General features: G+C 41.4%; 1 protein-coding gene across 1 annotated transcript; it reads right to left on the bottom strand.

Moving 5' to 3' along the window:
• Positions 1–29,332: 29,332 nt before the first annotated feature.
• LOC115777479 (disks large-associated protein 1-like) lies at positions 29,333–122,745 on the bottom strand. Its single transcript, XM_030725397.1, is given in 15 exon segments — positions 29,333–29,660; positions 33,596–33,748; positions 34,454–34,545; positions 36,357–36,489; positions 38,614–38,895; positions 42,689–42,734; positions 61,935–62,017; positions 62,325–62,483; positions 62,764–62,889; positions 64,161–64,285; positions 87,095–87,374; positions 94,614–94,809; positions 102,941–102,989; positions 102,992–103,154; positions 121,318–122,745. Coding segments are annotated over 15 exon segments (3,540 nt in total). The 3' UTR covers positions 29,333–29,435.
• Between the last annotated feature and the right edge of the window lie 21,434 nt (positions 122,746–144,179).

The raw sequence follows: 144,179 nt of genomic DNA, 5'->3' as shown, positions 1-144,179 counted from the left end.
TACAGGGGATTATCCATCTGGATGACTAAAGCAAATTAATGGGATTTACTGAGCAGTAATTTAACAACTTGATGATTATCTTCAGCCATCACCATAACCTTTGCTGTACTACCCACTTGAAGGCAGCTGCCTTTGTCTCTCCTCAGCTCGGTCCCTTTGGACATGTCTGGTTTTATTTGTTCCTGAGGATGGTCCAGACTCCAAGGATGAAGATGTTTTGGCTCTGCTCTCTTCTTCTGTCTTAATGCATCACAAGCAACATTTAGCTTTTTGAAACACGACATTCACTTTATTCTTGGCACATAGGGCTCTGTAATATGTCGTACAATTACAGTGATTTTAAAGAGTTTACCATTTATACAGGCTCATTCCAACTTTGTATTCTCAGGTATCTAATGTTTTATTGATAGAACATAAAGTTCAAATAAAGCACTCTATGCAGAGACCCTACTGGGATTTGAGTATGTTGTAATTAACAGAAGGTTTACCTGAACTGTCTGAGTCCACTTTACAACAGGTGTTTTGTTGCTTGTTTGAGGTTTTTGTGCCTTATAAAATAACACACGTGAAAGTTTGAGGTGGCTAATAATAATAGTGATAATAATAATTTCCAAAACCATACAAAAATTGAGACAAACATAATAAAAGAACACATTACATACACACTAAATACAAAAGGATTTCCAAATCAACAAATACAACCTTATAAAATGTTTCAGCTTTGCTCCTTCAGGACGTCGAAAACCTGCTGAATTCTGCGCTCTACCAGAAAATCCTGCAGGAGGATCTGTAGGACTGAGGCCTCAGTCTGTGTCCTGAAGCTTGAGTACACTGGGGTCATGCAACGGTCTGAAACACACCAGCAGCAAGTCCATGTCTGAATGTCAACAACAACAACAACAACAACCAAACTGGTTTTGAAGCGGCCGAGTCAAAGTCTGGACTTCCATCTGATTGAGATGCTTTGGTGTGACCTTAAACAGGCTGTTCAGTGTGACTGAATTAAAACCAGTTCTGCAAAGAAGAGTGGGCCAAAGTTCCTCCACAGTGATATGAAGGACTCACTGCCAGTTATCATAAACTCTGGATTGCAGTTCCTGCTGCCGGGTTCAGTGGAGGGGCAGCTAGGTTTGGACAGCTTTTTCCTCAACAAATGAAATCATCATTCAAAAACTGCCTTTTGTATTTATTACTCTGGTTATCTCTGTCTAATATAAAAATTTGTTTGATCTGAAACATGCAAATGTGACAAATGTGAGAAAAAAAAAAAAGAAAAAGAAAAAGCTAGAAGAATCTTTGCTTCTAAGGTGTTGGTACCTGCTGTCATCAGTCCTCCTCCTACAGGTGAGATCAGTGAGAACCTGCTGCCTTTACAAAGTGTGACAAAGAAATTGTTTTAGAGGCTAAATGACAACACAGTCAGCTGACTAATCTGCAATGTTCTGACCCGTCACAGTCCACAATCAATATTTACTTTGAATAAATGTGTTTCATCATGAGGTTCCCCAAACCACATAGAAAAATGCACCCACAGCACAACAGGCCCAAAACATGTGCTCACTGAGAGATTCAGGGGTTTCTTTTCTTTGTTTGGGTTTGTCACCGGAAACCTCTCTTACTGGAAACTCCAAAATATGCTGTTACACATGTAACAGAAACACTCATTTTAAAAAAAGCCTCTGCTAATGGGGTAGGTAAATTTTATTAAAAGACTTTCATTTAAGAGTGTGTAGCTTAATTTAATGTTAAAGTTGCTTAAAAACACACGATCACACTCTGTGCACTATTCAGGGAAGACCAAGTCATTCCCTGAAACACGTGAGTGCGTATTTGTGCTTGATGGGGACAGATCTTTGATGGGACTATAATAATCTGATTTAATCGTGCTAAATGAGATACTGTATTTAGTGTTTACAGAAACAGTTTTAAGTCATTTGACGAATCAACTTCTTTCTTCCAGAGAAAAACTCAGCAGGCTCCATAGGGATGGGAATCGAGAATAATCCAACTCCTTGGAATCGCTTGCTTAACGATTCCGCTTATCGTGAGGACGCATTTACGTGATTACATCACACACGCGTCGTCTTTGGTCCTGAATATATCCAACAGCGTGAAGACAGAAGCATCAAGATAAAAATCGTTACAAAATTATGTTCACGGTGTTTCAGCAACAGCAGCAGCTGTTTTACTGCAGTCTGTGCACGCAGCAAGCGCAAAAAGGCGGAGCCGTTACCGATGAGCTCGGATGGAGTGAAAGGAAACGTTTTTCTGCGTCCAAAGCAGCAGCGCTTTTTCCTGTAACCACCATTAAAACCTTTACTTTGAAACAGCTGCAGGTTCTTCATCAACCACCTGATCAGGAAGTGAAGAACAGAGAACTTTGTAGCTGCTCCATCCACCGTAGAGAAACACTGCAGTACGGAAGTTAAAATATGCTGATGAACTGTTAATATGAAAAAAGTATTTCTAATCAAATCACTTGATTAATTAATGGAATAACTGATATTTGCAACCCTATTTTGCTGTACTGCTTTCACTATACTGTATGAATAATCTGGATCTGCTGTAACATGCAGTTGGTGAGGACTGTCAGAGTCTGGCTGGCTCAGAGGTTCTCGCTCACCTTGCAGTTGTATCTTTTGTTAAAATCTTAAAGTATTAATAGTATTAATTTTGAAAGAGGAATTCTTATTTTTTTTATACCAGTTTTAATTTTGTTCTACTTTACATTAAAAAGAGTTAATGCAACCCGACCCATTTGTGGTATATTTTATTCACTAACCCAATGAGAATCAATAAGGAATTGAATCAATAAGTGATATCGACAATGGAATCGGAATCAGTAAATTCTTATCAATTCCCATCCCTAAGCCTCCAGCTCCATTGTTACACACCTGTTAACTGAGTGTGCAGTTCAGTCAGTGAAACATCTCATTAGCTCCACCCGTGTCTCTTCCTCCTCCCAGTGTCAAACAAACTGACCTACATGGAAACAGGAATAACAGCAGGTCACAGAGAGGCCTGAGAATCCTGCCACATGAACCCAGGATGAAGCAGTGCATGGACATCAGGAGGATGTTTGCCCAGCAGACTAACACACACATTAATTGCTGCCTGTGTGTGTATATTGATGAGTGTACACTGCTGGTTTAAATCAAGGGCATTACATCATGACAAGACAATTACTGAATTTACTTCATCCATCCATTTTCTTCATCTTATCCAGAACAGCAGTCACCTCAAGCTTTAGGGTAAAGACTCAACAGCATTACAGAGAAAACCCAACAAACACCCCCTGTGAGCAGCATTTGGCAGCAGTGGGAAGGAAAAACTTCCTTTTAACAAGGAGAAACCTCCAGCAGAACCAGGCTCAGGGAGGGGCAGCCACCCACCACGACTGGTTGGGGGTGAGAGGAGAGGAGAGGAGAAAGGACAAAACATAAACAATGTGAGAATTTTAATTACATGCATGGGGAGCAAAAATATGGAAGCCACGGAAAGTTCCCCAGCAGCCTGAGCCCATGTAGCAGCATAACGAAGGGAAGGGTCAGGGTCACCTGATCCGGCTCTAAGCTTTATCAAGAAGGAAAAGTTTAAGTTTGATTTTAAAAATAGAGAGGGTGTCTGCCTCCTCAATCCACAGGAGAGGGGCCTGAAAGCTGAAGGCGCTGCCTCTTAAATGTCAGCAGCTATTAAAATTATTGTTGTTAACAATACATCTTTGGGAAGGCTGTGAATATTTATCTCTAATGGCTAATTTCTTGAAGTCGTTTCTTGTTAAATGGATGCAGAGCTGTGACAGTCAGCATGGCTACAGTGCTGAACAGAAACCTGGGCTTTCCAGTTTTCCTCAATCCACGATCTTAAGATGTCTCAGCTTCACAGAGGGCTTTTTCAGGTCACGTTTTTTCAGGCCAAATGGGAACCTTCTGAATTACTGTGATGCCATTTCTTCTCCAGTTTGCCAGCTTTAATTGAGTTATACTAAGAAGTCAAGCATCTCTGATTTGAGGTTTTCTTTTTAAGAGGAGTCACAGAATCAGTGCCATACACACTGAGGATGTAACACTGCTAACAAGACAATCCACTACTGTGTGGGCAGAGTTCAGGAAGCTGCTTTGCATTGTGTTAGCACATGAAATTAAGGGAAATAACTGAGGAGAATCACTTAAATTTACTTACAGCACTTTCAAATATCACTGTAATATTTTTTCCCCGGTGCTGTGTCGGTGGGCTCCTTTACATTTTGAGAGAAGCCAATTGAATCTAACAATAGATTAAATGCAGTGTTGAGGCTGTCATTCTCAGCATCTACATGGATGTTAAAATCACCCACTATAATGATTTTATCTGAACTGAGCACTAAATCAGATAAAAAGTCTGAGAAATCAGACAGAAACTCTGAGTAAGGACCAGGTGGACGATAGATAATAACAAATAAAACAGGTTTTTGATTTTCCCAGTTACAGTGTGCTCCAAGGATTCTGACAGTTAATTTGGAGTTGTCGATTAATTGATTCATTCATTCATTCATTCATTCATTCATTTCAACTCAACAGCTGTACAACGTTACTTGTTCCAATGCACACAACACAAAGTGACCCGATGCATAGCACAGCTCAAGTTTAAAGAACATAATGCACACCTGGAGGAGACAGAAGCAGCACACACGCATGCACACATTCAAATGCAGCCAGTTCTACCAACACACACAGCCATCGCTTTATTAGGCACATCTGTAAGTAATCAAACAGTCCTTTTCTAAATGCTCTGAAACAGCAAACATATACTTTAATCTGTCTTATTAAAGTTTATTCATATGAAATGTATTACATATGAACATCAGTCATATTATCACTTTGCATTTGCACAAATATAGAGCTCCAACTCTGCAATACATGTAAGGTAATGATGATGGCAGCCATGGAGACACAAAGGTGATGGAGGGAGGAGGTCAGGATGCATCAGTGGTTTGACCACATAGTGGACTTGGGGAGTCCACTGTGCTTTTCAGACGGAGACCTATCATTGTTTCTTTGAATCCTGGTCTGTCACTGTTACTGAGACTTTCTTTGACCCTCTGTCCACAAATGTAAAACCTGTTGGCAGGAATTCAGAAGCTCAACTTGATTTCCACTCTTAACTCTAAAACATTGTCCATTCCTGTGTCAAAATAAGAACCATCTCAAGTATAAAACCTATGCTTTCACGCTCTGACCTTGAAAAAGAATCCATTTATTTTCTCAGTATTGCATCTTCCTCCACTCTGATATTGATGGAAAATCATTCTCCTGATTTCAGTGAGGTCAGAAAACAGCAGCAGCTAACTGGTGTTGCTCCACTGACTTCCTGTACATTATAGGATAGACTCTAAATTCCAGTGATTCCTTTTTAAAGCACATCTGGGTCTGGAACTGCTGACCCCATTAGAGCCAGTTTGCAGTCTTAAATCCTCAGGTAGGCCTGGCTACTCCAAAGTCAAGACTTGAACTAAAGGTGACCTCCGCTTTTGAGGGGACGCTCAGCAGGTTAGAGCAGATCATTAACTAATTAGAAGGTTTTTGGTTCAGTTCCTGGCTGCTCCAGTCTATGAACCCCAAGTTGCTCTCTGATGCTGGGGTGTGAATGTTAGATAGAAAACAGTGCTCGTATGAACGAATGGGAAAATGCCAACATGTTGTATAAATGCTTTGAGTGCTCTGCCAGAGTAGAAAAGCTCTACATAAGAAACCGTCTGTTTACCACCTTTGGAGGAATCTGCCACTTCCTGTTTTACATCTCTCATTTATTTATTTATTTACTGCTTCTTTCAGTCCTGTTTTAACCTTTAAACCTAAAATATATCTTTCTGTCTGCAATCGCCCAATTAATGTTCTTATTGTAAAATCTAAATTATTATTATTATTATTATTATTATTATTATTATTATTATTATTATTATTATTATTATTATTATTACTCTTCCGCTTAACCTGTTCAGGGTTGCAGGGGGCTGGAGCCTTTCCCAGCTGACACAGGGCGAGAGGCAGGGTACACCCTTCAATGAAAGCATCTTCTTGCTCTCTTGATATTCTACCTACCTCTCTGTTCAAAAATGTCTTCTGCCATATCAGTCCCTGTGTGCTTTCAATAATTAATACCTCACTGGTCTCTGGTCAAGTACCCGCTTATTTTAAGAACACTGTCATTCACCCACTTTTAAAGAAACCCAAGCTTGACCTTTCTATTTTCAACAGTTATAGACCAATTTCAAAATTACCCTTTCTATCTAAGATTCTGGAAAAGGTTGTATCTATGCAGCTGATAGCCTTCATGGACAAACACAATATCCTCAACAAATATCAGTCTGGTTTTCGTAGGTTTCATTCCACAGAAACAGCTCATTAGAGTTTCCAGTGATATCTTGTTGCGTAGTGATGCAGGAGAGTGTTCTGTCGTGCTGATGTTGGACCTTACTTCTGCCTTCGATACTGTTGACCATCAAATCTTGCTCGATAGGCTGAAACATTGGGTGGGTGTATCTGGGTCTGCTTTAGAGTGGTTAACTTCATATCTATCTGAACGATATTTCTGTGTGGCTGCCTCTAGGTACAGGTCCTCTCCAGCCTCTCTTGCTTGTGGTGTGCCTCAAGGTTCTGTCCCAGAGTCCTTATTATTTTTATTGTATTTGCTTCCTTTACAGGATATCCTGAGCACTTTTGAGGGCATTTCTTATCACTGTTATGCGATGACATTCAGCTGTATATTTCCTTTAACATGTCTCTAAGTTACAGTTGCTGATTATATGTTTTGAATCTATCAAAAGTTGGATGGCTGATAACTTTCTCCAACTTAATGATGAAAAAACTGAAGTCCTCGTTTGTGCCCCTGATAGATTTATACCCAGGATAATGGAAGCTCTTGGTCCTCTTGGGAAATTTGCTAAATCTTCCATCAGGAACCTTGGTGTAACCTTTGACTCTGCGTTCTCTTTAGATACCCACGTCTAATCTCTGGTTCACTCTTGTTTCTATCATTTATGGAACCTTGCTAAGTTAAGTCCCATTGTGTCACGTTCTGAACTTGAGATTTCTATCCATGCATTCATTTCCTCACGTCTGGATTATTCTAACGCTTTGTTTACTTGTCTTAGCAAAAACTCCCTGGAGCATCTCCAGGTTGTTCAGAATGCTGCTGCGAGGCTTCTGACAAAGTCTTCTAAATATTCTCACGCTACACTGTTACTGATCCAGCTGCACTGGCTCCCCATTACTTTCAGAGTCCAGTTTAAGATTCTGGTCCTGACTTATAGAAGTCTTCATGGTCAAGCCCCAACTTATATCAGTGAACTTTTGCATCCCTACATTCCCTCCAGGTCTCTGAGGTCATGTGATAAAGGCCTACTGGCCTTACATCACACAAGGCTGAAAACTAAAGGAGATAGAGCTTTTGCTACAGTAGCTCCCCAACTCTGGAACTCTGTCCCCTTGTGTACAAGAACTGCAGATTCAGTGGTATCTTTTAAAAAACAGCTAAAAATTCATCTTTTCAGGCTTGCGTTTGGTTAGATTATTATTTTTTTATTTTATTCTTTTAATTTATTTAATTTTATATGTATGTATATATTTTGTCCTCCTTACTCCATTTGTAATTTGTTCTAATGTTGTTTCTAATGTTGTGAAGCACTTTGTGATCTATGTTTTGAGAGGTGCTATATAAATAAAATTTTACTTACTTACTTACTTACTTACCCTGTACAGGTCGCCAGCCCAACACAGAGAGACAGACAACCTTTCACACTCACATTCACACCTATGGGCAATTTAGAGTGACCAATTAACCTAACCCCAGTAGTTCAATTCAACTCAATTTTATTTCTATAGCACCAAATCACAACAAACAGTCGCCTCAAGGCGCTTTGTATTGTGGGTAAAGACCCTACAATAATACAGAGAAAACCCAGCAGTCAAAACGACCCCCTATGAGCAGCACTTGGTGACAGTGGAAAGGAAAAACTCCCTTTAACAGGAAGAAACCTCCAGCAGAGCCAGGCTCAGGGAGGGGGGGTCTCTTTAATATATTTATTAATTTTCTTTTTTTTTTTAAACAAAATACAACCCAAAAGCTCAGCAATACATTCTATAGAAATATAAATAGATTATAATTAAAAAAAAAAAAAATTTAAAAAAAATAAAAAATAGGGCAGCTTGCATATTTTTTCCATAATTTTTAAGTCCAAACCTTAAGAGGTAATAAATGCTCGAGACAAGATGGTAGATACATGTTCTTCAATATAGTCCAGAAAGGGTTTCCTTAATATACACCCAAAGATGTCAGTCTTGGAGTGAACAAGGCATGTTAAAAAGTCAAGTGGGATTAAGATTAAGAAGACTTCATTGTCATTATATGTAAACATATAATGACATTTGCATTCCAGAACGCAAAATAAGCTTCCTCCACGCAAAAACAGTAGGCAACTTATTCGAAATCCATTGCAGTAAAATATTCTTCCAAGCACAGTAAGTTAAAATGTTATACAACTTACTCTTGTCTTTGTTCTTCATATATTTACTCGGTAGACCGAGGAGAAAAGACACTGGATCGAGACTGATGTTAATTTTAAAAATTTTCCTTATTTTGACCAGAATGGATTCCCAATATTCTTGGATCTTAGGACATGACCAGAAACTGTGTATGAGACTACCTTCCTGTGTTTTACATTCAGGGCACTGTGGAGAAGAACCTGGTTTAAACTTAGACACCCGATTTGGGGCCAAGTGCGCTCCATGCAGTAATTTAAGTTGTAAAGCCCAGGAACGATTACAAATAGAAATAGAGAGGGGCAGTCATCTGCTGCTCTCCCTCCGGAGAGAAAAAAAAAAGACATGCTGTGGAAGAGAGCCAAAGATTAATAACAATTAATGATTAAATGCAGAGTGGAGTATAAACAGAGTAAATAAGGTGATTGAAAAGAAAGGGAGGGTTCAGGGTCACCTGATCCAGCCCTAACTATAAGCTTGATCATAAAGGAAAGTTTTCAGCCTAATCTTAAAAATAGAGAGGGTGTCTGTCTCCTGAATCCAAGCTGGAAGCTGGTTCCACAGAAGAGGCGCCTGAAAGCTGAAGGCTCTGCCTCCCATTCTACTCTTAAGTATCCTAGGAACCACAAGTAAGCCAGCAGTCTGAGAGCGAAGTGCTCTGTTGGGGTGATATGGTACTATGAGGTCTCTGAGATAAGATGGGGCCTGATTATCTGTGCAGGTCTTTGGACTGTGGGAGGAAACCCACACAGACATGGGGAGAACATGCAAACTCCACTCAGAGAGAGAAAGAGAGTCCTGGACCAAGGTGGAATCAAACCCAGGCCTTCTAGTTGTTATTTTAACTTTGAGCAGTGCAAACCACCATGCCACCGTACTGCCCTATTATAATAATAATAATAATAATAATAATAATAATAATAATAATAATAATAATAATAATAATAATAATAATAATATCCCAGACAGCCATCTTTCTCTAAACCTAACCAGGCTTGGAGGTGGGTGGGTGGGGGTGTGGTTGACTCATCTACTGTGACTATAATTGATTTGGGCATTAATCTGATGGCCAGGCTAATATGTCAGGAGTCTGGAGAGAGTCCAGCTCTGCCTAGGGGCTATTGACGGATTGGAGAAGCTTAACAAAGATTTCTGAGTGTCGGGCATTAAGAGCTCAGCTGAATGGTTTGTCTGCTGAAGCAGTATCACAGAGTCAGGGTGTGGGGGAAGTCCTACATCTAAATGCACATATAAACATATTAAAGACACGTTGGTCATGTGTTTTTGAGAAAACTGCAGGATTTCAGGGGTTTGATGTGGCATCTCCAGACTGCCTCATGTGTGTCACATTTGTTCACTCAGTGTGAACCTGCTCTCATCTGTGAATATTACAGGGCACCAGTGGCAGACCTGCCAGTATTTTCTGGTGAGACAGAAGACAAAGAAGACTCATCCAACTGCTGTAAAATACTCTGACAGGGCACACCACAGGTCTGAAAACTGTACTTTTAAAAAGCATGTGCACACACTGTACTTAATACATACAGAGGCTAAAGGATATGTTAATCTATGTTAATCTTTAAATCTATGTTTTATACACATAGAAATGGAAGCAATGCACATCTGAATGTTATATATGCTATCTGTATATATCTTAACTTGATATAGAAACTGTTGGTTATAACACAGGCAGGTAGACTTTTAATATCCTAATAAATTTAAATCAATGCAACATTTAGTTCAGTGTGCACTTTGTATTTAGACAAATGGGAGCTCAGTGTGTGCATTTGTGTCCCCTTGTTTCTCTAACCCTTGTACTCTAAACAGGCATATATACTGAACGTGTCTTTGTGTGCACAGGTCCCTCTGGAGGACAGTCATTGTAATTCTGCAGCAGACCAGTTAGTTAACTCTCAGTGAAATGCTGCCATCGTGTGGTTATTGGGGAGAAGCTGATGGCTGCATTTTAGCTCACTTATCAAATATGTAGTGATGTCCAGTAGTCTGAGGATTTAACAGTAACCTCTCCTATGCTCATGGAAACCTGCAAACAGAAAGTTTAATTATTTTGAAACATCCAGAAATGCAGGAAGTCATGTAACACAAGAAGAAATACTGGAAAGAAAGTCAGAATTATTAAGCTGTTATAAATGATCAGACCTTTTATTTCCCACTGAAACATTAAATACCCCTGCAACCAGTATTCACCTGTTACAAACGCAAATATGACTCTGCTGATGACTAATCAATCACCGTGATAGAGGCACAAACAGGGTTAGACGTCAGATCATTTTTCATAGCAAAGAAGGGCTTCCTCATTGTGCAGATCAATACCAAATCATAAACAGGTAAATAAAAATTGTGTATGCTAGTAGAAGCTTTGCTCATGAGATAAAATAACATTCATCACAGATGCACAATATTAGTATAATATATGAAATCTCTAATATATCTCTGTATCCACAATTATCTTCATTATGTATGACATGACATCATCACGTTGCCTAGTGGCCACTACCTAACAGTGGACTAAAGTGACAGAATAAACAATAAGGTAGCAGGCTATAATAGTGTACTAATTTACTAAATATAGTGTGCAAGACTTCATTCAGCAAAAATCCTGTCAAAAGAAGATGATCTGGATTCTAGACTCAAAGAGCTTCATTGTCATTCTTCTCATGTAAAATATGACAGGAACGAAACTTAGTTTCTGAGGTCCCTCCAGTGCAAATTACCTATATATATATATATATATATATATATATAGAGAGAGAGAGAGAGAGAGGGGGTGCTGCTCATAGGGGGTCGTTTTGACTGTTGGGTTTTCTCTGTATTATTGTAGGGTCTTTACCCACAATAGAAAGCGCCTTGAGGCGACAGTTTGTTGTGATTTGGTGCTATATAAATAAAAATTGAATTGAATTGAATTGAATATATATATATATATATATATATATATATATATATATATCATACGCTCAACCATTTATATGAATTGTCTCTATTGTCTCTATTGTGGCTAGTTGGGCCATTTTGTTCCCAACTGCCCGGTGTGGCCAAAAGGGGCCACGGACCAGTAGTCGCAGGGATTCTGGTGGGCAGTTAAGCACAAGTCAATCATCCACTCTTAATGTTACCAGCTACAATCTGTCTTAATCAAGATTCTTTTCCTCTGCATGCTTTAATTGATTCAAAAACTGAGCAGAATTTACTTGACAAAGGGCTGATGACCCAATTGAACCTTGCCTTAGTTTCTTTGCCATTCCCCGTTTCTGTCTCCAGATTTAATGGTCAGGTCCTTGCCAAGATCACTCACCAGACTAAGCTACTACACTTAGTTTTGTCCAGTAATCACCATAAGCAAAACACCTTTCATGTTTTTTCTTCCCCTAGCACTCTAATGATTCTTGGCTTTTCCTGGCTCAATAAGCACAACCCCCATATTGACTGGTCTAGCAGATCAGAAAATTGGAGTTCATTTTTTTTGGCTGTAGCTCAGTAGGTAGAGCAGGTCACCTACTGATCGGAAGGTCAGCGGTTCGAATCCTGGCTACTCCAGGCTACATGCCAATGTATCCTTGGGCAAGATACTTAACCCTAAGTTGCTCTCCGACCGTTCTGTCGGAGTGTCAATGCGTGTGAATGCTAGTTAATTAAAAAAGCACTTAGCTTAATTAATGATGGAAGTGCTTGTATGAATGGGAGTGCATGGGTGAATGCAAACAGGTTGTATAAGCGCTTTGAGTGCTCTGATTGAGTAGAAAAGCGCTATATAAGAACTAGTCCATTTACCATTTTTTCAATTCAATTCAATTTAATTTTATTTATGTAGCACCAAATCACAACAAACAGTCGCCTCAAGGCGCTTTGTATTGTGGGCAAAGACCTACATTAATACAGAGAAAACCCAACAGTCAAAACGACCCCCTATGAGCAGCACTTGGTGACAGTGGGAAGGAAAAACTCCCTTTAAAAGGAAGAAACCTCCAGCAGAACCAGGCTCAGGGAGGGGGGGTCATCTGCTGAGGGGGGGCTGAGAGGAGAGAAAGACATGCTGTGGAAGAGAGCCAGAGATTAATATCAATTAATGATTAAATGCAGAGTGGAGTATAAACAAAGTAAATAAGGTGAATGAAAAACAGTTTATTGTGGGAACCCCCCCAGCAGCCTAGGCCTATAGCAGCATAACTAAGGGAGGGTTCAGGGTCACCTGATCCAGCCCTAACTATAAGCTTGATCAAAAAGGAAAGTTTTAAGCCTAATCTTAAAAATAGAGAGGGTGTCTGTCTCCTGAATCCAAGCTGGGAGCTGGTTCCACAGAAGAGGGGCCTGAAAGCTGAAGGCTCTGCCTCCCATTCTACTCTTAAGTATCCTAGGAACCACAAGTAAGCCAGCAGTCTGAGAGCGAAGTGCTCTGTTGGGGTGATATGGTACTATGAGGCCTTTGAGATAAGATGGGGCCTGATTATTCAAGACCTTGTAGGTGAGGAGAAGAATTTTAAATTCTATTCTAGATTTAACAGGGAGCCAATGAAGAGAAGCCAATATGGGAGAAATCTGCTCTCTCTTTCTAGTCCCTGTCAGTACTCTAGCTGCAGCATTTGGATCAGCTGAAGGCTTTTCAGGGAGCTTTTAGGACAACCTGATAATAATGAATTACAATAGTCCAGCCTAGAAGTAATAAATGCATGAATTAGCTTTTCAGCATCACTCTGAGAAACGATGTTTTTAATTTTAGAAATATTGCACAAATGCAAAAAAGCGGTCCTACATATTTGTTTAATATGTGCATTGAAGTCAAAAATGACTCCAAGATTTCTCACAGTGTTACTGGAGGCCAAAGTAATGCCATCCAGAGTAAGTATCTAGTTAGACACCATGTTTCTAAGATTTTTGGGGCCGAGTACAAGACTTTCAGTTTGATCTGAATTTATAAGCAGGAAATTAGAGGTCATGCAGGCCTTAATGTCTTTAAGACATTCCTGCAGTTTAATTAATTGATGTGTGTCATCTGGCTTCATTCATAGGTAAAGCTGAGTATCATCTGCATAACAATGAAAATTGATGCAGTGCTTTCTAATAATACTGCCTAAGGGAAGCATGTATAATGTAAATAAAATTGGTCCTAGCACAGAACCCTGTGGAACTCCATAATTAACCTTAGTGTGTGAAGAAGACTCCCCATTTACATGAACAAATCGGAGTCAATTAGATAAATATGATTCAAACCACTGCAGTGCAGCACCTTTAATACCTATAGTGTGCTCTAATCTCTGTAATAAAATGTTATGGTCAACAGTATCAAAGCTGCACTGAGGTCCAACAGGACAAGAACAGAGATGAGTCCATTGTCAGAGGCTCTAAGAAGATCATTTGTAACCTTCACTAATGCTGTTTCTGTACTGTGATGAATTCTGAAACCTGACTGAAACTCTTCAAATAAACCGTTCCTCTGCAGATGATCAGTTAGCTGTTTTACAACTACTCTTTCAAGAATCTTTGAGAGAAAAGGAAGGTTGGAGATTGGCCTATAATTAGCTAAGACAGCTGGGTCAGTGATGGCTTTTTAAGCAGAGGTTTAATTACAGCCACCTTGAAGGCCTGTGGTACACAGCCAACTAATAAAGACTGATTGATCATTTTTAAGATTGAAGCATCAATAATTGGAAAGACTTCTTTGAACAGTCTAGTAGGAATGGGATCTAACAAACATGTTGCTGGTTTGGAGGAAGTAACTATTGAAGTTAACTCTGAAAGATCAACTGGAGCAAAAGAGTCTAAACAAATACCAGCAGTGCTGAAAGCAGCCGAACATGAAGAATAATCTTTGAGATGGTTATGAATCATTTTTTTCTCTAATGTCTAAAATTTTATTTGTGAAGAAATCCATGAAGTCACTACTAGTTAAAGTGAAAGGAATACTCGGCTCTACAGAGCTCTGACTCTTTGTCAGCCTGGCTACAGTGCTGAAAAGAAACCTGGGGTTGTTCTTATTTTCTTCAATTAATGATGAATAGTACGATGTCCTAGCTTTACGGAGGGCTTTTTTAAAGAGCAACAAACTCTTTTTCCAGGCTAAATGAGCATCTTCTAAGTTAGTGAGACACCATTCCCTCTCCAGCTTTCGGGTTATCTGCTTTAAGTTGTGCGTTTGTGAATTATACCACGGAGTCAGGCACTTCTGATTTGAAGCGTTCCTTTTCAGAGGAGCCACAGTATCCAAAGTCGTACGCAGTGAGGATGTAAAACTATTGACGAGATAATCGACCTCACTGGGAGCAGAGTTTAGGTAGCTGCTCTGCACTGTGTTGGCACTGAAGAGCATAACAATGAAGGAATTAGATCCTTAAACTTAGTTACAGCACTTTCAGAAAGACTTCTACTGTAATAAAACTTATTCCCCACTGCTGTGTAATCCATTAAAGTAAATGTAAATGTTACTAAGAAATGATCAGACAGGAGGGGGCTTTCAGGGAATACTGTTAAGTCTTCAGTTTCTATGCCATATGTTAGGACAAGATCCAGAGTATGATTAAAGTGGTGGGTGGGCTCCTTTACATTTTGAGAGAAGCCAATTGAATCTAACAATAGATAAAATGCAGTGTTGAGGCTGTCATTCTCAGCATCTACATGGATGTTAAAATCACCCACTATAATTATTTTATCTGAACTGAGCACTAAATCAGATAAAAAGTCTTAGAAATCAGACAGAACCTCTGAGTAAGGACCAGGTGGACGATAGATAATAACAAATAAAACAGGTTTTTGAGTTTCCGAATTAGGATGGACAAGACTAAGAGTCAGGCTTTCAAAAGAATGAAAACTTTGTCTGGGTCTTTGATTAATTAATAAGCTGGAATTGAAGATTGCAGCTAATCCTCCTCCTCGACCTGTGCTCCGAGCATTCTGACAGTTACTGTGACTCGGGGGTGTTGATTCATTTAAACTAACATATTCATCCTGCTGTAACCAGGTTTCTGTAAGGCAGAATAAATCAATACGTTGATCAATTATTAACTCATTTACTAATAAGGCCTTGGAAGAGAGAGACCTAATGTTTAACAATCCACATTTAATTGTTTTATTCTTTGGTGCAGTTGATGAAGCTGTATTATTTATTGTTTTTGAATTTTTATGCTTAAATAGCTTTTTGCTGATTTTAGCTTTGGTTTTTTTCGTGGTCTGGGAGCAGGCACCGACTCTATGGGGATGGGGTTTTGGGGGGATGGCAGGAGGAGAGAAGCTGCAGAGAGGCGTGTAAGACTGCAACTCTGCTTCCTGGTCTCAACCCTGGGTAGTCAGGTTTTAGGGTCAATAAATTTGGCCAGATTTCTAGAAATGAGAGCTGCTCCATCCAAAGTGGGATGGATGCCGTCTCTCCTAACAAGACCAGGTTTTCCCCAGAAACTTTGCCAATTATCTATGAAGCCCACATCGTTTTTTGGACACCACTCAGACAGCCAACGATTCAAGGAGAACATGCGGCTAAACATGTCGCTCCTGGTCTGATTGGGGAGGGGCCCAGAGAAAACTACAGAGTCCGACATCGTTTTTGCAAAGTTACACACCGAGTCAATATTAATTTTAGTGACCTCCGATTGGCGTAACCGGGTGTCATTACTGCCGACGTGAATAACGATCTTACCAAATCTACGATTAGCCTTAGCCAGCAGTTTCAAATTTCCATGAATGTCGCCTGCTCTGGCCCCTGGAAGACATTTGACTATGGTCGCCGGTGTCTCTAGCTTCACGTTTCTCAAAACAGAGTCACCAATAACCAGAGTTTGTTCCTCGGCGGGTGTGTCGCCGAGTGGAGAAAAACGGTTAGAGACGTGAACAGGTTGGTGGTGTACCCGGGGCTTCTGCTTAGGACTACGCTTCCTCCTCACCGTCACCCAGCTGGCCTGTTTTCCCCGCTGCTCGGGATCTGCTGGGGGGGAGCTAACGGCGGCTAAGCTACCATGGTCCGCACCCGCTACAGGGGCCTCGCTAGATACAGGATTTTCCAGGGTGCGGAGCCGAGTCTCCAATTCAGAAAGCCTGGCCTCCAGAGCTACAAACAGACTACATTTATTACAAGTACCGTTACTGCTAAAGGAGGCCGAGGAGTAACTAAACATGTGACACCCAGAGCAGGAAAGTGCAGGAGAAGAAGCCATGCTGGTAGTGAGTCAGCTAAGAGCTAAGCTACTAGCTGCGCTAAGCTAGCGAATTTCTAAAAACAAATAAAGTCAATAATGTGAATACAGGTGATTCAGCAAAGAGTATGCTATTTAAAGTAGGTGAAGATTACACTAAAATATGTTGTTATCCAGATAGATCGAGCTATACAGATTTAACAGCTAACAGACAGCAAAACACGACTGTGCTCCGAAACAGGAACAGGAAGTGATACAATACCGCAGTGAGAACCAACACTAAGGGACAGTTGTCTGAACTGTTGGAGGGCCGCTGTGCCACAGTCCATTCCTGGCTCTTTAGCCTCTCCTACACCTCCAGACCTGACTTTGGTCCCCACTGAATACCATGACCTTCCATTAGTTTTTAGCAAAGATAACATGCTCTCCCTTCCCCCGCACAGACCTCATGATTGTTGCATTAAACTTCTCCCTGGCTCCCCCCTACCCTCCGGCCATTTATACAATCTTTCGTGACCAGAAAGGGAGGCCATGGAGAAGTATGTTAATGAGTCACTAGTAGCAGTCATCACTTTTTTGCTTCTGAGACAAGACATTAAGACCCCATATTGAGGGCTAAATCAAATAACTGTAAAAAACAAGTATCCTTTACCACTCATCAGCCCTGCCTTTGAACCCTTGCATGAAGCAACGGTCTTCAAAAACTAGACCTTTGGTACGCCTACCACGTGGTCAGAATCTCAAAGGGAAACAAGTGGAAAATGCCGTTTAACACCCCTCTAGGTCACTAGGAGTATCTAGTGATGCCATTCAGCCCAAAAAATGCCCCAGCTGTGTTCCAGGCTTTAATTAATGACGTTCAAAATTATTTCTTAAACATCTATGTGTTTTGATTTTTTTTCCAAGACCCTGGAACATCGTCTGCGGGTTCACAGTGCACTGCAGTGCCTGTTGGAGAACCACCTGTACGTTAAGGCAGAAAATGTGTGTTCCATGCATCGTCTGTCACTTTCTTTGGTTATATCTTCAAAGGGGGGCAAATGAGGGCAGACCCAAAAAAAAGTCCAAGCAGTGGTTGACTGACCTATCCAATCATCCAGGAAGCAACTCCAATGCTTCCTCAGATTTGCAAATTTCTACAGATGCTTTATTCTCAACTACAGCCAGGTAGTATCTCCACTCACCAAACTCACCTCTATAAGTACTTTTTGCCTGGTCTTCAGAAGCAGAGGCTACATTCACCCTTCTCATGGAGAGAATCATTTCGGCCCCTGTTCTGGTGCAGCTGGAATGGGAAGGGTATGACTCCGAAGAGCAGCCTTGGGTCCCACATGGCTTCATCCTGGATCCCTTACCCGTCATTGACTTCTACCAGTCTCAGAGTAGTGAGTCCGGCCGGTCGGCAGGTGGCGACCATTAAGGGGGGGCACTGTCATGTTCCTATCTGGGTTGCTGGGCTGCTGTTTTGTTTTACGGAGCTAGGTAGAGAGACACAGGGAGGCTCCATCTTGTAAGGCGGAGTCTGGGTTTTCACTCTGTGGTGGCCACACCTGCAGCTCATCAGGTCAATACCAGTGGGTTTTAAAATACGGTACAGGCACTCAGTCTTTGCCAGATAGCCTGGTCCTGGCAGGGTCCAACACTCACCAGAAATGAATCTAATTTATTGCCAGCAGTGTGGATTATGCTCTCACTGTAGTTGTACATGGACCAATGACATGGCTGTCATGACAATGGAACAGAAACCCCATACTCAAATAGCACCCCCAACAGGATGCCCTGAAGGACACAAAACACATGTAGACTGGATTGGCAAACTCCCATGCACACATGAATATCCTCAAAAACCGCATTATTCCTCTTGAATTTGAGGTTTGACTAATGGTCAAAATATCCTTTCCAGCACCTTGGCATAGACCTTGAGTGTGATCACACTCTTTGGTCCCCCTTCTTGAAGATGGGAACCTCCACCTCAGTCTGCCAATCCAGAGGCACCGCTCCAGATCTGCAAGTAATGTTGCAGAGGTGTGTCAACCAAGATAGCCCCGTAACATCCAGAGCCTTCAGAAACTCAGGTCAAATCTCATCCAACCATATTCTTTCCACCGCCTGACTATATCCTCAGTTGAAGTAACCAGTGCTCCACCCACACTGATTTCCTCTCCTGAATTGTCTGATGCTTTTCCAGAATCACTTCAAGGCAGTCTTTTTCCATACCCTCCCCAGACTCCCCCTACACTCGAGCCTTTGCTTTAGCTACTATCAAAGCTGGGTTCTGCTTGGCCTGTCGATACCCATCAGCAGCCTCCACACTGTAAACCCGGATAAGTTGAATCTACTTAAAAAAACCAAGGTAACTCGTTGCCTTAAATTTTTAAAGTAATGAAACAGTTCATTTAACTCAGCCTGTTAAGTAAGCACTTCTCCATTTCCAGTTGAACTAAATTCCCTTTTCTAATTGACCAAACTTATCTTTTATAGTTCATGAAAAAATAAAATGTCTTTGGATCAATCAATCCCCCCTATCCTTTTCATGGTTGTGTGGGGGTGGTGGGGGCTGGAGCCTATCCCAGCTGACAAGGCAGTAAGATGCAGGGTACACCCCGTACAGGTCACCAGCCTGTTGCAGGGCTGACACAGACAACCATTCGCACCTGTGAGCAATTTAGAGAGACCAATTAACCAAACCCCAGTAACTGCATGTCTTCAGATTGTGTGAGGAAACCCACACTGACACAGGGAGAACATACAAACTCCACACAGCAAGAGTCCCGGGCTAAGGTGGAACTGAACCCAGACTATCAGATAGCTATTCTAGCTGTGAGGCAGCAGTGCTAACTACCACGCCACCATGCTGCCCAGTAACACAAATATTTTTTACAGTGTTGAACTGTGTCTGTTTAAATTTGGTAAATAAACATGATAAAACTCAGCCCTGCTGAATGCTGGTACAGTAACATTTACAAATAACATTTGTCCATGGAACAATAAAAAACTATACGAGAGAACGTTGTGAACAAAAACACCAAATGTCTACTACTCCGAACAGCGAGAGGCCTGGGCCAAGCCGGAATTGATCCCAGACCTTCTAGATGGCATTCTAGCTGTGAGTTAGCAAAGCTAACCATCATGCCACCATGCAGCTGCGCATTAATGCAGTCTGGTAAAACTGGTATAAACTAGATTTTTAGCAGGTGCAAAACTTGATGATATTAAGTTGTTTGAACTCAAACACATGATTATAATAAGATAGACCATCAAAAAGTACAGTCTACTCAGCATTAACCAGTAATGTTCACATTCTAGGCATGTTTAAGTAATATGAACTCAATATTTTTAAGTGGAATCAAAATCTGGGTTTACAGTGCAAAGTCCCACAGACAAACAACCCTGATAGGGCTCCTTCTTCAGCTTGTTGGCTCCCTTCACCTTTGGTATCCACCATCTGGTTCAGAGATTACCACCACAACAGGCACCAACCACCTTGCAACCACAGCTTTGTGCAGCAGCCTCAACAATGGAGGTGCGGAACATGGTCCATCCAGACTCAATATCCTCAGCCTCCCTCAGAATTTTGTAGAAGTTCTGCTGGAGGTGAGAGATGAAGGTCTCATGGACTGGGCCCCCTATACTTTTAGGTTGAGTCCAGCATCCTCCCCGACACCTCGTCATGTCATTCAATTATAAAGTATGTTTTTCCATACAGTCTGTACGTAGAATTTTTGAACAGAAATATGTGAACATTACTGGTAATGTGTTGTTAAAAGCTGCAGTGCAGGGACTTGTAACCATGTTCAGGAACTTATGAATGTGTCAGACACTGGATATAGCATGTTAACTGTCTTTCTCCAAGTTGTTGTTGTTTTGGTCACACACCCTGTGCGTATGTGAACTAGGTGCTTAATCTGTGGAGGTGTATATACCACAGAGATTAAAGATAGTCTCATATGTGATTTACTGTAAATAGAGATCAGTCATGGAAGAGTTGATAATTAATTTTATTATGGGCTCATCAATAGTTATGGACATATAATCATCTCTCTACAATACAACATAAAATCAGAAGAGCATGACAGACCACTTCAACAGAATTTCATAGTTTAGAAAAATCAATAAATAAGAGCATAAATAAACCAAATACATGTTTTCAACTTAGATATAGATTCATAAGTAATAATATTGTGTCTGCATGCGTTATGAAACACCCTCATCATTTTCTGTACAAACACAAGAAATCGGTCGCAGGAGTAAGTGGAGAGTTAATTTACAGAATGACTCTATGAGGCTACCAGACCGTACAGAAGGAAGGCCCGACATAGAAAACAAGGGACCCAGGAAGCACTTTATAGACCTTGCATCCACTGCATCATCCACATGGTTATATATATATATATATATATATATATATATATATACAAATGAAACATCCAAACACACACACACACACACACAAACACACACACACACACAGTTTGAGTAACACAGTTAGATCAACATGTCTGGGAGACCCTGATTTTGAAAACTTCCTGTTCTTTCCCATCTCTTCCTGAGGGGGTGGGGGGGGGCATCAACGAGCTCAAGCACACTATTGGTTGGAGTTGCAGAGATTTTCAGCATCGTTACATCAAAGGTTGTCATGTATGAATATCCACAATTAAGAATATAAACAAAATAGTCACATAAAGCCGAAATTGCAAATTTCATTTCACTTCCCATTTCAGTTTGAAACTATTTAAAGCTACTTGGCCACATTATGCAGAGAAACATTTCATCCCACTGCTATGCTGACATGCGACTCTATCTCTCAGTAGAGACCATAGACACATCAAACCTCTTTAATCTTAAAAACTGTTATTAAAATATGGATATTTTCAAATTTGTATTAAAATTAAATGTACAAAATAGTTGTCACTGACTGCATCCATCATTCAGTGCTCTCTTGGTCTTTTATGAGTTCATTTAAAATCTATCAGAAACCTGGGTGTGATATTTGATTCAAACCCGACAGCGTGGATCTTCCATAGTTTTTTTGTTTTTATGTTTCATATCTCTCACTTTCGACAACCTTGGTTTCAAGGTCTGGCAGCTATTTCTGCACGTCCAACCAAGAGGCCAGTGCCTCGTCTGATATTATTATCAAGACTTTAATTTGAGAAACTTTAAACTTTAAAATAGAACATTAAATATCTACTACAAGCATATCTCCCTGTTTCTCCTGCTCACATTTGTGTTATGTTGTTCCCACTCAACACTTCTCCCCAGACTAACAGAGAGGAAGCTTGCTACTGGAATACAAAAGAAATGATTCAATAAATGCAAAAACCAAAAAACCAAAGCATATTCATTCTGCAGCGGTATGGCCCTTTGCTCTTGATAAGAAGGGTATTTTACACTGAATATGGCTCACTGTCATTATCATTTAAACACAGAGGTAATAAAATCCTGTACAAAATTACACTCCTTCGCCACACACACGCACACACCTCAGCTTTACAAAAGAAGAAAAATAATACAGAATACTTTGATCAACAACACATCATCATTATTTTAGAATGTGTGTAGAATCCACTGAATCCTACCTCTGATTTCCAGATTGTTGAAGAAATAAATGGCAGTTACATAAGAGGTTGTCAATAGATACATGTCAGTATAATTAGCAGTTATAGTAGTATAAATGACATTATCACAGTTTAACAACATGAAGTGGCTCCAAGAGAATCAGCTTGGCCCTAAACATGTTTCCTCTGTCACTGATGAAACAGCTGCTGAGACATGAAGTTCAATATAAAACCTGGATGAATCTGGAATGTCTTCTTATGGCACTTTAGTACCCTGGTCAAAACCTCCCAGTACATGTAAGCAGTCAGCAGCTTCACATCAGTACTGAGTGCTCGCCTCTTTGACCAAAGTCATTCCTGTTGTGTTCACTGTAGGAGAAGAGTCCCCACACACATCTGATGTGCTTTTTTCTACCCTTTTCTCTCCTACAGTGAAGGCGACTGCACACGGACGTATTCAGAATAGTCAAAATCAAAATAATATGGGTGTGATATTCAGATATTTACTCCTTAGTATCAGACACTGCTGTATTTTATGTTTCCCATAATGCAACCTGGAAGTGTCTCTTTGTTAACACCTTCAAAACGTTGCATGCTTTTAACCAGCCCAACCTAAGATAGCCGTGACAACGTCAGCAGGGCTTTATTGTTATGGCGCATTCACACCAATCTTTAAACAAAGTATTCATGAGGTGCAATTACACACAAAATCTTCATAATGAGGCAAATTGGCATGAATTTGTGCTGGGTGATGCTAACTTTTTAACATAAAGACAGGAAATAAAGGCGAGGGCACAGAGGGCTTTATGTCAGTTCTGAAAGTATGTTTCTGTAACTCGAGTCCACGTATCATCTGCACTTGTCCTCATCCTCTTGGCTACTGGGGTGAATATGTGAGTTTCTAATGTGACTGAATTCACAAGTAATTTCACTTTGCATATGGTGTGAATGCACCATTGGACGTAACTTGTCTGAGTGGGACACCAAAAGTAAAGTGCTGTTGATGAATGAAGTCACTGTTTAAAGTGGGTCAAGTCACCCATTGAAAGCTGCACCAGCAAAAATGACATCATACCAGTCAAAGGTCTGGGCACCAGCTGCTTCTGAGCGTTTGTGTTTCCCTTTTTAAAGTTAAGTGCCAGAATTAAAGCGTTATTCTGGATGGCTTACACCTCTCTTCAAACCATCATTCAGTCATTCAGATTCACGAAACAATGAAAAAACTCATGAATCACACAGAAAGTTTGCTTTATGAGGAGGATGAGGATTTTTTTTTCTTTTTTTGGGATGAGACTGGAGTTCAAATCCCACACAGGCTCACTGGCTATCTATGTTTTTCTGTTTGTTTTACACTGTTTCCATTCACTGTTTGGTCAGGCACGAAAACTACTTAGCTACTTCAAAAAGGATCATAGTTGGGGTTCAATTACAAGTTTTTATAGGTAAAAACAAAGACTGTGGGGCTGGCACAGAAGAAGCTTTTTCAGACACAGCAGATTCAGAGTCATGATTGTTGTCACAGAAATGACAGTGGCTCACTGACAGTTAACCTCTGTGCATTATCACAATGACTTGTGAAGTACTAGATGTGACCAGGCCCTTGGTCGATAGAAGTTCACTGCTTTTCATTAAAATTTGGAGTTATATCCAAAACTACAAACTGAAGCTGAAACTCTTACAGTAATGTGGGAAAACTGATAAACTATGAAGCAGATTTTAACGTCTTGACATTTTGCCTAGTTATGACTTTCTGTGAAACAAAGTGATGATTAAACCTGGTAAAACATGCTGACACAGTGGGCCAGACTTCAGTACTGGAGCTGATGTGACAGTGACCTGTATGCCATTTGGTTCAGGGAGCTTTAAATTCTCTCTCTCAGAGCCATCATTGGATACTACTGAAAACTAAATTTAGAACCCTTGTGTCCAAAATGCTACGATACCAGTTGAAGAGACACCCTCCTTTGTCTTTAAAGAGTCCAAAGAAGTTTTTCTTATTAATGTCACTAACCCATCTAAATCTCAGTGTGGCTTGTCTCAAATCCTATCCAATGAATACGAAAGCAAACAAATGTAAAGGGAGATCAGTTGAACAACTTAAATGCACAACTACTGTAGCTTGACTGCATCTTTGACTTCATGACAGGGTCTTCTATTACGGTTGTGGTCAGATATTTACTCATCACAGGAATGAATGTCATTGTAAATTTGGGCTTTTAATGATTTATTCAACAGTTCTTTTTCCAGAATGAAATGATTGAACAAGGTACATCTTTAATGACTTTAGTAAACAAGAATTGTGTGCACAAATTCAAATTTATTTTGGATTTTTTCTCATCTAAATGGTCAAAGGCAAAGTATACACACAGGCTATAACATATGCATACATTTACTTAAATCTATTACAACATGGCACTGAAGTTTACAAGGGTTTACAATGGCAAGGCCTATTAGCTTCTCATTAGTGATCATGATTGACTACAACTTATAGTTTCTCTTTGCCAGCATAAAAATGACTTGTTTGACAGCACTCACTAGACTCACCAACACTCAGAACAATGGCAGAGTCCAACGAACTCAGTGAAGATCTAAGAAGAAGGGAAGGTTTTTTTTTGGGAGCCATTCCTAAACAAATGCAGGTTCCAAGATCATCAGTTCAAACAACTGCATGTAAGTACAAGTCATGCCGAAGCGTCTTCACTTTGCCAAGGTCTGGAAGAAGACCCAAATTGTCACCCTCACATGAGAAGAAACTGTGTAGAATGTACAGGAATAACCCAGAAAGTACCGAGGCTCAAGCCTGCCATGACCGGGGAACTGCTGGAACACCAGCGTCGGTGTCCACAGTGAAGCTCGTTTACATCACCATGGAGTGAGAGGGTGGCCAAGAAAGAAGACACTGCTTCCAAATCCACGCTTTCAAGCCTGACTGAAAGTTGCAGCTGTCCACATGGACAAGACAAACATTGTACCCAGCTGTTGAGCATGGTACATAGTGCTCATGGTACATGGTACATCATGCTCTCGGGCTGTTCTGCTGCCAGTGGTACTGGTATATTGCACAAAGTGGAATAATGAAGAAAGAGTATTACTTCCAAATTCTTCAACTTAACCTCAAATCAATTCAATTAAATTTTATTTATGTAGCTCCAAATTACAACAAACAGTCGGTTCAAGGCACGATGTATTGTAAGGTAAAGACCATACAATCAAAAGGACCCCTATGAGCAACAACTTGGTAAGAGTGGGAAGGAAAAACTCCCTTTTAACAGGAGGAAACCTCCAGCACATCCAGGCTCAGGGAGGGGCAGTCATCTGCTGTGAGGGGGGAGAGACAGGACAAAAGGCATGCTGTGGAAGAGAGCCAGAGATTAATAACTATTGATTAAATGCAGAGTGGAGTATAAACACAGAGAGAGTGAAAAGACGTGAGTGAAGAAGTAACACCCGGTGCATCATGGGAACCGCCCAGCAGACTAGGCCTATAGCAGCATAACTAAGGGAGGGTTCAGGGTCACCTGATCCAGCACTAACTATAAGCTTGATCATAAAGGAAAGTTTTAAGCCTAATCTTAAAAATAGAGAGGGTGTCTGTCTCCTGAATCCAAGCTGGGAGCTGGTTCCACAGAAGAGGGGCCTGAAAGCTGAAGGCTCTGCCTCCCATTCTACTCTTAAGTATCCTAGGAACCACAAGTAAGCCAGCAGTCTGAGAGTGAAGTGCTCTATTGGGGTGATATGGTACTATGAGGTCTTTGAGATAAGATGGTGCCTGATTATTCAAGACCTTGTAGGTGAGGAGAAGGATTTTAAATTCTATTCTAGATTTAACAGGGAGCCAATGAAGAGAAGCCAATATGGGAGAAATCTGCTCTCTCTTTCTAGTCCCTGTCAGTACTCTAGCTGCAGCATTTTGGATCAGCTGAAGGCTTTTCAGGGAGCTTTTAGGACAGCCTGATAATAATGAATTACAATAGTCCAGCCTAGAAGTAATAAATGCATGAATTAGCTTTTCAGCATCAGTCTGAGAAAGGATGTTTCTAATTTTAGAAATATTGCACAAATGCAAAAAAAGTGGTCCTTGTTGTTTATTATGTGCATTGACGGACATATCCTGGTCAAAAATAACTCAAAAGAGTCCTCACAGTGTTTCTAACAGGCTAAAAGGTTAAGCTTCTGGAAAGAACGGTCAAGAGCCCAAACCTCAACCCTATTGACTTATGCTTAAATGCCGTCCCGTGTCAGAAAACCAACCAATTTAAATCAACTCTGAGCATGTATGCTTACTTTTGACCCTGTGTGGATTAGAGAAAATCCAAATAAATTCAAACATGTGCACCCAATTCTTGTTTTTTAAAGTCATTAACGATGTATGATGAACAATCATTGCAGCCTGGGGGAAAAGAAATCATTAAAAGCCCCAAACGACCATGACATTCATGGCCACGATGAGTGTAGGGTAACTTCAAACCACAACTGTATGTGGTAAATCCCTTCCAATGCCATGAATATGCTATCCCGAGTTAACATTGTTTCAGTATAAATGTATCCTGTACAAGACAAATCATGCTGAAAGCCAACAAGGAGAAATAAACTAAAGTCAAACCAAAAGGAGAGAAAATGTGCAAACCTGTGCACATTAGGTGGTACAACCACACACTGATGTGCTTTTTTTTTATCTTCTATCACATACTGTAGTATCTCTGACCGTATGAGCACTTAAAAATTCACTTGATGGCTTTCTACTGTATCTTACACAAGGAGGGTTAAAATAAAATTCTGCTTATTTACAGGTTTAGTTTTTTGTTTGTTTTTTTAGTTTTGGTCATCACAGCACTGAAGTGCAGAGACAAAGCAACCACATCAGACAGGTTTGAAACAAATCACTATTGTAAATGTGGAAAAGTTCTCACAAAGCTGTCAGAAGGCTCGTGTTTGCAGTGTCTCTTATGGAATCTTTGTGACCTTGTAATGTAGCCGTTAAATTGCTATTGTGTCCAAAGAATGATGTCCAAAACTATCAAATTGAAATTGAAATTTGTAAAACAACAGAAATCTTCTTTCAGTCACTTTTAAAAGGGTTCAACTAGAGGAAGAAAACATCAATATGAAGAAGATGGAGAGGAAGGTGAAAGCAGTGATCATGGCATCCTGTCCTCCAGAGGGAGGAGATACACTGTTTTACACTACACCAGCCTGCAGTGATCATCCAGCCACAAGACCTGAAAAATTCCCTGTGAGCACTCATGTGTTCATTATGTATGAGTGGCATATGAAGTGTTTTCATGTCACACAAAATTATTGTTTCTGTGTGTGTTTATGTAGGATTGTCCATCACTTCTGTGCAGTACATGTTTGTATAAGTTTAAAAGGCATTTAAAAGAAAAACACCTCTATGGTCTGACCAAATCTGTTCAGCTGTTGTCCCGAGACAGTTACAAGAACCAAAGTTTGGATTTAGTGGTGCAGATTTCAGCCAACCGAGCCCATGCCTCCCTGTCTCCTGTGTGAGATCTACAGGGGCTGCTACAAATGAAAAAACAAAAACAGGGTGCTTTATAGAATAATTTTTTTCTTTTGTCCATTCTGGGCTACTGTAGAAACATGGGATGGTAATATGGCAACAAAGTGACATAGCCACAGTAACTTCACCCACTGACTTTTGGGCTAACTTTATGAAAACTTGAGTTGAGCCTTTTGGCCATAAACATCTTTGTTACTCTGTAATCAGGAGTGAGCCTATTTACACAAATAGGTAACATGACTGGAGATACATATGTCTGCCTGAGGCGTAATATCTCCTACATAATGGAATTATTTCCAAAAGTGATCAATTTAGCTAATGTCATAATATGGAAGGAGAGAAGCTGACACTTTATGAATGCAAGTCTATTGGAGCCAGAGATTTGGTTGGATGGCTTCACTTTCGTGACCTGGAAAGTAAACCCACTCTTTCATACAGTCCATAAACATACTTGGCTCTGTGGAAGGGGATCCACTTCCTCTGTAGATACGTAGGCTCATTCTTAGGTAACAGAAACACAACAATGATTATTACACAGGGCACTGTAATTATGTCTTGTAGCTGCGGGGTGAAAAGCCTGACCTCCTGCTTTATCCTAATACCTGATACGAATTCACAAGAAAAGCCATGTAATATATGTTGGACAACTGAAAATAGAGCTTGGACATCTAGCAAACTGTTCCAATGGTAAATGGACTGGTTCTTATATAGTGCTTTTCTACTCTACCTCAACATTCAAGGCGCTTTATGTCTTCATGCACAAAAGTTGTTACCAAAAGAAATCCAGTATGTTGGGATCAGCAGAAGCCATAACTCCGTTCTGTTTTTGCACAGTGCTGTATGTCTTTAGTTACAGCCCCTCAGCTTGGCTGAGTTTAGTAATTTAACCTTTCCTGTTACACACATATCAAAATCCACTGAGAAACACTGAGAAGTGGCATCCATCAGTTATACTGCGAGATGTGAAATCACAGGCTTTAAATAAAAGATGGAAGTACCACTGTGATGTTAATCATAGGTTTTCAACCTCAACATTAAAGTGTTGATAATGCCATTTAATGGTGGGGGGGTGGGGGGGGGGCAGAAGTAACTATTAGGATGAAAGCTGTATCCATACTGAGAGACATGGATATCTGTTTATCAGTGCTAAGCAACAGGTTAATAAACTCTGGGATTTCAGGGAAAACAGTATGTACCAATTAGAAAGGAAATATTATGAACTTAGAAGACAGTCAATGTCCCACTGGTTAAGTCAAGCCTAGTGTTATGGTTCAATACCTGATCGTGAGGTATAAATTTCCCCTGTGTAACTCCAGTCAGGAGTGTGTTGCATACTCTACACTAATTCTGTGGAAACTAACAAATACAAAGTGAAGAAAAAACTAAGATGATTTCAAAACAGATGTTGTGATGTCTGCCATGTTGCCATAATGTGTAATGTTTAAACTTGAATGAGTTGTGACCAACAGGAAGTGCTGTTCCGTTTGTGGTAAATCACATCAGTCAGGAGACAGATCAACAGTGGGAACGGGCACACATCCCAGCAATGTTCCAGCTGTATTTCTCTTCAGAGTGCATTGTGCATACTGAAATAATATATTCAGATTTGGTTAAACCCCTTTGCCTTGGTGTGGACAACCATACATTGTTTGTGTTGTGAGTGCATGGTGTGTACTGTGTGTGAACCCTGGCAGTGTCCTCATAGCCTTGTCTGAGCCTCAGGGATGTAGATCTCGATGCTGTCAGCGCTCTCCGTAGCTGAGTTTTGTCGTACAGATGCTGCTCTCTTAGCAGCCATCAGGCGCTTCCTGGCCTCCTGACGCTGCTTCTCTGAGCTTTCCAGTGAGCGGTCTCTGGCCAGAGGGGGATGATGTTGGGGGCCCTTGGGTGGCTTTTTTGGCACTGGAGGTGGGAGCCGCCTCTCCTGGGAGGAGGATGGCAGGAGGGAAGGGCAGAACATTTCAGGAAAAAGACATGCACATATTTGTGTGTGTGTGTGTGTGTGTGTGTGTGTGTGCGTGTGTGTGTGTGTGTGTGCGTGTGCACCTAATTTTTGGTTGATGATGTGCCTGTGCCTAAGAGTAAGAATGAGGTAAGATGAGTCTGACATTCTACATGATTCTGCCTCTCTTCATCATCCTGTATCAAACACTGTTTCAGTGAGACTGTAAATGCTGTTGTAGTGGTTTCCTGGCACGATCCCTGCATGTACAGATTCAGCCACTGCTTAGCAGAATCCTCTGCATTTTTCTCTTTCAAATGAGGTTGTTGGTTACTGTGAGACAGTCTATCTGCTGGAAGACAGCTGAGGTCAAACCTCTCACAGAGTCACACGAGGCTTTTGCATGATTGTAGGTACTTTAGAGTTCGAATATTTGTGTGCATGCGTCTTTCCTGTCTATCCTGTGGCTGCTCATGTACATATTTTTTTCTTAGCAGGACAGATGCAGCTCCGATTTCACTCCTTTGACGATGATACCATGTTGTGCTAATGGCACCACAAATGTTCTGAAGGAATGATTTTATAGTTCTGAGTATCAAGGTGTCAGTGAAGTTAATGTTGTACTCAAGGAGACCCAAAGGCTGGGTCAAGAAACATAATCAGTCTCCTATAAAACACTTGGTATTGTCTTGGTTTCAAAAAGTCCTTTACAAATACCCACAGTACTTACAGTACCTCGTTACCTTCATTTTTAGCCTTCTTCTCAGCTAGTACGACGTGAGTAGCAAGTAGTTTTAACCGATATAAATATGAACAGAAGTTTTACGGTGGGTCTTAAAACCCTTTAAATTTAAATGAGGACAATTTAGCTAAAATTATTAGTGGTCCTAATACTGGCAAAATTACAAAATAATAAACATATGATTGTCTGGACATGACACACTTAAATAAAGTAAATCAGAAGAAGCACAGTTACTTGTGCACCAGGATAAGTTGCTAAAGCAGCTTTGGACTGAGCAGAAATTAACTATAAGGAAAAATAAAGATACTCCAAACAAATAGGAATCTAGATTGAAGAATAAGAAGACTTGCCTCCCTGCCTTGTACAAAATCCCTTGTAATTTAGTCATACGTCAATAATCCAGGATTAGCCTGAGCGTCATCTCCCCTATTTTAACTTTTGCACAATTCCTTATAAATACATCTACTACTGCTGTGTAACCTATTTGGTCTGCTGTAAAATGTTTTAGTCACACAACACACAAAAGAAAAAGCCACATGTAGTAAAGTGGCTGTAGGTGACACAAGGAAGCAGGAGCAGAAGGCAGCATGGAAGGATGGATGGAAAGACAGACACGATGGATCCTAGGAGGCCCAGAGCGGTCAAGGCCTCATGCTGTTGGCATTGCTGTTATGTTGGCTGATGTTTGCAAGCACCTTCACTGTCAATACACACAAAAAACACACAAGAAAGAAAAAGACAACAATGAGAGCAAATGAGGACAGCAGCAAAGTCGATATTCACAATGATGCAAAGCCACAGCAGATACTGCAGAAAGAGAGGAACAGAAGTGACATCTGAAACAGAGACCGGGTCAGACAGCATGCTCTCACAGCACCGTGAGAGAAAACCTGAGGAATACTCAGCTATGTATGCTTAGTTTGTTCATTTGTTCAGAAAAAAGCGTAAAAAAAGGTGGTGGTGGGGGGCAGTGGTTTTTTTTTGTCTCCTGTTAGTGCAAGCCAAGCAGTTTTGGTGCCTACACTTAACCCAAACCCACAAATAAAATGATGACAAACAAAAATAATACCACACCTACTCTCTTTGGTGAAAGTCCAGCACTCATGCTGATATTTAAACCATTTTTCAATCTCTACATGGAAACAAACTTGATGCTCATGCAGGTTTATAGAAAAAAATGTACAAAAAATGAGCTGCCATTATGATATGCTAAACTTATATCCAGGGACCTCTGCTTCTCATAGCTCTTTTCTACTCAAAGCACTTCATGCAGCATGCCTCATTCACCCATTCATACAAGCACTTTTTTCTACATCTAAGTGGTTTCTTTATTTTATTATTTCTTTATCATATTATTATTTATATTATCATTGTTGGTTCTTTATAGTGGCTGTATTATTTACAGTCAGGAAAAAACAGCATAAGCTTAGAAAAAGATCCCGGTTTGAGTTCAACTATGGTGTTTATCACATCTTGGAGCACTTCATTTTCCAGATTTTCTAAATGATGAGTCCTGTCAGATGACAGCCTTGAATAAAAACATGCTGGTTCATTAGTTGCAAATTTGTGCTAATATCACAGGGGAAATGGAGTAATTCATGTGTATGAACAAAAAGATTCGATTTCATGACTATTTAACAAACTGCTATGAACTCCAATGAATACTAGCAAAGGTTTCATATCAGATTGCAGTGTCTGAGAAGCTTAGTCTCAATGCATGATGATGATCCCCATCTGCAACAAATGTTTGCTCATCAGTCAAAAACAACTAAAATAGCAACATGCTGGAAAAATATAAAAAATTGTCACCCACTCATAAAATCCATCAGCATTATTCTTAGGTTTAGAAGACACACTGTGAGGACTTGTTTTACTTTTGTGAACAGGTTCAAAAATAGGTTTCCATCCAAAGTGATGAGCAGACTTTCAAATTTCCCTCCCTGCTGCCTTCACTGTATACAGTGAAGAGCGAGTCTGACACTAAAAGTGGAACGTTAGTCTGAGCTCACATAAAATCTGAGTTCAAGATGTCAAACTGTCAGCAGGACTCACCACTTTATAACTAGTATGCATCAAATTTGAATGCTTCATGTATAACCACTGGGTACTTGTTAGGTCCCCCTTTTGCCTTAATTCTTCATGGCATAGATTCAACAAGATTCTGGAAACATTCCTCAGAGATGTTGGACCATACTGACACATGTAGCTGCTGCAGATGTGTCACATCCATGATGTGAATCTCCTGTTCCACCACATCCCAAATGTGCTCCATTGGGATCTGGTGACTGCGGAGGCTGTTTGAGTACAGTGAGCTCAGTGTCAAGTTCAAGAAATCACATTGAAATGACCTGAACTTTGTGACATGGCACATTATACTGCTAAGAGTCACCATCAGAAGATGGGTACACTGTGGTCAGAAAGGGGTGCACAATACAATACAACAATACTCAGCAATACGCAGTCTACCTGAGTAAAACAATACTCACATAGACTGCGGCATTTAAGTGTGTCGTGCATTCAAAGATGCTCTTTTTGGTCGTAACCAGAAATCTGGCCATTCTCCTCTCAAGACATTTCCTCCCAGAGAACTGCCACTCACTGGATCATTTCTCTTTTTTGGACCATTCTCTGTCCACCATAGAGATGGCTGTGTGGGAAAATCCCAGTCAATGTGCTTTCACTTTGCATTTCTTGGTAACTCTGGACCAGATTAAATCAAGTTCAAAGATAAGATTTTGGGTGTAACAGAGGCGTTTTATGTGGTGCTGGAAGGATATCTACAGCTTTCAAGGTCATTTGAGAATGATTCTGTGCTATCAAGACTTAAACCTTCATCTTCTATATTTCCACTTGGTCTTAAGCCATATCTATTCTACAAGGTTTAAATCAAATTGACTGGAATGGCTTTAAAGATGATTGACCTCTACGAACAACTAAAGTTTGTGGCTGTAGCTAGAGCAGGAACCTTTGATCTCTAATGCAGCTGCTAAGAAAAGATTTGAAGTCTAATATCACTGAACAGCTTCAAAAGATCTCTGTATACCACAGACAGATGTCATCTGTTGCCAAAATGAAACACTGATATAATAAGTCACATTCATAAAGAGCATGCAGTGAAATACTTAGATCAACACTCAATGATGTCTGTTGAAATAGTGGAAGTTTGTTTGTGTACCTTTCTGTCAGGAGGATCCAAGGGTCGCCAGTTGTTGGCTCTGAGCTGGTGAAGCTCATCAAACTTGAGGCTTATGTTCTCGATTGACAGCTGAAGCATGTCCCAAAATCCAGCCAGGTCTGAGGCCACTGGACGAGGGTGGACTTTGGGGTTCTATGAAAGTAGAAAAGAGGGAATAGTAGAAAGCCTGGGAACAAGAAACTAAATAAAAATTATTGTACACAGTGTCATCTTCAACACTGTAGAGTATCTAAAAACTTGATAGTAATATTGAAAAAAAATGAAGCTACTGGTACTAGTATGCAGTTATAGTAAGATATAATATTTTGCATATTAAGTCTGGCATTAATCACCATTTGATGCTAATATTTTATTACATTCAGCTGGTCAAATATTTACTGTCTAGTGGAATATTTTTTCTTTTTCTCTAACAGAAATGACTTCAAACATTAGAAAACACAAGGGAAATATCTGTTAAATGTTATTGTCTAGCTCGACATGTTCATTACAGTAAAAATTGATCTGTAATGGCACTCCAGGTGAACATCGTCTAAATATCTATTTCTTCTTTCAGTTAATTGAAGTGTTTGTTTGTTTTTGATTGTTCATTTTTTACATCAAGATGCTAAAATATATAATTATGTGTGGGACCAATGTTAAATCATGAAAGACAATTTTGGAGATTTCTGAGAAAGAGAGAAAAAAGTGACAATTGAACTGAGAACCTTACAGGAAAAACTGGAATAAAGCACATTAAATGGAAGAGGAAGAAATGGATTACGTATGTAAAACCAGTTTGGCCTGTTCTTAAGTCTACTACACAGAAATACAAAACCATTCTCACTGCTTGAGACTCACCAGGTTCTCCTCACAGAGCTCCCTGAATTGTTGAAACTTCTGGGACATCAGAAGCTGAGCACTTCCCATAGCACTCCTCATCTTCTCTAGGACTGTGAGCAGAGACACAGCTTAGAAAGAGACTGGTCTAGACATCCATCGGTTCTTGCACAGCGCAGGAAAGACAGATACTCTTTGAGCATCAGCAGCACCATTGATAACCAATTTATTTAGCAATCAGAAGCTTTTCAAAGAGCTTGGCAACCTTTTAATCTACTCTGACTGCCACTGCTCTTGATGCTTAATTTTCTGATGGCTGGGGCTATATGAATATGCTCTCTGCACCAGCTGTGACTGTGTGGTCATATACAATCCTGAGGACTACATCATTATATAGCGTCACATAAAACATTTAACATTTCCTAAGATCAATCAAAAAAGGATTGATCTTATGAAGTTGGACCAAATGAAGTTGGACCAAAATGTCCAACTTCTGAAAAGCATATTCATTCACAGAGTCAATACTTGTTTGGGGCTCCTGCATGAGTGCAGCACAGCATGGAGGTGATCAGCTTGTGTCTCTGTGGAGGTGTTACTGAAGCCCAGATTGGTTCGTCTGTATTATTTGTATCAGGTGTTTCTCATCTTCCTCTCGACAATATCCCAAAGATCCTCTGCAGGGTTCAGATAAGGTGAGTTGGATGTCCAGTCAAACACTTTAATAACATAGCAGGAGTTCTGGCACTGTGGGCAGGTGCTAAGTCCCATTAGAAAAGGAAATCAGCATCCACATAAAGCTTGTCAGCAGATGGAAACATTAAGTGCTCTAAAACCTAAGCTGGCCCAACCACCACTAACACTAGCAGATGACATGGCACCCCAAATCATCACAGACTGCAGAAACATCTCACTGGTCTTCAAAGCACCTGTGCCTCTCCGTCAGGAATGGATGGATATCAGGAATGAGACAGTTGTAGCTCCTTTTCTGAAGATTTGAGTGATGACTTTTCCACTCCTTGTGAAGTTTTCCCAAGTTCTTGACAATGCTCCCAAGGCTGCACCATCCCTCCTGCTTGTGCATCATTACCTTACAATACAAAGTGCCTTGAGGCGACTGTTTGTTGTGATTTGGCACTATATAAATAAAACTGAATTGAACTGAATTTCCTACCATACTTTTCCCTTCCATTCAAATTTCTACAAATATGCTTCCATACAGTATGCAGTCAACCTTTTCAGCAATGACCTTCTGTGGCTTAAGGGCCCAGTGTACTGTAATGTTATCCAGTGACATCACTACCACTCCATACTATATACATACTGAGGGTGTGTGTACTCACTGATATATCATTAAAATGGCGATAAAGCATGACACAATCATACACTTGTGTCTTCAACTACAGCACCTTGGCGAGGTTACAAAACTTAAATGCACAACCAAAACAACACCAAACTGGATGTGATGCCATTTTTGGCATGCGGTGCCATTTGCAGGGGCAAGAATGGGGAGTATAATCGGGCCATTACCCTTCTACTGAAGTAGACACGATACACAGTATCCAAACGTACCTTTTGTAGTGACATTATAAAACTGCTAACAATAAACAATTAAACATTAAATTAAACATTAAACAATATTCAAATTATTTTTGAGATGCACCAATGCACACACAGCTCCAGCAGGTTCCAGGCACAACATGTGAGGTCTCTGTCCAGAAGAATGCAGCCCTAGGAACAGGAACAGGTAAGATACTGCACAGAACGCTCAAACTCCCAGGCCTCTGGTAGAAGATCCCCCCCAACCATATATGATGCCTTTCCTAAAATAATAAAACACTGACCAGACACACAAACACCCAGACACACAAACACCCAGACACACAAACACCCAGACACACAAACACCCAGACACACAAAGACGTACTGTCTTCAGGCAGGTCATTCTCCCGCTGGTCGAGCTCCATCTGTCGACACCAGCCCTCCATGCGGTCAGTCTCAGCCTGCAGAAGCTTCAGAAACCAACGTCCATCTCTCTGGCACACTGATCTCTGCACCACCTGCCATTTAAATAATGACATAGACTGTGGAGACACCCCTGCAAGAAATTTGTGCACTCACTCTTGCAAACTGTACACTGTACTTGGGTACTTCACAATAATTTAGCCTTGGCCTTAGGGAAGTTACTGAAACCCAAAGTCACCCCATCTGTATGTGCATGACAGAGACAGTATTACCATGTTCAAAAACCACAGTTTGATTTAAACTGATTAAACACCATGGAAACATCCTTAGGGTGGTTCCTTTACCCCTTGGTGCAGTTTGTGCAGGTGTGAATATAGAAATTGTACTCGGGTATGGACTGAAACAACCGCGCCGAGATGAGAACGTGACCCGACCTCGATCTGACCCAACTGTCAGATGTACAGTGACAGTTTAAGCTAAACATCTTCCCGTAGCCTGGTATGCTTTGCATTCTGGGATCTGGCACAGTACCACAGACTGAGTATGGAAACTGTACCAACTAGCTGTAAAATGAACCGTGAGGTCACTTGTTATTCACTAGTCCAGGGTGATGCACTACGACGTGAGTTCAGCATATCAAGGGTATCTTTTGGTTATCTGGATTCACTTACCCTGACAGAAAAAGTGGCCTCACCAAGCTGGTTTCAACTTGCTAAGTTAACCCAGCAGTGCATGCACATGACACCGCAGCACCTGACGAGTCACACTGTTCAGACTGTTCAGCTGCTGCAGTGTCAGAGGGAAACCACTGTATTGTAGTCTAGTGTTAAAAGAGCTGTATGAATGTGTGCGTGCTTTAAACGTTTCCGTCAGCAAGACTAGAAAACGGTGACTATATTAATAAAGTTTAGCCTATTTGAAGGCAGAAGGAAGATCTGGCAAAAATGCCAAAGGTGTACACAAACAGACTTAACAATATCACAATGGGATACAGGAGAATGTATCCCATTAATTTAATGGAGTATTCCATTACACTAATAGTCAAACTAAGATAGCTGCAGCGCTCCTGGTGTTTAATGCTCTGAGAGCAAGTAAAGAATAAACACAACATAATCAAATGTAAGCTTAGTCTACTTGCAATTCATTGTTTGCAGCCAAAAGTTAAAAAATTAAGGAATAAAGCTGCATCTGTATTTATTACTGAAACACAGGAAACACAAAGACTTTAGACTCGACTATCCACACAAAGGTCAGAGAGATCTTGCAGGAATGGTGACTTTTATGGAGACCTGATTGGTCAGTAGGCAGTGATTTCATATGGTATGGTAAGTCACCCTGGTGACGTACCTCTGTAAGAAGTGAACCACCTTTGTAGTACATAACACAAAATCCTGCTTTGTGGTGACGGCCTCGGGACTCAGTACACAACACATTCTTCCTATATTTACTTTTGTTGCTCCCAAACACATTTGGCCAATTAGCGAACTGTACAGAACTGCACGTGCTTGTAGCGACATATTTTGGTTTCCTGTGTGAAAGGAAACCAAACCATAGAGAAAAGCTACAGGTTCACCAACTCATCAGCTGATTGAGTTCAGAGTAAATGAACTACAGGTGTGAAAATGCCCGTCCAGTATGCAATAAGAAACTCGTTACTAATTTGCATTGTAATTGATCTGCGTGTTGCTGATATTCTAATTAAATTTAAAAGCAGCAATCTTTGGTTTGCTTTTCCACTTGGGGTGAACACTGACATACAGATGGGCAGCCAATCACAGAGAAACTTAACTAAATCAGTGGAGAAGGACACCAAATGCAGATGCTTCCATTCCACTGCATGGCACAATTACATAACTGACTTTGATCATGCTCTGGGCATGCAAAGTAAAGCTACAGTGCAGATTATGTATTGAAATGGCAGGTAGATCTAAGTGACTTTGAAAGAGAGTTCATTGGAGGAACACAGATGGCAGGAGCTTCTGTCTGAGTAGTGTTTCAACAAGAAGAGTGACTAAAGTGAGCTGTATTTAAATCTATAAGAAAGAAATCAGTAAATACTGTATCAGAATCACAGTCAGACAGCTGCAGCTGCCTGACTGTGATTCTGTTCATGAATGGACTTCAGTATGTAAGTGCCTTGAAATGACATATTATGATTTAGAGCTATATAATTAAACTAAAATCACCTGATTAATATCACTGAACGCTCTCCGACATACCTCCAGTATAGCAGAGCTGTTGAAGTTGACATCAAGTGGGTCATCTGTTACACTGTCTATCCATGGGTCTGGAGGGGGAAGGATGGATGGGTCAAAGCCCACATCTTCATAGTCATCAGAGGCACAGGCGTGGTAGTGGTTCCCTGAGCCCTGGATGCTGACGGTGGAAGTGGCGGCATCGCGGGAGTATTGCCGAGGGATGGCACGAGATGACAATACTTCCATGTCAGTGTCCGGGGAGTCTAGAGGTGTGTCTAGTAGGTCTGGCATGTCCAGATCTGCCTGGATGGAATAATGAGTACACCTCAGGAAATGACTGAATAAAAAAGTGGTTGTGTGAGTAGTGCAGGTCTGTTGTACTTGTGTGTAACTGCTTCTAAATGATGTTTGGTCTACGATAGAAATTAGGTAAAAGGGTTATTCCAGACAAACAGATTTAATCTAAAAAAAAAAAGTTCACATTTATCATAGCTTATCATAGTTTCTATACCAAAATTGCACCAATTTAATGTCTGTCGTGTAACACAAAGAAAAACACCCTAAATGATTAACTTGTTAACCTAACTGCATTTTGGATGAACTTTTCAAGAGTCAGTTCATGCTGTAGGAAAGATGCCCAGAGCATATTACAGGTCTTATTTTTCGTTTTACATTTGCCAGGCTGTAATTGGTTGATTGTGGAATTTTTTATGGAGCACATGTCTGTGGTGGCAAGTTCTTCTCCTACCACTGACTAAATCCCTAAACACGTATTTCCTTGATGTAACTTTAGACCAGTGGTTCCCAAAGTGTGGCCACAGCCACCTGGTGAGGGGAAGGTACTGCAGGGGGGGCTGCAGTAATAACATCTAAAAATATAGTAAAAATATAATTAATATAAAAGTAAAAATATCTTTACTTTTAAAAGGCAGATAACGAAGTGCTGTGGGAGTTACAGAAAAGATGACAGCTTAAGTGCAGCTTTTGATACTGTTGACCATAACATTTTATTACAGAGATTAGAGCTTGCTATAGGTATTAAAGGTACTGCACTGCAGTGGTTTGAATCATACTTATCTCATAGACTCCAATTTTTTTTCATGTAAATGGGGAGTCTTCTTCACACACTAAGGTTAATTATGGAGTTCCACAGGGTTCTGTGCTAGGACCAATTCTATTTACATTATACATGCTTCCCTTAGGCAGTATTATTAGAAAGCACTGCATCAATTTTCATTGTTATGCAGATGATACTCAGCTTTACCTATCAATGAAGCCAGATGACACACATCAATTAATTAAACTGCAGGAATGTCTTAAAGACATTAAGGCCTGGATGACCTCTAATTTCCTGCTTCTAAATTCAGATAAAACTGAAGTTCTTGTACTCGGCCCCACAAATCTTAGAAACATGGTGTCTAACCAGATACTTACTCTGGATGGCATTACTTTGGCCTCCAGTAACACTGTGAGAAATCTTGGAGTCATTTTTGACCAGGATATGTCCTTCAATGCACATATTAAACAAATATGTAGGACTGATTTTTTGCATTTGTGCAATATTTCTAAAATTAGAAACATCCTTTCTCAGAGTGATGCTGAAAAGCTCATTCATGCATTTATTACTTCTAGGCTGTATTATTGTAATTCATTTTATTGTAATTTATTACTATCAGGTTGTCCTAAAAGATTCCTGAAAAGCCTTTAGCTGATACAAAATGCTGACAGTGGACTAGAAAGAGAAAGGATATTTCTCCCATACTGACTTCTCTTTATTGGCTCTCTGTTAAATCCATCTATGCATCCATTCTCTTCCGCTTATCCTGTTCAGGGTCGCTGACATGGGGTGAGAGGCAGGGTACACCATGTACAGGTTGCCAGCATGTCGCAGGGCCAACACAGAGTAACATTCACACTCACATTCACACCTATGGGCAATTTAGAGTGACCAATTAACCTAACTCCAGTAAGTGCATGTCTTTGGACTGTGAGAGGAAACCAGAGTACCCGGAGGAAACCCACGCAGGCACGGGGAGAACATGCAAACTGCACACAGAGAGGCCCGGGCCAAACTGGAATCAGACCCAGACCTTCCAAATGTCATTCTAGCTGTGAGGCAGTAGTGTTAACCACCACACCACCATGCTGCCCCGTTAAATCCATAATCCTTTCACTCACATTCAAGGTCTTGAATAATGAGGCCCCACCTTATCTTAAAGAGCTCATAGTACCGTATCACCCCAAAAGAGCACTTTGCCCTCAGACTGCTGGCTTACTTGTGGTTCCTAAGTCACCAAAGAATATTCAATAATAAATTGGACTGCTAAGTGGATAAATGCGCAGCAGGGTGTTGTCTACAAAGACATACATTGCTGAGTATAGACCCTTTTACTGTTTGTAAACAATGATGACGTAGATAGCGATGCGCAAGCATTTTGGAAACGGAAGTATGGCGGAGTTCAATAGCGTTTCAATCTAGGAGAAGGGATTATCAATGAAAGATCGTGAAAACTACCTGCAAAAATTTATTTTGACCACCGGCAACCGACTCTGATCCCTGTGGTATGTTAGCAAGTGGCCCGGTATCCCTGGGCGGATTTATATGTGTATTTGGTGGAGAAACCCAGCGTATACACCAGAGAGAAGTTGCAGCGCATATAAGTCACTGGATGCTTACAATTATGTTGTTTGTGGCCGTGTACCGAACACCAAATATCCTGACACAGACTCTGAGTTTGGTGTCTTGAAGGCAGAAGTTCTTCCAAGTCAAAGGTGAGGAAAAGGAGCGCTGTGTATGAGGCTCGGGTCATTGTAAACAAGTCAGAGAACTACGTCCTCACAGCGGATTGTACCTGCATGGCAGCCTGAGTACTTCGTCAAACTGCTTTTCTATTATTGATTTACAATGAAAAAAAACATACACTGTTCCAGTCACACTGTGAGACACACTCAACCATTAATATGCGAGTCTGCTCAGACTTTTGACTGGCACTGCATATTGTAATCTATAATGCCAATAAATGTTAATTTAAAAATCAGGACTCTGAGTCCAGCGATGCCTCACCTGTAAATAGCCAGCCATACAGTTTAAAAGCCAAACAGCCTACCAGCTTATGCTGCTTCCTTTAGATACCTGACATCCGTATAAACAACGGAAGATAAATAACTTTACCTGATATAAAATGGGTGCTTCAAGCGTGAGCATTTCTGATCCTGTCCTCACTCCTGATTGTGTCCTCAGGCCTGATCGTGTCCTCAGTCCAATTTTTATCAGTACATTTGATGGCTTGCAACCACAGACGCCTCCGTTTTCTCTTAAACGGCCGAGATCCCGTGGGATTCGGTACAACTTCAGTCCACTTTTGGTAGAGTAGAAATTCTGACAGCCAAACGCAACAGCAGACATTTTGATGCTGATATCGCTTTTAAATCACGTTTAAACGCTGCGCAGTCTCCTCGTTCTTACTGATTTGAATGGAGTAACAGTTCACTTCTGCTGCCAAAATGCGCGCGCATCCTTTGATGACGTAGGCTGTAAAAGGGTCTATTGTACAGACAGCAGAAAATCAGAAGCCAACACTGAATATGATGAAATGATAAATACTGTATTGTGAGGTACTGAGGGATGCATGTGCACTAAAAAGACAATGTCATGTTTGGGTATTGCTTGACTATAGGTACTTCAATAAAAGATTATTATCCTTCAAATACTAATGGCTCTGAAAAGAATTATATTGACTAATTCTGAATAATGAGAAAGCAGAAAAATCAAGCATTTATGTAGCTACATATCGTGGTGCAAGAATATTTTACTAAGTGAATACTGAGACAACACCTCAGGCAAGGCTACACAATCCCCTCACTTTAACTGAACTGTAATCAAATAAAACAGAACATATATGAAAAACTAGCTGTTCTGGATTTGTCAGCCCAAGCAAGCTGCCTACGCTTAGACTAGCATTTCTTCTGCTTTTTGCAAAATATAGAATTTTTGTTAAAATCTTGCCAATGTATGTCTTTGACGTGAAGTGAAGCAGTGCATCTCAAGGAGTTCCAAGCATTATCTTGTAACGTTGCAATCAGTACCAAAACTTACCTGCACAGCTGCTGTCACACTGTTGGAGCGCTGGAACCGACGATACCTAGCCACCAGAGGGAGACAAAGAGTAAATACAAAAAAAAAATCCACCTCCAATGTCTTCACATACTCATATTTAAAATCTTACAATTTTGTTTATAATGTCTGCTCACAACTGCCACCTTATTGTAGTGAAGAGGTTTGAGGTTTCCTGTGATTCTAGGATCTGTGTTGGGGAAAATACCACTCCTAAGATAATCTGGTCCAGTTGAGTAATAACTAAAAGTCAGACTAACTTATAGACCAATAATCCTCTTTTTCAAAATTTCAAAGAACTGTTAATTGTTAATCTGTCAAATCATAAACTGAGGAAGAGCAAATTTGATTTCATCCTGAAAATGGTTATAGCAGTTGTTCCATGTTTAATGCTGTTTTTGAGGTGATTACTTTAACTTACTTTATTCTTTTCTTTTCAGTTTCGCCCAAGCTTATGTGAACTGTAAATATGATACACCAATTCCACTGTTTTTTGTTTGCTTTCTGTCACTTGATTATCATTTTAACAAACCCAACATTAGGTGAGACCTGGCAAAAGAAACTGACACGCAAAAAAAATCTTCTGTTGACCTCTATGGAAAGATTACTGCTTAACATCAAGAGTAAGAGACCTGGTGAGAGGAAAAGAGATTTTGCCATGTAAACTCAACGTCACAGTGTTTGGAAATTCTAAGTTGGGTTGGGTTCAGCAGTCCCACAGCAATTCCACTGCTTGGTAAGCTGGAGTTACTGGTGTGACTCAGTAGCTCTTTGGTAATGAAACAGAGTAAGATGACAAAATAATCACAAGGACACTCAATTTGCTACTGCCAGGTATTTACCATATTTACAGATACAATCTTATTCACATTACATACAAGCAAAATTAACTTACAAACTATCCAGCTGGCATTCATTGTTTAGGTTATTAAGTTCAAGAAACGCTCCCTTCATTAAAAGCCACGATGTTCCCTCTCTGCCAAAACAGTTCCACGGGGGTGCTGATACTGCAAATATTCACATCATGTCACTTTCTGCAATCTTCACAGTTTTTTAGATTTACAATGGAATACAATCACCCATAGTGTCAGTGAATATGGCAGGAATCAAAAACGGACTCTCCTTTTTATAAATGTACAGTACGGTGCAAAAGTCCTGAGCCACCCTCATTTCTTTATATTTTGCTTCCAATGAGCCAAACTTTGTTTTTTCTTGTAACTGACCATTTGAAGAGGAATTTTAAACCACTGTAAGCCACTTAACACTGACATATGAATCGGAAAAGTTAAAATGGCCAGATTTTGATCCACCATGCACCACCTTTTCAAAAGCATCTGATTGGCAGTGGCTTCATTTCTAAGCATGGCAATTAAACATATTAAACAGCGCCAGTGCAGGAAAAGCATACAATGGAACGCTCTCAGTTACTGACTGGCCTCCCCAGAGCCCCGACCTCAACATTATTCATTACATTACAACATGACTCATGTGGGATCACGAGTAATGCTGTACCCCCTTGTACCCCCCCATTTTTGAAGTGGCTGTGGCTCAGAAGGTAGAGGTCATCTACTGATCAGAAGGTTGGCAGTTAGATCCCTGGTTAATCCAGTCAGCATGCCAAAGTATCCTTGGGCAAGATACTTAATCCCAAGTTGCTCTGTTATGCAACGGTCGCAGTTTAAATATGAGTGAATGTTAGATAGAAAGCACTTAAGCATAGAAAGAAGTGCTTGTATCATGTGTGTGAGCGGGTAAATGAGGCATCTTGTAATGAGTGCTCAAAGTAGAGTAGAAAAGCGCTATATAAGAACCACTCCATTTACCAAAGAGTAAAGCAGTTAAATGTAGATTATTAAACATTAGCTCTTCTAAGTCCCTGTTGGTAAATTATTTAATAATTGATCAACATATTGATTTATTCAGCCTTACAGAAACCTGGTTGCAGGATGAATATGTTATTTTAAATGAAACAACATCCTCAAGATATACTAACTGTCAGAATCCTTGAAGCTATGGTCGAGGAGGAGTGATATTGACAAAAAATAATATCTCGATATTTTCTGTAATTTTCTCGATTTTCTTGACATTTTGCATTATTTAAAAATGTGTTCATACAAGAAGTGCAAGCTGGTAAAATATAAGACTTAAATCAGTGTTTTTGAGACATTAACTTATTTTTTATTTTATTTAACCAGGAAAAACACACTAAGATTAAAATCTCTTTTTCAAGTGTCCTGGGCATGACAAATGTAACTAGAAAAACTTCAGTTTTTTCAAAAGCAATCGCTTGACAGAATGGAAAAAAAAAATATCAATAAGAGGCTGTCCAGGGGGATTCCCCCCACATAGCAAAATAAATCACAGAAACTACACATCGTCTTCTGATCAGAAACCCGCTTTTTTCGCAAGACCGCTTCAGCGTATTATCCGAGGCTCCAAACAGGTGAGCTCAGAGAACCTCGCTGGGTTATGACGCAGTGATTGTAACATACCTACTTTAACTTAAAGGATATTAACATCCATCCTTTCATTATTTTCCTCTTTATTCTGCTAGTCGTGGTTTGTCTTGGACGGCAGTTTCCCGAGACTTTTCATATTCCTCATACTTGCTGATGATGGAACAGGTTAGTTGTCGACCTGTCCGTCTGCAAACTGCAAACCACCTCCTCGCCTAGGAATTAAGGCGGTAGAGTGCGAGGCTGGTGATGTCTGAATTTCCTCCCCTGGTGCAGTGTGTTCGCTTATTTCCAACTTTAGGTGTGTTGTTCAGGCAGCTATGCTAGCGCACAATATGGGCACTCTCAATGCGTACACACAGCAGCCTGTACTAAAGCATAAAGTAGTGAACGCGTGGAGCTGAGGCGTTTGATTGTTGTTGTTTTTTTCCTAATTAGCATACTCAATAATGTCAGCTCGCACATCTTTAACACGGCAATTACGATATTATCGTAGACGATATATATCGCACACCCCTATATACGATATATATCTTGATCTTTGTTCTTCCCAAAAGGTATAAACTGTCACGGCACGAGGAAGCTGCTGCCTGTTGAGAGAGGACGGCCCCTACTCCCACATCGGAGGCGTCCACCTCCACGATGAAGGGTTGTGACAGGTCGGGTTGGAGCAAGACCGGGGCGGTGGTAAAACGGTCCTTCAGGAGCTGGAAGGCCTCGGCCGCGGCAGACGTCCACCTGAAAGGGGTTTTCGGAGAGGTAAGAGAGGTTAATGGCAGGGTGATCCGACTGTAATCCCTGATGAAGCGTCTGTAAAAGTTGGCAAAGCCCAGGAAACGTTGCAGCTGTTTGCGATCAGCGGGTGTTGGCCATTCCAACACGGCCTTGACTTTGACAGGATCCGCCCTCACCCGCCCCTTCTCAATGACATAGCCCAGGAAAGAGGTGGTGTCAACATGGAACTCACACTTCTCCCCCTTCACGAACAGGCGGTTCTCCAATAACCGCTGCAGCACCTGCCGCACATGTGTCTGATGTTCCTGTAACGAGGAGGAGAATATGAGGATGTCATCGAGGTACACAAAGACAAAATGATTAATGAAATCCCTGAGTACGTCATTAATGAGGGCCTGGAACACTGCGGGGGCGTTGGTCAGTCCGAATGGCATGACCAGATACTCAAAATGACCGAGGTGTGTATTAAACGCTGTCTTCCATTCGTCTCCCTTGCGGATTCTAACGAGGTGGTAAGCGTTGCGGAGGTCCAGTTTCGAAAAGATGGTGGCTCCTTGTAGTAGCTCGAACGCGGAGGTGAGTAAAGGAAGTGGGTACTTGATGGTGATGGCGTTGAGGCCCCGGTAGTCGATGCATGGGCGGAGAGACTTATCCCTCTTGGCAACGAAAAAGAATCCGGCCCCCAAGGGAGACGTGGCGGGCCGGATGAGACCAGCTGCCCTGGCCTCAGTGACCTACTTTTCCATAGCGTCTCGTTCCGGTTTGGAAAGGCTGTACAGGCGGCTGGAGGGATAGGGAGCTCCCGGGCGGATGTCGATGGCGCAGTCGTAGGGGCGATGAGGCGGCAAGGAGACAGCGTGATCTCTGCTGAACACTTCAGCGAGGTCGTGGTATATTTCGGGCACTCCGGAGAGGTCGGGTGGCGTGTTGTCCTTAGGAGATGCTGCGGGCGGGACGGAGGGAGTAGCGGCCTTAAGGCATCGCAGGTGACACTGCTCGCTCCATCCAGAGATGCTCCGAGTGGTCCAATTTATGTGTGGATTGTGTCGTTGAAGCCAAGGAAAGCCGAGAACGATGGGTGTCTGGGGAGACTCGAAAAGGTAAAATGAGATTAGTTCAGAGTGGTTACCTGAGAGAGTGAGCGAGATGGGGTCAGTCCGGTGGTTAATTGTGGAAAGTTTGGCGCCATCTAGGCCAACCACCTGAAGCGGCTGAGGAAGCGGGACGAAGGGAATACCATACTGGTGAGCGAGAGCACGGTCCAAAAGATTTTGCTCAGCCCCTGAGTCCACTAAGGCGAGCGCCGGATGACTCTCGGGAGGAAGGTTAATTTTTGCCTGGATGGTTAACCTGGGTTGGGAGGGACTAGCATTGACCGCGCCCGTCAGTTTCCCCACCATTACCGACGGGCGGCCCCTTTTGGCCGAGTCGGGCAGGAATTAATGAAATGCCCTTTTAGTCCACAATAAAGACACTCACCGCTCGCCATCCTCCGGCGGCGCTCCGCTGCTGACAGCCGAGAGTGACCGAGCTGCATGGGCTGCTCCACCAGGCCAACAGGTGTCCCCGCAACCTCTGGTCCCTCTTCCGGGGTGTCATCCCGATCTGCCGGGGCCGCGCGACGAGAGGCCTGATGGGAATTGTAGTTTCGCAGCCGGCGCCGGGTGCTCAGGCGATCGTCCAGGCGAATACAAAGGGAGATCACAGCCCCCAGGGATGGCGGCAGGTCTCGGGTTGCGAGTTCATATTTGATTTCCTCATTTAGGCTGTTAAGAAATATACCTCTGAGTGATTTTTCTTCCCAGCCCGCCTCCGCCGCGAGGATCCGGAAGTCCACTGAAAAGTCTGCAACACTTCTTTTCCCTTGGCGTGCATTTATGAGTTTTTGCGCGGCCGCCTCAGGACAGGAGCCCTTATCAAACACCTCTTTGAATTGAGATAGGAACTCACGGTAAGTAATTCCAGGGTCCCTCTGCAGCACCGCGTGTCCCCAGTCCAGCGCCCGTCCCCGTAGTAATCCGAGAATGAAGCCGATCTTGGTGCCGTCTGAGGCAAATGCGGTCCGCTGCTGTTGGAAAACAAAAAGGCATTGGGTGAGAAAACCCCCACATTTTCCCAGGTCCCCATGGAAAGGCTCCGGAGTCGGAAGGGCTCTTTCGATCGGTCCGGCTGGTCCCGGGAGGTCTCCCGGCGGCAGCTGGGGCTGCGGTGGAGCCGAAAAGAGGGGAGCGGAGGGCGTTCGTGATGCGGTGGCCTCCAGCATACCTTTCATCTCCGCGAGCTGCTGCGTGGTGGCGCCCAGCTGGCTGGAAATCAGCCGCAGCATGTGCTCATGCTGCTGGAGAGTCTCCTCCTGTAGAGCCATGGTCCGATCCAGGGGGCTGGCGGTCGTCGCGTCAGTTTGTGGCTGGATCATTCTGTCACGGCACGAGGAAGGAGAGGACACACAGGCAGTTGCTGATGAGAAAAGGTGTAAGTTTATTTACAGTGAACTGTGAGAACGTGAGCGCAGGAATGTCCAGGGAATGAGGGGGGAGCGGCAGCTGAGAGCGGGAGGTGAGGTCCGAGGTGCTGGAAGGAATCCAGAGAGAGGAGGGGAGGAAGGGCAGGTGAGTGAGCGAACAGGTGAGTTCCAACTGCTGCAGCAGGCACGGTGTGGGAGGCAGTGACAGGACCAGAAGGCTTCCGAGCGAGCGGGCTGGAACGGACACGAGGATCTGGGAGAGACAACGCAGAGCAGGTAAGTCACAAGAATCACACATGAAAGCAAGTCACAGGATTGAGGCCGACACTAACTGAAAAGTTGTCAATGATCCAGCGATGAGTCGAGGTCTGCTGTCGTCTTAAGAAGGCTGTGATGATTGCCTCAATGGAGAACAGGTGTGGAGCAGCTCCATGGAGGGACCGCCCTCACATACCAGAACCCACAGGGCATGACATAAACAAAGCTACATGTCCCATATGTCACACATGAACTTTTATTAACATTCAGCTGTAGATATACATGAGAAATGCTCAAAAATCACTTACTGGCATATTTAAATAATAATGCTCCTCAAATAAATGAATGCTTTTTTTCCTCCATAACAAAAGACTCACAGCTGTGCTATTAAAATGTAAACAGAAAAGATCCAGAGCAAAAACAGCAAAAGGCTGACTGATTCTTTAACCCCTTAACTGGCAAGGGCCCGGTGACGGGCCGTTTGTAGTCCCTTTTATATGGCAGGCTAGACCCTCCCATTTTTATTGACACGTCATTCGGCCAATCATGTAACTGGCTGCACCAAATCACCTGACAAAGCTACGTGACGCCCTCTGAGTATTATTGGCTCTGGGAAACCCATTTCTTAACATTATTGGCCGAACGAGGTGTCAGTCAAAATGGGCGGGTCTAGCCTGCCATATAAATGCACTTCATTCGGCCCGCGGACCAGACGCAGCCGATTAATAGGCTATGAAATGGGTTGTTCAGAGCCAATAATAACCAGAGGGTGTTATGTAGTTGTTTCAGGTGATTTTATTTGCTGCCAGTTAAGGGGTTAAAAAGCTAGTCTTCAGTGAAGTAGACGTCACCAAAGTGCTTCCTCCTGTACATCTAGTTCTCTGTGCAGATAACACAACATGTCAACAGACTGAATGAACAAACTTCCATCCTTCAGTCAGCAGGATTTTGCCCAGCTTAGTAAATCCATACACATAGGCGCTGACATATCACAGCAACGGGCACACCCGCTCAATGCAGTGTATCCTCCGGCTGCATCCTCAAAAAAACCCACTTCCACTATTAAGGTCACATTTCTTACGGTACAAACTAACACCCAGGTACGCTTGGGGTTCCGGGCAATGCCAAAGTGTATTAATGGACACAGTGTGAAAAGTGTATGTACACAAAACACGTTGACAGCGGAGGATTTAAGGTTTCCAAAAGTCACTGACATCACTGGAAAAAGTCACTAAATTTGTCGCTAGCTGCTTTTTGGAAAAAAAAAATCACTGGGGGCAGGGGGGTCTGAAAAGCCGCTAATTCTAGCGACAAAGTCACTAAGTTGGCAACACTGCCATGCTGTTGCTTTCTGCATGATTTACAGGTGAAACAGTGAGGTAGAGAGGCAGTGCAGTGTGAAGTTGTGCAGAGAGAACACAACTCTATCGATATAAATGATATTCTCTCATCTTATATCCCGTATGAAAATATATCAATATTTCTTAAAAACTCGATATGTCGCCCAGCCCTAAGTCCACCCACCACTTTAACCACACTCTGGATCTTGTTCTGACATATGGCATAGAAACTGAAGACTTAACAATATTTCCTGAAAACCCCCTCCTGTATGATCATTTCTTAATAACATTTACACTTACTTTAATGGATTGCACAGCACTCCTCCGTGAATCACCACCTTATTGTGGTGGAGGGATTTGTGTGATCCCAGAAGCTGTGTTGTCCAGGGGTTTGTCCCCCTAGTAGGGTTTCCCGTGGCAAATTGGTTCTGGGTGAGGGGCCAGACAAAGAGACAAAGAGCAATTCGAAAGACCCCTATGGAAGAGTCAACAAGTGAACTGTTTACCCTGTCTAGGACAGGGTTACCAGGGCCCCACCCTGGAGCCAGGCCTGGGGAGGGAGTTTGAGGGAGTGTCTGGTGGTCGGACATTAGCCCATGGTGCCCAGTCGGGCGGTGCCTGAAGAGGAGACACGGGCCCACCGTTCTGTAGGTCCACCACCCACAGGAGAAGTCACAGGGGCTAGGTGCATATGTGTCGGGCAGTGGCTAAGGGCAGAGACCTGGCCTCGATGCGCCATCATCATACTAGGAGACTTCAGTGCTCAAGTGGGCAATGACAGTGAGACATGGAGGGGTGTGATTTGGAGCAATGGCCTGCCTGATCTGAACCTGAATGGTGTTTTGTTATTGACTTCTGTGCAAACCACAGTTTGTCCATAACGAACACCATGTTCAAACATAAGGATGACCATAAGTGCACCAGGACATCCTAGGTTGCAGGTCGATGACCGATTTTTCTAATTGTATCATCAGATCTGTGGCCGTAAGTTCCGGTCACTTGGGTGAAGAGAGGAGCTGAGCTGTCAATTGATCACCACTAGGTGGTGAGTTGGATCAGGTGGTGGGGGAGGATGCTGGACAGACCTGGTGCAACTAAACGTATTGTGAGGGTGTGCTGGGAACGCCTGGCAGAGGCACCAGTCCATAAGATATTCAACTCGTACCTCCGACAGAACTGTGACAGCATTCCAAGGGAGGCTGAAGACATTGAGTCCGAATGGACCTTGTTCCACACCTCCATTGTTGAGGCTGCTGCTCAGAGCTGGTGCTGCAAGGTGGTTGGTGGTCAAAGCAAAAACGATTGAACAGTCCACTGCCACTAATCTGGTGAAACTCATTACGCCACTGGAACTTAATGCAGCAATGCAGTCTCTCCAGGGAGGCAAGTGCCTCTTCCGAGTTTTACAAAAGATTTTGGGATAAACTTTCACCATTATTATTAAATATGTATAATAAAGCCTTTGCCCAGGGAGTTTTGCCCCAGACTCTTAGTCAGGCCACTATCTCTCTTCTTTTGAAAAAAAGATAAAGATCCTCTTTCTTGTTCATCCTACCGTCCCATAAGCCTTTTAAATGTAGATTTTAAACTGCTATCGAAAGTTCTTGCTACATGTCTTGAAGCCGTCTTACCCACTATAATCCTCCCAGACCAGACTGGATTCGTCTGAAATAGACACTCTTTCTTTAATATCAGTCGACTTTTAAATATGATTTATAATTCATCATCATTTACCAGTACTCAAGAAGCCATGATCTCTCTCGATGCCGAAAAGGTATTTGACCGGGTTGAATGGACATATTTATTTTATTTAGTTAAAAAATTTGGTTTGGGTGGTTTTTTATCATGGATTAAACTACTTTATTCTAATCCACAGGCGTCAGTCAGGACCAACAATACTCGGTCAAAATATCTTGCCCTCTATCGCTCAACAAGACAGGGGTGCCCTTTGAGTCCTCTTTTATTCGTGATGGCCATTGACCAGCTTGCTATTGCTCTCCGGTCAAATCCAAACATTGCAGGCATACAAAGATATGGTTTAGAAGCTAAAGTCTCACTTTATGCGAATGATTTACTTTTGTATGTTTCGGATCTCCAAACATCTATTCCTATCGTTCTGCGCTTGCTCTCAGACTTTGGCCGGTTTTCTGGTTATAAGGTAAATTTAGGCAAAAGTGAGCTGTTTCCTATTAGTTTGGCAGCCAAATCCATTCCCCTGCACGTCTTCCCTTTTAAAAGGACTAACGATACCTTGGAATTCAAATTACACATAAAATTGAAGATCTTTTCAAGGCTAACTTTTCTCCCTTGCTATTGAAAATGAAAGAAGATTTTGAACGCTGGTTCTTGCTCTTGTTGTCTTTGGTAGGCCGCATCAACAGCGTTAAAATGAATTTCCTTCCCTGCTTTTTTTTACTTATTTCAATGTATTCCAATCTTTCTTACCAATTCTTTCTTTAAGAAGTTAGATGCTCTTATTTCTGACTTTCTTTGGAAAGGGAAAACTCAGAGGCTGTCTATGCAATACTTGCAAGGTCCTAAACCACTTGGGGGAATGGCCCTACCTAATTTTAGGTACTATTATTAGGCCTCCAGTATTAGAGTTTTTAAAACTTGACTCAATTGTGGAACCTCTCCTCCCCCCGCCTGGTTAGTCATGGAGACAAATTCTGCTAAACCAGTATCTCTTATGGCCTTGTTGTATTCACCAATTCAATCTTCCACTGTTGCATATACAAAAAACAAAATAGTTTGAATGTCTCTTAAGGTCTGGACCCAATTCCGGCGCCATTTTGGCCTACTGCTTCTATCCCCTCATGCACCTATCGCAGCGAACCATATCTTTCCCCTCAATCTTGTCGACAAAACCTTCATGATTTGGTCTAATTTAGGCATACAGACCTTTAAGGACTTATTCATTGATAATGTCTTTGCTACCTTTGCACAACTGTCAGACAGATTTGCTTTTCCATCACACCACTTTTTATAGATATCTTCAAATTCGCAGTTTTACTCGCAGTAATTTCCCCACTTTCTTTATCTACCTGTAGACTCTGACCTGGACTCTTTGTTTGTGTCCACTACTAGGCTAAAAGGCTCAATCTCAATTCTTTATAAATTTAATTGCTTCATTACGTCCGAAATCTCTAAACTTGATTAGGAACCTTTGGGAACACGATATTGGGGAGAATATATCAGATGAGCTCTGGTCAAGTATTCTGACACGAGTACAAAAATCCTCGATCTGTGCTAGGCATTGTCTTATTCAATGCAAATTGGTTCATCGTGTCTATTATACCAAATCTAAAATTTATAGTTCTGTCTCTTCAACATGTGACAGATGTCAGCAGTCCCCTGTATGTTTTGGCTATGCCCCCAGCTTAATTCCTTTTGGATGGAGATATTTTCTATATGGATTTTGGCTTTTTTTCTTTTGTTGTGTTTTTCCAATACACACAAAGGAAATGAATATTGTAACAGTCATATTGTGGTGTCTCTTTACTGTACGTCAGTCTAAGCTTTTCATTAATGATGTCACCAGTGTGCGCCCACCGCTCCTCGGTAGTGAGCACGAGAGAAACGTTTTGGGCAGACGGACATTTGGCTTGAGGCGAACCTCTAATTTTCTTTACTTACTCTTTGTATTGTCACGGATTGTATGAACACTGCTTGTTTATATGTGTAATAATGCGGCAGCCGTTCAGCCGGGCTTTATAAGGTTGGTGAAGAATACGTCTATTAAAGGATAACACTGTGGAATTCCCAGTACCAGTGTGGTTGTGCGTTTTTGGCTGCCTGATAAGTACGCCCGCCGCCTCCTCTTCACCACCGATCACAACCCAGATGTTACTAATTGGCGCCCGAACATCTTATCTTGGACCTCTGAATGCAGTATCTTCGAGCAGCAGATGTCTGATACATCAGAACGGTACGTCGAAGTGCAGCGATTGCCCGCCATACTTCGTGGGAACAGGCCAGGCCGGCCCAGACACAGACGTCGGGTGGATCAAAGAGTGGCGACGAGTTTCCATGGCAACGAGCGGAGCCACTGCAGCGCTGTTTTCGGGATATAATCTGGTTCTCTGCTGAAGCCCTTCTCCTCATTGACTGAGCGCGCGCTACAAACTGCTTCATCTGAACAGTCTCTCCAAGTCGGAACTTTGTCACGGGACTTAGCTCTGTGCTAATTCAGGACTGCAAGACTTTAAATTTGTCTGAGAAAACACCGAATCGACGCCATGAGGAGGAAGAAGAAGAAAAAAAAAGAGAGCTATTCATTGGATTCAGCAGTGTGAAAAATTTTGTGTTGTTGTTTGGAGGAATAACACAAAGATAGTTAAAGTATTTCTAACTGCTGATTTTTGGTTTTCACTGGTTTGATGGTTCTTATTTGGAAGCTGCTTTAAGAGTATTTGACTTGAAATTTTCTGCCCATACAAAGTTATAGCTTTATATCTATTTTACAGCTAAACATTATTTTAGGTTCAGGATGTGAACAGTCCACCTCCAGCTGACAATGGGTGCGCTGTTGGGGTTTCTTATAACTTCGGACCGAGGCGTGTTCCTAGAGTCACCACTGACTGGTCTGTCAATAGGTGGACCAACCCTTTTCATACTGACAGGTTTGACCTGAAGTGACTTTATTTGCATGTTATGTGTTTTTTGTTGTTCACTGGTGTTACATGACCGTTATGCCAGTTATTATACAGGTCATGTTTATAGGTTTTTTTTTACATACTATGTTGACTGTTCCAGAATTTGAAAAAATTTTGTTAAAAAAAAAAAGAAAAAAAAAGGGAACTTCATTTTGTAATTGTCCTGAACATCCTAAGTGTATTTTTATTATGCAAATTCTGTCCAAGTTGACATTCACCTTGTTGGAAACTGTCATGTATGCCAGTTTTCCAATATTGCACTGTAGATTCCCTGTTTGGCTTCAACATCTTATGCGTACGACTTTGGATACTGTGGCTCCTCTGAAAAGGAAAGCTTCAAATCAGAAGTGCCTGACTCCGTGGTATAATTCACAAACGCACAGCTTAAAGCAGATAACCTGTAAGCTGGAGAGGGAATGGCGTCTCACTAAATTAGAAGATGCTCATTTAGCCTGGAAAAAGAGTTTGTTGCTCTATAAAAAAAACCCTGCAGCCCTCTGTAAAGCTAGGACATCTTACTATTCATCATTAATTGAAGAAAATAAGAACAACCCCAGGTTTGTTTTCAGCACTGTAGCCAGGCTGACAAAGAGTCAGAGCTCTGTAGAGCCGAGTATTCCTTTCACTTTAACTAGTAATGACTTCATGGATTTCTTTACAAATAAAATTTTAGACATTAGAGAAAAAAATTATTCATAACCATCTCAAAGATTTATCTTCATATTCGGCTGCTTTCAGCACTGCTGGTATTTGTTTAGACTCTTTTGCTCCAGTTGATCTTTCAGAGTTAACTTCAATAGTTACTTCCTCCAAACCAGCAACATGTTTATTAGATCCCATTCCTACTAGATTGTTCAAAGAAATCTTTCCAATTATTGATGCTTCAATCTTAAAAATGATCAATCTGTCAGTGATCTGTCAATTTTCATTGTTATGCAGATGATACTCAGCTTTACCTATCAATGAAGCCAGATGACGCACATCAATTAGTTAAACTTCAGGAATGTCTTAAAGACATTAAGGCCTGGATGACCTCTAATTTCCTGCTTCTAAATTCAGATCAAACTGAAGTTCTTGTACTCGGCCCCACAAATCTTAGAAACATGGTGTCAAACCAGATATTTACTCTGGATGGCATTACTTTGGCCTCCAGTAACACTGTGAGAAATCTTGGAGTCATTTTTGACCAGGATATGTCCTTCAATGCACATATTAAACAAATATGCAGGACCGCTTTTTTGCATTTGCGCAATATTTCTAAAATTAGAAACATCCTGTCTCAGACTGAAGCTGAAAAGCTAATTCATGCATTTATTACTTCTAGGGTGGACTATTGTAATTCATTATTATCAGGCTGTCCTAAAAGCTCCCTGAAAAGCCTTCAGCTGATCCAAAATGCTGCAGCTAGAGTACTGACAGGGACTAGAAAGAGAGAGCAGATTTCTCCCATATTGGCTTCTCTTCATTGGCTCCCTGTTAAATCTAGAATAGAATTTAAAATCCTTCTCCTCACATACAAGGTCTTGAATAATCAGGCCCCATCTTATCTCAAAGACCTCATAGTACCATATCACCCATACAGAGCACTTCGCTCTCAGACTGCTGGCTTACTTGTGGTTCCTAGGATACTTAAGAGTAGAATGGGAGGCAGAGCCTTCAGCTTTCAGGCCCCTCTTTTGTGGAACCAGCTCCCAGCTTGGATTCAGGCGACAGACACCCTCTCTATTTTTAAGATTAGGCTTAAAACTTTCCTTTATGATCAAGCTTATAGTTAGGGCTGGATCAGGTGACCCTGAACCCTCCCTTAGTTATGCTGCTATAGGCCTAGGCTGCTGGGGGGGTTCCCACAATAGACTGTTTCTTTTCATTCACCTTATTTACTTTGTTTATACCCCACTCTGCATTTAATCAGTAATTGTTATTAATCTGTGTCTCTCTCCCCTCAGCCCAACCGGTCTCAGCAGATGACCCCCCCTCCCTGAGCCTGGTTCTGCTGGAGGTTTCTTCCTGTTTAAAGGGAGTTTTTCCTTCCCACTGTCGCCAAGTGCTGCTCATAGGGGGTCGTTTTGACTGTTGGGTTTTCTCTGTATTATTGTAGGGTCTTTACCCACAATACAAAGCGCCTTGAGGCGACTGTTTGTTGTGATTTGGCGCTATATATATAAATTGAATTGAATTGAATTGAATTGAATTAAAACCAGGTGTTTCAGTTTCATTGTCCAACCCCTGTATATTCATTATCAGCTGCCTTCAACACTGCTGGTATTTATTTAGTCTCTCTGTCTGATCTTTTGAGCTAACTTCAATAGTTACTTCCTCCAAACCATCAACATGACTATTAGACCCCATTCCTACTAGACTGTTCAAAGAAGTCTTTCCAATTATTGATGCTTCTATCTTAAAAATGATCAATCAGTCTTTATTAGTTGGCTATGTACCACAGACCTTCAAGGTGGCTGTAATTAAACCTCTGCTTAAAAAGCCATCACTGACCCAGCTGTCTTAGCTAATTATAGGCCAATCTCCAACCTTCCTTTTCTCTCAAAGACTCTTGAAAGAGTAGTTGTAAAACAGCTAACTGATCATCTGCAGAGGAACGGTTTATTTGAAGAGTTTCAGTCAGGTTTCAGAATTCATCACAGTACAGAAACAGCATTAGTGAAGGTTACAAATGATCTTCTTTGAGCCTCTGACAGTGGACTCATCTCTGTTCTTGTCCTGTTGGACCTCAGTGCAGCTTTGATACTGTTGACCATAACATTTTATTACAGAGATTAGAGCATACTATAGGTATTAAAGGTGCTGCACTGCAGTGGTTTGAATCATATTATCTAATAGACTCCAATTTGTTCATGTAAATGGGGAGTCTTCTTCACACACTAAGGTTAATTATGGAGTTCTGTGCTAGGACCAATTCTATTTACATTATACATGCTTCCCTTAGGCAGTATTATTAGAAAGCATTGCATAATTTTCATTGTTATGCAGATGATACTCAGCTTTACCTATCAATGAAGCCAGATGATGCACAGTTAAACTGCAGGAATGTCTTAAAGACATTAAGGCCTGGATGACCTCTAATTTCCTGCTTCTAAATTCAGATCAAACTGAAGTTCTTGTACTCGGCCCCACAAATCTTAGAAACATGGTGTCAAACCAGATACTTACTCTGGATGGCATTACTTTGGCCTCCAGTAACACTGTGAGAAATCTTGGAGTCATTTTTGACCAGGATTTGTCCTTCAATGCACATATTAAACAGATATGTAGGACCGCTTTTTTGCATTTGTGCAATATTTCTAAAATTAGAAACATCCTTTCTCAGAGTGATGCTGAAAAGCTAATTCATGCATTTATTACTTCTAGGGTGGACTATTGTAATTCATTTTATTGTAATTTATTACTATCAGGTTGTCCTAAAAGATTCCTGAAAAGCCTTTAGCTGATACAAAATGCTGACAGTGGACTAGAAAGAGAAAGGATATTTCTCCCATACTGACTTCTCTTTATTGGCTCCCTGTTAAACCCATCTATGCATCCATTCTCTTCCGCTTATCCTGTTCAGGGTCGCTGACATGGGGTGAGAGGCAGGGTACACAATGTACAGGTTGCCAGCATGTCGCAGGGCCAACACAGAGTAACATTCACACTCACATTCACACCTATGGGCAATTTAGAGTGACCAATTAACCTAACTCCAGTAAGTGCATGTCTTTGGACTGTGAGAGGAAACCAGAGTACCCGGAGGAAACCCACGCAGGCACGGGGAGAACATGCAAACTGCACACAGAGAGGCCGGGGCCAAACTGGAATCAGACCCAGACCTTCCAAATGTCGTTCTAGCTGTGAGGCAGTAGTGTTAACCACCACACCACCATGCTGCCCCGTTAAATCCATAATCCTTTGTACTCGGCCCCACAAATCTTAGAAACATGGTGTCAAACCAGATACTTACTCTGGATGGCATTAGTTTGTCCTCCAGTAACACTGTGAGAAATCTTGGAGTCATTTTTGACCAGGATATGTCCTTCAATGCACATATTCAACAAATATGTAGGACCGCTTTTTTTTGCATTTGGGCAATATTTCTAAAATTAGAAACATCCTGTCTCAGAGTGATGCTGAAAAGCAGATGTTGATTATGATTTCTGTTGTAAGTTTTTATTTTCACTATCTGTATAGGAACAACCTACATTTTTTATGCTGATGTGTTGTGAATGTTGTCTAGTGCGTGTAAGGACCCTGGGAAGAATAGCTAAGGCTGTGGGTGATGCTAATGGGGATCTTAAAAAAAAAAAAGGAAAAGGAAAAGGGTTTCAGGTACAAACTTTATCTTCTAAACCACTAGTCTATTGCTACAGTCACGAGCTTTGAGGAATAATGAACAAAACAAGAAGAGGGAAATAAAAGTCAAATTTGTGTCTTTCCAAATTGATTAGAGATAGTTGAACTAGTTCGGGCAAAAAGGTTTCATATGTTTTGATCACATCCAACTGGAACCACTTGGAGCAGACCTTGCCAAAGGCCTTAAGGGGTGCGCACACAGAAAGTGATGAGTGATGGAGAGTGATTAAAGCAACCACTAAAAACATATCTATGGTATATGGTTACTATCTATGGTAAACACATTAAATGGCTACCCACACATAACCCACATTCACTAGTGTTAGCAACAATGAGCCAATGGCTTTACATGTGGATGGGATGATTTTTCAGACCTGGATTGTGGAGGATGCTTCCAGTCAGTGTGATCCAGACTAAAAAGACAGAAGACTAATGAATGGAGCTTCCTTTGACATATAGTTTTAGTGGTACTGGTTGCTGTAAGACAGTGTAGCTTCAAAGAACTGCAGTTTAGAGAGTCAGCATTGTGCTCTAAATTAGTGCTAACATATGGTGAGCAAGGTGGATGCCTCAGAGAATCACTAATATATTCCATCAGTTGCCTCCACATTCTTCAACATAATTGCTGAGAACCATGAACAGACAAGAATCTAAAGAAAACTGCACAAAATCTTGTAGTCTCAGTCCTCAGCCACATTATAGGAGTTTAAAGCAGGATAACCCTGGCAGATGAGTGTGTGTGTGTGGGCATTTGTTTGTGACAAGAGAGAAATAATTACAGAAGCCAGAAATGACTCAGCTAGACTTCCAAATGAAGATAAAATGAACTTCTAAAAGAAAATAGACTGACTGAATACTCCCAGTCCAGTCTGAACAGTTACAAGTCACACTACATTAATGTGCACACTCATCTTTATTTTGAGTGGGTTTTACATAATATCAAAATACTTGTGTTGTACACTTTGCACCGTGGAACGTTTCTCAGTGCACGAGTTCCAGGCATACAGATTATATCGACGCACAATGTCCAAATTCAGGGGCCGCATCCTTCGAAGGACCTGGACCACGTCCTTCGCAGCCCAGGAAGACCACAAAGGCCGGAAGTGAGCGGCTAGCCTTCATATCAGCGTTGCCTGCCCTTACCACTGTGTAGCTCATGTCACCTAGCAACCGTGAGTGCGAAGCACAGCTGTTTAAACGGAGAACGAACTTTTTCTTCTTTTTGTGGTTTAAGTTTAAGTCTTTATTCAAAATAAGCTGTTAAAACAAGCATAACACATTTCAACATCAAGGAATACAGCTGAGCAAATGATTAATTTCCAACTATATTAAGTGAGACATTAATGTTGAATAAAACTATCCAGTTATGATGCTTAACTTTAATTTCAGGAGTTTGCTTATCACAGGAGCACTTCCACCCTTCATTGGTCTGTGTAGTAGACTGGTGGGAAAATAAAATTTTGAAGTTTAAGCTTATGTATATTGATTCATTCATCAACCAAACTTAAATTAATATTTATCATGTTAAATATGTAAATGTGATTAAAATGCGATTAATTTTGATTAATTAATTATAAAGCTTCTAATTAATTAGATTATTTTTTTTAATCGAGTCCCACCCCTAATATATATATATATATATATATATATATATATATATATATATATATATATATATATATATATATATATATATGCATGCCAAAGTACTCTTGGGTAAGATACTGAACCTCTAGTTGCTCCTGATGTATTCATTGGATGTTAATATGTGTGCGAATGTTAGATAGACAGCACTCAGATGTAGAATAAAGTGCTTGTATGAATGTGTGTGTGAATTAGTGAATGCAAACATGTTGTATAAAGCGCTTTGAGTGCTCAGCTAGAGTAGAAAAGCACTATAATCCATTTACCACAGTTTACCATAGCCCACTACCCACAAATAAATAAGTTTCAGAATTTAGAGTTTAGAGTAATTTGTTGTTGAAGGAAAATATTTATTGTAGAACAGAAATTCCTATATTCACATCTTTGGTAGATAGAAAGAATATAGAATGAATCATGTAAAGGAACTCTATCCCCTAATCACTACAATGGAGCTTAAGAGCGCAAAGTCAGCATTTAAATTAGAGTCAAAACAGCTGCATCAACAGTTCGCAAGGTTGAAAAATACCAGAGTGCATTCATACATTAATTTATCCATCTTTTAATAAAGTATTTGTATTTATGGCCATCAAGATGCTAAAGGCAGGGGAAAACAGCTAGTACCAAATTAATTTACATATGAGCTGGTGGTGTTTGGTGACTCTTACAGAAAGGCAAGCACCCTCCACCCCAACTCATCCCAACCATTTTCCCATGAAAGACTAGAGATTTATCCATAATGTGCATGCACAAACAACAAACATGCTGACTTCTCAGCTTCACAAACTCAAGCCTTTGTTTACATGACACAGACATGCCTATGCAAAAGGCAGGCCCTGTACAGATTCCAGTGGAACTGGAGTCGAGCAGGGTTAAGCCTGCTTCCAGAAACAATAGCTAATTGCAGGCACAAGATAGCAGTAATTTAAACAATGGATGCAAGAGATAAAAAGCTTTATTAAAAGAAAGCTGTTTCAGATGAAAGGACAGAGATTGCTTTCACTTTGGTACATTGTAATTGATGCCAATTTTTATATTGCCCTGGACAAGCACTGCCTGCCTTGCTTGCCAATGCTTTGAGCATTTCAGCATGTTTGCACTCTTAATGGAAATGCATACAATGAAAACACACAGCAGAACACAAAAGGCAACATTTAAACTTATTGTGAAGTTAAAGTGAAATGTGCTATGCAGTAGTAATTTCAAAGAAATGTAAAAAAAACGACAAAAACTGTAGAAAAGATGGCTAATGCTGTTGTCTTTGGATACACTAAACTAAACTAAAGCTAACAAACAAAAGAATTATGTTAAAAAGTAAAGAAAACAGTCTCTCACCCTCTGTCATCCTCTACTTGCACACCTACAGAGGTGAACTTGGAGGGGTCCTCTGGATCTGGAACATCCTCTGGTCCATCGACCTAGAAAAACCAGACAGAATAAGACTCCAAATAATTCTGTCAGTTCAAAAAATTAAGATACATTTCTTTCTTTAAAAGGAGGCCCAGGACAGATTATATACTAAGAGGAGAACTAGAATGTTTAATAAAATCATAGGAAAGGGATAAGAAATTGTGCCCTACTCTGTGTTAAGCTTTGTTAAAGTATTCTCTATTGAGCAGGGTAATAGCTGCTTCTGAGCAGAAATGAAAACACAGATCAACAGGCTCAACATAATTTATAAATAACCGAAGCTCAATATTTCCTCCTCTGTGGTCTCATGAATACCTGGATGCCTATGGAGAGACATTTGCCCTTCCTGAGCGCGTCTTTCCTATAATCATCCCGGTGGTCGTCGACTACTTGCCCCCTGCTGAGGACTGAGGGGACCGTGGTGCTGACTGTCATGGTGCTGTTGTTGACATGCTGACTGGCTGGTCCATGGACCTATGCAGGAATATTGAGAATACTGTAAATATATTGCTCAAGAAATTAAAGGAACACTTTTTAATCAGAGTATAGCATCAAAAGCCAATTAAATTTCTGAGGTATCATTGAAATCTGATGCATTTTCAAAGTGTTAATTTTTTTGAGCAGAGTACAATATTCAGTAAAACAATAAAAATGCAGTATATTATACCTGGAATTCGAAAATATTTCTGGGTGTATATTAAAATCAAATGTTAACTAAAACTGTACATCACTACGCCAAAACAAATGCACTGACCTGAGCATTAGCAGCCTCTATGGCGGCTGTCAAGGCCTTCATGCTGTCAATACTTTCTGTGGAATTACTGAGCCCTGATTGGATGGTCATGTCACCTCGAGGTCCCTCTTCTTCCATGTAGGCATCCTGGTTGGTTTTAGAATACAGGAGACAGGAAATATATTTTGAAGCCTCTGAGGACTGTGTATGAAAACGGCTCCTAAACAGCTGTAAAACCCCTTGAATTAAAGCTGAAAGTTAGCAGTTAAATCACATCATGATTGTTGGATTTAAAATCTACTGTGGACCTAATGGCACAGTACCTTGTAGAGACAACAAAAGTATGGAAAATAACATGTATGCTTCCTTTATGTTGCTATCAAATATTTTTTAAATGGCAGCATATTTTTTTAAGAAAGTGTTTTTCCAGGGAACAACACTAACCAAGTGAGTGCTGCACAGAGAATTTAAGAACAGTAGGGTCCTCAAATGCAGACAAAAAAACACTGTTTTTATAAGGACCTTTTAGAAGTTTTGCCCAGTTATGACACATTCTGTACCTAATTATAAATAATCTCTATATAAAGAGAATTATATTTATTATCTATAATCACTGATTGGATAGTGTATATAAACATTTGCTTTACTTTCCTTCATAGTGGAAAATGTAATGTTCTGTTGGACTCAAAACATGGTTGACAATGTCAGCGTTTTCACTTTAGTGTTGCTTTGGGTCTCTTACAAACATTGTGTAAAATCAGTTCTGTGAGGTACAACAAAGAAACTGATATAATTTTATGTTACAGCACATCCTGTTCTGCTGAATATTCATTCTGCTGTAATGCCATATGAGAATAAAAATAAATAATAATGCTTTATTCATTTATCAACACAAAAAAGTTACTTTGGTTTGATTGGTCTCTTCAAACTTACAGTCTGGTAAGAAACAAAAGTATCAGCTGAGTGTCTTTGTCTACATTTGGACAAAAGCCAACAGGTAAGAGATAGACATTATGGCCCAGTTTCCCATACAGGGATTATGTCTAATCCTGGACTAAATACTTTTTCCTATTGTGGTCTTCATTTACTTTTTCCTTTTAGTCTAGGACCATGCTTAATCCATGACTGGGAAACCAGCTGTACAATTTTAAAGGGAGCTATATGTGCATCTTGTTTTTTTAAAAGCTGAATTCAGTGCACTCAGACGTTTAGCATTGCTGTTCAACAGTGGTTATACAGTTTCACCTTTAGGGGACTAAACTGTGGCCCCTGTGGAACTGTATAACATTTCTATAGCCCCAGCTATACAGGTGCAGTATGTGCTTTCACGAGTGCTATGAGTGAAACCCTCAGGGTACATGTAAAGATGTAACCATACAAAGAGCAGATTAACATGATGGATGGTTTTTGTGCAGTACCTGTGCAGACTCTGTGCTGCTCTGGGCTGTGATGGAGATGTAAGGTTTGGAGGCTGTGGAGCAGGTCGAAGTTCTAGGCGGCACTGGAGGAGGGGTTTTTTTATAGGTGGTGATGCAAGATGAAACTAAAAAGAACATGAAGAAATAGGAAGAGGAGGACAGTAAATATTAAAATTCTTTTTTGTTTATACAAAGGAATAACACTTGAGGTAACTATGTCTACAACCAAAGTTTCCTTTTGTAATACTAATTTTCAATTGAACCAGAGCTAAAAATGTATCAAGACTGTACAATCCTATATATTTTAAAGTAAAAATTAGAAGAAAAAATTAGAGCACAAAGCTGGTATCTGTTCATTGACACTGTAATATAAGAGCACTGTGTATGTGCAGTTTTGGCTGAATGTGGCTGGAGTAGATGAGTATAAAGCCCAAGAACATGTTTAGAAAACAGTGTGTACCATTTTGTACAACATGATTATGTTTCCTTGTAACTGTAACAAAAAAGGTGTGAAACAGACTTTGAGGTGAACTATACTTCCAAAAGTATTTGCTCATCTCCTTCCACACGCATATAATCCAGAGGGTTTAATATGATGTGGGCCCACCCTTTGCAGCTATAACAGCTTCAGCTCTTCTGGGAAGGCTTTCCACAGGTTTAGGAGTGTTTATGGGAATTTCTGACCGTTCTTCCAGAAGCACATCTGTGAGGTCAGACACTGATGTTGGAGAGAAGGCCTGGCTCACAGTCTCTGCTCTAATCCATCCCAAAGGTGTTCTATCAGGCTGAGGTCAGGACTCTGTGCAGGCCAGTCAAGTTCTTCCACACCAAACTGGCTCATCCATGTCTTTATGGAGCCGCTTTGTGCACTGGTGTGCAGTCATGTTGGAACAGGAAGGGGCCATCCCCAAACTGTTCCCACAGAGTTGGAGCATCAAACTGTCCCAAATGTCTTGGTATGCTGAAGCATTAAGAGTTCCTTTCAGTGGAACTAAGGGGCCGAGCCCAACTCCTGAGAAACACCCCCACACCATAACCCCCCCTCCACCAAACCTTACACCTGGCACAACAAAGTCAGACAAGTACCGTTCTCCAGGCAACAGCCAAACCCAGACTCATCCATTGGACTGACAGATGGAGAAGCGTGATTCGTCATTCCAGAGAATACGTCTCCACTGCTGTAGAGTCCAGTGGTGGCGTGTCTTACACCACTGCATCCGACGCTTTGTATTGAGCTTTGACATCTAAGGCTTGGATGCAGCTGCTTTTTCATGGAAACCCATTCCATGAAGCTCTCTGCACACTGTTTTTGAGCTGATCTGAAGGCCACATGAAGGTTGGAGGTCTGTAGTGATTGACTCTGCAGAAAGTTGGTGACCTCTGTGCACTATGACCCTCAGCATCCGCTGGCTCTTTTCTGTCATGACTGAGTTGCTGTTGTTCCCAATCACTTACACTTTGTTATAATACCACAGTTGACTGTGGAATATTTAGTAGCAAGGAAATTCATGACCAGCCTTGCAGCACAGGTATCATCCTATCACAGTACCACACTGAGATTCACTGAGCTCCTGAGAGCGACCCATTCTTTCACAAATGTTTGTAGAAGCAGTCTGCAATCTTGATTTTATACACCTGTGGCCATGGAAGTGATCAGAACACTTGAATTCAATGATTTGGATGGGTGAGTGAATTATTTTGGCAATATAATGTCTGTTTTCTCATGTGTGCTCAGTCAACAGAGAGGTTTAAATAAACCTCTGCTTTATTAAAAGGCATTGCACACAATGGATTTGATGGCATAGGTGATGGCATAGGTGAGAATACATGGTGTCCAACACAGAGTTTGCATCTGAATCAACTTTTTGTGACAGTCTTCTTATCAGTCAGCTGATCGATCCGCTCTGGAAAAAACTGTAACAGGAAAAAATGACCTTGAAGTAGAGTTCAATGTTGAGATGCCAGGAGCTTCAAACACTAGCCAACTGACAGTGTTTCCAGTGAGAACAGTGACTAGAATCACATCTGCAGATCTATTGGAAAGACATCAGTATGAACTCAAAGCAAAGTAGAAAAGTCTACTACAAGTCTTACTCACCCAGTCACACATATTTATACAGTACTTGTGTCTATACCTAAACATTTATCTACACACACCTATGGATGCATTGGGAGCATATGGTGGTATGCTTTGAATGTAGTCTGTCGCAGCGTTAATCAAGTCGGTCCATTTTCAGAGAAGCAGGACAGAGACACAGTAAGCTTAGTACTGAAGTCCTGCGAATCTCCCAGAAAGCAGGAGTATAACCAGCAGGAATTGATTATCAAAAACTTTTTCTAATGGTAATTTTGAAACAGGCTGGTGATTCCTGGGGGAACTAGCATCAAGATTCAGTTCTTTAAGTAAAAGAAGATCTCAGCATGCTTAAAGTAGGAAGGAACACAACCTTGCCTCAGTGAGGGCCAGTGCTTGTAAGAGATCCAAACATGACAGAGGGAGGGAAGAACTGTAACGCTGATGAGGGTTTCATCTTTTCCACTTATTTACAAAAGGATTAAGAAAGACCTTACAGTCACTATCAGAGGCTATCAACACATGCTGAGGTGGGGAAGAAACAATGCAATTAATGGTGCAAGCCAATGTTCATTAAAAGAGTTTATCATCAGAAGAGGCTGAAAAATTAAAAAGAGAAAAACTTAAAAATAACAGAGTCAGTGATAAGGTGCCTGTGCCTAATACAAACTTGAGAAAAAGAAGCAGTAAAAGAGACTGATTTATGGTCACTGACAGAAACCTTGTTTACATGCAGATGATTGACTCTAACACCATAACTGAAGACCAAAGTGTGTCCTGCAACATGAGCAGTCCAGATCCATGTTGAGCAAAGTGAAGAGTCCAAGATGCTCAGGAACTCCTCAGCACAGCTGTCTGATGACAGCTGTGCTGAGGAGTTCCTTCATGTTGAATGTTGAAATCCAATCACAACGATGATCTGCTCAATTTAATTGTAGCAGATGAAAGTCTTGAAAGTCTGAGAGACAAACTGTAGTGGACCCAGGTGGGTGATATATTAAAATACCATGCAAAGTTTGATCTTTGTCAAAATCATCTCAAAAGACCTATAAGAGATTGCAGAGCCTGTGTGCAATCTCTTGGACATTTCTGAGGTGACCATATCCAGCAGCTCCTTTAGATTACCCCAGAACAAAAAACTTGTGACATCTGCAAATAATACAAATTTTAATATATCAGATACTTTACAAATGTCATTTATATAACTAATGAATAGTTTTGGATGCCATATGCAATGTCCAGGCATGATGGGGATTATTCTCTCAACTTCACAAATCACCTAAATCATTTTCCCCCCATTGCAATAAACCCCCCTGGTGCCATACCATTCCAGTTTATCAATAAATATGTCATGTTTGATAGTATCAGATGCTTTTTTAAGATCTAGGAATACTCCAGCTGCATAATGTGTCTGGTCTACGGCAGGGATCCTCAACTCCAGGCCTCGAGGGCCGGTGTCCTGCAGGTTTTAGATGTATCCCTGATCCAACACACCTGAGTCAAATATAGAAGTCATTAGCAGGACTCTGGAGAACTTGACTGCATACTGAGGTGGTAATTCAGCCATTTGATTCAGGTGAGTTGGATCAGGGACACATCTAAAACCTGCAGGACGCTGGACCTCGAGGCCTGGAGTTGAGGATCCCTGGTCTACGGCATTTGTAATCGCCTCGATTGATTCACTGAATGTGATGTTGGGCTGCTCGATCTGAATCCATATTGACTGTCAGAGAGTAATTTATGTTCATCTAAGAATCTGTCTGATCACTTATTAAACAGTTTATCTAGGATTTTGGAGGACTATGTTAGTAGGCCTGTAACTTGTGAAGTGGTGGCTGTCCCCAGTTTTATACAGCACCACAACTTCACCAAGCTCAGCTGATAGGTTGCAGGCATGACCTTCTTGACTATTTTTATATCAACATCAGTCAGTGGATGTTTTGTATTTACACTGTATTTACTGTATTTACAATATTTGTCTCTTTCCTCCACTGCTGTGAGGACTGTTAGGATTCCTCTCCCATTACAGTCTACAGATGGCAGCGGCTCAGGAATTTTTCCTGCCAGATTTGGTCCAGTGGTTACAAAATAACTCTTAAAACTATTGACCACATCAACAATATTGTCCTTTATGATATCATTATCAATACAATATTGAGGATAACATTGTTGTCTGGAACTATTTGTAATAATACTATTTAATGTATCCCATATTCCCTTAATAATGTTTATTACTGTTCAGTATTTTACTACAGTAGTCCTTTCTACCTGCCTGTACAATATTGGTGAACTTACTTTTGGATTTGTTGAGATACATCAGATATTTCAGAGTGTGCCATGCAAACTGATGTGTCATCTCACATGTGTACTCATTCTCCCAGTGTATGCTGACCATCAGTTCTTGTGCAGTCCCTGAATGCTTCTGATGACCACCACTTTGGCTTGTTCTGATGTTCAGTTGAGTCTAATAAATAATTGACATTTTGGTGCCCATGTGTTTTCCCTGATTCATCAGCTGTATGTTTTCTGGTCTGAATTCTGAGTCCTCTCATGTCAGTTATGGCATCCTGACAATGTTCACCATTTTCAGATGTTATCAGCTGATTATATGAGTATTATCAGTTACATAGACATCACTAATAGACTTACACTGTACCTATTAGTAGTATTTAATCAGGGGTGGTGCATTATAGCTATTTCTGCAGAAATTCAAACATGGTGTGTACCAAAATTGTTTTTTTTTTTTTGGTCGCTTCCTTTAAGGGTCATCACAGCGGATCATCTGCTTCCATCTCACCGTATCCCTAGTATCCTCCTCTGTCACATCAATCCTCTGCCTGTCCTCCTTTACTACATCCATGAATCTCCTCTGTGGCCTTCCTCTTTTCTTCCTGCCTAGCAGCTCTATCTTCAACACTAGCCCATCTCAGCCTTGCCTCTCCCAACTTGAGCTGTCCCTCTGATGTACTCATTTCTAATCTTGCTCAAACATCTCGACAAAGGCTCTTGACCGAACATCTGCACGTGCCAAGTGCGGAGGGAGAAAGGAGTAGGATTTCTGAGTGCTTGAATAATCTTGTCACATCCTCAAAGTGGAAATACACAATGATACTTAACTTGAATGTTTTTAAATCTTTGAATTGTTTTTTAGTCATCTGAAGTAATTTTTCAAAATGTCAGAAAATATGGAAGCATTTTCATACTGTCAGTCCAGAGTATGCTAATCAGCTTTATGTCATAATAAATGCACATGCTCTGTGTCTGCTACAGCTGTATAACTTCATGGTCCCTACACTGAACACAGCTGAAAAGGCTGATACAGGATTAACAGTTACAAAAATCACCAGTAGACTGCTCTCAGCTGAAAAGCTGTGAGCATGAGCAATAATCTTAAAATAGCAACTTTAATAACAGTGCGCAGCATTATAACAATAAGACTGAGCTCAGTCTGAGTTCTCTATGATGTTAACAGAAAAGCTGAAAGTGTGATTAAGTCCAGTTGTTGCTTTTCTCTGATTAGTTTTCCATGTGGATCAGAGTTGTTAACTGGAGGCAAAATCTTGAATTTACGACTTTACCCATAAAGCACTTATGGGTACTATAAGCAATGTGCTCCTTTTATAATTAATTGTATTTTATTGACAAAATTACCCCACCATTCCTGCTTGGAAACTGACAGACTGGATGGAAAAGCAGCCAATCTAAAGGAGCAAGTTTACCTGTGGAGGAATTTTGCTGACATTTTTGAAAATTTAGAGATGTTCCAATTCGTCAACAAATCTTCCACTATTCAGTCATTAAACTGAATTGAATTCTTTACTGTCACTATCTCCTGTGCTTCAGCTCAGTCAACAGTGAAATGCAGCTGCTCCTACACTCGAGAGAGTTTTACTCTCAGTAAGACGTTTACCTGGATAAAAAAAGGAAATATTTCAAATGAGTGTACATAAACAAAATGAAAAAGAGGATTAAAAGAACAGCAGCATATACAACATAACATGCATGATGCAGGTGTAGTCACCAGTGTAACCAAGGCACTCCTTCAGCTTTCAGGCCCCTCTTCTGTGGAACCAGTGGTACTGCATTTGGTTACTTTTGTCGTGTTACACTTTGTACAACTGCAACAGCAGCTTTGCGATGCACAGTCACGGCTGATATCAATATGCACTGTGTTTAAGACGACTCCTGCATATGTTCATTTAAAATTAAATATCCGAGATGTATGAATTGAGGTGTGTGAGATGTTTTACTGTAAAAGTTGTGAGTGCCATCATGCTCCGGCAGCATTATGGTTCACCATGAAACAGGAAGATATTGTTGAGGGCCTAGGAAAGCTTGAAAAGCCATGAAACCACTTATGTGGTAAAAATCTTTGGATATTTATTTGTCTTGCCTGCAGGAAAGCCTGAAGCCTAAAACATCCTGGAGCATTTGAACCTGGAGGAGGGATTGGTCATTGGGTGCAAAGAAGAACAAGCTCCACTTGTTGGCTGCAAAATAACTACTGCTACTATAAAGCAATATTAGAAAAACTACAAATCTGTGCTGTCCACAGTTGTCTGTGTGCCTGGGGGTATTATACTTACCTAACTTACCTATGTCTATGTTGTCTGAACATGTATGTTCAGATTAGTTGAACATACATGCAGTTGTTACAGATGAGTGGACCTCGTCTCCTCCACCTCTGCCTATTGAGTACTTAGAAATAAAGATTGAGTGCTGGCTGTAAAACTGCCATGGGGCTAAACCTGGAGCATGAGGACAATCTTATGAGTGAGGTTTTTACCCTGAATATGTAAATTTACAGAAATAAAAGCCTCCCTCTGACTTTGTTGGATCAGCCTTTCACAGCAGTAAGCCTGTCTCCTCTCCCCTACCAGAGTCTGGAGACAGTGTGTTTCAGCACAGTTTGCAGGTTGCTCTTGGACAGGGTCAGGGCAGCTCATCACATGGTTTTTACTGCATCAGCAGAAAGCTAAAGGTTCACTGATATTTGTTTTAGAAGTACCAGTTCCTTTGACTGATGCATGACTTTGAATAAGTTCAGATTTTTTTAAATATAATTAAGAATACTACAAATAATGCTGCATTAATAATAAAGTAAAATGCAGATTAGTGCTGGTAGCCATACAATATGTGCATATTGTTTATTCTTTACTGCTCCTAAAAGTACATATAGAGAATGTGGTAATGACAAGATGGTATTTTGCAAGGTCTCAAATGTACTTTAGTATGAGGGGCACGCCATACAAGCAAGGCCTCGTCAAATCCAACATGTACCAAAGCACAGCAATCTCTCTTCTTTTCTTAATCTTAGACAGCACTCTGTCATAAAGCCTGTTTGGATCCATCCTTTACAGCACTGCCATCTTGTGAAGCAGTTGGTTATTGTCATACTCATAGGAAACTTTAGCTGTCTCCATTTTACAGGCATCTCCTGTTAAAAATGACTTGAGCTGGGCGAGCTGAGAGGCAGCAGCTTTTTACTGGTGGTTTGTGGACATGGTCCAGAATGCTGCAGTGAGGCTTCTCTCCAGGTCCTCTAAAAGGCCCCGTGTAAACTGTACATTAGCTCCCCATAAAGTTTAGGGTTCAATTTAAGATTTTGGTGATCATTTTCAGAGCTTTTTATGGTCAGACAGCTCAATTTATTAATGAACTACTACATCCACATGTAAGTACATCCATATGTATTAGTCCTCTGAGCTGATCAGAGCTTGTTGGCTGTACCTAGGTCCAGGTTATAAGGACAAAAGGAGACTGTTTGTGGGACTTGCTTCCATTGGACTAAAAATCTGCAGACACTGTTGATACCTTTACAAAGAAGTGAAAGACCCACCTGTGCAGGCTTGCTTTTATTTAGCTCTATCTATTTATACAATTTTAACTGTTGTATCTAACTTTATATTGTAAAGCACTTGGTGACTTTTATTGTTGAAAAGCATGATATAAATAAACTTTACTTAGTTCTTTTCACAGACTCAGCCATTAGAATTCTTGGTCTGCTTCTATTTTACTGACATATATTTGTCAAAAAACTATGGCAAGTTATTGTCTTAGCTCTCAAGGCTTTTTTTTTCTGTCCCCAAAGTCTGAATAGAATTTGAAGGCATTCAAATTTGACTGAAATAAGCTGCAAAATCAACTATATCTGGTTGGTCACACTAAAATGTTTCCTTGACCTTACTTTGATGAATGTCTCAGCATGGAGCATGACGTACATTTGGCATCTGTAACAGCTACACTTGCAGGTCCCTCTGATGCTCAGACACATTTATCTCCAACTTGGCCAAGTGCCATTAGCTCAACTGACCTGTGTGAGTGTCAGCATCAATGTCAGGTCAACTCCTCTGCCACCTCCATCTGTGACTAAGCAGCCACCGATACCATGCAGGATATGGAACTGACTGTAAATAGCTCTGTTTGAAATGAATGCAGCTGTGCTGATCTGCAGTGTGTCATCACAAAACTAGACAGTCAAATTTTTACTAAGCAGTTTAAAACCCCAAAATACAGCATTTGCAGTTATTATCTGTAAGGTGATGCAATTGTGTGGATGATAATATCTGCTAAATAACTACTCAGCAGATATTATCATCCACAGGAGTGTGGGATAAACCCAGCTCAATGGACGGGTGTATGAATTATATATAAACAAAACTGTCCCCCCATATTTTAACCAGGAAATCCCTTGGGAACGGACAATGCAATCTAACTGTAGAACTGCCTCAAAGACCCACAAAGGCCTCATACTCAGCAGAAACCTGTTGAAAAGATGTTGAAAGGAAAATTTGCCAGATGTCTGAACAATGTTGAGATTTGACTAAAAAGTTAAAAAGTTTGTCGTTAAAAATATATATATATATACACAAAAAAGACATTTTAAATCTGTATTTTGTTTAAAAAGACTCAAAGGCTGTCACTTCTCAACACTCTGGCAATGTGTTTGCATTTCTTCTCCTCCCTCCATTTGTGTTATTTATCAAATTTAGTCTTCTGTGTTCTGAAAAAAACAACTTTTCACTTTTCAGGCAAAATTTAGGGGAGAAGGGACGTCTTTTTGAACACTATGACTGACAGACAAGAAAACGGTGTCCATGGATGTCTAATCTTTAGTGTCTTTGGATGAAATAGCTATAAAGCCAACTGCTTTTGCTCTTTAGTAAATTTATACTGGTTAAAGTAATTTATAGACAAGACTGTACAAACATATTAGAAACTTTAGACATTTGTTTGGATTCAAGTATGATCATTTGATGGCAAAGACTGTCAGGTTGTGTTGAAACAAAGTAAGTACCTTCATGAAGGTTGGAAGGTCGAGTGTGTAAATATACATACTACATAATATAAAACAAGAAATAATAAACTCATCTAAACTGGAGCCGGGCAGGTGCCAGAATATAACATAAACTATGGAGCAAGATACACACAGCAAAGTAAACAGTGACGACAGCATGACAAAGGACCAGGGAAGAACACAGGGCTTAAATACTAACAGGATAACGAGAGGGTCGCGAACAGCTGGAGAAACTGCTGGAAATAATTAAAAAAGACAAGACCAGGGGCCTGTTCCAGGAAGCAGGTTTACCTAATAACTCTGGTTTGTAACCCTAAAATGAGGAAACTCAGGTTTTCAGTTCCAGAAAGAGCTAACTCCAACCCTGAGTCAGTTGCCATGGTAACAGACCCTAACCTGTCTGACCCTCCCATTCACTTCCTCCTTCATAAAGTGTCTGTCAGAGCGTCAGAGGAGCGAATTCATCTGCAGACGTTTGTGTTTCTACGAGCTCTGAAATCCCAGTTAGACGTTAGTTTGTTATTTTGTAACATGAAGCTTTTACAGTCGTTCACTCGTCTGTAAGGATGGAGACAGCGATGATGTCACGCATTTATAATGAGGCAGCTGCAGCTGTCAGACTGTCAGTCAGTTCCTGTGAAACATTTACTGTAGTTACTGCAGCATCACTGTTACATCACACTGATCTGGATGAAGCTGCTGACACAGAACACACTGTGGATGGAAAAATGTCCGGATCCTGGAGATGATGGGAATGTTTGAGTGAAGATGAGGCTGAAATGATTTGAAGACTTGAAAACTGAACGAAATGGATTTAAAGTGACTGAAATGATGTCATTTTGAAAGTTACGGTGTCTGAAATTCAGAGTATGAATTTCCACATATTTTCCAGTGAAAATCACCAAAATCATTGATCATCGGCTCTATAAACGGATCCGTAAACCGTGTCCGAGTCCACCCGCGCAGCAGGAGGATCCAAATGGATCAAGATTCAGACCGGATAAGGTCCAGATCCAGTTCAGGCTCCAGTCATTTTCCAGCTCTGGATCCGTTCATAATGGCTTCATCTTCCCGACACGATCTGCATTCTTTAATTAAAATGTCTCAGCCTCCCAAAATGTGCTGAAATATTTAAAACCTATAAAGCTGAGACATTTATCAAAGCACGTTTGCCTTTATTGGTAAAACTTTACATTCATTACAGACTTGGAAATCTGCTCTGAATGTTTTCAGCTAAATATGAAACTATGACTGACCTCTGACCTCTAACAGTAACTCAGTGAACATCTCTGCTGTGGCTGTCAGAGAGCTGTCAGCTATCAGCTGATCCCAGATCAGATTAGAAACATTAAAGCAGTTTTTCTGCAAATCTCATTTTTATCCAGTAATGGCAGAAACAATGAAATCCTCAATTAAATACATGAATAAAGTGAAGCTGCTATTCCATCAATAGATTCCATTTTTACTGTACAATTATTTAAACAAATAACCATAAACTGAACTGTCATAAACTGCAGCAAAGACAGTTTTTATTAAATAAACTGACCTGAGGTCAGCTCCCCGGGGTCTGCTGCTGTCTCTAACACACAGGTCGCTCAGTAAACTCAGTCTGAGCTGTTTCTCCACAGTTTTATCTTCTCTTTCTGTCTCCTGCAGTTTGTCCGTCAGGCTCAATAATTAGATTTTATAAATCAAATGTAAAATCAGGATTCAGCTTCATCTGATGGAGATTCAGGTTATATAAATGATGACAGCAGATATTATAAAGAAATGAGATATTTGATAAACTTTTATTCTGTCTGTGATGATGTCAGAGTGGGTCAGGCTGATTAAAGTGACTCGTCATGCTCCACACTGACACGTGCGATCCTCCATCATCGGATTAAAATGGAGGCTCCGCCCTTTATTTACCTGTTGCCATGGTGAATCCTGGTGTCAGAGCTCCATTGATGATGGCTTTCTTTCCTTACTCACCCGCTAAATCAGGATGATCACACTCAGAGCTGATTGAACCAACTCTGATCAGCTGTTCTCAGAGTTGCTGATCTCAGAGTTGCTGATCTCAGAGTTGCTGATCTCAGAGTTGCTGTTCTCAGAGTTGCTGATCTCAGAGTTGATCAACTCTGAGTAGGTTTATAAACTCAGAGTTTGTTTCTTAAACTCAGAGTTTGGTGAACCTGCTTCCTGGAATAAGCCGCAGGAAGTAAAACTAAATACAGGGCAGACAAGGCTGAGACTGACAAAGTAAAACAGGAAACAAGTAGGCACGGGACAGAGACACAGACTTGTCACAACACTGGGAATAAACCTAAATACAAACACACGAGGCACGGGACATGACACAGAGGGACAAAACAGACAGTAGGACAATGGGAAATAGGAATTCAATACAAAAAAACTAAAACTAATAACAGGACTCTATAATGAACAAAGAATCAAAACCATATGCAAACTGGGAAACACAACAGAGGAACCTTAATGGAAACAGAAGCTCAGAGAAAAAAACACTGTGCTGAAGGCCCAGGACCATGACAAACCTATTACATGAAGGCTAATCATGAAGGCTTATTACATGGCTTATTACATGAAGGCTGATGTCAAGTGTGACCTCAGAAGCTGAATAGAGAACACAGAGAAGGCTGATGGGAGAAAGGACACAGAGATTAGCTGGGCTTACACAGCTCATCAGCCTTCTGAACTCAGACAAACCTCATTTTACTGAAACCTCTGGCTCCGCCTCCATCACTAGTTTAGCCACACTGATATTTACAACTCTCTTCTCTATTTGTCATAATTCACGTTCTCATTTACAACAAATGTTATCACACTTCAGTGTCACATTGCTCTTTCCCTTCACAGTATCTGGAAACTACAGCAGAAACCCTTTAAAGTGCAGAGGCTCCACTGACAGCTCTAATGGACTGAACCGTCAGCACCCAGGTCAGATCATCTCATTAAAAATTGCTATTGCTAGCTGAAACCTGGCTAAACAAGTCCATTACAGATAAGAATATTTCTTTAACCATTTATAAGGTTTTTCGTTACCGCCCTGGGAAAGGTGGTGGTGTTGCCATTTATGTAAAAAGCAACTTTCACATCACTCTTTTATCCTCTGTATCCATTCCAAAACAATTTGAATTTAAAGCCCTGAAACTAGAATACACTAAGAGTCAGTATATCACGGTTATAGGCTGTTATCGACCAGCTTCTGCTGTCTGCGATGAACTTCCTACTTTGTATAAATATCTAGCTGGCCTAAATAATAATGAATTTGTATTGTTAGGGGATGTAAATCTAGATTGGTTGACTACATCTTCAGAAAGCTTAAAATCTATTTGTGATTCTTTAAATATCACATAGTTAATTAATTACCCCACCCAACCTAATAAGAAATGCTCCACATAAATATACAGGGATAGACGTTTTTGAAAATGACCTTAGTGATCATTGTGTGATAGGTGCAGTTCGAAACCTTAAACGGCCGAAGCCACATATCTTGACCAAAAGAGATCTAAAACACCTAAGTGAGTAAGCTTTTGTTCATGATGTGCCGCAATTTGAATGGAACAGGATCTCTCTTTTGATAATGTTGACCTAGCCGGGCAGTACTTTCATGAAGAGTTTTTAAGACTAATAAACAAACAAACATGCTCCTACACGTGAAGTTAGGGTGAAGGGCCGAAATAATCCCTGGTTCTCCCCAGATATTGGGGCACTGCTCAAACAAAGAGATGCAGCTTGGGCTTAGGCAAGAAAAAACAACAGAGGATGGCTGGCTCTGTTTTAGGAAATTGAGAAATAAATGTACCTCACTAATTAGAAAAGTCAAAGTTTTTTCTTTCAGAGATGACAAAAAATCTAAATGATCCAAAGAAATTCTGGAAAACAGTAAAATCAGTTTCTGATCAAGCGCCAATGAGTGACTTTCCAAATTTTGTACTGAAAGAAAGCAAAGCTGTGTCTGATAAACTAGCCATTCTAAGTTATTTTAATGAACTTTTTATTTTTGTTGGCTCTCTATTTGATGACTCAAATTCAATTGGCCCAAATGTAAATACTGACACACTGTTTCTGAATAATAATTGTAACACTTCCACTTTTAACTTTGCTCCTTTATGTACAGCTGAGGTTCTCAAAGAGTTGAAAAACAGACACCAGGAAAACACCAGGGCCAGATAATCTGGATCCTTTTTTTCTGAAGTCTGCAGAGTTTATAGCAGAGCTCACATCTTCAACCTAATCACTAACAACAATCCTAGGGTCTGGAAATCAGCTTTTGTATTGCCTCTATTTAAGGCTGGGGAGTCATCAGAAGTTATCAACTGCAGACCAATTTCTAAATTATGTATTTTGGCAAAAGTTTTTGAAAAATTACTTGCAGACCGGTGAACGATTTTTTTAGATACAAATTCTATTCTACAAAATGATCAGTCTGGTTTTAGAAAAAAGCAGAGCACAGTTACTGCCACTTTAAAGGTTGTTAATGATCTTATCCAAGCACTTGAAAGCAAAAAACACTGTGTTGCTTTGTTTATTGATCTATCTAAGGCATTCGACACAGTAAATCAAACACTATATTGATTAAAATTTTGCACAGGATTGGGCTTTCACATCAGGCTACCTAGTGGGTGGCTGATTACTTGTCAAACCGAACCCAGAGAGTTCAATGGGCTGGCTCCACGTCAGCACTTCTTACAATTACAAATGGAGTAGCACAGGGCTTGGACCACTTTTATTTTCTATTTATATAAATAACTTGTGTGATAATTTGTCAGATGTTTTTTTATCATTTTTACACACATGACTTGGTAATCTATTGCTATTCCTCTTCACTTCTGCATGCCATAGAGCTTTTACAGTCAATGTGGTTCAAACTCATTTACATACTCTGAAGTTGGTTCTGAATGTGGATAAGATGAAAGCAATGGTCTTCTCCCACTCCAGAACACTATCAGAGATCCCCCTATTGCTTACCACAGCTCTAGGTGTACAAATTGACTTTGTCACTAACTATAAATACCTTGGTTTTATATTGGTTGGTATTAGGTTGTTGTGCTGCAGATTTTCTGCCCAGGTCCCTTTTGCAAATTAGATCTGGATCTCAACTGGGTTTTACCTGGTTAAATAAAGGAATTAAAAATAAAATGTTAAAAAAAAAATTCAGCAACCATACACTGGTTTACTGATGTGTCTCCCCTGTAGCCAAGCACAAGTCTTAAAGCTATTTTTTACACCTGTGCTTCAGCCCCAAACTTTCCTAGATATCACCCAAGAAGTACACACATTCTTGGATTTGTCTTTAACCTGCAAACTCCCAACTGCAAAGTTTGTGTGAATGTTGTATGCAGTCAATGAGGAAATAACGACGCTTTCCACACTTACAACTAACTGTTTTAAACCTGCTCTATTCACACAGCTCTGGTAGTTTGATCCCTGGCTGCTCCAGTCTGCATGCTTTGGGCAAGATACTGAACCCCAAGTTGCTCTCCAATGTGTTAATCAGTGTGACTGTCAGATAGAAAGCACTTAGGTGTAAAAAGAATGTGTGTGAATGGGAGAATGAGACATGTTGTCTAAAGTGCTCTGAAGGCTCAAAGTAGAGTAGAAAAGCGCTATATAAGAACCAGTCCATTTACCATGTGTGTGGAAAAGCTTCAGACTTGATTCTTTGAAAGTTTTCTATCTGCTAACTCCAAAGCACTATGCTCTAATTATTGTCACTGTCACAAGTGTAGGAGCATCATGTTTTGCAAAAGTCACATTTTAAAATGCAATCAGTCAGTCAGTCAGTCAGTCACTCAGTCAGTCAGTCAGTCAGTCAGTCAGTCAGTCAGTCAGTCAGTCAGTCAGTCAGTCAGTCACTCACTCAGTCACTCAGTCACTCAGTCAGTCAGTCAGTCAGTCACTCAGTCAGTCAGTCACTCGGTCACTCAGTCACTCGGTCAGTCAGTCAGTCAGTCAGTCAGTCAGTCGGTCACTCAGTCACTCAGTCACTCATTCAGTCAGTCAGTCAGTCACTCAGTCAGTCACTCAGTCAGTCAGTCCCTCAGTCACTCAGTCAGTCAGTCACTCAGTCAGTCATTCAGTCACTCAGTCAGTCATTCAGTCACTCACTCAGTCAGTCACTCACTCAGTCAGTCAGTCACTCACTCAGTCAGTCAGTCACTCACTCACTCAGTCAGTCAGTCACTCAGTCAGTCAGTCGCTTGCTGGGTCATCAGATAACCCAGTTCAGCAAACACTGGAGCAACTTTTATTACATGTGTGCCTGTCTGAGTCTGTGACCATGCATCCTTCTTGTTAACTGTAAGCAGACTCAAATGTAGGTCAACTCCAGTTGAGCATTTAAAACAAAAAAAGAGCAACATTAGGTCCCCTGTGGCACTCTGGCATGTTCTCATCTAAATACCACACATGAAGACTGCCTTTCTTGCCTTTTCCAAGCTTATCTTTATAAGATTTCTGGTTCATTGTTGGTTCATTGCTGCAATTCACAACAGATTTATCCCGAAGCATTTTATAATTCTTTTCCTGTTGTGTGTGTGTGTGTGTGTGTGTGTGTGTGTGTGTGTGTGTGTGTGTGTGTGTGTGTGTGTGTGTGTGTGTGTGTGTGTGTGTGTGTGTGTTAGACAGCACTATGGTTTATTACACTGTGAACACAGAGCAGGACGGTGGCTAAACCAGTGTACACTACTCATGGATTTAGCTTTTTAACTAAACAGTTTTAGTAATTCATGTCATTTATGCTATGACTCAATTTAGAGATTTTATTTTTGCATTTTCAAGGTAGAATATTTTTCTTTTTATTCATTAAATTACTAGTACCAGTACAAGTACCCAGCATGTGTTTGTAATGGGAAAGTTGCCCATTGGTGCACATGTACACCCTATATATGATATACTTCCACCACTGTGGATGACGGCTGCCTTTCCAGTAGAGCTGTAGTACTTAGTGTTTTCTTTTCACTTTTCTCTTACTTTATATTACTCTCGTAACTCTTTTCACTCATATCGCATGGATAGTTTTAACTCTAAAATTCAAACTGGAGCCAGCAGGTCCTCTCTTACTCGAGAGAGGATCTGCTGGCTCTGAGAACAATGGGACGAGCTGGGATACGACACCCCATCCTGGCAAAGGTCAGGAGGAGACCCAGGGCCTGCAATGCCGGGGCTGAGCTAAAGGCTCGACTAGCGGACAACCGGACATGGTTAACCCGCCTCGTACTGGATGCTAACATGGATCTGTGGGGATTCACTGCTGTGAGAGCTGACAGAGACACTAAAGCCTGTGGTAAAAGTGTGTGTGTGTGTGTGCTGGTGTAACCCAGGACATATCTCCATAAAGACGGTCTTATGTTGCCCTGACTTGGAGCCGTTAGCCTGCGGTCATATTATTTTCCAAGACGCAGCCACTGCATGTGAGAGAATTCACTCTGTCACAGCAAGGCTGCAGACACAGCATCCTGAGGCATTTATGTTCATTTCTGGAGACTTTATTCATGCTGCTTTGGACTCTACTTTGGCTGCTTTCTAGCAGGTTGTGGACTGTCCAACAAGGAACAACAGGACAATTGACTTGTTATATGCCAGTGTGAGGAATGTAGTAACCTCCCCCCATTAGGGAAGTCTGACCACAAACAGGTTTTCCTACAGCCACAGTACACCCCCCTGGTTCAAAAGCAGCCTGCAACAATCAGGAGATGGTCCCCTGAAATGGAAGATGCCCTCAGAGATTGTTACAACACCATAGACAGGGATTTGCTGCTGAGCCCACACTGAGAGGACATAGAGGGGATGACACACTGGCTAGTGGATTATCTCCATTTGGTTGAGAACTGAAGAAGCCTTTTGGATGAGAGGTGAAACATCTTCAAGAAGCAAAAAGAAGTCCATCGCCTTTTTTCAAGCTCCAGAGACGACTGTGACCTGGATGACTGAGAGCCTGCACTGGTTGGATATACAACTGGCATGTCAGATATACCGGTGGTCCAGTGTTCTGAGTTCTTTTAGTGATGTTCTGTTTTTGCTGCATATTTCAGGTTGTGCTTAGTTTGCTTGCTGTTTAGTTTCTCGGGTTATTGTTTTTTTTTGTATTATCCTCAGTTTTATTTGTTTGTATTTTGTTGTTATTTTGATTTCCCTGTGTTCAGGTCTTCCCGTGTCTTTGTGCTCCTGTGTCTGTTTCTCCCTGTGTCTTGAGCCCTTTTTGTATTCAGTTTCCCCTCAGTCTCTGTCCCTTGTGTTGTGGTGTCTCTTGTGTCTGTTATTCCTCGTGTTCTGTTAAGTCTGCATGTGCATTTTAGTTGCTCACTTCCTGTTTTATTTTGGCAAGTCCCGTGCTCACTGTGTGTTGTGTTGAGTTTTGCTTCCGGTGTTATTAGTTTTACTAGTTTTACTTGTTTCACCTGTTGTGCCCTGTTGTTTCCACTTGCCCTGATTTCCTAGTGTGTGTTAAGTATTTAAGGTCTCAGTGTTGTTTAGTTCCTTGTCACGTCCTCGTCTGCCTTGCCCTGAATGTTGGCTTATGCTGTGTGTTTTGTATTTCAAGTTTTTGAGTTCTCCTCCGTGAATCGCCACCTTATCGTGGTGGAGGGGTTTGTGTGCCCCAGTGATCCCAGGAGCTATGCTGCCCGAGGGCTTGTCCCCATGGTAGGGTCTCCCATGGCAAACTGGTCCTGGGTGAGGGTCCAGACAAAGAGCAGTTCAGAAGACCCCTATTATTGAAACAGCAAGGGAACAGTTTACCCTGCCCAGAATAGGGTTACCGGGGCCCCACCCTGGAGCCAGGCCTGGGGAGGGAGCTCGAGGGAGAACGTCTGGTGGCCGGGCATTAGCCTGTGGTGCTTGGCCGGGCGCAGCCCGAAGAGGTTACATGGGCCCGCCCTCCTGTAGGCCCACCACCCGCAGGAGGTGTCGTAGGGGTCGGGTGCAGTGTGTGTCGGGCGGTGGCCGAGGGCTGAGGCCCTGGCGGACCGATCCCCAGCTATCGAAACTGGCTATTGGGACATGGAATGTCACCTCTCTGGTGGGGAAGGAGCCTGAGCTAGTGCGTGAGGTTGAGAGATACCAGCTAGATATAGTTGGGCTCACCTCAACACATGGCCTGGGCTCTGGAACCAGTCTCCTGGAGAAGGGCTGGACTCTGTTCCAGTCCGGAGTTGCCCTCGGTGAGAGGCGGCGAGCTGGGGTGGGTATTCTTGTATCCCCCCGGCTTGCTGCCTGTACGTCGGAGTTTACAGCGGTGGACAAGAGGGTAGTTTCCCTGCGCCTTCGGGCTGGGGAACGGGTCCTTACTGTTGTTTGCGCTTATGCGCTGAATGACAGTTCAGAGTACCCACCCTTTTTGGAGTCACTGGGCGGGGTGCTGGAGAGTGCTCCATCTGGGGACTCCATAGTCTTGCTGGGAGACTTCAACGCTCATGTGGGCAATGACAGTGAGCCCTGGAGGGGCGTGATTGGGAGGAACGGCCTGCCTGATCTGAACCCGAATGGTGTTTTGTTATTGGACTTCTGTGCAAACCACAGTTTGTCCATAACGAACACCATGTTCGAACACAAGGATGTCCATAAGTGCACATGGCACCAGGACACCCTAGGTTGCAGGTCGATGATCGATTTTGTAATCGTATCATCAGATCTGCGGCCGTATGTTCTGGACACTCGGGTAAAGAGAGGAGCTGAGCTGTCAACTGATCACCACCTAGTGGTGAGTTGGATCAGGTGGCGGGGAAAGATGTTGGACAGACCTGGCGCACCTAAACGTATTGTGAGGGTGTGCTGGGAATGCCTGGCAGAAGCCCCAGTCAGGGAGATCTTCAACTCCCACCTCCGGCAGAACTTGGACAGCATTCCGAGGGAGGCTGAGGACACTGAGTCCGAATGGACCATGTTCCGCACCTCCATTGTTGAGGCTGCTGCTCAGAGCTGTGGCTGCAAGGTGGTTGGTGCCTGTCGTGGTGGTAACCCCCGAACCAGATGGTGGTCACCGGAGGTGAAGGGAACCATCAAGCTGAAGAAAGAGTCCTATCGGGCTTGGTTAGCCTGTGGGACTCCGGAGGCAGCTGACAGGTATCGGCAGGCCAAGCGGAATGCAGCTCGGGCAGTGGCCAAAGCAAAAACTCGGGTGTGGGAGGAGTTCGGTGAGGCTATGGAAAAAGACTTTCGGACGGCATCGAAGTGATTCTGGCAAATCGTCAGGTGACTCAGGAGGGGAAAGCAGTGCTCCACTCACACGGTTTATAGTGCGGGCAGGGTGCTGCTGACTTCAACTGAAGCTATAGTCAGACGGTGGAAGGAATATTTCGAGGACCTCCTGAATCCCACTGACATGCCTTCTGTAGTGGAAGCAGAGTCTGGGGACGAGGGAGATGACTTGAACATCACTGGGGGTGAGGTCACTGAGGTAGTTAAACAACTCGTTCGTGGCCGGGCCCCCGGGGTGGACGAGATTTGCCCTGAGTTCCTGAAGGCTCTAGATGTTGTAGGGCTGTCTTGGTTGACACGCCTCTGCAACATCGCGTGGAGATCTGGGGCAGTGCCATTGGATTCGCAGACCGGGGTGGTGGTCCCCATCTTTAAGAAGGGAGACCAGAGGGTGTGCTCCAACTTTCGGGGGATCACACTCCTCAGCCTCCCCGGTAAGGTCTATGCCAGGGTGCTGGAAAGGAGGGTCCGTCCATTAGTCGAACCTCAGATTCAGGTGGAACAATGCGTTTTTTTTTCCTGGTCGTGGAACGCTGGACCAGCTCTTTATCCTCTCAAGGATATTCCAGCGTGCATGGGAGTTTGCCCAACCAGTCTACATGTGCTTTGTGGACTTGGAGAAGGCATTCGACCATGTCCCTCGGGGTGTCCTGCGGGAGGTCCTGCGGGAGTATGGGGTGAATGGCCCGTTGTTCCGGGCCATTCCGTCTTTGTACAACCACAGTGAGAGCTTGGTCCATATAGCTGGTAATAAGTTAGATTCGTTTCCTGTGGGTGTTGGACTCCGTCAGGGCTGCCCTTTGTCACTGATTCTGTTCATAATTTTTATGGACAGAATTTCTAGGCGTAGCCAGGTGGCGGAAGGCTTCTTCCTTGGTGGCCTCAGAGTCTCATCTCTGCTTTTTGCAGATGATGCGGTCCTGCTGGCTTCATCAGGGGGTGGCCTCCAGGTCGCAGTGGAACAGTTCGCAGCCGAGTTTGAAGCGGCCGGCATGAGAATCAGCACCTCTACGTCTGAGGCCATGGTCCTCAGCCAGAAAAAGGTGGAGTGCCCTCTCAGGCTCAGGAACGAGTTCTTGCCCCAAGTGGAGGAGTTCAAGTATCTCGGGGTCTTGTTCATGAGTGATGGGAGAAGGGAGCGGGAGATCGACAGACGGATCGGGGCTGCTTCTCCAATGATGCAGACGCTGCACCGGTCTGTCGTGGTGAAGAGGGAGCTTAGTGTAAAAGCGAAGCTCTTGATTTACCGGTCGATCTACGTTCCTACCCTCACCTATGGTCACGAGCTTTGGGTAGTGACCGAAAGAATAGGATCGCGAATACAAGCGGCAGAAATGAGTTTCCTTCGAAGGGCGGCTGGCCTCTCCCTTAGAGATAAGGTGAGGAGTGCGGCCATCCGGGAGGGGCTCAGAGTAAAGCCGCTGCTCCTCCACATCGAAAGGAGCCAGTTGAGGTGGCTCAGGCATCTGATTAGGATGCCTCCTGGCCGCCTCTTGGGTGAGGTGTTCCGGGCACGTCCCACCGGGAGGAGACCCCGTGGTAGACCCAGGACACGCTGGAGGGATTATATCTCTCGGCTGGCCTGGGAACGCCTTGGGGTCCCTCCGGATGAGCTGGAGGAAGCCTGGGCTTCTTTGCTTAGGCTCCTGTCCCCACGACCCGGCCCCTGATAAGCGGGAGAAAATGGATGGATGGAAGTTTTGAGTTTTCCTGTGTAGCTGGCTCCCATCCAGTTTTGGTCTCTTTGAGTTTATTTAATAAAGTTTAAGTTAAACGTTAGTCAAGCCTCGAGGGTCTTTGGTCTTTGGGGTCCTCTGCCTTGCCTGCTGCAGCACAACGTGACATATTCAACAAATTTGATGCAGAAAAAAACAAGAAATCTGCTTGATTTTTGGAGCTGAAAAGTTTTCATTATTAATAGTAATTTTATACTGAGCTATACAGTTGATATATTACATTTAGTTGAGGTCTATATTGTGTATTATGATTTAATTTATTTGAATTTTTTATAAAACTCTTAAGAGTTACGTGTCTGATTAGCTCTTTGTAGTACACACTGAGTTCTGTAGTTACTTTCTCTTATTATTTTTTTTATTTTAATTTATTTAACAGACTCGTAGTCCACACACATAAAAAAAAACTCTGGAAGTAAAAAATATAATCTCTTTCTTTTTTTGTATTTTTTTAATTTCCAACATTTCCAACATGCAAACACACATTAGTGTCTGCATTATGTATGTGAAATGTTAGGACCTACAGTGAAGTTGCAAATTGACAAAAAAGACCACAAAACACTGTTATGTTAGTGTCTGCCATGTTGGGATGTCAATCCACATAACTGTGACAGTTTTAAAGACTGACTTACAAAATGAATCCTATTAGCTATAATTTTTTCTAGCAGTTTTAAAATTACAATTTACAATAAACTAATTTATTTTCCTTGATTTTATTTTCATATTTTTAAGATTTTTTGATTAAAAAAATTAAGATGCATCCACGTGTGTCCCCATTTGTCAGCCCTGGTGACCTCTCGCCTCTCGCCCTGTGACAGCTGAACTGAGTAAGTGGTGAAAAAAATGGATGGATGGATGGATGTATCCACAGTAAACTGATGCAGAAAAGGTTCAAATGTTGAGGGCATATTAGGGGACAAATGCAGCATTGTTTTTTTTGGCTCTGAGAAAAAATGAGTAGTTACTCTGCACAAGTCTTATTATTGTATTAAAACTCTGGTGTTTTCTGACAGAATTTTGGCTGGAATGTTCTTATGTAAACAAACACGTGAACACAATGCTGCGGTCTGCAAAAATGAAGTCATGTATATAAGCTGATAATATAACTATTTTTACAGACCTTTTTGTTCACCTCGCATTAATGAACCACAGTTGTCAGAAAGCACTGTTTTAGTTTTTATCTTACTGACCATTTAAACACACTAACAAAGAGACTTGGAAGAAAAATATAACATGAACTGAGCTGTGTGAAGCTTTGGCTTTTTTAAAGCAAATCCACAGCAATGCAGCACAGTTTCCATCACTTCAGGAAACTATCTCAAGTTTCCTCAAAACCAAGATTTCTATGGAAATAGGAAATTATATTAACCTGGTCAAACAAAGGTCATCTCGCTGATGCACTGAAGACACTACTGACCTGAAAGCAATTCTCCAGCATCCATGTTCCCATTACAAGTGATATTTACTTCTAAGTTGCATTTAAAGTAATTAAATCATCTTACAACAGATTTAACCAAACAGTATAGAGATTCAAACTTGCTCATTAATATAGGAATATGTTTTTTTTTCTCCCTATGGTCCCAGGTATTAAAAAAAAAATCACAGCAACAAAATGTCCATTTCTTACCTGTGCTGCTCTGGATGGTCCTGACAGTGGTGGCAGACGTACGTGGTGGGGAGGACGGTAACAGAAGCAGCGGTCTCCCTCCTTCTCCTTCCTCCTCCCCACAGCCCTGGTCGATTGCCCTCACATAGCTGTGGCTCCGCATCCGGAAACATCCCGGCATCGGCAGTGTGTCCATGGTGTCCATGCTGTCCATGGCAGCCTCCATGGCCTGAGACTGCATCTCACTGTAGACCTGCTCGCACACCTGCTCAATCTGCCCGTTCACTTCCACCTCACTCAGCTGATGGACGAGAGGAAATCAGATGAGGACAAGAAAAACAGAGCAAATAATTTAGACAGAAGACACTGAGGAAACCTGCAAAGTATTTTCAAATCACTGCAATTATTGCATGCTTTAGGGCAGCATTTAGTTTCTTCCTGCTGGATACAGCTTGAGTCCCTGGTGGGACTTCTATACTAATGTATGCTGCCATTTTAAAAGGCAGTGGATACAGTGGAGCCGCTGCCTTTTAATCGCTGCAGTGGTGCAGTTATTGAGTGACATCACAGGATGTTCAACATCATTTCCTTTTAACCATGTGAGATCACAGGTGATGAACCCAACCCTAACCCTAATTCTAGAAATAGTCAATCAAAATGTTTGTTTTGTTAAACTTTTCTCACAGTTCTATTCTGCAATCAGGGAACAAAGAAAATAACTGATACACATAAAAAATATTGTAATTCTTTCCCAAAAAATTCAGTTTTGCATTTCTTTAAAATGCAGGGTTGGGGTTATGGTTAACACCTAATAATGACCTAGGCCTCAGAGGATAAGCTACTCTCAGGCCTAGTTATGGAATCGTCCCACCATGTGCTGCACTTGACATTGTAAAACCAAGGATATGCTTTCTGAGTTTAGTGATATGGGCCAGTTTAATGATGGGATCCTTAGATTGCATGATATGAGCAGGACCTATGGGAAATGGAACTTTGCTAACTTTCATGAACTTGTGAATAGGCTGTGAACCACAGAAGATCCTTAAAAGGTCACATTACTTTGGATGATTTTGCTGTTTATCATGGAATCTTTGAGAGAAAGCTTTCCAGTCTTTCCATGGTAGAACCTGACCAGTCCTACAGCTGTGTCAGGCAATTTGAAAGGCTTCAAAATTACCTGTACCTGTATTTGTGAGAGGGTGGTGTTTAACACAGATTTTGTGCCAAAATTGTGTATTGCCCCTTAATCAGCCTGAATACAGTCTTATGTGCTCCTTTCCTCCCTCTTCAGTGCAAATACGTGTTCAGCACCAGGAACATGTGTCCAAAACAGGTACAGTTTCACTTCACACTGTTTTTGCACTAACAGTAAATCAGAAATTTAATTTTTCTTTAAACACCATCTAGTCATTGCACGCATAGACAATAGGTGGTCTATTGTATCATTCTTAAGTAATTTTTATGCCAGCATTTAGTTTCTAAATTTGTCTTTACATTTTCCAAAACCTTTAAATTAATGTACACTAAATCAACCTGTAATCAAAAAGATTTCTATTACAAGACTATTTTGACAAGTTGTAGGAATTTTTAGGATAGTTCCATGCAGAGGACAACAATGAATTGGTTAACATAGGCAATTCAGTGTGGTAATAATAATTAGGGATGTGTTTAAGGTAAGGTGAGGTGGGAAAATGAAAGCTCACTGGTCATCACTATCAGTATCACTGAAACCACTGACCTCCAATCTGCAACTGCTACAGTAGTCCTAGAAGTACTTGGGAAGGTAGAGGTAGGCAATGGCACAAGTCACCATCAAGTGCAGAATATACCAAGGTGATGCACTGCCCCACTGTTGTTCAGTATAACCCTAAGCCAGCTGATTACTAAGATTTGGTAAGGATATAGATTTAGGAGTGGAGTGACCATCAGCCACCTTCTGTACATGGACGACATCAAGCTGTATGCCAGGAGTAAGTGAGACATCAACTCACTGATCAATCTCACTGGGATCTACAGTAAGTATATCAGGTTGTCATTTAGACTGGATAAGTGTGGTTGAATGGTTGCAAAGAGAAGGAATGTGACCTGGACTGAGGGAGTGGAGCTACCAGAAGACAGAATAGCATATACACTTCTGATCAAAATCTTAAGACCAGTTAAAAAATTGCAAGACTTTGCATTTTGCACTATTGGATCTTAAGAAGGTTCTAAGCAGAGCTGAAGTGCAAAATGCAAATTCTTGCAATTTTTTAAATGGTCTTAAGATTTTGATCAGGAGTATATTTGGGACAGCTACAAGTACCTAGGTATCCCACATGCCAACAAGATAAAGATGTAAGGTCAGCCACAATTGTTGTGGCCAACCTTCATGCATCTTTATCCCAAGTCATCAATGCATACATCCCATCATATCAGATACACAGATGGAATAATAAGCTAGCCACAGGAGGAGATGTACAGAGGTCTCCACCTGAACTCCAGCACCTTGAGACTCTATGAGCAATGGAAAGAGGAAGGCGAGGATTAGTGTCAGAGCCACAATCCAGGATGAAACACGGAGCATCCGCAAATAAACCAGGAAGAAAGCCCCAGAGACGAGCTTCTCCAAGAATGCCTCAGGCAGCTGAAGACAGACAGTGTTGAGGAACAGGAGGAGGAACTATCATGGACAACCAAGTCCCTGCATGGGATGTACCATCAACAGATAGAACTGACAAGAAATCCTATCCGTGGCTAGAAAAGGGCAGCCGAAAGGACAGCACAAAGGCTCCGATTATGCAGAACAAGAACGGGCCCTAAGCACCAGATCCATAGAGGCAGCAGTCTACCACAGCTGACAGGACCCACATTGCAGGCTATGCAAGCTGAGTTCAATTTCACAAGCCTCACCCCGGCCTGATTACTTCCTGACTGGTTGAATCGAGACATCACCTAAACAGAACCTGTCTGCCAAAGGGAAGTAGGCTAAAAGATCTAAAAAAAAAAAAAAAAACAAGAAACACATCATGCCATAATCTGAAGAAACTCAAGAACAGATAAGAAAAAGTAAAAAAAAGAAAGGGTTGCAAAACCATTCTAAGGAATTGGGACTCCAGTGAACAGGGTGAAAGTCATTATCCACAAATGGCGAAAAACAGTCGTCTCCAGGAGCGGCCGGCTCACCAAAATTACTTCAAGAGAGCATCAATGATTCATCCAGGAGGTCATAAAAGAACCCAAACATCAGCTAAAGAACTGCCAGCTTTACTTGCCTCAGTTAAGGTCAGAGTTCATGATTCAACAATAAGAAATAGACTGGGCAAAAATGGGAGAGTTCCAAGGTGAAAAAGCACTGCTGAACAAAAAGAACACAAAGAGTTGTGTCACTTTTGGCAAAAAACCTCCTGATCCCTAAGACTTTTGGTAAAATATTCTGTGGACTGACGAGACAAAAGCTGAACTTTCAGCTTTCATAAAGAGAACATCATACCAACAGTCAAACATGGTGGTGGTAGTGTGATAGTCTGGGGCTGCTTTCCTGCTTCAGGATGACTTGCTGTTATTGATGGAACCATGAACTCTGCTCTCTACAAGAAAATACTGAAGGAGAATGCCAGGCCATCAGTTCATGCCCTGAAGCTCAAGCACACTCAGGTTATGCTGCAGGTAATGATCCAAAACACACCAGCAAGGGCTTAACCTTAGTTAATTGTCTTAAATGATGAAAGCAAGAGCGGACCACTGCCCCAACCTGGCGATCAAATCAAATTTTAGTTCACAGTCAAGTTTGAAGCCCAGGTTAGACACAGTCTGCTTTAAGTAAGGGGCTAAGGGTCCCAGGTCAATTTTAGATGAATCCTGCAGGCTACTCGGACAGAACACTATCACTTCTGTTTTATTTTCATTAAAGCTTAAAAAATTAAGGGCCAGCCATGCTTTAATGTCCTCCAAACATAGCAATAATGATTTAATCGAGGAGGCACCTCTCTTTAAGGACATATACATTTGAATGTCGTCTGCATAGCAATAAAAGGAAATTCCATGCGTCTGCAGAATTGAGCCCAAAGGTAGCAAGTAGAGAGAAAAAAGCAGTGGGCCAAGAATTGAGCCCTGGGGAACCTCACAAGATAATGGGGCAGGTAAGGACTCTGCGTCAGCTAGTTTAACAGATATAGACCTGCCAGACAAATAGGAACCAAACCATTTTAAAACAGTACCATGAAAGCCAACATGGGTATTTAAACGGGACAATAAGATACTGTGGTCTATTGTGTCAAAAGTGGCAGATAAGTCTAAAAGCACAAGGACGACATAGTTCCCAGAGTCATTAGCCCTAAGAACATCATTTAGAACCCTCACCAAGGCCGATTCAGTACTATGCTGAGCTTTAAAACCAGATTGAAATGTCTCTAAAATGGTGTGTTGGTCTAAAAAAGGCTTTATTTGAGAAAGGACGACTTTTTCTAGTATTTTGGATATAAAAGGTAGTTTGGAGATAGGCCTGAAATTAGCCAAAACAGTCTGGTCAAGGCTAGTCTTCTTAAGAAGAGGCTGTATCACCGCATGTTTAAAACTCGCAGGGACATCACCTGACAGCAGGCTACTATTTACAATGATAAGGATAGAGTGCCCGATACTAGGGAATATGTCCTTATAAAGTAAGGGGGAATAATATCATGAGGAGAGCCCAATGGTTTCATGTGTTCAACTATGTTTTTTAAAAAGGTCAAGTCTACTGGCTGAAACCTATCCAGAATGGCCAAACATGCAGGGTCATTTTCAGGTAACACAATAAGAGATCTTAAATTGGACACCTTACCAGTAAAGAAATTCATAAAATCATCGCAGGTTAAACCACCCATCTCCCCAAGCAAGTACGGTGAAACATTAAGAACAGAGTCAATAGTTTTGAATAAGACACGCAGATTATGTTGATGAGCGAGAATAATCTTGGACAAGTAATCCTTTTTGGCCTCCTTAATGGAACTTTGATAAAGATGCCAATATTTCCTGAGAAGCAGGAAGGAGGCTTGCAAATTGTCTTTTTTCCATTTACATTCGGCTCGACGACATTTACGTCTGATCTCACGAACTTGATCATTGAACCAAGGTTCAGGTTTGGTCTTAGACTGCCTAAGTTTCATAGGAGCCAACGTATTTAAGATTTCCAGGCAGTAGGCATCTAGCCAAAGACTTAATTGCTCTGTGTCCATATCACATGGAATGATAAGCTGCTCAAAGGCAGCAGAAAACAGATTGACAGAGAGAGAATTAAAAATCCGACGATAGCAAGCGGGGGCAGTGGTTTAAGTACAGCATCACACAAGACAAAATTAAATAAAAAGGGCATGTGGTCAGAAAAGAAATTGTCTCCAATCAACAGATCAGAAACAGGCAGACCATAGGAAAAAACAAGGTCCAATGTATGACCGTGGACATGTGTGGGGTGAGACACCCATTGTGTCAAATTAAAAGAGTCAGCGAGATTAAGAAATTCATTCACCAATCCCTTAGTAGGACAGCAAATATGGATGTTAAAATCCCCAAGTATAAGCACACGGTCAAACTCAGTCATAAATTCTGTTAAGAAGTCAGAAAAATCACTTACAAAGTCCTTATCGCATCTCGGTGGGCGATAGATAACGGCACATAGTAGCAGATTAGAGCAATTTATCACACATACAGTGGCCTCAAAGCTCGACGTTGAAAAGGTACATGGTTTACACTTGAAGTGATTTCTGTGGATGATTGCCGTACCTCCACCACGTCCAGAGGACCGGGAGTAATTAAAATAAGAAAACCCAGGTGGGAGAAGCTCCACAAAGACACTGGCGTCTCCGTAATCAGTCCATGTCTCCGTTAGGCAGAAAAATCCAAGTTGCTAGAGGCGATAAAATCCCTTAGGATATAAGTTTTGTTTGCCAGCAATCTGACATTCGCCAAGGCAAATCTAACAGGGGCCGCGGTCAGCGGATTAGCCGATCGAGCCGCCCGGGGAAGAGACCTCAGGTTCTGCATATTAATTCCATTTTGTCGGAGACCAGAGAAACAGGGGGAGCGCAGCTGAAAGCTCACCTCAGAACAGGAAACAGGCATCAGAGTGGAAGCAATTGGGTCCAGAAAGCGGTGAGGTACAGATAAGAATAATCCAGTTTTAGCCAAAAGAGGAGGAAAAGAACGTGTCAAACAGTTCTTCAGTTTTATCAGTTTACCTCCGCGCTTGCCACGGTAGCGGCGGCGCTTACTCCAAGGAAGCAGAATCCAAGTCCGGAGAAGGTAGGTAGGAACAGCCGAGAGGTGTGGGGGCAAAGTCCTATGCCCATCATAGTTCGTTTGGCGCAGACTTTTGTTAATATCTAGCAGTGACTGGCGGTCGTATACAAACAGAGACTTACAGGCCACAAAATACAAAAAGAATATAAATAAAACATATAAAGACCAACGGACTGCCGAGGACAACTGGCGCCATCTTGGATTTTCTCTGAGGAGGCTGTCTTGTCATTTCTTTAAACAGTCTCCAGGAATCGATCTCCCAGGCTTCTTAAATGACACTCCACAGCTGGTCAGCTGTGCTTTGTGTTGCAGGTGGTTGCAGCTAATGGGGATCCTATTAAATAAACGTATAAACTCATTATAAAGCTCTTCTTTGGGGTGGCTGTAGCTCGGGAGGTAGACCAGGTCACCTACTGATTGGAAGGTTGGCGGTTCAATTCCTGGCTACTCCAGGCTGCATGCCAATGTATCCTTGGGCAAGATATTTAACCCCAATTTGCTCTCCGACGCAACCGTTGGAGCGCAAATGTTTGTGAATGTGAGATAATAAAAAAGCACTTAGCTTAGTTACCCATGGAAGTGCTTGTATGAAAGCGTGTGAATGGGGTAAATGTAAAAAGGTTGTGTAAGCGCTTTGAGTGCTCAAACAGAGTAGAAAAGCACTATATAAGAACTAGTCCATTTACCATTCTTTGGCTGTTTATTGTTCTCATACATACAATAATGTTTTAGTCCGGGCTCTGCGGAGGCCACTTCATGACTGATAGTGTTCCACTGTGTGTTTTTCTATCCAGGGGTGCTTGGTATCATTGTCATGCTCAAAAAATGAAGGTGTACTTTCTTTGTGTGCATAATTCCCTCCTTTGTGACAAGATACCCAAGACCACTAGCGGAAATGCAGCCGCAAATGACAGCGTCTCCAACATGTTTTACAGATGGCTGTGGAGACTCACTCTTGTACCTCTGTCCATACGATGATGATGATGAAATGATTATATATATTACTATCTGTGTTGAAAACACTGAACCTGCTCTATGAAGATGGTTAATAATAATGCAGATAAATGGTCAACATGTATATCATGAGCCAGCTCTAGAGCAAAGGTAAGACATAATGTAATTGGGACAGAGTCAGGAACTCACCCCAACTCCCTTGCATTTAATTTCACAGCAGAGTGTGAAAATTATGTCAGACACTGAAATCTTCATCCAAGCTGTTTTCTAGCTATGGTGAAATGACTGGATGGGGCGTACTGTCAATATAAAGGCAGCAATGTTGGCAACCAACCTGACTGATGGTGCTCATGGCTCTCATGTAGCTTTCATTGCGTGAGCGGTATTGGGGTGAGGACAGCAGCGATTTGGGATCGAGGAGGGTTTTGGGGTCCAGGGTATCCAGGCTTCTATTGATTGAAACCTCACTCACCGCACGCAGGTAACTGTGGCTCCTGATCTGCAGTTTGGGGGAGTGCTCCGTTGAAATCCTGCAAGAGGAATTACAGGAGTTATACACAATGTCATACGCTGACAATAAGTTGTAATACTCTTTTGGTCACTGGCTATGTTGATATTCTGCCTCCCTGTCTTGATACACGTCCTTTTCTCCTTTCTTAGAGTCCAGTCTCACAAATAACTCTATCAGTCTTTTCCTTTGCCACCTCCCTCTTTGAGACTGCCAGTACTCCTGTCTATTTTCTTCATCTCCCTGACTCTTCTGCTTTGGTGTATTAACACGTGCTAATAAATGATAATAAAAGTATCAGTATACTGTAATTTAACTAGCTTACCTATCTTGTCATTGTTAAATCATTACTAAGCTTGATAAGTTCACATATTCATTCAATAACAGCAGCTACTAAAGGATCCAGAGTCTCTGTGTCTAACAATGGAGTCATGGAGTTCTGTGAAGCTCCTTGTCTTTGTTTTTAAGGCTGGTAAGGTTTAGAACAGGCAAGCAGTTTTCTTTATATAGATAAAACTGTATTTTAATGATACTTTGCAGTGAGTTTCAAGTTTAAAATGTGTATGAAAAACACAGTAAGTGTGAACACATGACTGCATTTTATGTATTTTATAAATAAAAGAAAAATAAATAAAAATAAATTCCTAACTTAAATTAGTGGAGCCACACTATTTTAAGATTATAACTGTGCTAGAATTTTAGTGTTAGACTTGAGCTTGAAAATATAGTTACTGTTCTGTTAGTTCAACTACAATATAGTTATGTCATGAAAAAAAGCATTGGCACAAAGAGTTAAAAACTTATTTCACAAACTAGTGAAAGTGATACTCCGATGAGTGAGGGCAGGTTTCCCACATTCACTGAGACAATGTTTCTATAGGCAAAAACTTATGGAAATGGTGTTCTAAGTCATTGCAGATGCCGCAGCTCGCATTGCATGTCCACAATGACAGCATTGATGCCCACTCCCCTGATTACGCTGCATCCACCCTTACAATGCTTTTATATGATAGACTAGACCTTCAGAATTGGATTGACCCCTCATTTGGCCAATCATGTTATGAAATGGGTTTTCCAGAGCCAATAATAACCAGAGCGCATCATGTGACTTTTCCGGACCTGCCCCAAATGTTCTCCAATCGTTCTGATTGGTCGAGTCTGACCCAAAATCCGAAACCACAGATGTATAGCCAATAAAATTCCTGACACGTGGGTATATGGCGCTATGGGGTGGGTTTTCACATGAAACCATAAACTCCCTGCGTAATCAGTGCGTCCTCCGTGGGTGAAACTGAGCAGGAAGTAAGATTGTGTGCGCCGTCATGCGTAAACAGTGTTTACAATACTTTTTCTCACCAACGGATTGTCAGAATGCATTTAAAACAGACTACATTTATTCAACGAAGTGACTAAATGACTCACGAGAGTGGATTATTATTATTAGAGGATTTTGTCGCTGATTTGACCGGTTTTACGGAATCTCATGAACGAACAGCTGTTACTCTGATGGCGATTCATGGTACATACTACGTTTATATGCCGTTTAGATGTAAATATGTATGTAATGGTGAGCTTGACATGCACCATTACCCGGAAAGTATCACCGTATACTGTTGTTGCGCCACTTATATTGTGTGTGTGCTTTACATATGGAAATTTACAAGAGCTGTGTTGGGGGCAGGGAAGGTTGTTATAGGTCTCGATGAGGCTTTCACGGGGGTCTATATTACGTTTATTACAGCAGGATGAGGAGGACACAGCTCAGAGCTTTTTTTGACCAGTAAGTGTCTAAAGTTTTACAAAAAGCTTTATGCTTTGTGTAAGTTTTGTTTGTGGGGGTATTTGTTTGGGAGGGGGTTATAAGTTGTGTATCAGAGAAGAACTATTGGGAGGTTTGTGGTTTTTTATTTTATGTGTATATGTAGTGTTTACATTTACTGTAACTTTTGATCAATATACAATTTATTTATTTTGTGTGTGTGAAGGAATCACTGAAAATAGACTGGGGGGGTTGTGAATGAAGGCCTAACATTTTCCTTCTTTTACAAATTGGGTCAACCTCTGATTTATATGTCTATAATTATAATTAATTTGTACTATCAATAACTTTGTAAATAGCAGAGGATTCCTCAGGGTAATATCTTTGATTAGAGCCTCATTGATGACTGTATTTTCCAGTCCATACCTTCTACACTCAGTGTGAACTTACATGAAAACAAACAGGAAAAATATAGACGAGGCAAAAGTTGTCTAATTTTTCTGTGTTACAAACTTAATAGCTACATTCTCATTACAGTTACAGCATTTTTGACTGCAAAAATGAAAAATATAGCTTGTCTTCTTCACAAAGAGACCAAGCTTTTGCATGTGCTCCAAAGAGTTCAGGAACAGCAGCTGATTTAATTGGGTATGCTTTTTCATGCGTTTTTGGTGATTTTGGAGTGGAGGGTTAAAAGGTTTAAATGACAAATTGGGGCTGCATTTGCAGTGATGCGGACGCTTCTCCGGTCTGTCGTGGTAAAGAGGGAGCTGAGTGTGTGTCACGGTGTGTGACTGGGCTGTGTGGCTGTGAATGGAGGTCAGGACACAATTGCAGGACTCTGGAGACGGCAGGTAGGAATGATGGTAATGGAGGATTTATTGAAATAAAACATGCAATGGCAAAAATGGACTGAGATACAAAGTAAACTGAGAATAAACTGGAAAATATCAGGGGAAACGGAGCCAGAGAGCAGACACAGCTAAAAACAACAACAATCCAACAAACGACAAAGAGAAGACTGTGACTATAAATACAAAACAGGGGTGATAGGGGAATGGGCGACAGATGAGGGCACAGCTGAAACTAATTACACAAACAAGAAAAGGAAGTAAAACTAAACAGAGCACAAGGGACAGAAACTGACAAAATAAAACAACTAGACAAGACAAAAACACAGACTTGACACACTCCACAGGAAATAACTACAGAACAAAACACTTAAGACCAGAGACATGACAGAGGGACAGGACAGACACAGGGGTACCACAAAGGGAACACTATGAATAACTAACAAATAAGGAACACAAAACAAACTCAGACACTAAATGAATAAACTAAGAAACACCATAACACCAAATCATAAGAAGGAAAACACAAAATGCTGGGCATACGGCCCAAGATCATGACAGCGTGAAAGTGAAGCTGTTGATTTACCGGTCGATCTACGTTCATACCCCTCATCTATGGTCATTAGCTTTGGATACACTGTAAACCCGGATAAGTTGAATCTGCTTAAAAAACCAAGGTAACTCGTTGCCTTAAATTTTTTAAGTAATGAAACAGTTCATTTAACTCAGCCTGTTAAGTAAGCACTACTCCATTTCCAATTGAACTAAATTCCCTTTTCTAATTGACCCAAACTTATCTTTTATAGTTCATGAAAAAATAAAACGTCTTTGGATCAATCAATCCCCCTATCCTTTTCATGATTGTGTGGGGGTGGTGGGGGCTGGAGCCTATCCCAGCTGACAAGGCAGTAAGATGCAGGGTACACCCCGTACAGGTCACCAGCCTGTTGCAGGGCTGACACAGACAACCATTCACACCTGTGGGCAATTTAGAGAGACCAATTAACCTAACCCCAGTAACTGCATGTCTTCAGATTGTGTGAGGAAACCCACACAGACACAGGGAGAACATACAAACTCCACACAGAAAGAGTCTCAGGCTAAGGTGGAACTGAACCCAGCCTATCAGATAGCTATTCCAGCTGTGATGCAGCAGTGCTAACTACCACGCCACTATGCTGCCTAGTAACACAAATATTTTTTACAGTGTTGAACTGTGTCTGTTTAAATTTGGTAAAAAGACCTTCTAGATAGTATTCTGCCTGTGAGGTAGCAGTGCTAACCATCATCCCACCATGCAGCTGCGCATTAACGCAGTCTGTTAAAACTGGTATAAACTAGATTTTTAGCAGGTGCAAAACTTGATGATATTAAGTTGTTTGAACTCAAACACATGATTACAATAAAATAGACCATCACAAAGTACAGTCTACTCAGCATTAACAAGTAATGTTCACATTCTGGGCAATTTTAAGTAATATGAACTCAATATTTTTAAGTGGAATCAAAATCTGGGTTTACAGTGTAGTAACTGAAAGAAAAAGATCATGAATACAAGCGGCAGAAATTAACTTCCTCCAAAGGGTGGCTGTCCTCTCTCTTAGAGATAGGATGAGGACTGCAGCCATTTGGGAGGGGCTCAAAGTAGAGCTGCTGCTCCCCCACATCAAAAGGAGCCAGTGTAGGTGGTTCAGGCATCTGACTAGGATGTCTCCTGCAGGCCTCTTGGGTGAGGTGTTCTGGGCATGTCCTACTGGGAGGAGGCCCCGGGGTAGACCAAGGATACACTAGAGCGATTATATCTCTCGGCTGGCCTGGGAACACTTTGGTTTCCCCGAGATGAGCTGGAGGTGGTGGCTGTGGGGAGGGAGGCTTGGGCTTCTCTGCTTAGGCTGCTGCCCCCGCAACCAGGCCCCGGATAAACAGAAGAACGTGGATGGATGGATGGATGGATGGATGGATGGATGGATGGATGGATGGATGGATGGATGGATGGATTGATGGATGGATAGTCAAAGCAAAGTGATGCATAGAGAATGTAAGGAGTTTGTTTATGATTGTGTATGAAACGTGATGAATAGCAGAAACAGTTTTCTACAAGCTGTTCATTTTAATTTTAAGATCATTTTTCACAATAACTGTACATGTAAGACACTTAACCCACATTGCGTAAGTGTAAATGTGGTTGTGTGTTTGGTGGTGGTCGGAGGGGCTGTTTTCGCAAATTGGCAGCCACGGTTCTGTCAGACTGTCCCAGGGCAGCTGTGGCTACATTAGCAGCTTACCACCACCAAGTATGATTGAGGTGTGAACAAATAGTGCATGAAATTGTAACGCGTCTTTGAGTACCTTGAAAAGCACTATACAAGACTAATGCATTATTATTATTATGTAAGCCAAATTAGACACAACACTTGGTGATAAACCAATATATGCCAAAATGACAGATAACATTGTGTTCTATCATGTTGTTTTGTTTTTTTGCAACTTACTGGGAGTGCAAAAAAAAAAAAGAAAGAATACATACAGGTTCACAAATAAAGAAAAACGATTGAGATGGACCAAAGAACACAGACATTACCCAGAGGAAAACTGGAATCTGCCAGCATCAAACTTTGCCTTATCAAGGAGATTTACATTCAGTGGTCACTTCATTCGTAACACATTGTTAGTGCGAGGTTGGACCCCCTGTTGTCAGAACTGCCTAAGGCCCCGTTTACACGATGCCGTTTCCACTGGAAAAGGTGTCGTTTTGATGCGTTTCAGCCTTCCGTTTATACGATAGCGTTTCAGAAACGATCTGTGTTTACACGATGACACATGAAAACGCCACAAGTTGGCGTTGGTTTTCTCTTTGCAAAGTTTGTTTACGCAAGACACGCGTGGAGTGTAGTGATGGGAATTCCGGCTCTTTTCAGAGGCCCGGCTCTTTAGGCTCGGCTCCCAAAGAAGAGCCGGCTCTTTTGGCTGCCAAATGGCTCCTTAGATTTTAATTTTTTTTAAAAAGTGTAAATGAATTACTAATGTAAAAACATACATTAGGCCTATATCAAACATTTCTTTATATACTCAACATATAATAAAGTGCTCCAAATACAAATTATAAAACAAAAGATTGGAAATCAGAAAAAACAAGGGCCTTTGAGGAGTTGATCCTGTTTCTCCTGCCTGATGACCTGCCCTGTTTTGTTCTTCTAATTACACTGAGGGATGAACAATTCTTATACAGTATACCTATGTAGGTTGTTTGTGCAGCCTACTCGATATTAAATTTTAAATTTGCAGTCTACACTCTGTCTATCAGAATAATCCTTTAACGCCAGGCGATCGCTGCTGAATCACGGTCTCACCAGAGTCAGCTGGTCAAAGGAACTTGATCAGCTGGCTTTTCACCTTAACTCTGCGACCATTCGTGCTATCGAAAAAATTCAAACGCTCAGAAATTACACTTCACAGTCATGTAGTGGTATTACGGTATATGTGACCGGAAGTCCGCAAACGCCGGCACTTTTGAAGTACGCTGTGTCTGGTTCGACATGTGTGGAGGTATAAGGTTCAAATGTGTCCAGTCTTTGCTACGCTTTCCATCACTCATTTTCCTCACGTTCTCGTGTGTAGCCTCTATGTAACGCGCAGCTTCCTCTGGCCCTTTCCTGTCTCCGTGCGCATTTTGCAGGAGCCCCTCCCTCTCTGGTGTTTGTTTACTCACTGTGCAATGTGTCCCTGGACCCACCCCTCCCGCTCAGTACAGACGATCATTTGCTACCATTCATCTTAACCAATCACGTGCGGCTTCCACAAAAAAAAAAAAAAAAAAAAGGAAACCAACGAAAAGAAAAAAAGAAACGGCTCACTATCAGGAGCCGGCTCCCGTCGTTCACTTCAAAGAGCTGGCTCTTAGAGCCGGATCGTTCGCGACCGACCCTCACTAGTGGAGTGACACAGTAGGAAGCGCAGCAAATTGTTCATTACTTACAAAACGGCCAATGTGAGAAGTTTTGTGTGGACTGACGATGAGGTTGGATCGCTGGTGCACACAACGCTGAATTACAAAACAGTAAAAACACAAGAAAAGCATAAGAAGCACTCGTGAATCTGTGAGTACCGTTTATCACTTTGCGCATGCGCGAAAAACTGTGGCCGTCGCAACCATAGTGCGCATGTGCGAGTCACCCATTTTCAAATCACCCCGGTTTCAAGCGTTTACACAAGAACGCAAGCCGGTGCGTTTCTGAAACACTCCACACTGGACCCCGTTCCGAAACACATCGTTTTCCCTCCGTTGTCATGTAAACAGAAGGGTGAAATGCATCAAAGCGACACCGTTTTCATTTTGAAGTGGTGTCGTTTAAATGGGGCCCAATTCTTCATGGCACAGATTCAGTAAGGCGCTGGAAACATCCCTCAGACATTTTGGTCCATACTGGCACGATAGCATCACAAAGTGGCTGCAGATTTGTCAGCTGCACATCCATGATGTGACCATCCCAAAAGTGCTCCACCGGATTGAGATCTGGTGACTGTGAAGGCCTTTTGAGCACAGTGAACTCACTGTCATGTTCAAGAAACCAGTTTGACATGATTTGAGGATTTGAGCTATCAGAAGATGAACGTACTGTAGTCACAAAGGGTCAGCAACAATACTTGGTAGGCTGCCTGAGTATTGCCTGAAGACAGGATAGAGCCATGATTACATGTTGTTTATGCCAGATTCTGATCCTACCATCTAAATGTCACAGCAGAAATCAAAACTCATTATAAGCAGACAATGTTTTTCTAATCTTCTATTTTCCAATTTTGGTGAGCCTGTGTGAATTGTAGCCTCAGGAATGGCACCCAGTGTGGTCTTCTGCTGCTGTAGCCCATCTGCTTTGAAGTTCAATGTGTTGTGTGCTCAGCTTTTACTGTTGCCATCCAAAAACCTCAAAGCAGTCTAGCCACTTTTCTCCTTTGACCTCTGGCATCAACAGACACTTGGAGATTTCTCTTTTTTGGAAATCTCTCTATGTAAACCCTAGAGATAGTCAAGTGGGAAAATCCTAATAGGTCAGAGGTTTCTGAAATACTCAACCATGTCATGATCACTTAAATCACCTTTCTTCCCCGTTCTGATGCTCAGATTGAACCTCAGCAGGTCTTCCTGACCATGTCCACTTCCCTAAATGAACTGAGTGGCTACCATGTGATTGGCTGATTACATAATTGCATCAACAAGCAATTGAACTGAGTAAGATGAGAGTATGTTGATAGAACTGTATCTAAGGAAAGGTGAGTAATGATCAAACATGATATATATATATATATATATATATATATATATATATATATATATATATATATATATATATATATACATATATACATATGATATATATATATATGTATCTATGCTTGTATGTATGTTCCCTATATCGCATGGCACAGGGATTTGCTAGTAAATAAAATGAAGACAACACTGTTAGCAAAACATTATGTGTCCATAGTTCCAAGCTACTGAATCACTGCCTTGGTGAGGAATAGAGGTGCAGAGAGAAAAAGCTTACTGTAAAGTGGTCATCTCAGTCAGAGATGGTTGTGTGGCTTTCAGGGTAGGGCCCGGCGAGCCTGGATCTTCGGGGAGGGTTTGGGACTTCCATCGGAGTCTCCACTGTCATCCTCAGCCATGGCTTTGACATAGCTGCCGCTTCTCATTCTCCGACATGGGATGTCATCCTCTTTCCCTAGAGGAGAGAAGCCGCTCCATTCATCCTGAGGTACCTGATGACCACGCAAAAAGGGCAGAGAAACAGTGTCACAAGGATCCGCTCCACTGCTGTCTGAGTCCCAGCCGCTACACTGACTAACTAAACTGTCCTGGTGGTACATGGAAACAGTTAAAACAGAGCTAGCATGCAGAACAACATTTAATGCAATAAAGAAAAGGCATATTGACCAAAAACACAGACTGTACTAAACTGATGGCTGACATTTTCCTTATATAACTCCCTCTTACACACATTCATCCATACACATTTCCCCACACTGCAGCAGTACAGTCTGTTGGGTAATTAGCATGGAACAATATGTGTAGAGATCGGTCTGAAATTTCTCTTTGGCCAAATCAAGCATCTGCTTTCCAGGAGTCAGTTTAGTTCACCAACACAGAACTGTGCCCATGCATGAGCATAGCACAGTGTGTAATGCATGTTTGTGCATTCAAGTGGATGTGGGTCTGTATGTATCTGACCTAAGGGCTTCCTTGTTCACTGAGAACAAATAATAATGGTGATTACACTAACAAATAAATGAACTGGGCAAAATATGCAAATTTGTATAAAAATAAGAATCTTTCTGTAAGTAAAGAGTGTAAACAGTGTTTTACAGAAAAAGTAATGAAGGAAGTTTTTTTTTAAATAAGTGACTTAATAAAGTCATGGATTTTTGTTGCCCATTTTCTTAAATGTATCTTCTCACATAGTTTTGATTTTCTTATTCTATATTTTGTCACATTTATCATTAAGATTTCAGCCACCTCTCCTCTCCAACAAGGCATGTAAATTATCCAGAGAGGCAAATATATTATTGTTTAAAGTCACAAAGGAGTTTTTTAAATGAATATTTCAGTGCTTCAAGCTCCACAAACAAAACTGTATTCATTTCTACTACACTGAAGTGGACATGGTTACAAATCAATTGCAGCACACGAGAAATGAAAGTAGCTGTGCGGCTTGACACATTAGAAACAAGAAGCAAAACTCCACCAAGGCAGGTCATCCTCTGGGCGGCATTGCCTTTAATATTTTATTTTGTATATATTCATTTTGTTTTCCTTGCTCTTTTTAAACAACTTTTGAGACATTTTAATGAGGGCAGCAGGACACGTTTACTTTGATTACACAAACATTATGTAGGAGCAGGTTATGAATAACAGGTATTGATTTGTAAATAACTGGACACAGTTATTTACAAAGCTTATTATAAACTAATATACTACAGTATATTTCTAACTAAGCAGGCAGATGTGCATGCAGGACACTTTTAGGTTCGTTTGCAGTTTACACACAGATCACATACAAGTCGTATATATTTGGAAATGTGAACGACCACGCAAAAAAAAAATCGGATTTAAAAAAAAATCGGAATTGGGTCACTTCAGGCTGCAGTGTGAATGTAGCCATAGTTTCTCAGGTATAAGGCTTATTGTCAAATTTAACCCATAAATAATCAGGATGACCTTGGAGACCTTGGTGGATGCAAGACAAATTTAATGGATTGTTAACGTGACCCCAAGGAAGCGGTGTCTCCCTAATATAGATCTTCTATGAAAAAAAACCTCCATAGAGATATGACATATTAATATTCGTTACTGATTGAAGAAAATAAGAACAACCCCAGGTTTGTTTTCAGCACTGTAGCCAGGCTGACAAAGAGTCAGAGCTCTGAAAAGCCGAATATTCCTTTAACTTCATGACTTTCTTCACAAATAAAGTTTTAACCTTTAGAGAAAAAAATCTTCATAACCATCTCAAAGGCATATCTTTATGTTCAGCTGCTTTCAGTACTGCTCATATTTACTTAGACTCTCTCTGATTGATCTTTCGGACTTAACTTCAATAGTTACTTCTTCCAAACCGTCAATGGGTCTGTTTGACCCCATTCCTACTACACTGCTCAAAGATGTCCTACCATTAATTAATGCTCAGTGTTAAATATGATCAATCTGTCTTTATTAGTTGGCTGTGTACCACAGGCCTTCAAGGTGGAAAAAGCCATCACTTGACCCAGCTGTCTTAGCTAATTATAGGCCAATCTCCAACCTTCCTTTTCTCTCAAAGACTCTTGAAAGAGTAGTTGTAAAACAGCTAACTGGTCATCTGCAGAGGAACGGTTTATTTGAAGAGTTTCAGTCAGGTTTCAGAATTCATCACAGTACAGAAACAGCATTAGTGAAGGTTACAAATGATCTTCTTACAGCCTCTGACAGTGGACTCATCTCTGTTCTTGTCCTGTTGGACCTCAGTGCAGCTTTGATACTGTTGACTATAACATTTTATTACAGAGATTAGAGCTTGCTATAGGTATTAAAGGTACTGCACTGCAGTGGTTTGAATCATACTTATCTCATAGACTCCAATTTGTTCATGTAAATGGGGAGTCTTCTTCACACACTAAGGTTAATTATGGAGTTCCACAGGGTTCTGTGCTAGGACCAATTCTATTTACATTATACATGCTTCCCTTAGGCAGTATTATTAGAAAGCATTGCATACATTTTCATTGTTATGCAGATGATACTCAGCTTTACCTATCAATGAAGCCAGATGACGCACATCAATTAGTTAAACTGCAGGAATGTCTTAAAGACATTAAGGCCTGGATGACCTCTAATTTCCTGCTTCTAAATTCAGATAAAACTGAAGTTCTTGTTCTCGGCCCCACAAATCTTAGAAACATGGTGTCTAACCAGATACTTACTCTGGATGGCATTACTTTGGCCTCCAGTAACACTGTGAGAAATCTTGGAGTCATTTTTGACCAGGATATGTCCTTCAATGCACATATTAAACAAATATGTAGGACTGGATATACAGATGCAGACACTTAAACTTGCCGCTGCCAGCCGGCTGGAAGTCCCCCTCCCTCTTCTGGGCATATCTACTTTCCAGCATGACCACACCCCTTTCCCTCAATTGCAGAGTGTCACCAAGAGATGGCGCTTTCTTCCCAAAAACTTTAACTTCTGTGATTCACAAATGTTCTGTCTACATTTCATGCTGAAGTATTTTCACTGGCTAAAAGAAAGCTACTACCACTGGTGGAGAAAGATTTGAAGATCTAAAATAGATGGATAAAATATTAGTATGACCTTTCACACATTTTCCACTGCAAATCGCCAAACATTCTTTTCATCAGTTTATTTCAGTGAATCTAATAACTAAGTATGTAAATAAATAAATAGGTTTTTAAAAAGTAGCGCTGCACTGAGGAATCCAAGCTGTCACCCTTTTTAGTCTCCTGTTAGAAGTTCCATGAACGCAGCTTCGAGCGAAGCATCCAAAGAAGAGCTTTGGATGACCTTCAAGAAGCCTGGAACAGCTCTCCAGGCTTCAAGAAGCCTGGAGAGCTGTTCCTATTTCAGAAATTACAGAAAGCTGCCTCAGAGAGATCAGACTGTGCTGAAGAATAAAAGAGGTTACCCCAAATACTGACTTTCAGCCTCCATTTTTAACCTTATAAACTGCATTCATGTATATTTCAGTAAATGGCTGCACCTATTTCCTGTAAAATATAAAGAAATTAGAGATTTTGGAGCAGTACTGAACCACCAAATTAAAGTGTATTAGACCAGCTAAAGTTATGGATGTGGGGGCAGGGAGACGGTCTGGGTATATGTGGCTGAGAGCAAAGCTCATGGTGCTTTCCAGAAAATGGGACGTTCAAAGACCACCAATAAAATGCCAGCTAGTATAAACTCTGTATTAGTATCAGCAGTATAAACTCAGATGAAACCATAGTGTCCTTTAATGTGGTTTCACTTTTGTTAGATTCAACTCATTGTCATTGTGTGCACAAGGCACACAACGAAATGTTCGTTCCAGATCGCTCATCCAGAGACGAGCATCTACGGTCATGCAGCCAGAGACCGGCACTACCGTTAGGCAATGTGGTTTAAGTGTCTTGCCCAAAGACACAACGCAGTGCAGGGAAAAGGGCTCAAACCTGCAACCTTCCGGCTGCAATGCGAGTGCCTACCCACTGCGCCACTGCCACGTCATTTTTTCACTTGCATACCCACACTGAGGCAGGTGGAGACTTGTCAGAAAATGACTACAGGAAGACGACTCCTTACAGAACAGAACCAGCTTTACCCCAGATCAAATTGGTTGCACTTTCAGACCTCTGCCTTACCACAACATATTTCAAATACAATGATGGTGTTACGGCTGTGTGCCGTATTATCATTGGTGTGTAGGTGGGATAGCTCTGTGGTCTCTTTCTCTCTCTCTCTCCCTCTCTCTCTCTACCTCTACAGCTGGGGCGTTTCCTCCTTATTAAGGACACAGGATATAAGGAGGTGGGATAGGAGGCAGTGCTGGAGAGAAGAGAGAGAGTGGTGTCAAGATTCAGTTTGCACAACAGTGTTACTCATGCAGTTGCTTTGTTACTCCATTGGTGGTGGAGAGTGACCTGTCTGTGGGCTGACCACAGATATGCTCTGGGGTTCTGGAGGATTGTGGGTTTTTTTGCTTTAGTTGGACTGTGAGTTTGGTGTGTTTCTTTTCCCCTCGCAGGACAGGTGGTGTCTTCCGTTGGAGATTGTTTTGTGTTCTGACTAGTTTTAGTCTCTTTTTTCCTGTAAATAAACATTATTTATTTTACCAATGATTTTTGTTTTCTTGGTTTGATTCCTGATCATATGTTGCTCCCTTGTCCCCGGGCCCATGGACGTAACATATGGTTTGCTGCACCCTGCAACATCGGGCGTTCCCTCTAAGGCAGAAGGGAAACAAAGGAAAAACACACATGTAAAGAAAGCCCTCAAAACATGTGGTTATCCCAACTGGGCCTTCATCAAATCAACTAAGAAGGACAAACACAAACTAGGGAGAATAAGAAGGACAAGAGGAACAACATTGTCATCCGTTATGTGGCACGCTTGTTAGAGAAACTCAGAAGAATTTTCTCTCCAAGCATGACATCCCACCGCTGTTGCCGTTCCCAAGACTGGATGAGAAGGAGGAGAGTTGGGCGCAGGGCTAGCAACATGCCCCATAAAACCCACCTGCTACAGAAATGACAAGTAGAAGAATATCGATTTGCAAAAGCAGCGAAGTGGATTTGACAAGCATGACGGCAATGGAGGAATTCACTGTGGTGTTCATTGCTGAAAACAGATACGATCTTCACCGCGAAATCCATGATGAAGATTGGAATGTGGAATGTACAGACTCTCTCTCCAAACCGGACAATATGCCCAGCTTATGGAGCTATTTGATTGATACCAGTTGGACATTCTGGGTATCAGTGACGTAAGATGGACTGGAAGTGGAGAAAAGACGGCAAATGGAAAGAAGACGGTTTACTCGGGCCATGACACTGACCACGCTCATGGAGTTGGCTTCATCCTTGGCAAAGAAGCGGGCCATGCCTTGATTGGTTGGAAACCAATTAGCAACCGAATAATCACGGCGAGATTCTTGTCAGCTCACATCAGGACAACCATTGTCCAGGTATACACACCTACTGAGGAGGCAGATGATTCGACAAGGATGAGTTCTATGACGTGTTGCAAAGCATCATTGACGAAATCCCGAAGCTCAACCTAAAGATTATAATTGGGGATTAGAATACTCAATTCAACAACAACCGCAAGGGCCTTGAATCGATTATTGGGCCTTTCGCATCATAAACTCGCCTGACGGACAACGGAGAAAGGCTTGTCTCGTTTTGCGAACATAACGTTGTCTGTGTTGGGAACACCTACTTTCAGCACAAACGATCCACAAGAAAACATGGCGATCACCTGATGGACGAACGTTCAATGAGATCGACCAGGTATGCATCAGCCAACGATGGAGGACAGCCATCGAAGTGCCGACGTGGGCTCTGATCACTACCTTGTCCACATGTAGTTAAAGATAAAGCTGAGAAGCCATGGCAAGAGACCAAAATTGCTCACCCATTCACCACCGAGAAACTGAAAGATAAAAATGGCTTTCTTTGAGATCCAGCTTCAAAATTGTTTCAAAGTCCTCACTGAAGTCACAGAGATGGAAGCACAATGCACAAGTTTCAACGACACATTAACTTCCTGTGCTGAAGGAGCTATTGGACGGCGGTGTGGCAAACGGAAGGAACAGTGGATCCAAGACAGGACCTGAGCCCTTATCAACCAACAAAGTGAGGCAAAACAGAAAGGCGATCAAGACCCCAATACCATGCAGGCAATGGCACTGGAGTATGCCACTTTGGCCGATGAAACGCAGCTGCAGGCAAGACAAGAAAGACTGGCTTGAGCACAAGTGCTCTGAAGCTCAGGAAGCTACTGAACGGAGCGACACCCGCACTCTATACCGGATCGCTAAAGACCTCCCCAGAATCTGGAAGATGGCATTAAAGGACAAAGAATGGAACGCTTCTATTGACCAAAGAAGAGCAGGATGCCCGCTGGGTTGAAAAATTCCAAGAAACGCTGAACCAGCCGAACCCCACCAACACGTATGATTTCTAGCAAGAGCAAGCACAAGGAGTTCTGCAGGTGGAGGATGGGTGACGTTAGCGAACAAGAAGTTTGATTGGCAATCAAAGCGCAAAAGAGGAACAAGGTGGCCGGAATTGACAAAATTGCATCAAAACTGTTGAAGCATGGAGGGCCAGTCGTTGTGAGTGCGCTGACGAGATTATTCAACAACTGCTGGCGGACCGAAGCCATTGCAGAAGACTGGCAGAAAGGTGTTATCGTCAAACTATGAAAAAAGGGCAACACCATGGAATGCACAAACTGGCGAGGCATCACCCTGCTCTCGGTCCCAGGAAGGTCTTCTGTGCTGTGCTCCTTCGATGATTACAAACCACCGCCAACCAATGCCTACGCGTGGATCAGGCAGGCTTTCGAAGAAGACGATCATGTACCGACCAGATATTCACTCTGAGGAACATCACTGAGCAGTGCGTGGAGTACAAGAGGCCACTCTCATTCAACTTCATCGACTTCAAAAAGGCATTTGACAGCGTCCACTGAGAGTCCTCTGGCACATCCTTCATCTGTATGGCGTCCCGCGAAATTCAAGTCTCTGTACCGCCACCCTGCATCAAGATGGACACAGGTCACACCGACACCTGCGCCACCGAGACCGGCGTCAGGCAAGAGTGTATCCTCTCACCCTTCTTGTTCCTTTGTCATGAGGAAAGCCCTGACCGGGCCGGACGCAGGCATCAACCTGGACGGACAGACAAGGCTTACAGACCTTGATTTTGTGGATGACATCGCACTGCTGTCAGAAGGCGGGCACCACATCCAGTGTCCAACTTCAAACTTAGATCGCGAATCAAAAGTCATGCACGTTGGCAACCAAGCTGGTGTGCCCAAGATCAAGACTGGTGGGCAAGACCTTGAAGAAGTGGAGAGGTTCACATACCTCAGCAGCATAATTAGACGAGATGGAGAAGCAGAGACTGACGTGAAGCACTATATTGGCAAGGCCTCAACTGTTTTCGAACAAATGCGAAATATCCGGTCATCTGCTTCCATTTCGCTCAACATCAAACTTCGCTTATAGGCCTCGATCATTATTCCGATGGTGATTACACCTCCAAAATGTGGAAAGCGACAGTCAGTATTACGCACAAGGTGGACGTATTCATCAGCGTTGCCTCAGACGACTATTGAAGATCTGATACTTTGACCACATCAAAACGAAGAGGTGCTGCAACGCAGCAAGCTGTCCAGCCTCAGTGTGATCATTGCCCGCCGCTGTCTAAAACTCGCTGGCCACGTTATACGTATGGACGACAGCCAAATCCCGAAGAAGGCTTTCACATGGGTTCCACCAGGAGGCTGATGAGGCAGGGGACGTCCAAGGCTCACTTGGTGCCGGACCTTCATAGACAACCTCAAGGCCCTCAATGTCTCTTGGGATGAAGCTGAACCCCTCGCCATGTCGCCCAGTATGCTCGTTAGTGTGGGTGGAAAAAAGAAGAAGAAGAAGAATAACATCTCAGTATACTTCAAACTAGGGATGGCACGATACCACTTTTTTATGTCCGATACCGATACCGATCTTTTAAATTTGGATATCGGCCGATACCGATATAAATCCGATATTTAAAATTATCTAGGCATTTAAAGACATTAAAAAATAATTTTTTAAAAAGAAGTCAACAGTCTCTCACACAACAAAATCAAAGTCTTTTAGTTGTCCCACATACAAGACTAAGGACCAGGGTGGACAGAGCTTTTTAGGCAGTGGCACCAAAGCTCTGGAACTGTTTACCACTCCAGCTCCATTTAGCTGTCTCTGTGGCATCATTTAAAAAATAGTTGAAAACTTTTCGTTTAACCAGGCTTTCTGGTTTCTGACTTTATTTTTATTCTTTTAATATGGTAATGTTATTATGTTTTCAACATAGTGTTTTCTGGGGGTGGGGGGGGTGGGAGGTTGATATTGTGTTTTAATTATTGTACAGTGCCTTTATGTCTGTGAAAAACGTTATATAAATAAATTTTACTTACTTACAACAATAACTATCACCTGAATCCTGTTGCTTCTGTGTGAGAAGGTGATGCATTGGCTTATGGTATGTTGCAAATTTCATTAGGGCTGCAACTACTGATTATTTTAGCGATTGTGTATTCTATTTATATTGATTACCCAAGTAACTGGATAAGAAATACTTTTTTTTCATATTAACAGTTCATCTGCATATTTTAACTTCCGTACTGCAGTTTTTCCCTGTGTGAAACAAACAGGGTGGATGGAGCAGCTACAAAGTTCTCTTTTCTTCACTTACTGATCAGGTGGTTGATGAAGGACCTCCAGCTGTTTCCCAGTAAAGGTTTAATGGAGGTTACAGGGACGAAAAAGACGAAAAAAAATTTCCTTCTGCTCCATCTGAGCTCACCGGCTCCGCCTCTTTCCGCTTGTGCAGACAGACTGCTCGTAAATCAGCTGATTGCTGCTGTTTTGTCATCAGTGTTCACGTGAAAAACTAGGGGCTGCGTGAGCGCAATCTTGTAATGCTTTATATTTAGAAGCATTCTCCTAAAAACATTTCTACTGCAGGTCTATATTTAGTCACAAATCAGGGATTAAAGTATCAAAAATATTTTGACGGGGAAGGGGTCCTTCCGGTACCGGACGGTCACCTGTGCTAATAGCTGCGCTCGCTAGCAGTATGTCCTGGAGCTGAAGTAGAGAAAAAAATAACAGCTGATTCTCAGCACAGCGAGCACAACACACAAACAAGACAGAGAGCGGTGGAGGCGGAAAAACATGTCAGCGATGATCGCTCACTGTCAAAGGGAATCCGTCGCAGTGACGGCGAACTTTATAGAATGTGCGGAGGGTTTTTTCCTAACTCCTGATCCCCCACTCCAATCCAGTAGGTGGTGGTGATGCAGCTCTAAGCTGGTTTGGTTAGCCGCAAACCCACAAGAAGAAGAAGATGACGGAGCACTGTAATGCAGCTAATGTGAGCGAAACGTTATTTAATGTATCGGATTACATTTTTTATTTCTCTCCGATATCCGATCCAGTAATTAGGCCAGTATCGGACCGATACCGATACTGAATATCGGATCGGCGCATCCCTACTTCAAACCAAGTCACATCCTAAGGCAAAAACTGGTTCATCCCAAGGACAAATCCCCCAAACACAAGATCAGCAATGTAGTGTATGCTGTTCAGTGCAGTGAAGAGTGCTCGGACCTCTACATTGGAGAAGCCAAGCAGCCTGTTCACAAACACACAACATAGAAGAGGCACCTTGACAGGACAAGACTCAGCTGTACATCTGCAATCTGAAGGTCAAAGGTCACACTATGAGGATGCCAGTGTTCACATTTTGGCCTGGGAAGACAGATGGTTTGAAAGAGCAGTAAAAGAAGCATCTTTGTCCACTGTGAACAACCATCATTGAACAGAGGAGGTGGATTACATCACCAAACTTTTCCCACTTACAGTGCTGTCCTGAGCTCCCTTCCCAGATGTCTCAACCCCCATTTACACCTTTGTTCAGGTGACCTCAATAGGTCACTTGATAGAATGGGGCCATATCCTAAATCAGTTTCATCTGAAACCACTGATTGTAATGACCCACACCTCCTTTCACACCTTGGTGCATGTGATTATGCACATGATCACTAGAGGGTCATAACCGGCTATGCCCCCTGGAGTTTAAATACCTGGGTCTCTCCACCTTGGTTTGAGAACTGGCATGGCTAGAAATACAGGACATTGACCTTGGACTTGGGGATGTTATGTACAGTGAACACAGAAAAAGTGATTTGTCGTAATAAAAAATATTTTGAAAAGGTTTCATATCAGACAAATTTAGATGGAATTAGCTAGTCTTTCTATACATGTATCTGGATATTTTTGTTCCCAAGTCTTATCAGCTACCTGGTACTGTGTAACTTCATTTTAGGTATGTTCATCCAGAATTAGGTTGCTAATGATGAATGTTTTGCAGAATATTCCAATTCAGTTGTTTAAATGCATGCGGTGTTTGTTTGGTGGTTAAATGCATGCAGTGTTCATTTATTGGTTGAAATAAAGTTCATTTTATGGTTATATCTATGCTTTCTTTGATTAAATCCATGGGGTACAGAATTACCCCAGGTCACTAACAACGTAAGCAAAAAAGTGCACACGTATAAGGGTTAAACAGTCTGGTTAAAAAGTCCACTGGTATGTCATCTGGACCAGCTGCTTTCCACTCTTCATCGTCATCTTTATAGCTGCCCTCACTTTGTCTTTACTAATCCTCTGCATTTCCTGATTCACTAACTGTCCTCCATCTGCCCTCTTTCCTCTCTTATTTTCTACATTGATCAGCTCCTCAAAGTACTACTTTCTCAGCACACTCTCATGGCACAAAAGACATTTTATTTGTGCTTTGGAGATCAACTTTGATAATCAAGCCCAAATTGGTCTGACAGGAAGAGTTCTTTCTTCAGACCTTTCAGAAGCCCATCTTAGGTGCATGTGAATTCTTTTGTATGGAGGCTGCTACAGAAGTGAAACTCATAATATAGTATGTTAATGACTGATATAACATCAAATGTCATTTATTGTTACCTATGAATATGGTTATGCCCGTAAAACCAATTATAAGCAAAGTAAATAACATTGATTACTGCATTAAAATACAATGTTAACCTGGGATGTAGAGGTGTGCAGACCCAGCATATCTCTACATCCTTAAAGCAATGGCCTCCTCTATCAAGAGAATGTGCACTGCCACATTACACAACCTGCTCAAGAGCATAACTAAGAGTCCAAAGCCGTGACCTGGCCTTAGAATCGGCTGGTGCCAGATGCCTGAGGACACTCACAATGTGTGCCCCAAATGCTATCAGCAATTGTTTTGGTAGCAAATAGCGGACCTACAATATAGATAACACACCACAGCTAAATGTTCTTTAATTAGCCACACCTTTAAAGTGTTTGTGCCAGCTGGAACCATTTGAGTGGTGCATCAAACTTGTGAGTGTTTACCGCCTTCACAGTCCAGGCCAGAGTGTGAGAATTTGAGAGACAATAACAGAGACAGACAGCAGGAGAACTGTACTGCTACTCTGACTAATTATATATGAATCACACAGGGAAAGAGGCTGAACAGATCTGCTGAGCTAAATGTCTCTCTCTCTGTGTATGTGTGTGTGACGTCAAAGACACACAAATGAGCAGTTTGGCTAAAAAAAGAGAATGCGAGGAAAGGACCAGCTGCAGTCAGCAGCAGCAGCAGCAGCGCCTCTCACCCACGCACAGACTTCACTTCCACTGCAGCTCAACACTCATTCTGCTGTAATGGCTGAGGAGCAGTGGATTGCTGCTGTTGGTAGTTTACACTGTGCTTAATGCAGATGCTGTTTGTCTGAGATTTGGTGCATTTCTGAGGTTTTACAGTACAATGAGTAACATACCTGCTTATTCGTGGTTGAACAAAGTCCCTATGCATGTGATGCTCACAGTGACTCAGTATGTACAGCATGTCCTAAGTATCAACTGTGGGGTTTTTTCACTACAAAATGTAGACTGTTTCCTTGGCAACACTGTTTTGATAGATTAAGACAGCAGCATTAGAAATAACAGGTACTGTAATAATACAACCAGCACCCAGGCTGATCAGAACATACAGCCAAGAAGGATGGAGACGGCTTTAATGACACAGCTCACTGAGTGGGTCTCATACGCTGGCTGATATCTGTCAACATGACTTTGTATGTTTGCTGATACACTGTATGTGCCACAGTTTGTATGGATTACCTGCAGTCCCACAGGAGGGCGACAGGACCATCCTGACTATGGAGCTCATCAACCCTAATTCAAGGTCTAGTCCTGCTGATAAAAGTGAGGCAGCCAGCAAAGCTGTTTGGACTACCTGCATTTAGAAAGTTGGCTAATGTAATAATATTGTAATACTTCAGACTGCACCGCTGATGTTTTTACTGTGGCAAAAACTTTCATCAAGCCTTGAAACAAGAATTCAGCTACTATTCTACTAATAAAGCTGATTAAACAGAAATGAAGGTCTGAAAACACACAGTTAAAAAGTTTTCCACTTTATGTGTAATAAAGTCTTCTCTGTCTCTTCAGCTTCAGTCACAATTCTTTGGTGCATTGATATATTGTGTTAGTGGGAAATAATCACTGACTTCTCTGAAAGGTAACGGGCAATTTCAGAAAACCCCACAAAGGGTTACAAATCTGGAAAGCTCTCTACAGCTGACATAAAGTTGGTTCAGTGTTTGGCAGAGTGAATGTTCACTATTGTGTTGGTAATTCTGCTTGACTGTATTATGCAACCACACATTCTCTGAAGAGCTCACAACTACACACACACACACACACACACACACATCTATACGCACAGATTATTTCACATTGCACAACACATAAACACAAGCAGGTACTGGGGAGGTGTTTAAATGAACCACCAGTTTCACACTGGAACCTGGAAGTAGGTCGACTTCTGCACATTTGTCATAACCAGACCTATTACTGACGTTCAGTTGGACTTACTGAGACAGACATGACACAGCCACCAAAATGTTTGCCTAAATAGTGGTCGACACTGTCCTGTTGAACTACAAAAGCATTCCTATGTGTCAAGTCTGCATTGTGTAATGTTTGGTCTCTTCCTGTTTTATTTGCTTCCTTTGTCTCATTAATGTAATTCTGTTCACCTGTTCTCCCCGGATGTGTCCACTCTCCTCTCGTTATCTCGTGTATATTATCTGTGTCTTGTTTAGGTCTTTGTTGCATCGTTGTTATTGCTTCTGCAAACCGTGTGCCCTGTCCTGTGCTTTTTTTTGGTTTATCAAGGCTTTTGTGTTTTTGGACTTTGTTCCTGCCTTGATTTGGGATTTTTGTATTGCTGTAAACTCAAGTAACTTCAGTATTAAACAACACCTCCAGTAAAGTTTGTTGTCTCACGTCCCTCTTGTTTTAGAAACCCCCAAACAATATTCAGTTAGCATTATTAGCCTCTCTAGCATTTCTGTTAGCATTATTTATGGGTAGCATACCTTTAAACCAAATTTTAAAAATGAATGGCATACGCATCAGCCCATGGGCTCACAATGTCATGAACTCCAAATGTGTGAATGCTTCAAAAAAGATCACTCTTGGACTTTGGTGTGCACATTGTGCTTAACATCACAACTTTGCAACCAGTCCCAATCATGCTGCAATGTGATTAAGCAATGATTAGCCTCATGTTATGGATAGATAATTTTTCTGCCTGTTTTTGATCTCTTTTTTCCTGTCGTGTGATGTCTTTAGCTCCGGTCTTCAACATGCACTTTTAATGAGAACAGCATAACCCTTATCCTACATCTTCCTTGTAACTAATGTGCTAATACTAGCCTAACCATAGCTCTGTAGCTAGCCACCGAGAAACAGATCATTATAGATCATTAACTTTCAGATGCCACTGGTATTTTGTTTTGTCTTTGAGTTAAAAGTTTGTTTTATTTTTAGAAATACTTCTGTCAGAGCATAATATAATAAAATATGTCCTGATGTAAACTACTTACTGCTAACTTCTGTTTCTGCTCAGACTTTAAATCCTCTCTCTGATGTGTGTGGAACAGCTGAGAGCACAGCCACACTGGTCATTTTATTGGTGTTAAAAATATTTATATATTTTTTTCTTAGTGGTGTCTCAGTGCTTGTTTGCTTTTGAGAATTGAAGGAGCAAATGACTAATGATGCCCAATGTAACATATCTGTCACACTGCTTTCTGGCTTAAATCATGACTATTGTGGGTTTTAGAAGTGGACGCTTCTCAGCAGGTTCACTGAATTATTACTTCAATATCCCAATTCATACCCAGATCACAAAACACTAAACCTAGGTGTGCATGCTTTGGGAATTACTGTAGCCAACAGTTGAGTAACAGTTGAGTACTTTGGTTTTAACTTTTAAAAACACTTGTATTGTCTTTAAGATTTCAGAATACACTGTAGGAATCAAGTAATCACATTAAGACCTTTTTTTCTTTAGTTGCAGCACCATTAGGTAACTGCCAAACACTTCTACTTCCTGTGTGGTGTTAAATACCTCCCCAACACTTCAACATGGCACTGCAAAGAACAGCAAAACTCAGCACAACAAAATGCTAGAAGACAAAAACATTGATAAAGTCACAGTAACTGGCAGAGAGGCAGGAAGGGGAACACTACTAAATTAAAAATGAGCTCTACAAACAGGAAAGGATGTTGTTCTTCATGAGTTCATGTCATTACCTAGCATTCAGAGAGTAAGGCTGCTACTGGCTCTGCACTTACTTCTCTCTTCAACTCAAAAGGAGAATAGAGGAGGAAGAGGAGAAGGAAGAGGGAGGCTCTCCAAACCAAGAGGAAGTAAAGGAAGTAGAGGTGGGTTGGTAGGTGGCAAAAAAGGTAGGTGGATAAGAAGCGTGGGGGTGGGTTGGGTGAGTGGAGGAAAAGCAGAGGGGGGAGTGGTAGAGAAGAGGGGGAGGTGGCATTGGGGGTTCTTGGGAGACAAGAGTAATAGACTGGTGGTAGAGAGCAATGTTCCCTCTAAGGGTGTGGACACACTAGAACAAATCCATATCAACTGGATCTGACTACATACTGCACTGATGCTACTAAGCTTGGGGATTTTACTTAAGGCTATTTAACAGATTGTTCAAAGTCCTATTATATACAAACGTAACCGAGCCCAAACCCAACATTAAGCAGTTGTTTAGCTACCTCAGGTGCTGTTTACACGAAGCCGTTTTCACTGGAAACGGTGTCGTTTTGATGCGTTTCAGCCTTTCGTTTACACGATGGCGTTTCAGAAACGATCCGCGTTTACACGATGACGTGAAACGATGGAAACTATGAAAACGATGTAGTTCCCATGCCAGGCCACAAGTTGGCGTTGGTTTGCTCTTTGCAAAGTTTGTTTATGCAAGACGCGCATGTGTGGAGTGACACAGTAGGTAGTGCGGCAAATTGTTCATTACTTACAAAACGGCCAATGTGAGAGGTTTTGTGTGGACCGATGATGAGGTTGGATCGCTGCTGCACACAACGCTGAATTACAAAACGGTAAAAACACAAGAAAAGCATAAGAAGCACTCGTGAATCCGCGAGTACTGTTTATCAATTTGCACGTGCGCAAAAAACTGTGGCCGTAGTGCGCATGTGTGAGTCGAGCGTTTTCAAATCACCCCGGTTTCAAGTGTTTACACGAGAACGCAAGCCGGTGCGTTTCTGAAAGGCTCCACTCTGGACCCCGTTTCCGAAACACATCGTTTTCACTCTGTTGTCGTGTAAACAGAAGGGCGAAACGCATCAAAACGACACTGTTGTCATGTAAACGCAAGGCTGAAACGTATCAAAACGACACCGTTTCAAAATGAAAATGGTCTCATGTAAACGGCACCTAAGACTGCTAGTGAAATGCTACAGCAGTTATCTGCTGTTGACTTCTCTTTGGTGGTCTTCCCTATCCCTTTGATATATCGAGGGCTTGGAGCCATGGTAGCATTTTGGTCATAACTGAGATATATATATCAAATGAAAGCTCTTGATGTGCTCGATCTACCGTCAAAATGACAGAAGTAAAATATTAATAGAAATAGAGTTATTCAACAAAAACCAAAAGGCTTAAATCTGAATGCACAGAAGAAGTTGGTGCCAAAAGGGCGTAAGTGCATTTATGACAAAGATAGTATTGTTCATTAACCATTGTGTCATCAATTTGTAAAACGAAGCATGCTTAAAAAAATAAAATCAGTATACAAAGTAAGAGCAAACTTTGGTCATTTTTTTTTGTTTTGGCTCTCCTGTAAAGTTGGCAAAATGTCACTTGGCTCCAAGCCCCTGATACACAACTACTGCAAAACGTGTTCACTGAGTATGGCTACAACCTACAAATGAGTCTGATGTTTTTAGCTTTATATTTTATGATGTCTCTGTGTGTTTTAATGAACACTAAATTTATGAAAACTATGGTTTGTAGTATTTTCCCGCCCCAGTCTACAACTGCATAATCTGTACAATGACAATTTTGACCCTTGGCCTTCATAGAATAGTAGATGGAACCAAAAAACAAACAATGGTTGCAGAGTACATTTGTTTCACCAGTAGGTCTTTACAGTTTTGAGTCTACTGTTTGATTCTGATTCCTGTTTATAAGATCCTTGTTGATTTTATTTATTTGTTTTAAGAACATTTAAAAAAAAGCCCAGCATGAAAACATTCTGTGGAAACTAAGTTAATGGCTGACGTATGACTTCTTGCTAAAACTCAACAAGAGTCTCACGCTGTCGGTGAAAAGCGTGGACTGAGTGGTACTGTTGATTACTGCTGGTTGTTGCTTTTGCAGACTTTTCTTCTTCTACTTGTTAGTGCTTTGAATGTGAAAAACAAACAGCTACAAAAAAGGAAAGAAAGCAGCTGTAGTTGTTATTTGTCCTGAACTCATCAGAATGATGATGCAGGATTGTTATTATCTGACTGGCATGTCTTTGTAAATACTCACTGAGTCAGATTTCTCTGTCCGTGTGCTCTAATTTACAAATATGTACTAAAAACACCTGTTTTTAAACAACTATGTTATGTATTTCATAATAACATTATTTCTTATTCATGTAATATTATGTGTAGGACAATGTCAATGTTAATTAAATTAAATTATGTAATAATTGTATTTAAATGATTGATTTAAAAGAAGAAAATCCAAGGCTCAAGGACCTTGATTTTTTAATAAATAATGGTCTAAATATAATATTATATTGTTTTACATTATCAAAGGTGCTCAGAGTTGTAAGTTGATGAATGCGGTGGAGACTAAAGTTTTCTTCATGCCAGTTCTAGTGTGCCATCAATCATAGTCAGTGATATCCAGTAGTACTTTCCAGGCATATAAATCTACAACTGCAACCAAACACTAAAACAACATAGGGACGCTCAAACTTTGGATAGTCCACCCAACTAGGATGATTAAGAGACACTTAGTGGAGTTGTAATATATTTGCAGTTACCAAAAGCAAGCTCTGTTTAATAAAGGAAACATACTTTGTCCTGGATTGTGTTTGTTTCAGCTAAGCAGCATAATAAGGACCCCTGCCTGATGTCTATTCATCATATTATTTGGACTGGGTTTCCCATGATAGCAGCATCCTTAAACAGCCCCCCGCCCCCCCCCCCAAAAAAGAAAAAAAATCTGTCATTAAATCTATTTTCTCATTTGAATTTCTTGGCAATTTATTTAAGTTGGTTTCAATCTTTGATCACTCTACTGATTCTACTATTCTCCCACTTTTGATTATGAATAATCAGTCTTACAGTGCCTGACAAATCAAGCCCACATATTATAATTAATTTCACCATTTATTATTAAATTGGACATTTTATGATGTGTGTTAATCTTTTAATATTCATGGAGTCTTTGCAGAGATTTTTCCAAAGAGGTTGTCCTGTGCCCAGAAGTTATTTTGGCATTGGGACAGCAAAAAAAACAAAACAAAACAAAAACTGTCACATTATATCTGCTCAACTAAAAGCTAACTTATTGAACTTTCTCCATGAATGGATTCCACTCGGTTTGCTCCTCTCTAACTGGAACTGTAGCACTGGACACCACTGACTTAGAGGAAGCATTGATGAAAAAAGTAAGTTGTGGAGAAAAGGGAATCAACAGAGGGGAGAAGGTGAATTGACTGGTTTTGAATGGGGGTCAGGGAGGAATTATTTACCTGTAAGAAATGGCAAGAGCGATCCTGCTGCTGACTGCCCTTAGATTTGACTAGAGCTCTATCTAGGTTTAGGTTACCGGATCCTGCGCTGGCTCGTGGCTGGTTGTGGCTGCTGTTGTTGGTGTAGACCTCTCGGGCCCTGCTCACCGTTAGGCTTGATGACCATGGCCCTTTCTTCACAAGGGGCCCGTCCACAAGACCCACTGGCAGCAAGGAGCCACTTCCTCCACCGATACCGCCACCGCTGTTATTGCTGCTACCACTAATTGGCACACATGCCGATGACGCTGCATACTTCACATCGTTGTTGCTCCGGGAGGCTTTGAGTGCTGAATGGTGGTGTGCGTGGCCATGGTGTGCGTGGGTGTGTGTGTGCTCATTTAGAGTGCCATAAGGGTCCATCATGAAGTACTGCTGGGACTGCGAGGAGGAGAGACTGGGGAGAGGAGTCTGGGGGAACTTGTCAGGGTTGTTGCCGGGGTACCGGCTCATTGTCATGGCAATAGGCGAGGGGGAAATGGAGGGGGAGGGTGAGGGTGGAGGTTGGTGGTGGTGAGGGTGGTAGAGACACAGCTCCCGTTCCAGGTTGTCATCTGAGCTCCAGTATCCAGAGCCTGGAGCAGATGCTGAGCCGTGGAGCTGGTGGTGGTGGTGGTGGTGGCTTCGATGCTTGGGCTCCGCTGATCGACAGCGCTCACGGCTCTTGCTGCGCTTCCGATGGCGCACTCCCACTGGTGGAGTTTCACCCTCTGGGCTGGCCCTTGAGCCACCACCACCACCTCCTCCGCTGCCACCACCACCACCACCATTAACACTCCCATTATTGGCCCCCTTGGAGGATTGCGTGTGGTGTGGCCCTTCCAATGAATGTGACTTGGTGAAGAGTTTCTGGACGGAGTGGACCAGATGGCGAATTCGCCCTGGACTGTCATTGTTGTTGTTGTTGACCCCCATCCCCCCACTGTGGGCCTGCACTCCTCGTTTGTACTGCAGTGTATGGTAGCCATCTCTGGAAAACGATGGCTGACGTTCAAACGGGTCCACAAAGTTTGCTGGTACCCGAGTGGGTGTTTTACCCCCATAGCCTCCTCCCCCTCCTCCTCCTCCACCTCCTCCTCCTCCTCCTCCTACATATGGTACCATGGCCATACACTCATCCTTTACCTCAGGATGGTGAGATGAGGAGGTGGAGTGGCACCTCCTTGGGAAGGTTCCATATGGGACGATGCTGTTGCTGTCAGAGGGGTATGAGGTACGCTGAGCATTGTAGTAGGGCAGCTCAGCTGGATGTGGCATGGGAATGGGCACAGGCATGTCCATCTGACTGATTAAATATGGCTTGCGGTCAACATGGTGACCCAGTGGATCATATGATGGTTCATAGGAGACCACGTGATGGTGACCCCGACTACTGGATAGGCCTTTCATGACAGGGGGAAAGATGGGTGAATGGAAAGAGGAATGATATGGATGAGAAATGCCAAGTAGGCCCGTGATCACAGAAGGGCTGCAGAAGACTGTCCCTGAGCAGAGAGCTACAGACTCTGGAAGACAGGGAGAAAAGAAGCAACAAAGATCAGTTAATACAAGGCCTTACTGATTACTGTCCAAGTTACACACACTCAAAGTACACACTGGTGGGTTGTAAATGATCCCTTTTAAAGTTGCCTTGTTTTTTTATGGCCAAGTCTCATGACATCTTTTGCCATGAAATGTTCATCAATATAATGAGATAAATCATAGTTTAAATAGAAAAACTGCACTTATTTAATGTCTGTGATGTAAGGATATCATAACGGGCAGTGTGTCAGGCAGAGTTGGACCCTAAATGCAGAACTCCCTAGGCTGACATAACTTAAAAGGTATTTATTGAATCACCTGGGAGCCAGGCAAGGAACATAATCCAAAACAAGAGGAGAAATGGGTACAGGAACACTCCACCATGACAAAACAACGACATGAAAACAAGCAGAGGAAACACAGGACTGACGAGGGAAGAGGAAACAGCTGGGAACACAGGTGAACCAAATTACACTAATGACCAAGGGGAAGCAAAACAGAACATAACACACAGGGACCAGAAGACTATCACAATGAAACAGGAAAACAAACAAGACAAAAAAACAGACTTGAAATAAGAGTTGGTAAGCACCCAGGGAACCAAAACATGACCTACCATGAGACACAAGGCAAGAATCTAAGACATGAGAAACCAATACTAAGCACTAGGGAACACTGGGAAACTAGAAATCAAAACACAACCTAAAACACAACCATGAACAGTAACAGAAGAAGCTCAAAGGAAAACATGATTCCAAAAAACAAATCATAAACCAAAACGCTGGGTCGAAGGACCCAGGATCATGACAAAGGAAGCATTTGAGCCATGTTTTATCTGTTTTCTGATTGTTGTTGTCTTTTTTAGTTAACTTTTCTTGGAAAAAACAAAAAACAAGAAATGCTTATAAATATAAATGATGACACACACAAAAAATATATATAATTAACCCCTTAACTGGCAGCAAAAAAATCACCTGACAAAAACTACATAACGCCTTCTGGTCATTATTGGCTCTGAACAACCCATTTCATAGCCTATTAACTGGCTGCGTCTGGTCCGCGGGCCGAATGAAGTGCATTTATATGGCAGGCTAGACCCGCCCATTTTGACTGACACCTCATTCGGCCAATCATGTTAAGAAATGGGTTTCCCAGAGCCAATAATACTCAGAGGGCGTCACGTAGCTTTGTCAGGTGATTTGGTGCAGCCAGTTACATGATTGGCCGAATGTCAATAGAAATGGGAGGGTCTAGCCTGCCATATAAAAGGGACTACAAACGGCCCGTCACCGGGCCCTTGCCAGTTAAGGGGCTACATGAGAGAAATAGTGACTAAAATGGTGTGGGTTGAAGTTTTGGCATATTTACCTGTTTTGGATGCAGCATACTCTAAACAACATTTCTTAGTAACATTTACATTTACTTTAATGGATTACACAGCAGTGGGGAATAAGTTTTATTACAGTAGAAGTCTTTCTGAAAGTGCTGTAACTAAGTTTAAGGATCTAATTCCTTCATTATTATGCTCTTCAGTGCCAACACAGTGCAGAGCAGCTACCTAAACTCTGCTCCCAGTGAGGTCGATTATCTCGTCAATAGTTTTACATCCTCACTGCGTATAACTTTGGATACTGTGGCTCCTCTGAAAAGGAAAGCTTCAAATCAGAAGTGCCTGACTCCGTGGTATAATTCACAAACGCACAGCTTAAAGCAGATAACCCGAAAGCTGGAGAGGGAATGGCGTCTCACTAAATTAGAAGATGCTCATTTAGCCTGGAAAAAGAGTTTGTTGCTCTATAAACAAGCCCTCCGTAAAGCTAGGACATCTTACTATTCATCATTAATTGAAGAAAATAAGAACAACCCCAGGTTTGTTTTCAGCACTGTAGCCAGGCTGACAAAGAGTCAGAGCTCTGTAGAGCCGAGTATTCCTTTCACTTTAACTAGTAGTGACTTCATGGATTTCTTTACAAATAAAATTTTAGACATTAGAGAAAAAATGATTCATAACCATCTCAAAGATTATTCTTCATGTTCGGCTGCTTTCAGCACTGCTGGTATTTGTTTAGACTCTTTTGCTCCAGTTGATCTTTCAGAGTTAACTTCAATAGTTACTTCCTCCAAACCAGCAACATGTTTGTTAGATCCCATTCCTACTAGACTGTTCAAAGAAGTCTTTCCAATTATTGATGCTTCAATCTTAAAAATGATCAATCTGTCTTTATTAGTTGGCTGTGTACCACAGACCTTCAAGGTGGCTTAAACTACTACTTAAAAAGCCATCACTTGACCCAGCTGTCTTAGCTAATTATAGGCCAATTTTTTGGGCTCTTACTGCCATGGTGTACCAGAGCAAACGCAGCATCTCATATTCTCTTTCCCTCTCTCTACCACACACACACACACACACACGCACACACACACACACACACACACACAGTAAGTGCACAAATAATATCATATAGCAATAATCAATAATATCAATTCCATGATTCTAGCTTTGGATCACCACCACTAACAACAACCACAGCCAGAGGTCTGGGGATCAGCCACAAGTATTTAAATTTATTCTACAAACTCAAATTCTTCAACAGAGGCCCAACAAAGATTAGCCTTTTTAAAGCAACATAATGTGTAGAAAGATGGAACCAAAGAGAGAGGTCCTCACAGACTGACTGGATCCTGTCATTGTACCAAACAAGCACACACATTTATAGAATTCCTCATTCACCAATGACAAGCATCTATATATACACTTTATTGCCAAAAGTATTCACTCACCCATCCATATTATTGAATTCAGGTGTTCCAATAGCTTCCATGGCCACAGGTGAATAAAAGGAAGCACCTGGGCATGCAGACGTGTTCTACAATCATTTGGTAAAGAATGGGTTTCTCTCAGGAGCTCAGTGAATTCCAGTGTGGTACAGTGATAGTGGCATCCACTGACTTCTTTATTTTAAGAGGGGGTTTTTCCTTCACATTGTAGCCAAGTGCTCGCTTATAGTGATTGTTGGGGTCTTCTCTGAATCAGTGTAGGGTCTTTGCCTTACAGCATAAAGGGCCTTGATGTGACTGCTGTGATTTGGCACTATATACACAAAACTGAACTGAATTAAATTGTTATATATAGGAGATTGAATTGTTGTCGTTTTTCTTCCAAATACACCTGTTTGAAAGGACTGATTATAGACAGCTGTCAATGGTTTTACTATATACTATTTTATAGCATTTTATTTACTAGCCGCATATTATGTCCAATGAAGTCAGTGAACATTTTGTTCTTACATTTTTCAATAATGTCAGTTACTTCTTTTTTTTTCAATTCTGCTAATACAAAAGGAGTAGAAGTCTGTATGGACAATGTCTGCATCTATAATATCCTTATCTCTTCACAATATTCTAGCTAAGCGGTATCCAGTATTTACAATGTAATGGGTAAATTAGCAGCAATTTCTTTAGTTTCATGCATAAATGTGTCGTCATTTATTTTTTTTACATTTTTCACAATTTAAAAAAATTAGGATAAAAAGCATTCTCCATGTTTCCTGAGTGTTACTTCAATGCTGTTTCAAATGTTTGTGGTAATAATTCCTTTTATTTAGTCCAAAAATGAGTAATTTATATTTATATGTCTGTCAATCCAATTTAAATCAGTTTAATCATACAGAGCCAAACCGCAGTCAGCTCAAGGCTCTATTTAGTTTCTGGTGCTTTTGTTCTGTGTTTTAGAGATGTCCTATGAAGTACATTTTCTCTTTGAACGTATTCTCTATTTCATTTGTGATTCATGACTTATCTGCATATGAGTGCTTCCTTGGGAGTTTTTTAATGGACAGATTTCTTTTCTTCCCTTTTTCTTTTAATCATAAAGCATTGTTAATGAGGATGACAAAGCCTCATAGGCTTTGTTAGGATCATCGTTAACATAAACATCATTCCAGTTTTGTTTCATTAGATCTGCCTTAAGGGCAGTGGTAACTTCTGGTGCTCTGTGTTATATGAATTTACAGAGTGAAGAGAAATCTTCTGATGTTTTTCTTAAAAAGATTTAGGAATTCTACACAAAAAAGGAAGGTGGTTACTTATATTGTTTATAAGTAGAACAGCTATTGCTCTCATCCTGACTCGATTTGTCAGCTGCACATTTATGATGTGAATCTCCTATTCCACCACATATATGTGAATCAAAGCAGAGAAAGGAATCAAATACTACATCAAGATTATGAACACTGGCCTTTACAGGTGAGCAAAAGGAAGCAATCACCTGACTGATTCTTGAACGTACATCAGGAGGAGCTTTAATCATGGCCTCGGTCTTGTGGGAGTTTAAAACAAGGTAATTATTGGAGAGTCACTCACTAATCTGGGATAAACAGCAAACTAAGTTGGACAGCCAGTCCAGCTGGTGAGGCTTAAAAGACATATACAGCTGAATGTCATCAGCATACAAATTATAAGAAATGGCACAAAAAGATTGAATGACACCGGCTAATAGACAGGTGTAAAAGGAGAATAACAATGGACCCAGGACCGAACGTTGTGGAACCCTACAGGTTACATGCTGAGCCAGAGATACATGCCAAAACCTTAAGCCTATTAAGTAAAAGATTAGATTAGATAAAACTTTATTAATCCCATTAGGAAGATTCTGTCAGGGAAATTAAAGTTCCAGTAGCAGCTTTTACAGGTATCACAGGCACACAAACACAGCATAAATCACAATAAACAAACATATGGATATCCATCCATCCATCCATTCACTTCCGCTTATCCTGTTTAGGATTGTGGGGGGGCTGGAGCCTATCGCATCTGATGTAGGGCAAGAGGCAGGGTACACTGTGTACAGGTCGCCAGCCTGTCACAGGGCCAACACAGAGAGACAACATCCACACTCACATTCACACCTATGGGCAATTTAGAGTTTCCAGTTAACCTAACCGCAGTAAGTGCATGTCTTTGGACTGTGGGAGGAAACCGGAGTATCCGGAGAAAACCCACGCAGACATGGGGAGAACATGCAAACTCTACACAGAGAGGGGGAGGGGCCTGGGCCAAGGTGGAATCGAACGCAGGCCTTCCAGATGGTATTCTAACTGTGAGGCAGCAGTGCTAACCACCGCGTCACTGTGCTGCCCCTAAAGTAGGAAGGAACACAACCTTGCCTATGTGAACTTTTAATAATAGACAGCAATGAAGTTGCAATGAATGCTTGTAAGAGATCCAAACAGGACGGAGGGCGGTAATATGAGGGTTTGTAGCCTCAGCTTCCTGTTCTTGGCTGACAGGAGTGGCACCCAGTGTGGTTCAGAGTCTGACATCTGGTGCATTCAGAGATGCCCTTCTGCACACCTTGGTTGTGACTAGAGGTGATTTATTTACGGTCGCCTTCCTGTCAGCTCGTCCGAGATTGTTTTGTGTATGTTACATCCCGCGGGCCTAGGGGACAAGGGAGCAACATACGATCAGGAAATGAAACAAAAAAAGAACAGAATCGTTTGTAGAATAAATAATGTTTATTTAACATAAGCGCCAATAACGAGCCACAACCCAAAACAATCTCCCAAACGGGACACGCCACCTATCCTGTCAGAGGAGAAAACCCTTGAAACGCCCACCCCCGACAGAGAATTGTCTTCCCCACTCAGAGTCACCTCAAAAACAAGAAAGGAAAAATAACAAATGAGCGCTCGAAGGAAGAGCCTGCAGCTCAGCTGAGCGCTCCCCTATTCCGGCTGAGGAAGCCACGCAAGGCCTCTTAATTTGTTGGTGAATGTATCAATGCAGCTCCCTGGTGTTCTAGATATATTTCTAATAAGGATTTTTTTTTAAATCTGTTTTAACGTCAAATATCAAGATATGGTTAAACACTCAAACATACACTGATCAGAAAACTAAAGGAACACTTTCAGCCTGTCATATGACACAACTATGAAGACAAACTCACATAATACAGGCTGAAAGCAATACAGCTGCTGCAGACTACTGTGTATGAGAGGAAATAAATGCATATGAATTTGTGTGTATTTTGGTCCATACCTGAAAAGTACTACTATATTATTAAAGTCTTGCCTATTACAGCTCCATCATTAAGATATGTGAGAATACGGTAGATTATAAATGCCTGTTAAATCAAATTAGTCTTTAGATGTGTGTAAGGGTACAGTCACACTAAAGGAAACATTGGTTGAAGATCAAATTACTGCAACTGTTTGCAGTCACCATCATTTTGAAATGGTTGCTTCAAGACGAGGACCAGGAGCAATCTAAAAAATTGCTGCTGTATTGGAATTTGTTTGGACCTTGACCAGGAATGATTTCGGTGTAGAGTGTAATGTGGGCCCTGTGGATTATCTTTAGATGCAAAATGTTAATCTGGCCCTAATTTTATGTTTTTGTACTGTTTTTAGTATTGTGAGTTGTAGTAATGTCAAATTGATGTAATTTAGTTGGGATGTCGGTGTCAGAGTTATAATGCAATCAAAGTCAGATTACAAATATTTATTTTTGCATACTATGTTTCATAATTTAAGTTTATTATTAATTTATTTTCTCAAAATGTCATTTAAGTGGTCACATGTCACACCGGGAACATGAAAATCTTAAAGTCTTTTCTGATCTCAATGGCAAAATTTCTAAATTGTTTTACTGACAGAACATTGATGAAAAATATTTTCCATGTTTCTGGTGTCTACTTTTTTAGAATGTCTTTAATGTGAAGGAAAAAGGTCTAGCAATGAAGCCTGGACAGCTAATTTATACAGAGCACACTCAGATTCCCTATGCTCTCTGACGGAGACGGTCACATTCTATCTCTCTCCTGCTCGCTGCTTGCTGTAATTGCGTCTCTTACACATTGACTGAATAAGAATAAGATTAAGAAGCAATATGGATCTGGCAAACTGGGCCCTCAACATCATTGATCGAATTTTCTCCACTATGAGATTGGGGAAAGGGGAGCCTGCGTGTCTGAGTGGAACAGACCCCGTTGGATACATCTTCAATTCGTGGAGCTCGTGGAGACCTGTGTGTCTCTCAGCGCTGGCGGTTGAGGACGTGGAAGACATATACTTATACGGCATTTTGGTAACAGTCTGGGCTTGGAGGATACCTGATTTACTGGGAAATTAAGAAAATCTGGGCAGCAGTTCGACATCTGCCGAGACTGGATGGACTGTGCAGAGCCGCACAGACTTAGACTCAGAGCCTGTTGGACCTGAGCTGCAAGCTGGATGCATAGTCCAGCTGAAAACGTGCTCGCAGGCAAGAGGGATTAGATCTGGAGATAAAGTTTGGTTGTGGACAGTAACTGAACAATTTGGATTATTGGATTTACTGAATGGGTTCCCCAGTGAAACTGAAGGCTGTTGGAAAAATGACAAGCAGCCTGTTCCAAAACAACATCTGCGTTATCAGGAATTCGGCTCTCTAGCCGGCCTTGGGCTGGTAATCATCTGTCACAGTGTGACAGATGCTCTTTCCCTCAGCCCTCTCTGTGATTTGTGTGAGCTGGATCTGGCATACCACGGCCGCTGACCAACATTCATCACTATCAGTGAACTGTTTTGGCTAGAAGCTGACATCTGGCTCCATAATGCCCTGACCCTCTCGTCTCCGTTTGCATCCCCCCCCCCCCCCCCTGCCCTCCCCACCCAACCATATTGCTATCCTGGCTTTAAATGTGCGAATATAGTTTGCTAAAGGTGTTTGTTTTTTTTGGACCCTGATTTTTTTTTTAGCCCAACCACCCTATTGTGTGTCTGTTTCTTTCTTCCTGGGATTGATTGTGCTGGTGGCGCCCCTAGTGGCAGCGGCTGCAGATACCCATCTCCCCTATGTTAGTCTTGTCTGTCCTCCTCTTGGACGGTTGTTCTGAACGGAATTTGTAAAATGACAATAAAGTTCTGTTCTATTCTGTTCTATTCCATATGATGCAACAATGTTGATCAACATTGTTAAGCTGATCCAGTCACCTACTGTGTTAAAAGGTGCCTGGTTACAGAAATGTAATTAACTGGTGTACATATTTGGACCAGATCTAAAGAGATATTGCCTGCTTATGTGAGTTTATGGACAGACTGAATTGTTTATAAAGGAGTAGCAATGCTTCTAATGGTTGATGGTGCACATCTACACGGCAAAAGCTAAATAAGACTGAGCAATATGTTGCAGAAGTCTACCAGGTGGATTTGAAAATGCATACTTTAATTTGTTGTTTAGGTCAAATGGAGGCTTATGTTCACAGATCAAATGTATGAAGTTACTATACCTTTAGTGTAAACTCAAAACACAAATCATCAATGAGGCTCAGCTGCTAACCAAGAACAAGCAGTTGCTTGGGGTAACATCAACTGCACAAATTTCAAACATGAATACCAGATTAGAGGCCTTGAACTGTGCAGTGAAGCAGTTCAAGAAATATCTTTTGTATTTCTACTCAGTGTACTATGCAAACAAATTCCACATCCTTCATTTATTACTTCAGGTAACAGTAACTAAACTGTCCCCACTATAATCTTATATAACAGTGAGTTCACTTTACAGGCAGCCCTGGGAAAACTGCTCACCAGGCAGTTTTATTACAGATCAACAACTGCACAGAGACGCAGTGGTGGCTGCATGCATAACTGTGTGTACTTGCACTCTTGCATTTATGGTGTAGAGGTGCATTAATGTGTGTTTGTATGTGTGTTTTTTCTCTGCTTAACACAATCTGACAGCTCCACTGGTTGAATGACCGCGAACAAGCCCCAGTAATTCCCAGTGACCTGTGGCACATCACACTCACTACTCAAGTAGAATCCCCCAGTCTAACTCTGCGGTTCTATGACCAAATATCTCAGTTTCTTGTTTGAAATGATTTTTTCCAAACTAAATCATCAACATTAGTGAATTTGTTCAGCAAAATCAAGAAATCCTTGATTTCTCAAGAAACCTTGTGTTTGTCCTCATTTGTATTCAGCCAAGTTAAAGAGAATTGCAAAAGTAATGAGTAACATAACAAAATACTTTGTCCACATAGTAATGGGTAAAGTAATTACCCATTTTTTAAAAAAGTAATAAGTAATGTGTAAAACATTACTTTTTTGAGTAACAACTCTAATAGTTTTCTAAGTTTTACAGAAAAAATATACGCTAAGGCAGCATTTGCAAGTGCACCTTCACATAGATCCTGTAAATCTCTGGAGGTTTTATGGAGGGATGAATAATATTTGTTAAAAAGACAATCCCTTATTTTGTATGTTGATTGAGTATAGCATATAAATAACATTTTCATTTTCACTAAGCCACTTTATGACATAACTACCAGATCCACACACTGTAGGAATAAAGAGTCAGAATGTTCATATATAAATCACTAGGGCTGCATAAAACGATTATTTTAGTAATCGAGTATTCTATCGATTATTCGATCGATTAATCGAGTAATCGGATAAGAAATACTTTTTTATTAACAGTTCATCTGCATATTTTAACTTCCATACTGCAGTTTTTCACCGTGTGAACAAACAGCAGTAGATGGAGCAGCTACAAAGTTCTCTTTTCTTCACCTTAACACTTGCTGATCAGGTGCTTGATGAAGGACCTCCAGCTGTTTCACAGATTTAATGGTGGTTACTAAAAGAAAAAGCTGCTGTTTTGGACGCTGGAAAAACGTTTTCTTTTTCACTACTTGAGCTCACCGTCACAGCTTCGCCTCTTTGCGCTTGCGCAGTTAAAACCGCTGCCTGCTATGAGTGTTCTGAAAAACTAGTGGCTGTGGGAGCCATGGCGCATGTGTGAGTAATGGTGTAATGCTTTGTATTCACAAGCATTCTGGAAAATATGTTTCTATATTTAGTCTATTCTATAATTATATTTAAAAATATTTTGACGGAGCCCCTCGGTCCTGGGGGGGGCGGGCCTTCCGGTACCGAACCATCGCTAGTGTTAATGGCCCGCGCTCGCTAGCAAACCAGTTCTGGTAGCTACAGCTGAAGTAAAGACAAAAATAACAGCTGAAATTCTCAGCGAGCACAACCCACACAGACACACAGAGAGCAGTGGAGGCGTGGAAATGCATGTCAGCGATTGCCCCCAGTCCCGTAAAGTACGGAACACGGCATGTTACGGAGCCGTATTCCACGGAGTCCTGTAACATACGGCGTTCTGTATTTTATGAGACAGGTGGCAACTCTAGCGATGATCCACTCTGTGTTAAAGGAAATCAATCGCAGCGACGGAGAGCTTTTTAGAATATGTGTGTGCGCGCGTGCGTGATTCACACTCCAGTCCAGTAGGTGGCGGTAATGCAGTTCTATGTTGGTTTGCCAGCCCCCAATAAACCCACAAAAAGACGACGGACCACTAATGCTGCTAAAGCTAGTGAGGAGCGCCGCTTACACCGAGACAGCTGAGCGCTGCGGAGTTTAAACGAAGCATCGACGCGTAACTTTGTGTCGATAATTTTTTAGAATTAACCGATGAATCGTTGCAGCCCTATAAATCACACACACACACACACAGGTAGCGGTGCTTCAGTGGCGATTGCCCAGCAGTATAGGGTTATAAAATGTATGCTGTGTGTGCGTTTCATGTTGCCAAACTTACCGCTGCAAACTGTTGGTCTGGGCATTCAGACGGTGCTTTGTACCTCCAGTTTCTTGCTGTCGGGTTTTAAAAATGGTACGGTTGATTCTGGTGAAGGAGTCGCTCTCATGACTCCGCTAGTGACCACATTCCCTGGCCTCCCTGGTCCACCGCGTCACATTTTTGTATCGCCTCGGATCGCTTAGAACCTCGGGTGAATGAGTACAGAAAAAGGACCAGCAAAGTGTTCCTGATTCTAATGGAAATGCCCTCAAATCGCGGGAGTCGAGTCAACGGGTGGCGAGTCGTTCCGTATGGAAACACAGTTAAAGTGTTTTTAAAATTTTTTTGAGCAGCGTATATACAGTGTATCACAAAAGTGAGTACACCCCTCACATGTCTGCAGATATTTAAGTATACACTCCTGATCAAAATCTTAAGACCAGTTAAAAAATTGCAAGAATTTGCATTTTTCACTATTGGATCTTAAGAAGGTTCTAAGTAGAGCTTCACAATGCTAAAAGAAGAGATCGGCGCAAGAGACAAAACTTTTGAGCAGGGAATTTATTACCTCCGCCACGGAGGTTATGTTTTCGGTTTGTTTGTCTGTTTGTCAGCAGGATTACTCCAAAAGTTATGAATGGATTTCAATGAAATTTTGTGGAGTGGTTGGAAATGACAAGAAGAAGTGATTACATTTTCGCGGTGATCTGGATCACGATCTGGATCCAGGAATTTTTTTAAAGGATTCTACACTATTGCGGGATAAACACAAGGCTGCTCAGATGATCCTAGCATCTGGGAAAGATGCAAGATTATTTCACAATATTTAGATACACGTATTACAGCGTCAGTGACCCTATGGCCTTGGCAGAGGTGCTGAGCGCTTCTAGTTGAAAACTGCATTTACACTCAAACATGATTTTTTCAGCTGATCAAAAGTTTAAGACCACAGCCTTTAAAAACCTAAAGCTGTGCAAAAATTTGGATTCCACGTCATTTTCTGTAGAGTCTTTACACTGTCAAGACCTCCTGATGGCAAAAGCAAAAAAGCTCACTGACTGAACGTGGTAGGATTGTTGAGCTGCATAACCAAGGCCTCTCACAACGTGCCATCGCTGCTGAGGTTGGACGCAGTAAGACAGTCATTTTGCATTTTTCAAATGATCCTGAGGGTTATGGAACAAAAAAGTCAAGTTGTAGACCCAAAAGAATTTCACCAGCGCTGAGCTGCAGGATCCGATTGGCTGTCCTTCAAGACATGGGACGATCCTCTACCCAAATTAAGGCCATTACTGGTGCTGACTGCAGCCCAATAACCATCAGACGGCATCTGCGAGGGAAGGGCTTCAGAAACAGAAAACGTCTTCAACGCCACAAAATTGCCCATTTGGACTTTGCAAGGGTGACCAAACATGGGACACTGAAAGGTGGAAGAAAGTTGTCTTCTCTGATGAGAAAAAATTTAACCTTGATGGTCCTGATGGCTTCCAACGTTACTGGCATGACAAGGAGATCCCACCTGAGATGTTTTCTACACGGCACAGTGGGTGGGGGGTGGGGGGGCATAATGATTTGGGGTGCATTTTCCTTCAATGGAACAATGGAGCTTCAGGCTGTGCAGGGGCATCAAACAGCAGCTGGCTATGTGGAGATGTTGCAGCGGGCGTCCCTCATGACTGAGGGCCCTCGTCTGTGTGGTAATGACTGGGTTTTTCAACAGGACAATGCTTCAGTTCACAATGTCCGCCTGACAAAGGACTTCTTCCAGGAGAATAACATCACTCTTTTGGACCATCCTGCATGTTCCCCTGATCTAAATCCGACTGAGAACATTTGGGGATGGATGGAAGGGCATCCACTGCCAGTTCCAGACAGTGGATGCCCTTCATGAAGCCATCTTCAACACTTGGAGCAACGTTCCCACTAGCCTCCTGGAAACACTGGCATCAAGCATGCCTAAACGATTGTTTGAAGTGATCAATAAGAATGGTGGAGCTGCTCATTACTGAGTCCTTTATTTGACACTTTGATTTCTGTTTTGAGGGGGTTTTCGGGTTTTTTTGAGCACACAGACTACTTTTCACTGTGTCAAAGTGTCATTTTGTCAGTGTTATCCCATGAAAAAATATACTTAAATATCTGCAGACATTTGAGGGGTGTACTCACTTTTGTGATACACTGTAAAAAGCTCACCCCCTGGGGGTTGCAGGGCTTTCAAATTGTTTTGGAGTAGCAGGGGGGGCATGCCAAAGTAGCAGGCACCTTATGACCTTTACTGTCCTCCATGGGCGTCTTTTCCCATCTGTTTCGCTTTTATGAGTACTATCCAGTGTTGCCAGATCTCGCGATAGATCTTATATCATTGTGTTTTGGAGCAGGGAAACCCATGTTTCTTAGCCTCATTGAAGAGAAGGGTGGACAGTCTTTTTGTGTGCTTCTCAGTATTAGCACATTGCATTAAATTAGCGTGGTGAGCACATCTTTCACACTTGCAAAATGTGCAGAAGCCCACACACACACACACACACACGCGCGCACGCGCGCACACACACACACCCTCTCAAGGTTTACTGTGTTCGTGCCTGCAGATCTCACCTAGTCATGGACTTATAAAATACAAGATTTCTATTACAGGCTTTTATTTTCCATCAATCACAAACAAAAAAAATGTTTGTGTGTGTCTAAGGGGGGTGACAGGAGAAGGGGATGTGAAGGAGCACAGGGGTGTCTAATCAGCGCCGTGCGTCTGTTATTGATCATATCATATGCACAGCTGTTAAATACAGAAAATGCAACTAGAGAAATATTTTTGCTGCATCTTTGGCACCCCCCCCCCCCCCCCTTATGAGGCGCCCCTATGCATTGCATATAGCGTACACCCACTTTTTGCGCCAATGTCTCCCATCCAAGCTCGGATCCATTCTTTAAGTGCGCTCTCTTTCTCCCACTCTTTATTATATTTTCTTCTATATTTTCCCGGCTTACTGGAGCTCATTCTTGCACTGCCTCCTCACTCTGGGCTGTTATGAGTGTTTGTTTGGGTGTGCGCCTGGTCAACTTGGGCAGGAACGATAAACAGGAAACGGGGGCTTGGAAGGGACAAACTACCTGCCACTTGTCTTTTGCTTTATTATAGGGCGCTGAGAGATAATCAACAAGTTTCACTCGGAAAGAAAGTCAAGCCAAAATAAATAACATGGCGTTCAAAAATAAGCCCAAAAAAACCATAAACTGCGACTCACAAGATTTGCAAGCGACTTTAGAAAAAAACATGCCCAAAGTTGCTTTTAATAAGCGGTCTTGGCAACACTGGTTCTATCCCCTAAATTTTATTACTTCTTAAAGACTTTCATTCAGTACTCCCATAAATATATCAAAGTTACTATAAATGAACAACTTCTACTATAAAAGGAAGAAAGAGAGAAAGAGAGAAAGGCCGGCGACCTTTCTCTCATCTGATCATTACAGTTCTATTGTTTACATTGATCATGTATACCTAGATTACTTACTTTCAATCTCGGACGTGGGCTTGAACCATTTCTTAAGCCCAATCATCTGGTCCCCATGCCTGGCGGCCACTTGTGACGGCTGCTGTTTTCTCTCATTTCTTTTACATGCATGAGAAGCCATGAGGCAGCAGACCATATGAATAGTCACATGGCAGTCATGAACCAATCAAATGGCTCAAATTGAAAGAATGTAAATATTGCCACGTGCATCCACATGACTCTGGAAATGGATACAGCGGATGGCGCAAAAGTTTTTTTTTAGGAAAATTAAAAGGTAGACAGCACAGAGTGGTGGAGTAGGTGGAAAATGCACCTGGCACCAGCATAATTTCAAAGCCCTGCGGGTTGGTGTGTGTGTGTGTGTGTTCCTCAAGCTTGGGTCCTCTACCAGAGGGTTCTGTGCTAGGACCAATTTTATTTACATTATACATGCTTCCCTTAGGCAGTATTATTAGAAAGCACTGCATCAATTTTCATTGTTATGCAGATGATACTCAGCTTTACCTATCAATGAAGCCAGATGACACACATCAATTAGTTAAACTGCAGGAATGTCTTAAAGACATTAAGGCCTGGATGACCTCTAATTTCCTGCTTATAAATTCAGATAAAACTGAAATTCTTGTTCTCGGCCCCACAAATCTTAGAAACATGGTGACTAACCAGATACTTACTCTGGATGGCATTACTTTGGCCTCCAGTAACACTGTGAGAAATCTTGGAGTCATTTTTGACCAGGATATGTCCTTCAATGCACATATTAAACAAATATGTAGGACCGCTTTTTTGCATTTGCGCAATATTTCTAAAATTAGAAACATCCTTTCTCAGAGTGATGCTGAAAAGCTCATTCATGCATTTATTACTTCTAGGCTGGACTATTGTAATTCATTATTATCAGGCTGTCCTAAAAGCTCCCTGAAAAGCCTTCAGCTGATCCAAAATGCTGCAGCTAGAGTACTGACAGGGACTAGAAAGAGAGAGCAGATTTCTCCCATATTGGCTTCTCTTCATTGGCTCCCTGTTAAATCTAGAATAGAATTTAAAATCCTTCTCCTCACCTACAAGGTCTTGAATAATCAGGCACCATCTTATCTCAAAGACCTCATAGTACCATATCACCCCAACAGAGCACTTCGCTCTCAGACTGCTGGCTTACTTGTGGTTCCTAGGATACTTAAGAGTAGAATGGGAGGCAGAGCCTTCAGCTTTCAGGCCCCTCTTCTGTGGAACCAGCTTCCAGCTTGGATTCAGGAGACAGACACCCTCTCTATTTTTAAGATTAGGCTTAAAACTTTCCTTTATGATAAAGCTTATAGTTAGGGCTGGATCAGGTGACCCTGAACCATCCCTTAGTTATGCTGCTATAGGCCTAGTGTGCTGGGGGGTTCACATAATGCACTGTTTCTCATTCACCTTATTTAATTTGTTTACACTCCACTCTGCATTTAATCATTAATTGATATTAATCTCTGGCTCTCTTCCACAGCATGTCTTTTTTTTCTCTCCCCTCAGCAGATGACCCCCCCCTCCCTGAGCCTGGTTCTGCTGGAGGTTTCTTCCTGTTAAAGGGAGTTTTTCCTTTCCACTGTCGCCAAGTGCTGCTCATAGGGGGTCGTTTTGACTGTTGGGTTTTCTCTGTATTATTGTAGGGTCTTTACCCACAATACAAAGCGCCTTGAGGCGACAGTTTGTTGTGATTTGGCGCTATATAAATAAAATTGAATTGAATTGAATTGAATCAGGAATTCAATTTTGACAAACAGATTAATTCTGTAGTCCAAACTAGTTTTTATTACTTCCGTCTACTGACTAAAGTCAAATCTTTTGTAGATCACACTGATTTAGAGAGGGCAATTCACGCTCTTATTAGTTCCAGACTTGACTATTGCAACAGCCTTTATATTGGTGTTCGTCAGTCTTCTCTGAGACGACTTCAACTCGTCCAAAATGCTGCTGCTCGTCTCTTAACTAACACCCCTAGACGTGATCATATTACGCCTATTTTGTTCAATCTCCATTGGCTTCCTCTTCATTATAGAATTCATTTTAAAATCTTGCTGTTTGTTTTTAAAGATTAGCCCCACTGTACTTATCAGATCTTTTAAGTTTTGCTATTTACGAGAGATCTTTGAGGTCTTCTAATTGTCTTTTACTAGATGTCCCAAGAACCAGGTTAAAGCACTGGGGTGATCGGGCCTTTTCAGTGGCTGCACCCCGACTGTGGAACAGCCTTCCCTTAGATTTCCGACTTATTTCTGATCTGAAAATTTTTAATTCTAAACTTAAGACTTATTTGTTTAAACAGGCTTTTAATACCATGTAATGGAACGATCTTATTTTTGTCTTCTGTGATGTAATATTATTGTATATTTAATGTAATTGATTTAATTTTATTGTATATTTGTAAAGTGCTTTGGTCACCTTGTCGGTTGTGTTAAGCGCTATATAAATGAATAAATGAATGAATGAAATGAATGATACATGAACTGTATGTAATGGAGCAATTGACTTTTTCCCTTAGAGATTCTACAGAAAAATGTGAACAATATTGGGAAAAATGGAAACTCTTTTTTCACAGTTAATCACCCTGCATCAGTGTTGAACTTTATGTAAAATATTCTTAATATTGTACAAAAGCCCTATCAAATGTTTTATTTTTATTTCCCTCTAGTCAGATGGCTATCTTAATTGTTTGATAAGTCTCTGTCTTCTTTTTCTCCCATCTTTTTTATTTTATTTTTCTCTTACTGTTTACCCATGTTTAATATGGAAAACATTCAATAAAAATAAAATATTTAAAAAGAAAAAAAAATTACTGTCATGATCCTGGGTCTGTTGACCCAGTGCTTTTGTTTTGAGCTGTGACTCTTCTTTATGTTACGCTGTTTTTTATTGTGGTTTTGCAAATTTGGGTTTTGATTTCCTTTAAGAGATTCTTTTATTATGTTTTCTGGTTTTGCTGTGTTATGGGTTATGCCCTTAGTTTTTGTTTATTTGTATCTTTCTCGGTTTAGTTATCTGAGCCTTGTGTGGGGATTAGTTGTGTTTTGACTCCCTCAGTTTGCCTGCCTCCTCAGGTGTCTGTTCCTTGTGTGTCATGCTGAGTTTTGCTTCCTCCCTGCCTCGTTAGTGTGTTTCTGTCCACCTGTTCTGTCCAGCTGTCTCTTGTTGTCTCATTTACCCGTGTGTATTTATGGTCTGCATTTTGCCTTGGTTCTTTAGCGCATCCTCGTCATTGTTGGTCTCCTTCTGCTGTGTGCACTCATGTTCATGTTTATGTCTAGTCAAGCCAAGTTCAAGTGAGTTAGTGTTTTGTGGTGCTGGCTCCCGACCAGCTCTTTTTATGTTCTGCGTTTTTGCTCATAAAGCTAAATCAAAGTTTAGTTCTCGCCTCCTGAGTCCTACATTGGGATCTTATGTCTTGCCTGCCACAGTAGTTACATGACAATTACAGAGAAGATAACTTTTATCCAGTTGGGGGCAATGGGCTTTAAGATTGCTGAGTTGTGGAAAAACTCAGTTCAGTAGCTTTGTAAGTGGGGTACTTTTGTTTTGTTTTGCTTTAATTTTTTTTTTTTTACTTTTAAGTGTACTTCCATATTTTTTTAATACTCTCAATGTACAGTTTGAAAAGCTGGCTGAAAAAAAAAAAAGAAACTGTTTCGGAGGTGTTTGAGACAGAACTCTGTGAGATGTATGTTTATCATAATTTCTCTTCTTTCTGTACATGGTACAAGGTACCCTTGGTTTGAACACGATGTCATTTATAGAGCTAATAATGGTTAAGAGGTCCAGAATTACTATGTCTTACTAAAAAGCCATTCTACTCACAACACAGTATCTAAAAATAAAATTCTGAGGGAGGAAGTGATTCACTCCAAGTGATGCATTACAAAATTCACACATCACCATACAAGAAATAACAGGGATTGACTAAGTATCATATTCTTTCTGATTTTCTTTTGCCTGGAAGCAGTGATATGCATCATAATCACGCCAATCATAACATAACTACAAGGCAATGCCTGTAAAGCCTACCTGTAGAGGTCTGCAGCTGCCTTTACGTTTGAAGCTGAATGAACATTTACCTTGCTAAATAACATTTTCTATCAGCCACACAATACACATTCAGTGTCAGTCAGGTGGACACATGCTAGTGTCAGTAAACACCAAACAACACAAAATCAAGAAAATGCTGAAAGGCAAAACTAGCTGTGCTCAAGGACATTATAGCAATTTTCTTCAATGACCCTCAGTGATGAAACAGCAGGTCACAAGAGGAGCATTTTTTATTCAGAGTGAGTGCAAGACTAGTCAGAACATCTGCTAAAACAATGATGACACAAACAAGAAGATCAGTTACAGCAAAAAAAATAGTCACAATTACTTGTTTTTGCTACATTTATTTTATTTTTTGCTTCTTTATGAAGCCTATTCAAAAGTTTCTCTCATAGAGCACTTTTCTACTCTACTAAGTTATTGTATTCGGCCCAGTGTTAATTTTGACAGCAAATTTTGATTTAGTTTTAGTCATAGTCTTTTGACGAAAATGTAATTTAGTTTTAGTCATAATTTAGTCAGTTCCCTTGAATTAGTCATTATACACACTTACACAAAATTAAACATTTTTTAAAAGTTATGGAATATTATTAATAATATTAACATTAGTGTTTCACCTGCTTCCCACACACCTGATCATTAACACCACCTCACTGAGATAATCCGAGCGTTTTACAGCAGGACGCTCTGAAAGGTACAGGGCAGTGTTCAGGACTAAGATTATAAAGGCTAAATGCTGACCTTTGCATGGAGATCTGGGTGACTGTTTGCAGATGTCGTTTAAGATTTGTAGTGTTTTTACCCGAGATAGTCGCCCCACATGGTTTACACATCGTTTTGTTTGTCACATCGTCAAAGGACAAATGTGTCCATACATCGGCTCTTCTCTTTCTCCCTGCTGACAGTGTTTACATAACTTAAGTTCTTTAGGAAGTAGTTTGGTCTTCCCGGGTTTAGAGCAAATTGGTGCATCTGTGCTTTTGATTGGATGTTTGTCCCGCCCTGTCACAAGATTAAATCAGTTCTGATTGGATTTCGTCCCCGCCAATCATTTTTGTCTCGTTTTCATTCGTTGACGAAAGTGTCAATTAATTTCATTATCGTTTTCATCATTTTAGGTAGTTTTTATTTAGTTATCGTCATGAAAAAAGGGTCATCGACGAAAACTATGACGAAAATATTTCGTCAACCAAATTAAGATTGATTCAGCCCTACAATCTTAGAAACAGACAGTTACTTACTCTGAAAAAGCTGAAAAGCTAATTGATGCATTTATTACTTCTAGGCTGGACTATTGTAATTCATTATTATCAGGCTGTCCTAAAAGCTCCCTGAAAAGCCTTCAGCTGATCCAAAATGCTGCAGCTAGAGTACTGACAGGGACTAGAAAGAGAGAGCAGATTTCTCCCATATTGGCTTCTCTTCATTGGCTCCCTGTTAAATCTAGAATAGAATTTAAAATCCTTCTCCTCACATACAAGGTCTTGAATAATCAGGCCCCATCTTATCTCAAAGACCTCATAGTACCATATCACCCCAACAGAGCACTTCACTCTCAGACTGCTGGCTTACTTGTGGTTCCTAGGATACTTAAGAGTAGAATGGGAGGCAGAGCCTTCAGCTTTCAGGCCCCTCTTCTGTGGAACCAGCTCCCAGCTTGGATTCAGGAGACAGACACCCTCTCTATTTTTAAGATTAGGCTTCAAACTTTCCTTTATGATAAAGCTTATAGTTAGGGCTGGATCAGGTGCTGCTATAGGCCTAGGCTGCTGGGAGGTTGCTATGATCCACTTAGTGTTTCTTTTCATTCACGGCATGGTTTTTCAAGATGGCACCTGTGTTTGGCTGTGCCTCTACCTCTGTCCATGCTTTTGTTTATTTTATGTTTTATCAATGTTTTTGTTACTTTCTCGTCCGGCGTCGTCTCCCTACGGACATCGCTAGCAAGCAAGCTCACATTACTCCGATTTTACGTTCCTTACATTGGCTCCCAATTGATTTTAGGATTCAATTTAAAATTCTCGTTTTCACATACAGAGCATTAAATGGCCAGGCTGCAGATTATATTTCCGAGCTTCTCATGAAATATACTGCTTCTCGCTGTCTTCGTTCGCAGGCTCAGAATTTGTTAGTTGTTCCCCACACACGACTAAAGACTTGGGGGGACAGAGCCTTTCAGTCAGTGGCACCAAGGCTGTGGGACAGTCTACCCCTACATCTACACTCAGCTGACTCTGTGGATTCTTTTAAAAAGCAGTTAAAAACTTTCCTTTTTAAAAAGGCCTTCTATTGAGAAATTTTAATGAATTTTAGTTTTAGCTGTTATGGTGTGTAATTATTTTTAGCTTTACATTATTTGTTTTTTATATTATGGTGTTTATTTACTGTCTGTTTCTGTGTGTTTTCTGCATGTACAGCGCTTTGTGACTAGTGTCTGTGAAAAGCACTAAATAAATAAAATTTACTTACTTACTTTTTACTCTGTTTATACTTCACTCTGTATTTAATGATTAGTTATTATTCTGTCTTCCACAGCATGTTTTTTATCCTGTCTCCTGGTCACAGCAGATGACCCCCCCCTCCCTGAGCCTGGTTCTGATGGAGGTTTCTTCCTGTTAAAAGGGAGTTTTTCCTTCACACTGTTGTCAAGTGCTTGTTCATAGGGGGTCGTTTTGACTGTTGAGTTTTCTATGTAATTACTGTATGGGCTTTACTTTACAATATAAAGCACCTTGAGGCGACTGTTTGTTGTGATTTGGTGCTATATAAATAAAACTGAATAGAATTTCATTGAATTTATACATGTCTTCATTCACCCATCCTTCAAAGCACTGTTTTCTACACCTAGTGCTTTCTTTCTAACATTCATACACACTCACACTCTGATAGTTGCATCAGAGAGCAACTGGGGGTTCAGTATCTTGCCCAAGGATACTTCGGCATGCAGACTGGAGCAGCCAGGGATCTTAAAAACCAACCCTCTGATTAGTAGATTACCTGCTCTAACTGGGGAGGATATAGCTCAGAAACTCAAAAGGCTGAAAAGCCTTTTGAGTCAACAGCCCACTGTTTTAAGATGAGGAGATCAAGGGTTTATGATAGACAATGTTTTGCAACAATGACAGTACTGGTTTTAAGGGGAGCCAAGTACATGGATTA

This window comes from Archocentrus centrarchus, unplaced genomic scaffold (assembly GCF_007364275.1).
Source record: "Archocentrus centrarchus isolate MPI-CPG fArcCen1 unplaced genomic scaffold, fArcCen1 scaffold_54_ctg1, whole genome shotgun sequence".
In the NCBI taxonomy this organism is placed as follows: Eukaryota; Metazoa; Chordata; class Actinopteri; order Cichliformes; family Cichlidae; genus Archocentrus; species Archocentrus centrarchus.
This window is presented reverse-complemented; position numbering and strand designations above follow the sequence as displayed.